The following is a 144,179-nucleotide window of genomic DNA, read 5'->3' on the forward strand; positions in this document are numbered from 1 at the left end:
AAAGTAGAAGCAAAAATAAAAGCAGGCAGAAGCAGAAGCAGAAGCAACCAAAACATCAACAACAACAATTGAATAGAAAAGAATAAACAGAAGCACATCAACAACAACAACAACAACAATGGAATCCTTTAAATATGAAAAATTAAAAAAAAGAATAAAAAATTGAAACAGAGGGGAAGGGTTGCGACAGTGGTGGGGGAGGAGGGGCAGCGGCGGTGAACGGCAATACAGTGTTGGCGGACTATAAATCACCACGAGGAGGGCGCTGTGGTGGTCGGCGGCATTGTGGAGGGCTTCGTTCCTCTCTTCTCTTTCCCTCTCCCTCTGCTCTCTCCTTTCTTGCCGTTAGTGTATGTGCTGAGGAAAAAAGGAGCAGCGGCGGCGTGGAGCAGCGACTTTTCCCCTTCCTCCTCTTCCCCATTCCCCTTTCTCCCTCTTTCCTAGAAACAACACCCCCCTCGTCCCTTTCTTTCTTTTTTTTCTTTTTATTTTATTTTATTTTATAATTTTTTTAGTTAGGGGTAATTTAGTAATAAAAATAAAAAATTTGGTAAAAAGGACGATTTTAAAACAAAAATCTTCGGGACCATTTTGTAACGAAAAAAAGGTCGGAGGCAAAATCAATTTTCTACCTCTACGTTAGCGACCAAAATCGTACTTAACCCTTAAAAATATAAGATAAAGTATGTTATTAGATTATTAGAATAAACAAATTAAACTAAAAAAATTAAGTTGATGATTAGATTAGATAATGGCCAAAACAATAAATTATGATGCCCCTAACATTTTTCTTTATAAAATACTTTATTATTAATACATATAGCAACTTTTATATTCGATAATAATTTACTACAATTAAAAATATGAATATTAATATATAATTTCATATTATTAAACATAAAAATATCATACTTTTAAAGTTAATAATAATAATAATAATAATAATATATAATTTTAAGATTATTACACATGATATAGATAACAATTAACAATGAAAAAAATTAACAACGCTAGTTACATACTTAAAAAAAATTTGAATTATGTATTTTATCTTCTAATATTATTTTTCACGGTAACATAATTTTGCTTCATAATTACCATATTGTTAACATATATATAATCATATTTTACTTTATCCGAATATATAATAGGTTATCAAAAGATTCTTAAAAAATATTATCGATAAAATAATTTTTGAATAATTTAAAAATACAATAAAAAATTAATAAATATTATACTTTTTGTAAGTAACCAACAAGCTTTTATATTTAGCAAATCATTTAACCATTAGATCTAAATTTTTGTGGTAACATTTGAATAAATATTTAAAAAGTACACAAAAAAATCAGAACAAAATATATTCTCTAATTTTTTTTTTATTTTTCAAATAAATGTGGTCATTCACAATAAAAAAAATTTGATAGTTTACTCTATATAATATTACTATAATAATATTAACATAACAATAGGAAAATAACTCTATTAATATGCAAAACTAATAATAAAATATAAATTTATATAACATACAAATAAATATTAAAATTTGTATAGGCACTCTCATCAGGTCACAAGATGTACTCTCGTCAGTGTCATAGGACATAGATACCCTGACCTTTGAATACACCCTCTTGTATACTTTTGGCTGCTGTATTAAAATTTAAAAATAACAACCATGTTAAATGTACATTAAAATTAATTATTATAGTAAAATACATATTAAAATATAAAATATATATTAAAAAAATTTAAATTATAATATATTTATATATAAATATATATAAAATAATTAATAGAAAATAATAAAAAAATAAATTTTATTTTTTATAACATAAAAAAGAGTGTACAAAAGATATGTACAAAAAAAAAGGTGAAAAACATTATTTCGATAAGGTATGAGGATAATTTAATAAACTGAAAATAAGCTAAAAGAATTTATTCGTAATAGAATTAATAATACCCAGGTTGGGAAATAAAGCGTTTGTATGTTTGAGGCATATGCATGGTTTATTTATTTATTGAGCAAACTACTAAAATGATATTAAAAAATTTATATCACTAACAAAAATAACTCAAAAAATACTATCAAATAAATAAATCTCCAAAAAATTTAAAAACACGGCGAAAAGAATTAGATATTAAATATATATATTTTAAAAAAGATTTTAGAAATCAGATTTCGATGCAAAGATTTCAATTTTTGCAATTATTATTAAAACAATAAGACTTTTCATCTTTAAAATTTAATAATTTTATGTCAAATAAATTTTTTTTAAAAATTAAAAAAATATAGAGATTAAATTTTATTCCGATTTTTTTATACACTTTCTAAATATTTAAATATTAGCACAAAAATTTAAATCAAAGTCATTTACTAAATACAAAAATTTTTTTATCTTATAAAAAATATAATTATTTATTATTTTTGTAACATTTTCAAATCATTCAGAAATTATTTTATCATAACATCTTTCAAAGACTTTTTGTATGCGACTAAATCTTTTGGTGGTATCCATCACTCGAACAAGCATTCCGCAGTCCAAGAAGATGGGACTTGAGCCTTGAGTCTCGAGTCTACAGATCTAGACGGAAAAAATTGTGTTCTCACTAGTCACTACGACTATTAGCTTCAACAGATAAGCCTCTAATTGGTAATGTACCTTTAATATTACATAGTTTTGGGGACTTCAGGAATCAGAAAGTTCTATAAGTTGCTTGACCACATTTGGATCTGCAAGGGTGCTTGTATCCCCAAGTTCATCCAGTTGCCTGGAGGCGATTTTTCGAAGAATTCTTCTCATTATCTTTCCGCTCCTGGTCTTCGGGAGGCCAGGCGCCCAATGGATTTTGTCGGGTGCGGCGAACGCTCCTATCTGAAATGTTTGAACAAAAAGAGAATGAAAATTAAGTTTTAAATAAAGATTATATTCATAAATCTGTAATGCATCAACGCATGATGATCAATCAGGTCCTTCCATGTTATGTTTTCTGGGCTTTTTATTGCAGTGCAAATTGCAACACGGAAGTGTTCAATTCAGACACAGACCTAAAACATTCATTATACCCAATGTATCATTGCATCTAGATGTTGGAAATAACAAACAGCAATAACAGTTAAGATTTCAGCAGGCTTTTGGGTTATATTCTCTGATTAAACAATGAAATTCTGATGAATATTTTGAAGGAGTCCAGTGATGATGCAGATTAATGACCTCTTTTGTAGGAGAAGAAAGTGTAAAGGAAACAAAATATAGCTCAAAAAGTAGTTGTGTTAGAATTTAAGGCACAATAGCTCCAAAGAACAATTGCCATGAAGATACTTCATTTTCTTTTCTTTCATTACTGTGATTGTGTAATGAATCCAGACATAGATGATAAAGTTTACATAAAACACTGATCCATCCAGTGTATCATTACCTATTATGACAATTATACCATTTCTCAAATATGCTTTTAGAAAATGTGTTATTACATGAGAAAATAAAAAGGTACAGACCTGCTTTCGAACTGTGAGTATAAGGTCCTTTCGTAAGTCTTCACTGTAAGGAACACTGTCCACAAGCGTTACAAATGCATAGATACCCTGACCTTTGACCTGCAGTGGTAAGAGAGACCGCAATCCCTTGGTAATGCTACAACGAAACTATATGTATTTTGACATTTTCTTTCGTACAAACACATACTTGATAGCTGATAAGCCACACACTGAAGAAAATATTATAATACCTCATGCTCGACACCGACAACAGCAGCCTCTGCACATTGAGGATGTGACACTAAAGCTGATTCCACTTCAGCTGTGCCAATACGGTGTCCGCTGCATATTAACAATACTAAGTCAGACTTATAAACATCACGTACAGCTGCAGTGTTGCAACAACTCCACTCATCTGACAGGCTTGTATGTGAATCAAAATTGAAATTGGAACTCTCCAGAATCATCAGTAAAAGCTTTGGAATTCTAACAATACCTGACATTGATGACATCATCCACTCTTCCCGTGAGCCAATGGTATCCATCTTTATCCCTGAAAAGAAGTTAAAAAAGTATGTTGAACATAATTATCCAATGCAATTCTTCATGTTCTGTGTTTTCTGGAATTGGATTCAGAATTCAGAATCATAATTCAGACGGGATAGACTCAAATCGAAGAGAGTATGCCAGTACTGTGAAATCGGAAAATATTATGATTAACGAACAATCTACGTGTCAGTCAATCACTAACCTTCTGCAGCCATCACCACTGAAATAGTAACCAGCAAATGGCTTGAAATATGTTGTTTCATATCTTTCATGATCACCATATAGAGTTCTGAATGCCCCAGGCCAAGACTTCTTAATGCACAAGTAACCACTGCACTCACCATCTATTTCAACTCCTTTCTCATCCACTATCACAGGCTACAGTTATACATTATTTGTCAGTGGTGAAGGTCAAATACTATCTGGGAGATTACAACAAATTCATAAATTATAAAGTGAATATCTGAAGGTTGGGTAAAAGACCTGAATTCCAAAGAAAGGGAAAGTTGCAGAACCAGGCTTTTGGGCCCAAGCACCTGGTAGTGGAGTTATCTGGATGTAACAGTGAAAAATTAAGTCCCAAAAACTGAATGCACAAATATGATATGTTTATATATGCACAAATCTAGCCAGCCTGCATAGTGGAAAACGGCATGGTGGTGGTTTTTTCACAAGAGATTGAAACCTAGCTCTCTATATTCATGTTCAATGTCTACAATATCGACAAAATTAGAACCCAGTCATCGGAAGTTAAAATACCATGAAGCCACCAGTTTCTGTTTGCCACCAAGTATCCGAGATAGGGCACCTTGAATCTCCGACTACATTGTAAAACCACCTGAAAGAGTGGGATCAAGAATCCTTCAGAATGCCATTTGATATAGAAAATTAAGTTATTTGATATAGATAATAACCTCCATGCACTTGGATTTATGGGCTCGCCCACACTGCCCAAAACCCGTAAAGATTTCCTTGAGTATCGGGTAACGTACTGCAACAATTGCAATATTTCAAAATGAAAATAAATACATGAAAGAAATCAACATAACCTTATCCAACTCCTTCATCAAACTAGGGGTGCCCTTTAATCCATTGCACAGTTCACAGTCCGAAATTTTAGAGAAGGGAATACATATCTGATTTGTATAATGCATAGGAATGAATAGAAGATGATATTATTCTTAAAAAGATCATATTTATGGTGGAAGAGCCTCCCAATGCTAAACACAATTATATTGGTTTCTGTTTTCATTTTCTGTCTATATTTTGTGTTTATTAGTTTTAAAACTTTGTGAAGAATATAGTAGAAAATAGTGAAAAATATAATAAAATCCTATTCTATGTTTTTTTTCCCTATTTGTACAATACTGCTCAAAAAATTCAGAAAAAAAAAAAAAGAAATGGAGAAAGTAAACCAAACAAGTTCCTTGGTCTTCTTCAACCATCATAGGAAGGCCACAAGACACAAGATGTGTGATGGGAGTGTGCTGGTGTGTGCTCACACGTATCCAAAATCCAAAGGCATTTATTCGCAAATCAATTTCACACAGGTACACTGTAAACATGAGAGCATAGAGGTATCTTACTGCTTCACCATCACGCATGAGAGACCGCACCAATGTGGGGGCAGTGTAGAATATTGACACTTTATATTTGTCAACAATGTCCCAGCAGCGCCCAGCATCAGGATAATTAGGAGCCTGCATTCAGGTAATCTTTTAGATTTACGGTGAAGTATTTATTTGCAATTCCTTGATCCTCATAATTTACTGTCTATGGACGTACTATGACAATTTAACAGTTGAGTTTTCATGAAAATGTTAGAACTGGAATCAGCATGAATAGAATAGTAGAATAGGATATTGTATTGTAATAGCAATGTGCTGAGGAACCCTATAAATTGGGGAAGAACACTAAGACACACTGTTTGATACAGTGAGGAAGTGTTGGGGGTTCCGTACTCTCTTACAACCACGATTATCAACAACCCCCACTTATTTGCCTCTAACCGACTGACTTTCCCGCCTAAACTCACTAGTTAGTTACAATCCGCTGGGCCTAACTAGATCCCAAGTTTTCCCTTTATGTTTATGATGTCAGCACAGTTTTTTGAAATATACTAGAGCTCAGCATGGAAATCAAACCATAACCTTGATAACAGAAAGACCAGGCTAAAGCTTTTGCCTCCTGCTTATGATGGCTTTGAACTTCTCAGCATCAACTAAAGAGCCTATTGAAAGGGATATTAATTCAATTTCACTGGTAAGTAAGAAGCCATATAAAATCCATTTTTCCATGTTGTTTTAGAATGGACTCGATGTGTTCCTCTCAAAACATTAATGCCAATTTCGCACAGCCCTATATTAGTGGTAAAATACATACTTTTTCTCATAAAATTCTTAAACTGTAGAAATAAAAACTTATTGTTGAATTCCCCTTTTTTTTCTGTGTATATGTGTGTGTTTGAACTAATAACAAGTCTGTTGGATTCATTTTCTCAAGTTCCATCATGCATATAAATAAATTACAGTATATTTCAGTTTTAAAATATATTACCCCTTCATACACTAAAACGGTTGCACCATTTAGCAAGGGTCCATAAGTGACATAGCTGTGCCCAGTAATCCAACCACAATCAGCCGTACACCTTTAGCCAGGAAATAAAGGTGTTAAATAAGTGTACGGATCTGACATTCATGAAAAACATCTCAAAGATAAAAAATGATGTAGAGTATAAGCTTTCAATTGTACCAGTAGATGTCGGATGGTTTGTAGTCAAATGCATACTTGAATGTTGTGGCAGTGTATACCATGTAACCACCGGCGGTATGGAGGACACCCTTTATAATATAGATTAGAAATTAGAAAGCAGCAACTGTAAGTAAAGGAAAGAAGAAAAAGGCAACAAAACTAATGAAGTACAGCAGTAACAGCTCACAAATACCTTAGGTTTTCCAGTGCTTCCACTTGTATAGAGTAGAAAAAGTGGATCCTCAGCATCAACCCACTCCACCGGGCAAGTACTTGGATATTTAGGAATAACATCCTGCAACGCACATAAAGTATTAGCCGAAAATAAACATGTGAACCTCTATCATCAATATTCACATAAAACCTGATCATCAGAAACAAAAATTCTGATTAAAACATTTATATGACTCGGTAATTCCGAGGCATAGCATGTATTCCGCATTGATATGGTAAACTGAAATTGTGTTACCAACAGTTAGCACTTAGCAGGCCATATGAGAGTATATTATCACCAACCAAAAGTTTTATACTAACCTGCCACCATATATCCCGACCTTGCGTCCATTTTGTATCTTCTCTCTTCAGTGCCACTGGGTTATCATAAACTAAGCATACATCTGCTTAGACAAGAAGCAACATTGCAAAAATAAACAAGTTAAAGAAACTAACAAAAGTAACAAAATGTATCTGGGAGGTGATTGGTTATATGTAATATGTATGAATGTATGTATGTATGCATGCACAGACAAGTGAATGGCCGTTACATGATGAAAAAATAAATATTCAATATAGAATACAAATAACATCCCAGCCTGCATTTTATTTGTCAATATCAACTTAGTTGCACAAACTTTGGAAAGGTGAGTGTCACTTGCTACAATTTTTTTCTTTACCTTCTTCAAAGTGCTACTATCTAATCATCATATGGGGAATGGGATTCTATCAAGCTATCGTCGTACTAATAAGCTCACTCACTGTGAGCTACAAAGAGGTGCAAAATGTTGCTATACTGATATGATATCTCTATCTGTGCTTGTGTGCAGGGACACATGTTTAAATGGTAATATGCGGAAAAAGGAAAAAAAAAGGGGGGGGGGGGGGGGGGGGGGGGGAAGACGAGTATAACTACATTATATTTATTTAAAAGATTGTAGCACTGAAACTATAAACAGATATGATATTCCCCGACCTACGGAGACCCCATCCTTGGCTGAATCATTGATGGCAGCATCAACTATGTCTTTCAGAAGAATAGGTTTGGTGCCCCTTCTAACAGCATTGCAAGTAATTACAGCTTTCGGTTTACAGTCAGTGATTCTCTGTGCAAGAGATTCTGCAGAAAAACCGGCAAATACAACCTAAACAAATCAAAAAAACCTAAAATGTATTAAAAGGCAAGTGAAACATATCGAGGAATCTAATAATCATGAGAATATGAGTGAACAAATAAAGAAAAGCTGGACAGTTCTAAGAAAAAGCTTTTGTACAATACCGAATGAACAGCACCAATGCGAGCACAGGCAAGCATTGTGATGGGGAGCTCATTGATCATTGGCAAATAAACAATTACAGCATCGCCTTTCTTCACACCAATATCTTTCAGGTAGTTTGCAACCTGGAAAATGACGACAACAAAGAAGAAGGTCAATCTTTTTCCGCCAATCTTCAATAGTGTATTCCAACCTAACATCATTCTAGCACCTGAAATTGAGAAATTCCGTCCGATAGAGACTGAAGGGAAAGTCATAACTCATAACTAACCTGGCAAACTTGATTGAGAAGCTGAGAGTAAGTTAAACTGCCATCTAAACCGGGCTCATTGCCTTCCCAGTAAAGAGCAACTTTATCACCAAGTCCAGCTTCAATATTTCTATCCAGGCAATTATAACACACGTTGGTAATGCCACCCTTGAACCACTGAATTAGAACAACAGAGAAAAGGTCAAAACTACTCACCAGATCAATAGAAAGTAAAATAAAACAAAATCAATGCAACAAAGATCCAAATCAGAGTGAAAAGAATGGCACCTCAATCTTGATCTTGCCGTCCCTGACATCAAAATTTTCATCGCAGACTTTCTCACCCCATTTCTGTTTCCAGTAGAACTGTGATGCAATCTCAGACCAGAATCCATCAGGGTCCTCAATTGACCTCTTATACATCTCCATATACTAACAGAGCACAATTCAAAAAACAGTAAATTCATATTTATTTGAAACAAAATGAAAGAAACCCTAGAACACACGACGATAATTCATCTGAGATCTAACCTGTTCAGGTGAGTGAACATTTGCTTGATCAGAGAATTCCTTGCTGGGAAGAACAAGATCATCTTCTTCAGATGCAAGAGCTTCACCAAGAATCACAGCTTTCAAGTGTGGAATGTGGCCAGCGCCATTTGGCATTAACTTCCTTGAATCGACGTGGCGCAGGTAACTCTCTGTCCTCATATTATTATTTGAATCCATGAAATTATTATTATTATTCCTCCTATTATTAGTGTTGATTCTTCTTCTGTTACAATTGAACTGAAGAAGATACACAGAAGCAGAAGAAGAAGGGTTTCTGAAGAGAGGTTCACGTGCACCACCACCAGCAGCGGCACACACAATTGAATTATACGGCACAGGAATCATTCTGCCACATTTGTCAACTGCTCTATAAATATTATTATACGTTAATAAAATATGATTATTATATATCATATCATAATCATTTATTTAGTTTACTTGTTTCTTAGCTGAGAATTTAAGGCGAGCGTAATAATAAAATAATAATACTTAAAATTAAAATATTAATAACAAAATTTGGTTTCTGTTTCAAAACGTAATCAATTAAAAAAAATGAAGGTGAGATGATGAGGTCATGACTCATGAGGGAGAGTGGGAGCAAGATTATGGTGATCCAATTCTGAGTTTACTGATATTTTTAAAGATGATGATGATGTGTTCGATTTTCATAGACTATTGTGACTCAGTCAAAATTATTGAAATTTAAACTAACGAAAATTATGGGAATTATTAGGGACAGTGCCAATTTGTTTTGTGTGTCCTTAGAGTCAAGGGATGCTATTAGCTTGCGTAGATTATGAAATCATGAAACTGAAATGATTATGTGGACAAATAAATCGGAAAACATAGGTTGTTAGTTGTTACAACTGTAAATTGTTATATATATATGTTATGTTTATATTGGCACAAGCATGGTCTCACATCAAAATAGTTATCAAGAGATTGTGATGTTATGCAGACTATAGGATAAATAAAAAAAAGATAAATTAAAAAAGAAAACGCATTGGCGTAGTAGTGGCTGTGCTTACAAGGCTGACTTTAAATTTTTTTAAAGATAATTAAGAGAAAAAATAAAAAAAGGAAATTATAGACTAAGAAGATAATTCAATATTTTTTCCATGAGAATTATTATCAATTTATCATCCTCGTGTAAAGGTCTGAAACCTTTGCTTTTAACACTTGAAAGATATGAGAGTAGAGACTTACACGGAATTTGACTTTGATGATCAAGGACTCAATTCCCACAGAGAAATTGAAGAAGAGTTTCAATTTTCAAAGTGAGTGAGTTCTTTAGAACTTGGAAGAGTTTCTTTTTGGTTATGACACTCAAATTCTTGATAAGGGAACAAACAAAATCTTGCATATGCATAGCACGTGACATTACAGAACATTGACGGCTGGTTTTATTTGCCTGATTTTGCCGTCGGAAACTAAAATGCCGTTTCCAACAAAGGATAAGGGGGGCAACCATGGTTTCTTCCTTTGCTTGGATTATTTTGTTTGTTTATCTTTTGAGAAAATAATATAGTAGTAGTACAGTTTGTCTTTGCCTGAATAATGCATATTCTGAAGTTGCTTTTATTGGGTGCATCGGTAAAATTAACTAAATTGTTTGGAAAGTTATAATGCGGTTAAATAAGAGTTAATAGTTAAATTATTTTTTAAGATGGTTTATTTTTTAAATTTATTTTAAAAGATTTTATCAACTAAAGTAATATTTTAGATTGTATTTGATTCTAAAAACAATATAAGACAGTATATTAGGTTGTATTTGTTACACAGAGACATAAAATTGTGTTTAACAGAGGAGATATGAATAGAGATAATATGTTCATATACACTGAATTAGTGTATTTTATGTCTATCTTAATAGGAAGGATACTGAGACACTAACAAGAGACACAACTTATTTTTCATTTTTTCTTTTATTATTCTTTTTAATTTTTCATAATTATATTTTTTATTATTATATTTTTCATCTCAAATTTTTTGAATAAAAAAAATGAGAATAAATTGAATGTTCATAATTTGTTCTAGTTTATCACTAAACATAATACAAGAACACAAAATTTTGTGTTTCTATCCATCAGTGTCTTGTGCTATCCTGTTCTCAGTGTCTTGTCCTATCATATTCTCAATATATTGTCTTATCCTATTCTCATAAACAAACATATCCTTAAGAACAAAACATAAAAGATACAAACACAAAATTTAATGTTTTTGTATTTTATTTAATAATAAATTAGAACAAATTATAAAAATTTAATTTATTCTCAATTATTTTCTAATAAAAATTTAAAAAAAATATAATTATGAAATTTTGATAAAAATAATAAAAGAAAAAATAAAAAATAAGTTGTGTCTTTTTTAGTGTTTCTATGTGTGTTTTGTCATGAAAGACACAAAATATACTAATTCAGTATTTTTGGGCACATTGTCTTTGTCTATATCTTATTTGTCAAACATGATTTTTGATTTTTTTTTCTCTGTGTCTGTTTTAGTATCTTGTGTCTATAAACAAACGCAGTCTTAAATATTACAAATTAATCATTTTGGTCTTTTAGTCACTCACTTCACCATCTTCGTCAACGATTTATGATGTGAAACGTTAACTAATAGCATATACATGACACCTAGTATATTCAATTAGACGCAAAAGATTTTTTGAAATAAATTAAAAAATTATTTATTTCCCAAAACAAATAATTTTATCTTTATTTTTTGAAATACGTTTTTTTTACTTGAAGCAAATTCGCCCATTACAACGACGAATTTGTCTATTTTTATGAGGTTCGCCCATTGCATCAACGAGTGTAAGTGCGATGGATACTTTCAAGCCTTTCACCTTCCATCTCGCAATGTTCTGGCGGCATGCTCATATGCTAGACTTGACTGAGAGTTCACATGCATCCCATGTATCGGATAAAAACCGTATTTAAGGTGTACAGAATAGAATACAGACCAATTGATCACCACGATGACTGGCCATCATATGATGGTCTCCGTATTCGACCCAATCCCAGCCGATGAAGTTCGCCAATGTAGTGGGTGAACTTCATAAAATTAGGCAAGTTCGCCATTGCAACGAACGAACTTGCTTCAAGCTCCGAAAAAAATATATTTCAAAAAATAAAGATAAAATTATTTGTTTTTAGAAATAAATAATTTTTTAAATTTATTTCAAAATTTTTTCACTAGACGTTAAATAAATATATTTATGAAAATCTATCAAATTTAGTATCATTAGTTTATATTAGGAATAAGATTTATTTAATTGATAAAATTTACTAAATTGATAGATTTGCATAAAGATATTTATTCAGCATCCAAATAGATATACTAAGTATCATGTATGGTATCAGTTAACGTTTTATAGCATTAGTTGTTGATTAAAACTATTAATTGAGTGAGGGAAAGACAAAAAAAATAATTTATAATTTTGTAAGGGCTAATTTAATTGATAAAAATTTTTTGAAACGAATGTGAAGAATGACCCATCTTTTGGAAACTAATTGGACCATAAATCCGTCGAGTAAAGAGTACAATGATGTTATGTATATACAAAAAATTAGTCACTAAATTAATTAATTATGTGTATAGACTACATATTAAAATAAAAAATATATATTAAAAATTATGAATATTTATACATAAATACATGATATTTTTATTGTAAAATAAAAAATTTTATTTTCCAAAAAATATTATTCAAATTTTAATTCTCCAAATCTAATTTTTTTTTGTGGGGACAATAAAATTCATAAAGTTCACCATGTATCTGGCTAATTTCAAATTTTTATTTTTTTCAACCGCTTATGTGCTTCTAATTTAAAATATATATATATACTTTTTGATTCGTCTGAGTACTGAGGTGGTCGAGTTTGAGCACTTCCGAGCAAGCTGACAGCAGAGAGGAAGAGCTGTACGTTGGCCAAGACCAAACACCGCGGCGGGAATACCTGCAAAAGATACTCCGATGCTCAAGTTAGTGATAGTGAATGAGAGTAGTTAAATGAATATGAAAACTGAGAAATAGAACCCGATCCTTAGCCGAGAATATTAGTTCGGCTTTATAGGAGTTGTTTTACCCGTTTACTGTGGATAAGTCCTAGTTTGTAGGTCAGTTATCATATTCTGTTTTGGTGATTAAGTTTGTTGAGCGCGTTTTCTATTTTTCAAATGGCTTCAGCCGAGCTTATCTGCTCACGTGCCGAGCTTTTCGGGCGGCCGAGGATAAGGGTGACGTATCATAGCCCCCAAACTTGCCTTGGTTTGTACAGGACTAAGACGAGCTTTCGAATCGAGAATACCGCAATCCTCGGTCGCTAAGTTGTTATCATATATGCTCCTTACAGCCTCCAAGCTCGGTTTGGTTCTGTGCAGGATTCAAAACGTTTTTGTAGTAGAGGCTTCGTTCTGCACGCCATCATGACATGATTGATGTGAAACTGTCCCGCTTTTCTAGGCACCCCTGTCCGTTGGTTTTAGTATTGGTTTTAATACTTCCCTCTTTTTTAACAATCTGGAGTAAATGCAAAGGTTTGGTAACCGTTTGCTTTATAGGAGTTATATGTTGCTTAGACTTCTTTTTCTTTGAAAATGCTAAGTCTTGGGAAAAAAGGTTTATTTTCCCTTCCTGTCCGGAAATGAGTAAGCAAGGTCAGTTCTGATTCTTCCTGTTTTTCTTCTTTGTTTTCTTGCTTTTTCTTTCCTTGCTCTTGATGGAAAACTGTAATGTGGGTGACCCATATGATTGGATTGACGCTAGGGTAAGAGAGCGCGCGTCTCAGTTTGATGATGAGGAGTCGGTGAGGCTGTTGGGGTTGAATATTTGGGTCAAAAATGGTAGTGATGTTAGGATTGAGTTGTTAACTTGTGGGAGGGATGACCGGGTCTGTGACCGATTAGATGATTGGTCCTTCTTTTATATGTATAGCTGTCTGTTCACTGAACTGGGTGTGAGACTTCCTTTTACCGAGTTTGAGTGTGGGGATTTGTATTGGTTGAACTGCGCCCCAACTCAGCTTCATCCTAACTCCTGGAGTTTCGTTCGGAAGTTCGGGGTATTGATGGAGCTGTTAGACCATCCGCCGTCTCTTAGGTTATTTTTCTCATTATTTCAGGCGAAAGGGGTGAATAGGGGCTTGTGGATAAACCTTAACAGCTATCCCCGTCGGGCTATATTTGGTCTATATAAGTCTTTGTTTAAGGATTTCAAATCTATATTTGTAAAGGTAGGAGTGTACCCGAGAATTTTCCCTTCTATTTAAACGAGCACTTAGTGGAAAGGTTTCTTTTATTTTGGTGTGCCGAGCCGTATCAAGCACTGGATGTAGATGATAGGCTTCTTGATGATGATATTGTAATGAATTTTTTGTTTAAGTCTTTGGGTCCGAAAAGTTTGTTGTCAGTTGCTGAGATGTTGAAATGGGATACTGATAGGCAGGCTGTGTATGATCACATAGGTAATTTGTTTTACTATGTTTGTTTCCTTTTCTGTTTTGGTCTGTTGACGCTGATTTGGTTGTTTGTGACTTGTAACCGAGAAAGCGCCTGCCATCACCACTGCAGGTTTAAAATCTTTCTTCAGTTAACGCAAGAAAGGTGAGAAAGAGGTCTCTTCTAATGTTGGAAAAGGTCCTGTTGCCTTAGTTCAGTATGGTCCTGGGCTGAAGCATAAGAGAAAGAGAGGACAAGTTCAAGGTAACCTTGCCGAGGTCTTAGAAGGTAAAGGGAAGTCGTTCATGATACTGCAGATGGTTGAGTCTGCATATGAATCACAAAAAAGGCTACATGGGTATGATGAGAATGAACATGCTAGGTCTTTGTGGGCAAAGCTGTACCCTTTTGGTACCATGGCTGATGAACTTTGCTACTTCCTGAATGACATGAAGATGATTGACGAAGTTGGTCGTACTGGTGTTAGCCGATTTCTCCAGGTGTGTTTTTGCTGTATTGTTGTATATTTTCCTGTTAATGTTGCTTATTGATTTGTTTTTCTTTTGCAGGTGTTTGGTGCTCGTATTGTGGCCATTGGTAGGGCACATGAGCTTGCTTTGGGCCGGGAGGAGAATGAGGCTTCCCGTGTAGAGGAGCTGTCTGGCATCATCCAGGAGAACGACAAAAAGATTGCCGAGCTCTCGTCTTCCGTGGAGAAGAAAGAGCTAGAATTGGCTGATGAGAGGAAACTGCACAAGACATTTTCTGAAAAGCTGAAGAATATGGGGTCTGAGAATGATCGGCTCTCTGCTCGGATTAAAGAATTGGAAAACGGGATCTACGAAGCTTTTGCTCAAGGTTTTGAGCGTACCGTTTCTCAGGTCAAGGTGCTTTACCCGGAAGCTGATTCTTCGAGGCTTGATGTTATGAAGGTGGTTGTGAATGGTCAGCTCGTGGATGACGAACTTGCTGCTGGAAGCAATAGTGAGGAGTCCAGCATTGGCGATAAGGCAGATTAGGTCTTTATTTTGTAAGCTCTGTGTATGGCACTTAGGCCTTTAGAACTTTGTATTTAACTTGTTTGTTTTTGGATAATTCCGAGTATCATTCTCGGTTGTGATATTTTGGTTTCCGAGCATAGAGCTTGGTTTGATAATGATTGTTTGTAGCATTTTTGGTTGTTTGTATTTTTCCGAGCATTATTCTTGGCGTACTGATGAGCGGATAATTTATACGCTTTTTGGCATTGTTGTTAGGTAGTTTTTAGTAGGATATAGTTACTTTTAGGGATGTTTTAATTAGTTTTATGCTAAATTCACATTTCTGGATTTTACTATGAGTTTGTATGTTTTTTTATGATTTTAGATATTTTCTGGCTGAAATTGAGGGACCTGAGCAAAACTCTAATAAAAGGCTGACAAAGGACCGCTGATGCTGTTGGATTCTGACCTCCCTGCACTCGAAATGGATTTTCTGGAGCTACAGAACTCCAAATGGCGCGCTTTCAATGACGTTCGAAAGTAGACATCCAAAAATTTCCAGCAAAATATAATAGTTCATACTTTATTCGAGATTAGATGATGTAAACTGGTGTTTAAAGCCAGTTCCATGTTGCATTCTGGAGTCAAACGCCAGAAACACGTCACGAACCAGAGTTGAACGCCAAAAACACGTTACAACTTGGCGTTCAACTCCAAAAGAAGCCTATGCACGTGTAAAGCTTAAGATCAGCCCAAGCACACACCAAGTGGGTCCCGGAAGTAGATTTCTGCATCAATTACTTACTTCTGTAAACCCTAGTAGCTAGTCTAGTATAAATAAGACATTTTACTATTATATTAGACATCTTTGGTCTCAGTTTTAATCTATTATTCATCTTACGAGACTATTGATCACGTTTATGGGGGCTGGCCATTCGGCCATGCCTGAACCTTGATCACTTATGTATTTTCAACGGTGGAGTTTCTACACACCATAGATTAAGGGTGTGGAGCTCTGCTATACCTCGAATTTTAATGCAATTACTACTATTTTCTATTCAATTCAGTTTATTCCTGTTCTAAGATATTCGTTGCACTTCACCATGACGAACGTGATGATCCGTGACACTCATCATCATTCTCACCTATGAACGCGTGACTGACAACCACCTCCATTCTACCTTAGACCGGGCGCATATCTCTTGGATTCCTTGATCAGAATCTTTGTGGTATAAGCTAGAATTGATGGCGGCATTCATGAGAATCCAGAAAGTCTAAACCTTGTCTGTGGTATTCCGAGTAGGATTCAGGGATTGAATGACTGTGACGAGCTTCAAACTCGCGATTGTTGGGTGTGATGACCAACGCAAAAGAATCAATGGATTCTATTCCGACATGATCGAGAACCGACAGATGATTAGCCGTGCTGTGATAGAGCATTTGGACCATTTTCACTTAGAGGATGGGATGTAGCCATTAACAACAGTGATGCCCTACATACAGCTTGTCATGGAAAGGAGTAAGAAGGACAGTGATGCCCTACATACAGCTTGCCATGGAAAGGAGTAAGAAGGATTGGATGAAGGCAGTAAGAAAGCAGAGATCCAACAGGGACAAAGCATCTCCATACACTTATCTGAAATTCTCACTAATGATTTATATAAGTATTTCTATCTTTATTTTCTGTTTATTTATTATTATCATTCGAAAACTCCATAACTATTTATTATCCGCCTAACTGAGATTTACAAGATGACCATAGCTTGCTTCATACCAACAATCTCTGTGGGATCGACCCTTACTCACGTAAGGTTTATTACTTGGACGACCCAGTGCACTTGCTGGTTAGTTGTGCGGAGTTGTGAAGAAAGTGCTGAGTTAGTAGATGCGCATACCTAGTTGAATGCCATTATTAGAGATCACAATTTTGCCTACCAAGTTTTTGGTGCCGTTGCCGGGGATTGTTCGAGTTTGGACAACTGATGGTTCATCTTGTTACTCAGATTAGGTAATTTTCTTTTTGTTTTATTTTCAAGAATTTTTCAAAAATCTTTTAAAAATTTCTCATCTGTTTTCGAAAATTATTCTAAATTTTTAAGAATGAATTCTAGTATTTCATGAAGCATGTTGAAGCCTGGCTGGATGTAAAGCCATGTTTAACTCTTTTGTACTGAGGCTTCCAATCATCAGCATAGAGGCAAGTTAATTGAAATTTCAACTATTGCATGCCTGATTTATATCCTAAAGCTGACTGGCTATTAAGCCATGTCCAACCCTTTGATTGGAGCTTTAGGCTAATATTGAAAGATTCCTGAAATTCTTATTAAAAAATTTTGAATTTCTTATTTTTTTTCCTATAAAATTTCGAAAAATATATACAAAAATTATAAAATCATAAAATAAAAAAACTTTTATTTTTGTGTTTCTTGTTTTAGTCTTTAGTCAAATTTTAAGTTTGGTGTCAATTGCATATTCATCTTGTTCTTGCATTTTTCGAAAATTCATGCATTCATAGTGTTCTTCATGATCTTCAAGTTGCTCTTAGTAAGTCTTCTTGTTTGATCTTTAAATTTTCTTGTTTTGTATTATATGATATTTTTCATATGCATTTTTACATTCATAGTGTCTAAGCATTAAAGATTTCTAAGTTTGGTGTCTTGCATGTGTTCTTTGCATCAAAAATTTTTCAAAAATATGTTCTTGATGTTCATAATGATCTTCAAAGTGTTCTTGGTGTTCATCTTGACATTCATAGTGTTCTTGCATGCATCATTGGTTTTGATCCAAAAATTTTCATGTTTTGGGTCATTTTTATGTTTTTCCCTCTCATCATTAAAAATTCAAAAATAAAAAAATATATTTTCCTTATTTCTCTCAAAATTTCGAAAATTTGAGTTAACTTAGTCAAAAATTTTTAAAAATTAGCTATTTCTTATAAGTCAAGTCAAATTTTCAAATTTAAAAATCTTATCTTTTCAAAATCTTTTTCAAAAATCAAATCTTTTTCATTTTTTTATTATTTTCGAAATTTTTAAAAAATTTATTTTCAAAATCTTTTTCTTATCTTTATTTATGATTTTCGAAAACTTTACTAACAATTAATGTGATTGATTCAAAAATTTGAAGTTTGTTACTTTCTTGTTAAGAAAGGTTCAATCTTTAAATTCTAGAATCATATCATTTAGTTTCTTGTTAGTCAAGCAATCAAATTTTAATTTTAAAAATCAAATCTTTTTCAAAATATCTTTTTTAACTTCTTATCTTTTCAAAATTGATTTTCAAATCTTTTTCAACTAACTAATTGACTTTTTGTTTGTTTCTTATCTTTTTCAAAATCACCTAACTACTTTTCCCTCTCTAATTTTCGAAAATCATCTATTTCTTTTTCAAAATTTTTTTAATTAATTAATTGTTTCAAATTTTAATTTTAATTTTATTTCTTCTCTTAATTTTTGAAAATCACTAACCCTTTTTCAAAATTAATTTTCGAATTCTCTCCCCCTCATCTTCTTCTATTTATTTATTTATTTACTAACACTTCTCTTCATCTCAAGAATCTGAACCTATCTTCACCCTTGTGTTTGGATTCTTACTTCTTCTTTCTTCTATTCCTTTCTTCTTCTACTAACATAAAGGAATCTCTCTACTGTGGTAAAGAGGATCCTTATTATTATTTTCTGTTCCCTTCTTTTTCATATGAGCAGGAGCAAGGACAAGAATATTCTTGTTGAAGCAGATCCTGAACCTGAAAGGACTCTGAAGAGAAAACTAAGAGAAGCTAAATTACAACAATCCAGAGACAACTTTATAGAAATTTTCGAAACAGAAGAGGAGATGGCAGCCAAAAATAATAATGCAAGGAGGATGCTTGGTGATTACACTATACCTACTTCCAAGTTTGATGGAAGAAGAATCTCAATCCCTGCCATTGGAGCAAACAATTTTGAGCTGAAACCTCAACTAGTTGCTCTACTATAATAGAACTGCAAGTTCCATGGACTTCCATCAGAAGATCCCTACCAATTTAGATATGTGAGACTATTAAGACTAATGGAGTAGATCCTGAAGTCTACAGGCTCATGCTTTTCCCTTTTGCTGTGAGAGACAGGGCTAGAACATGGTTGGATTCACAACCTAAAGATAGCCTGGACTCATGGGATAAGCTGGTCATGGCCTTCTTGGCTAAGTTCTTTCTTCCTCAAAAGCTGAGCAAGCTTAGAGTGGATGTTTAGACTTTCAAACAAAAAGATGGTGAATCCCTCTATGAAGCTTGGGAAATATACAAGCAGATGACCAAAATGTGTCTTTCTGACATGCTTTCAGAGTGGACCATTTTGGATATATTCTATTATGGTCTATCTGAGTTCTCTAAGATGTCACTGGACCATTCTACAGGTGGATCCATTCACCTAAAGAAAACGTCTGCAGAAGCTCAAGAACTTATTGACATGGTTGCAAATAACCAGTTCATGTACACTTCTGAGAGGAATTCCGTGAATAATGGGACGCCTCAAAGGAAGGGAGTTCTTGAAATTGATGCTCTGAAGCCATATTGGCTCAGAACAAAATGTTGACTTAGCAAGTCAACATGATTTTTCAAAGTCTGAACGGATGGCAAAATGCATCCAACAGTACTAAAGAGGCATCTTCTAAAGAAGAAGCTTATGATCCTGAGAACCCTGCAATAGCAGAGGTAAATTATATGGGTGAACATTATGAAAACACCTATAATTCATCATGGAGAAATCATCCAAATTTCTCATGGAAGGATCAACAAAAGCCTCAACAAGGCTTTAATAATGGTGGAAGAAATAAGCTCAGCAATAGCAAGCCTTATCCATCATCTTCTCAGCAATAGACAGAGAATTCTGAGCAGAGCACCTCTAATTTAGCAAAATTAGTCTCTGATCTGTCTAAAGCCACTTTAAGTTTCATGAGTAAAATAAGGTCCTCCATCAGAAATTTGGAGGCACAAGTGGGTCAGCTGAGTAAGAAAATCACTGAAACTCCTCATAGTACTCTCCCAAGCAACACTGAAGGGAATCCAAAAAGAGAGTGCGAGGCCATTGACATAATCAACATGGCCGAACCTAGGGAGGAAGGAGAGGACATGAATCTCAATGAGGAAGACCTCATGGGACATCTCTCAAGCAAGAAAGAGCTTCCTATTGAGGACCAAAGGGATCTGAAGGTCATATAGAGACCATAGAGATCCTATTAAATCTCCTTCTACCATTCATGAGCTCTGAAGATTATTCTTCCTCTGAAGAGGATGAAAATGTAATTAGAGAGCAAGTTGCTCAATATCTAGGAGCCATCATGAAGTTGAATGCCAAATTGTTTGGTAATGAGACTTGGGAAGGTGAACCTCCCTTGCTCATTAGTGAACTAGATACATGGATTCAGCAAACTTTACCTCAAAAGAGACAAGATTATGGTAAATTCTTAATACCCTGTACCATAGGCACCATGACCTTTGAGAAGGCTCTGTGTGACCTAGGGTCAGGGATAAATCTTATGCCACTCTATGTAATGGAGAAGCTGGGGATCATTGAGATACAACCTACCATATTCTCATTACAAATGGCAGACAAGTCAGTAAGACAAGCTTATGGATTAGTAGAGGACGTGTTAGTAAAGGTTGAAGGCCTTTACATCCCTGCTGATTTCATAATCTTAGACACTAGGAAGGAGGAGGATGAATGCATCATCATTGGAAGACCTTTCCTAGCCACAGCAGGAGCTGTGATAGATGTTAACAGAGGAGAATTAGTCCTTCAATTGAATGGGGACTACCTTGTGTTTAAGACCAAAGGGTGTTCTTCTTTAACAATGGAGAGGAAGCATGAAAAACTTCTCTCAGTACAGAGTCAAACAGAGTCCCCACAATCAAACTCTAAGTTTGGTGTTGAATCTCCACATCCAAACTCTAAGTTTGGTGTTGGGAGTCTACAACATTGACCTGATCACCTGTGAGGCTCCATGAGAGCCCACTGTCAAGCTATTGACATTAAAGAAGCGCTTATTGGGAGGCAACCCAATTTTTATTTATCTAATTTTATTTTTCTTTTATTGTTCTTTTATGTTTTATTAGGTTCATGATCATGTGGAGTCACAAAATAAATACTAAAATTAAAAACAGAATCAAAAACAGCAGAAGAAAAAGCACACCTTGGAGGAAGGACTTACTGGCGTTTAAAAGCCAGTAAGGAACATCTGGCTGGCGTTCAACGCTAGAACAGAGCATGGATCTGGCGTTGAACGCTAGAAACAAGCATCATCCTGGCGTTCAAATGCCAGGAATACACCCTGAGGAAAGTTGGCACTGAACGCCAGAAACAAGCATGGAACTGGCGTTCAACGCCAGAAACATGCTGCAAATGGGCGTTGAACGCCCAAAACAAGCATGAAGCTGGCGTTCAACGCCAGAAACAAGCATCAATCTGGCGTTGAATGCCAGGATTGCATGCAAAGGGCATTTTACACACCTCAATGGTGCAGGGATGTAAATCCTTGACACCTCAGGATTTGTGGATCCCACAGGATCATCTCAGGATTTGTGGACCACACAGGATCCTACCTACCTCAACTCACCCTCTCTCTCTTTTTCAATAAACACTCTTCCCCAAAACCCTTCACCAATCACCTCAATCTCTCTTCCCCATCACCTCTTCACCACTCACATCCATCCACTCTTCCCCATAAACCCCACCTACCTTCAAATTCAAAATCCCTTTCCCACCCAAACCCACCCAATATAGCTGAACCTTAACCCCTCTCCCTCCACTATATAAACCTCTTCATTCTTCTTCATTTTCCCACAACACAACCCTCTCTTCTCCTCCTTGGCTGAAACATAACCTTCTCTCCCTTTCCCATATCTTCTTCTTCTTTATCTATTCTTTCTTCTCTTGCTCGAGGGCGAGCAATTTTCTAAGTTTGGTGTGGTAAAAGCATAGCTTTTTTTTCCATAACCACCTATGGCACCTAAGGCCGGAGAAACCTCTAGAAAAGGGAAAGAGAAGATAAAAGCTTCCACCTCCGAGTCATGGGAGATGGAGAGATTCATCTCCAAAGCCCATCAAGACCACTTCTATGAAGTTGTGGCCAAGAAGAAGGTGATCCCCGAAGTCCCTTTCAAACTTAAGAAAAATGAGTATTCGGAGATCCACGTGAGATCCAAAGAAGAGGTTGGGAAGTTTTGACCAATCCTATTCAACAAGTCAGAATCTTAATGGTTCAAGAGTTCTATGCCAATGCATGGATCACTAGAAACCATGATCAAAGTGTGAACCCGAATCCAAAGAATTATCTTACAATGGTTCGGGGAAAATACTTAGATTTCAGTCCGAAAAATGTGAGGTTGCCATTCAACTTGCCCATGATGCAAGGAGATGCATGCCCCTATACTAGAAGGGTCAACTTTGATCAAAGGTTGGACCAAGTCCTTATGGACATATGTGTGGAAGGAGCTCAATGGAAAAGAGACTCCAAAGGCAAGCCGGTTCAATTAAGAAGACTGGACCTCAAGCCTGTGGCTAGAGGATGGTTGGAGTTCATCCAACGCTCCATCATCCCCACTAGCAACCGATCTGAAGTTACTGTGGATCAGGACATCATGATTCATAGCATCATGAATGGAGAGGAAGTAGAAGTTCATGAAGTCATCTCCCTTGAATTCTACAAAATAGCCAAAAAGTCCTCCACCATGGCAAGGCTAACTTTTCCTCATCTTATTTGCCATCTATGTTACTCAGCTAGAGTTATCATAGAAGGAGACATCCCCATTAAGGAGGATAAGCCCATCACTAAGAAGAGGATGGAGCAAACAAGAGAGCCCACTCAAGGATCCCAATAGACGCATGAGGAAGCTCATCACCAAGAAATCCCGTAAATGCCTCAAGGGATGCACTTTCCTCCCAACAATTATTGGGAATAACTCAACACTTCTCTAGAAGACTTGAGTTACAATATGGATCAATTAAGGGTGGAACATCAAGAGCACTCTATCATTCTCCATAAAATTAGAGAAGATCAAAAAGCAATGAGGGAGGAGCAACAAAGGCAAGGAAGAGACATAGAAGAGCTCAAGGACATCATTAGTTCTTCAAGAAGAAAGCGCCACCATCACTGAGGTGGATTCATTCCTTGTTCTTATTTCTCTGTTTTTCGGTATTTATGCTTAATTTTTATTTATGTTTTTGTCTTTCCTACATGATCATTAGTATTTAGTAACTATGTCTTAAGGCTATGAATAAATCCATAAATCCTTCATCTCTCTTAAATAAAAAATGTTTTAATACAAAAAGAACAAGAAGTACATGAGTTTCAAATTTATCCTTGAATTTAGTTTAATTATATTGATGTGGTGACAATACTTTTTGTTTTCTGAATGAATGCTTGAATAGTGAATATTTTTTATCTTGTTGTTTATGAATGTTAAAATTGTTGGCTCTTGAAAGAATGATGAACAAAGAGAAATGCTATTGATAATCTGAAAAATCATGAAATTGATTCTTGAAGCAAGAAAAAGCAATGAAAAAGCAAAAGCTTGCGAAAAAAAATATTTTGGCGAAAAAAAATAGAAAGAAAAAAAAAGCAAGCAGAAAAAGCTAATAGCCCTTAAAACCAAAAGGCAAGGGTAAAAAGGATCCAAGGCTTTGAGCATCAATGGATAGGAGGGAACAAGGAAATAAAATCCAGGCCTAAGCGGCTAAATCAAGTTGTCCCTAACCATGTGCTTGTGGCATGCAGGTCCAAGTGAAAAGCTTGAGACTGAGTGGTTAAAGTCGTGATCCAAAGCAAAAAGAGTGTGCTTAAGAGCTTTGGACACCTCTAACTGGGGACTTTAGCAAAGCTGAGTCACAATCTGAAAAGGTTCACCCAGTCATGTGTCTGTGGCATTTATGTATCCAGTGGTAATACTGGAAAATAAAGTGCTTAGGGCCACAGCCAAGACTCATAAAAGTAGCTGTGTTCAAGAATTAACATACTTAACTAAGAGAATCAATAACACTATCTAAAATTCTAAGTTCCTATAGATGCCAATCATTCTAAACTTCAAAGGATAAACTGAGATGCTGGTGCACGAAATTGTGATCATCAACAATAGCGCCAAAAAGTTGGTAGTGCTCTCAAACGTGAATCACACTTAGTCACAACTCCGCACAACTAACCAGCAAGTGCACTGGGTCGTCCAAGTAATACCTTACGTGAGTAAGGGTCGATCCCACGGAGATTGTTGGTATGAAGCAAACTATGGTCATCTTGTAAATCTCAGTCAGGCGGATAATAATTGATTATTGGGTTTTCGAATATTAATAATAAATAAACAGAAAATAAAGAAAATGCTCTGTCACAGCACGGCTAATCATCTGTCGGTTCTCGATCATGTCGGAATAGAATCCCTTGATTCTTTTGCATTTGTCATCAAGCCCAACAATCGCGAGTTTGAAGCTCGTCACAGTCATTCAATCCTGGAATCCTACTCGGAATACCACAGACAAGGTTTAGACTTTTCGGATTCTCATGAATGCCGCCATCTATCTAACTTATACCACGAAGATTCTGATTAAGGAATCCAAGAGATATGCGCCCGGTCTAAGGTAGAACGGAAGTGGTTGTCAGTCACGCGTTCATAGGTGAGAATGATGATGAGTGTCACGGATCATCACATTCATCATGTTGAAGTGTAACGAATATCTTAGAATAAGAATAAGCGGAATTGAATAGAAAGTAGTAGTAATTGCATTGAAACTTGAGGTACAGCAGAGCTCCACACCCTTAATCTATGGTGTGTAGAAACTCCACCGTTAAAAATACATAAGTGATGAAGGTCCAAGCATGGCCGAATGGCCAGCCCCCAAACGCGATCAATAGTCTCCTAAGATGAATAATAAAACCAAGACCAAAGATCTTCTAAACAATAGTAAAAAGTTCTATTTATACTAAACTAACTACTAGGGTTTACAGAAGTAAGTAATTGATGCATAAATCCACTTTTGGGGCCCACTTAGTGTATGTTTGGGCTGAGCTTGATCTTTACACGAGCTGAGGCTTATCTTGGAGTTGAACGCCAAGTTGTAACGTGTTTTTGGCGTTCAACTCTGGTTCGTGACGTGTTTCTGGCGTTTGACTCCAGAATGCAGCATAGAACTGGCGTTGATCGCCAGTTTACGTCATCTAATCACGAATAAAATATGGACTATTATATATTGCTGGAAAGCTTTGGATGTCTACTTTCAAAAGCCGTTGAGAGCGCGCCATTTGGAGTTCTGTAGCTCCAGAAAATCCATTTCGAGTGCAGGGAGGTCAGAATCCAACAGCATCAGCAGTCCTTTGTCAGCATTTTATCAGAGTTTTGCTCAGGTCCCTCAATTTCAGCCAGAAATTACTTGAAATCACAGAAAATCACACAAACTCATAGTAAAGTCCAGAAATGTGAATTTAGCATAAAAACTAATGAAAACATCCCTAAAAGTAGCTAGATTATACTAAAAATTACCTATAAATAATGCCAAAAAGCGTATAAATTATCCGCTCATCAGATACCAAAACTATTCAGAAGCAAAAAGCTACAAGTCCCGCTCATCTAATTAGAACTAATATTCATTGCTATTCTGAAATTTATAGTATGTTCTCTTATTTTTTTTATCCTATTTGATTTTCAGTTGCTTGGGGACAAACAACAATTTAAGTTTGGTGTTGTGATGAGCGGATAATTTATACGCTTTTTGGCATTATTTTTAGGTAGTTTTTAGTAGGATATAGTTACTTTTAGGGATGTTTTCATTAGTTTTTATGCTAAACTCACATTTCTGGACTTTACTATGAGTTTGTGTGTTTTTCTGTGATTTCAGATATTTTTTGCTGAAATTGAGGGACCTGAGCAAAACTCTGATAAAAGGCTGACAAATGACTGCTGATGCTGTTGGATTCTGACCTCCCTGCACTCGAAATAGATTTTCTGGAGCTACCGAACTCCAAATGGCGCGCTCTCAATGGCGTTGGAAAGTAGACATCTAGAGCTTTCCAGCAATATATAATACTCCATACTTTATTCGAGATTAGACGATGTAAACTGGCGTTTAACGCCAGTTCCATGTTGCATTCTGGAGTCAAACGCCAGAAACACGTCACGAACCAGAGTTGAACGCCAAAAACACATTACAACTTGGCGTTCAACTCCAAAAGAAGCCTTTGCACGTGTAAAGCTCAAGCTCAGTCCAAGCACACACCAAGTGGGCCCCGAAGGTGGATTTCTGCATCAATTACTTACTTCTGTAAACCCTAGTAGCTAGTCTAGTATAAATAAGATATTTTACTATTGTATTAGACATCTTTAGTCTCAGTTTTAATCTATTATTCATCTTAGGAGACTATTGATCACGTTTATGGGGGCTGGCCATTCGGCCATGCCTGAACCTTGATCACTTATGTATTTTCAACGGTGGAGTTTCTACACACCATAGATTAAGGGTGTGAAGCTCTGCTGTACCTCGAGTTTTAATGCAATTACTACTATTTTCTATTCAATTCAGTTTATTCCTGTTCTAAGATATTCGTTGCACTTCACCATGACGAACGTGATGATCCGTGACACTCATCATCATTCTCACCTATGAACGTGTGACTGACAACCACTTCCGTTCTACCTTAGACCGGGCGCATATCTCTTGAATTCCTTGATCAGAATCTTCGTGGTATAAGCTAGAATTGATGGCGGCATTCATGAGAATCCGAAAAGTCTAAACCTTATCTGTGGTATTCCGAGTAGGATTCAGGGATTGAATGACTGTGACGAGCTTCAAACTCGCGATTGTTGGGCGTGATGACAAACGCAAAAGAATCAATGGATTCTATTCCGACATGATCGAGAACCGACAGACGATTAGCCGTGCTGTGACAGAGCATTTGGACCATTTTCACTTAGAGGATGGGATGTAGCCATTGACAACGGTGATGCCCTACATACAGCATGCCATGGAAAGGAATAAGAAGGATTGGATGAAGGCAGTAGAAAAGCAGAGATCCAACAGGGACAAAGCATCTCCATACACTTATCTGAAATTCTCACTAATGATTTACATAAGTATTTCTATCTTTATTTTCTGTTTATTTATTATTATTATTCGAAAACTCCATAACCATTTATTATCCGCCTAACTGAGATTTACAAGATGACCATAGCTTGCTTCATACCAACAATCTCCGTGGGATCGACCCTTACTTACGTAAGGTTTATTACTTGGACGACCTAGTGCACTTGCTGGTTAGTTGTGCGGAGTTGTGAAGAAAGTGCTAAGTTAGTAGATGCACATACCAAGTTGAATTCCATTGTTAGAGATGACAATTTTGCCTACCAAGTACGTATGTTAGTTTCCGAGTATGAAGCTCGGATGATGTTTTTGACTGAAATGCATTCTAAATCTCATGGTAAAAATATTTTGCTTGCGACATAAGTTACTTTTGTATAGTGGTTTGTGGCGTCCGGCCTCGTTAAAACCCTCTCCGAGTAAAACCCATGTGTTTTGGGAAAAAACCTTCGGAGGGAAAAAGGAGTACCATCATTTGCGAAGTTACAGCCTGTATCATGTTTGATATTCCCTTAGGGAGGAGACATTCCATGTTCCTGGAAGTTGATCTCCTTTAAGAGTTTCTAGTTTGTAAGCCCCCTTTTCCGAGATTCTGGAGGATTCGGAAAGGTCCCTCCCAATTTGCTGCTAATTTGCCATGTGTTGGAGGTTTCCGAGCTTCTTCTGTTCATCTAAGTATGAGGTCTCCTTTATTGAAGGACCTGTGAACTACTCTTTTGTTGTGTCTTCGTTCTATGAACTGCTTCCTGGCTCGTTGTTTAATAGCTGAGATTTCTCTTTCTTCTTCCACAAGATCCAACTCGACTATTTGAGCTTGCGAGTTGTTTGATTGATTGTAAAGCTCGGCTCTTAACGTCGGGATGCTGACCTTAATTGGGATCAGTGCTTCTGCGCCATATACCAGTTTGAAAGGAGTCTCTCCTGTAGCAGATTGAATGCTGGTGTTGTAGTCCCATAGTATTTCTGGGATAAGGTCGGCCCACTCTCCTTTAGCCTCGCCGAGCTTTTTCTTTAATCCCTGCAAGATGATTCTGTTAGCTGATTCAACTTGCCCGTTGGTTTGTGGGTGCTCGACTGAACTGAAATGATGTTTTATGTTGAAATTTGTTAGAAAAGCAGTGAGTTTATGGTCTGTAAATTATCTTCCATTATCTGAGATTATCTCTCTTGGAATACCGTATCTACATATAATGTTTTTCCATAAGAAAGATCGCACTTTTTCTGCAGTTATATGTGCTAGTGGTTGTGCTTCTATCCACTTAGAGAAATAGTCCATTGATACTAAGAGGAACTTTACCTGGCCTGGCGCTTTCGGAAAAGGTCTGAGGATATCCAATCCCCACCTATCGAAAGGCCAGCTTACCTCTATGGAGTGGAGCTCCTCGGCTGGGGTCTTTGAGAGGGTGGCGTGTTTTTGACAGTTATCACATGCTTTGACTTTTGAAATACAGTCCCTTTTTTATCGTCGGCCAATAGTATCTTGTTCGCAGTATCTTTGCGGCTAATGCTCGGCCACCGATGTGGTTTCCATAAACCCCTTCGTGCGTTTCTGCCATGACATCCTTGGCTTCTTCCTTGCTGATGCATTTGAGGAGTTGTTGGGAGTGTCCTCGTCTGTATAGGGTGTTTCCGAGCAATGTATAGAAACTTGCTCTTCTTCGGAAAAGCGGCAAGTTCGGCTCCTCGTTTGGCACGGCACATGTGTTGATGTAATTGAGAAAAGGTGTTCTCCAATCTGGTACCTGTATGATGCTTGATATTGTGTCCTGCTCAAAGCTTGGTTTGTTGAGTGTTAGTTGTGATAGGGCCGGTGTGTTTTCTGCCTGCCTTGTTGTGGCTAACTTGGATAACACATCGGCTCTGGTGTTTTATTCTCGGTTTACATGAATAATATCAAATTTACTGAACTTTGAGATGAGATCCTTTGTTATGAGCCAATATTTCTCTAGCAAAGGATCTTTTACCTGGTACTCGCCCTTGATTTGATGTACTACAAGTGATGAGTCGCAGTAGGTTGTTATCTGAGGTATTCTGAGTTGCTGGGTGAGCTTCAATCCTGCTAGCAGAGCTTCATATTCCGCTTGGTTGTTGCTTGCATTGAAGCGAAATTGTAGTGATTATTCGGCTATCACTTTCTCTCCCTCTTTTAGCAGTACCCCAGCTCCGCTTCCTTCTCTGTTTGATGCTCCATCCACATGTATACTCCAATTGGCTGTTGGCTGTTGCATTTCATTAGTCATTTCTGATATGAAGTCAGCAAGTATTTGTGACTTTAGAGTCTTTCTTGACTCGTACTGAATGTCGAACTCGGAGAGTTCGACCGACCATTTTGTTAACCGTCCGGTGAGCTCAGGTCTGGTTAATATCTGCCTCAGTGGTTGGTCTGTTCGTACTATAATTGTGTGGCTCTGGAAGTAATGTCGCAGTCTTCTTACCGTGGTGATTAATGCTAGTGCTAGCTATTCTATATTCGGATACCTTGTTTTTGTTAGTTGTAGTACTCTACTGATGAAGTATACTGGGTTTTGCTTTCTCCCTGTTTCAATTACTAGTACCGAGCTTATAGCATGGTTAGATATTGATAAATATAAATACAACGGCTCACTGGCCTTAGGTATCTGGAGTATTGGTAGTGATGCTAAGAGCTGTTTGAGTTCCGTAAAGGAGTTTTCACATTCGTCTGTCCATGTGAATTTCTTGTGTTTAGAGAACGTCTGGAAAAAGTGATAAGATCGGTTTCCCACTACAGGTAGCAAATGTGATAGGGCGGCTATTCTCCCTGCTAATTTCTGGACTTCTTTTACTGTCTTTGGGCTTGTCATGCTCAGCACTGCATTGCATTTCTCTGGGTTGGCTTCTATACCTCATGAGGTTAGCATGAAGCCAAGGAATTTTCCTCCTTGGACTCCAAAAGCACATTTGTCCGGATTGAGCCTCATGTTATATGCTCGAAGTTGGTTGAAAACTTCTACTAAGTCATCACAATGTGACCCTTGTGCAGCCGTTTTTGCTACCATATCATCCACATAGACGTCCATATTCCGCCCTATCTGTTGTTGGAATACTTTGTCTATTAATCTTTGATACGTCGCACATGCATTCTTTAGGCCAAAAGGCATTATCTTGTAACAAAAATTTCCATGTTCTGTTATAAAAGCTGTTTTGCTTTAGTCTTCTGGGTGCATCAAAATCTGGTTATACCCAGAGTATGCATCCATAAAACTCAAGGATTTGAAACCAGAAGCGTTATCAACTAACTTATCAATGCAAGGTAATGGATATGCATCTTTAGGGCAAGCTTTGTTTAAATTTGTAAAGTCAACGCACATGCGCCATTTACCTGAACTTTTCCTTACCATTACCACGTTTGATAGCCATGTGGTGAAGCGGATTTCTCTGATGAAATATGCGTTGAGGAGTTTCTTGGTCTCTTCAAGTGCTGCTTGTTTCTTCTCTTCTCTGAGGTTTCTTTTCTTCTGTGCCACTGGTCGGATTGTTTTGTCAATTGCTAATTTGTGGCAGATGACTTCTGGACTTATTCCCGGCATGTCGTCTGGTGTCCATGCAAATAGATTGGCGTTCTGGCGCAATATTTGTATAAGTCTTGCTCGTTCCTTCCCTTCTAGGGCTTTTTCGATGTATGTGTATTGCTTTTCATCTGCTGTTAATGTTATTTGGTGAAGGTTGTCAATTGGTTGGGGTCTTTCGCTGAGGTCTTCTCTCGGGTCGAGATCAGCTAACATCGTGGCTTCGGCCGAGCTATGTATAGCTTGGACCTGGGGCCGAGCTATTTCCTTCTTATGGACTTGCTTTAGACAGGCATTGTAGCACTGCCGAGCTTCTTGGTGATCGGTGTACACTGTGGCTATCTTGTTTTCCTGCACTAGAAACTTGACACACATGTGTAATGTGGACACTACCGCTTTGAATATATTCAAGGCGGGTCTCCCAATTATAATATTATAAGGGCTATAACAGTCTACTATTAGGTACTGAATATCAATGGACTTCGACATAGGGATCTCTCCCATTGTGGTCCTTAGCCATATATGTCCCATGATGGGGACCCTTTCTCCGGAGAACCCAATTAGCTCTCTTGAGGAGGGTTGTATTAGTTTTTCTGATAACTTCATCTTTTTAAAGGTAGAATAAAATAAAATATCAGCGCTACTACCTGGGTTCAGTAGTGTTTTTCTTACCAATAGCTCTCTGACCTGAATGGAGACCACTACTGGGTCGTCGAGATTAGGGCTTGCCGATGTGAAGTCTGCTTGGTTGAAGGATATCGTGACATCTGGGTCCTTCTCCTTCTTTGGCTGCAGTGTTCCCTCGATTGCCAGCATCGCCCTGTAGCTTCGCTTTCTGGCCGAGTTTGTTTCACCTCTGCCTGCGTACCCTCCTGATATGTGGCTAATGATTCCTCTTGGTGGATTAGGAGTTGTTTGCTCTTTTTTGTTCTTATCTGTCACTGTTTGTTTGCTCTCCTCTCTGTCCGAGTTTGCTCTTCTGACTTTCCGGCTCTCGACGTATTTATCCAAAAGCCCTTGGCGTGCCAGCCTTTCTAGGAGGTCTTTCGCGACGATACAGTCATCCGTGGTATGCCCGAACTTCTGGTGGAAGGCGCAATGTTTGTTTCTATCCACGAACCTTTGGTCTTGGTAGTTCCCTGCTCGAGCTGGTGGCTTCATGATTTTGGCATTCAAGATTTCTTTGATGATGTTCTCTCTTTTGGTGTTAAATCTAGTGTACGTATTATATTTTGGCGCGAGCTTGAAAAGTTTCTTTGTGTTCCTGTTGCTTGGTGATCTGCGAGCCTTTTCCTCATCTCTTTGATGTGGCTGTTTATTCGACTTTTGGGCCTCACAGAGCTCTTCAATCTCCATTTGACCTGTGGCCCTTTTTCGAAACTCTTCCAGTGTTTTTGGCTTTGTTATCGCAATAGTCTCCCGGAATTTGCCAAGTCTGAGGCCAGCTTTGAGAGCATGCAAGTGGACAACCAGATCCAGGTCTTGGATCTCCATAGTGGCCTCAACGAACCTAGTCATGTAGTCCTTCAAGCTCTCGTGCTGATCTTGTTTGATGGTTCCGAGATAATCTGATCCATGTACGTATATCTTTGACACAGCAAAGTAATCAATAAATAACCTGGCTAGATCCTCAAAGGAGGAAATTGAACCTGCAGACAGTTTAGAAAACCAGAGTAATGCAGCACCATCGAGGTAAGTAGGAAATGCTTGGCAGAGGACGGGCTCATTGTTAGAACCGTTGAAGAACATCATGGATTGGAACTTTTTCACGTGGGCTTGGGGATCTCCGAACCCCTTGTATGGTTCAACCGCGGAGGGTAGTGCAAAGTTCTTTGGCATCTAGTAATTTGTGATCTCCTCGGAGAAAGGGTTGTCGAGGGTAAGCTTCTCCTTTGGCGGGGTGATGTTTAAGGGATCTGTGGTGCCTTGGACCGAGCTTTTGGAGCTTTCTCCATTATTCTGCGTAGAAAGCTCGGCTATCCTCCGTACTTCCGCCTGAAGTTCGACGATTCAAGCCAGAGCTCAGCTTGTGTGAGTTATGGACTTTTCTTGTCAGCCATGTTCGAGGATTGGGAATCCTGCAAAATAGAGTAGAAGACTAAACGAAGGAAAAAGTGGAGTTAGATGTATTCGGCCCCACGGTGGGCACCAAGTGATTCGTCCGAGTACTGAGGTGGCCGAGCTTGAGCACTTCCGAGTAAGCTGACAGCAGAGAGGAAGAGATGTACGTCGGCCAAGACCAAACACCGCGGCGGGAATACCTGCAAAAGATACTTCGATACTCAAGTTAGTGATAGTGAGTGAGAGTAGTTAAATGAATATGAAAACTGAGAAATAGAACCTGATCCTTAGCTGAGAATATTAGTTCGGCTTTATAGGAGTTGTTTTACCCGTTTACTGTGGATAAATCCTAGTTTGTAGGTCGGTTATCATATTCTGTTTTGGTGATTAGGTTTGTTGAGCACGTCTTCTATTTTTCAAATGGCTTCGGCCGAGCTTATCTGCTCACGTGCCGAACTTTTCGGGCGGCCGAGGATAAGGGTGACGTATCACTTTTAATTTGAAAAAAAATATATATCATAATCAAAATTTTTAATTTTGAAAAAAACTTAGTTTGATTTATTTTGGTTGAGAAAGAATGTTGGAGACTTGAATACTAGACGGACAGCAAGCATGGCTTCTTCAACATTGTCGGCGACAATGACAACCATTGTTAAACCAAACTAAATTTTTTCAAAATTAAGGAGTTGAGAGCACCATTTCTACTACACTATTGTTAAATATGACTTATTTCTGTGTTTTCCTGTGTACTTCTATATATTTTTGGAGATCATGATAATAGTTGTCATTGCCGCCAGAGATTGTCCAGTGTTCAACTTTTCAACTTTTCTTTTTACCGGTATTTATAGAGGAAAACGAAATGAAATTCGTTGAGGGGATGCAGCGAATTCTATAAAAATATAGAAGTTCGTCCGGAATGTGGCGAATATTATAAAAATTAGTGAGGTTCGCACAGGGTGTGGCTAACTCAACCTAAATGCCAAAAAAATGTATTTCCAAGAATTAAAGACCGATTAATTTTTTGAAAAATAATTATTTTTTTTAATTTAGAATAAATAAATCCTATGTGTCTATGTAATATTTTTATAAAGCGTAATAGAATATTTTGCTTCCTAATTATATTTTTTCAAGGATTAAATATCTTCTATTTTTTTTTTTTTTTGAAAGTGATAAATCAATTTTCATCTAATATCTCCTTTAGGCACATTAGTTCTTGTGCCAGAAAGCTAATAGAGTTTGTGCCCTTTTTGGAAAATTTGAGATGTGTGACGTTTTCATGGAATCAATTATCAACTTTTAAATATATTTTTAAAATTAGGCTAATAAAACTTATAAAAAATTATGATTGAGTATATTAGGGTTAAATATATATTTGGTCTTTGTATATATAAATTAATAACTAATGAATTGAATTTTTAAATATAAGAGTGTTTTTTGTAAACATATGATACTACATTATTAGCTATCAACTATTTGAAAATTGTTCATATCTGAGTTTATAGAATATAAATCCAACGTACACTCTTTTTAGCAGATAAACTACGTTTGAAATTGGGCCACGCAAAGTTAATCCAATGGTGACAAATTCAATCCAACTGTGTATGTAATAAGAATTAAAATTTTCATCGAATTATCTTTTGAATTAAGAAATACCGTAAAATATATGTATAAATTTAATAGCGATTAATTCCTGAATTTATTATTTTACCGAGTTTTTCACGTTAGATGAGCCAAATTATTTGGGCAAAGTGGCTTTACAAAAAGACCAACGGAGTATATAGTTCTTACATTCATTTAATTTTTTGTTGAAAATCAAGTTGTCCACTTGCCCTTCGTGAAATAAAAATAAGAGACCAAAAGAGTGTTTATTTTATTTATTCAATTTTAAATACACGGTGTAATACAAATACATTATTCACAAAGCTAAAAGTGATGATACAGAATTTCTATAATCTAGCATTTCATTTTCCTATCCTAAAAAATTGTTAAATTAGAATATATTTTCTCTGGTACTCCTATGCATATCCGAAGAGTAAAAATCCATAAACCATATGTACTTGTTAAGCTACTTGAAGCTTGGGAATTAAGGTGAAGAACTTGAGGAGAAATTATCTACAACTTGTTCTTCTAAGCAATTCAAGTACCTGTAATGCTTCTGCAGGAGTTCCTCTATGTCATCAACACCAATGATCTTGTTCTCTTGGAGAAACTCTGCAACATAGTTGTTTGTTTTCTCCACTGATATTGTCTTATCCAATGTGTAAATATCATCCAGCACATTAGCATTTCTATAGAGTTGAACCATGCATGCATAATGCTCCAACAAAGGTGTTATACCATAATGTTGTGTCATGAGATTGAAATACTTCTGACCTTGTTCAAGATCATTCAATTGAAGGCATGCATTCAGAACACCAACAAATGTGATAGCATCAGGAACTTCATTTGACTTATTATTCAACATTTCCTCAAAAAGTTCCAATGCTTCATTCCTCAATCCATGCACACCCAAGCTAGTGATCATTGTGTTCCACGTGGCTAAGTTCTTGGCCTCCATGGTATCGAAAACTTGCCTTGCATCATCTAAACTGCCACATTTGCTGTACATGTCTATAAGAGCAGTACCCAAGAAAGGATCAAGTTTGAAGTCATTGTTGAAAGCATAATCATGAATCCATTTACCCAATTTGAGGCTACCCATTTCAGCACAAGCCTTGATCAAGCTCACAAGGGTGAACTCGTTGGGATGCACACCATCAAGTCGCATTCTTTCAAACAAGTCAAAGGCCTCCATTGGCTGCTGGTGTCTCACATACCCATCAATCATCGCCGTCCACGAAACAACATTCTTAGAAGGCATTTCCTCAAACAATCTCCGAGCAGCCTCGAGTCGTCCGCAAGCAACTAGACCTCCAATCGCCGTGGTCCAAGAAACAACCTCCTGCACGCGCATTTTATCGAACACCTTGTGTCCATTATCAGCATCCTCACATTTGAAGTAAAGATTCATCATAGTGTTCTGCACATAGGTGTCATTCCAAAACCCCATTTTGATTGCTAAAGCTTGCACAACTTTTCCAAAATCAGTTGCTGAAGAAGCAATGCAAGCATTAATCACAAAAGGGTATGTGAACTTGTCAAGTTCAATGCCCTTTGACACCATAATAGTGAACAAAATAAGAGCTTTTTCAGGGGAACCAAACCTAGTGTATGCTCTAATCATCACATTCCAAGTGAAGGTATCTGGGGAATTGAGTTGCTCAAAAACCAATTTGGCATAGTTCAATTTGCCATAAGAGGAAGAAATTTGAATGAGGTTCCTAATGAGTAATTGATCATGTGTGAGGCCATAACGGATTATTCTTCCATGAACTTGCTTGAGATGCTTGAAATTGGAGCACCTTTGGAGATAGAAAAGTGCTTCTTTTGAACCAAATTTTGGTCTTTGGGTACCAAAATAAACATAATTAATATCTGGGGTGCAGAAACATGCTACCTTCATGTCATGCCCAGTTCCAAATTTTGCTTTCTGTTGTTGTTGCCAATGCCAAATTGGGAAGCTTCAGAACACACCAAAATTGTAAAAAAGAGAAAAAGAAAAAAAAAGAAGAAAAATGCATATACACACATGCATATATGGAAACAAACAACAAAAAGGATATGGTGAAAAAATTGCTACACGCATGACCTCGCAAAATGGTTGAATCATGGATGATGGACCCTCTGGATAAGGTTGCATTTATTTGTCAAAGTGCATGAAAAAGGAAAAAGAAAAAAGAAAATTCAAATGGATTAATGGTTCAGCACAATAAAAGATTGATTAGTGGGTTGTTATCTATGTAAGGCAAATTTCTAATATTTATTTTTGGGGATAAGTGACTTAATTATTTATTTAACTTAAATTATTTTTTAATAATAATATTTCATAATAAATAAATAAATAACTTAATTACACTAAGTTTGTTAAATTATATCATTAAATAATTTTTTATATGTAATAAATTTTATTAATTCAATAATTGAATTATATCATATTATCGTGATAATTAAGTTGATCAAATTTTCTAAATTTAGACATCAATAAATAGGATTTTTTTTCTCAAATAAAATAAAAAAATAATTAATTTCCCAAACCCCACTTTTCATTTTTAATTTTTAGGATATGATTTTTTTTATAATTAGGGCAAGTTCATTGTACCCGGCGAAGTTCATTGCAGACGACATTCTTAGTTCCAGATCAATAAATAATAGCTTAGTTAGAGTTAAATTTTTTGCTTACTTAGAATTAAGTTTTTTAGCTTAGTTAGCATAACTGTTGACATGTTAGTTAAAATAATTAGTTATAGATTGTTTGTTAGTTAGAGTTACAGATAACATGTTAGTTAGATTACTTTTAATTATATTTTTGTTAGTTAAAATTTGTTATGTAATTATTTTTAAGTATACCTGTTGTTTATTGTTTATAACATGTTAATTAGTATAACAAAGTAAATTGTTAGTTAGTTTAGTTAGAATAATTAGTTTAAGTTGTGACTTAGAAGGTAATTAGTGGAAGAATTAATCAAGTTTAATTGGATGAGAAAAATTTTGATTTGAAAAATTTAGAGTTCAGTTAGTTATTTATTAATTAATTAGGTAGTTGACCGCGTCAGTTAGTTGGAGCAGAATTAGAATTATTAAATTTATAAGCCGAGTTAAATAATTAAATATATTTTTTATTTAATAATTTGGTTTACGTAGAAGGAGGTGAGTTCAGTGTTTGTGATGTTATTTTACTAGATTGTACTTAGATGGAAGAGCAACTGTTAGGTTACGAAGGTGAGATGTATAGATTGGATCACGTTAAGCACATTGCTGGCAAGCATGATAGAGTGGTACGCTTTTTTAAGTGGTTTTTATTTTGTTATAATTAATTAGCAGAAAAACTCTTATTTTATGTGCTAACCGTCCCTCTTTTTTGTGTTTTTTGTTTCCGTTTGATGGCATGGCCGCCGGAGCAAATTAGGCCATATCTCAGATGAGCTGGGTTTGAGTATGTGGCCTATATGGTCAAGTTCAAGCACGATTAACAGCTTGCATCGCCTTTGATAGAGAAGTGGAGACTTGAGTCCCACACGTTTCATCTACCGTGCGGGGAGATGACTATCACCCTGCAGGACGTACCTACCAGCTGGGGCTTAGGATTGACGGTGATCCTGTGAATGGGTGCATTGATGGGTGGGAGCAGCACCATCAGAGACGCACGATTGAGGAGTTATGTGAGCAGATACTCGGGGTTGTTCCGGGCCCAGATATCTTATTTACGTTTACACACAACTTGCATAGTAAAAAGTATGTAGAAAGTTTTGAATGATATAAATAGAAACAAGTCTGTTGTAAACAACATTTTTAACGAAACGATAATAGTAGCTATGACTGATATAAATAAACATAAACGAAACCTATAACTAACGTCGACTAGAAGACGCCCCCTCCACCATCAAAAGCGGTACAAGTCCTCCGTGTGTGTCCGTTTTGGCGACATAATCAGCACCGCTTCTCGCCGTTATGCTCAACGTCATCCATGTTGTTTTGAATTCTAGAGTTGACGGGCCGATCTCTCTTCACTCTCCTCATCCTCGAGTTGGGCCGAATACGGGATCCGTCATAAGATGGCCAGTCATCCTCATGCCCTATCGGCTAAAACTCTGATTTATAAACATTGAAGACCGACTCCATGCGGTACACAGGATGAACAAAACTCTTCCAATCAAGTCTTGCATGAGAGCAAGTTGCAAGGACGTGACGACAAGGAAGGTGAAGAGCCTGAAAATACCCACAGTCACACGTGCCCTCATTAAACATCACCTGATAATTTTGTTGCCTGGACCTAGGAACTGCCGCTAGCTCTTCATCTATGAAGTTTGTTCTCGATTGATCAAACTGGTAAACATTCATGGTGTTCACGTGCTTGGAGTTGAATTCTATGGCCTTCAACAATGTCTGAGAGAATTCAGCACCGACTTGAAGTTGGGCCAGTACCTTGGAACCCTTCCTTGCAAAAAGTTCATCCAATCGAAAATAACTTGACTTGACGAGAGCGTTGATTGGCAAATTGCGGGACCCCTTCATCACAACATTAATGCACTTGGATATATTCATCGTCATGTGACCAAATCGATGACCCTCATTAGCATACTGTGCCCACTTTGACCATTGCATTTCCTCAAGCTAGTTAGTGATTGCCACGTTTTTGCCCTTCAGCTGACCAAAATAATGCGCAAACTTACACTGTGACTTTGAATACGCTGTGTTAATTAGAACCTTTTCTTCAAGTCTTTGTTCTTAAAGTGGCTCATGAAGTTGGCCGCAATGTGTCTTGTACAAAAAGCTTGGAAGGCGTGAGGTGATTTCCATAAATTCTCCTTGGCGTTCAATGCACCATCAATGGGTTTGTGTCTGTTTAAAATCACTAAGAGTCCGGGTTGTGGTGTGACATGCTCCCGCAGATACAACATAAAGAAAGACCACGCCTCCTTTGTCTCACCCTCGACAACGGCAAATGCAATAGGCAGAATGTTTGCATTCCCGTCTTGAGCTATCGCCATCAGCAAGGTCCTACCGCATTTACCATATAGGTGAGTGCCATCAATAGAAATAAGTGGCTTGCAATGCCTGAAAGTCTCAACACACGGTGGAAATGTCCAAAAGACCCAATGAAACATGACAGTATATGTGGAACCAGGCCAAGGCTGAGTCACCAATTGCACCCAAGTACCTAAAGAGCCAAACTTAGTTGCCTACTTGTACACATATGAATTTTTTAACTATGAATAACCAAGATTGAAATAAATCTTACCCAGCAAGTACATCTGCACCACGAATAACCAACGAGGAAGCTCATTGTATGATTTCTCCCAGTCGCCATATATTCTGGCGATCACTCTCTGTTTTGCAAGTCAAACCTTTCTATAGGACGCCTTGTAACGAAAGTGATTCTCGACACCTCCTTGGAGAACCCTGATGCTGATTGTTGGATCAGCTTTGACCATCGTGAAGATGTATTGCGCAATCACCTTCAAATCCAACCTACCATGGTCTTGTCCCATCGAAGTTTGCATGCAAGAATGAGCCCCCTTGTATCTCCTTAACATCCCACTTTTCGTGCTTCCGGCGATACGATATGAGTATGCTCCAATTACAACTGATGCCGAACTAGATACATTGTGCATTGTACCTCAACTGGCCACTCTCTACTATTTTGTAATCCACAATCCTCCTAATGCTGTACTGCTTAACTGCCAACATCACTTCTTCCTTGTCTTTAAATTGTTGTCAAATCTGAAACTCATTGCTTGGATTCTCTTCAGAGCCTCCCTAGGTAAATGACCAATTCGAAGTCATTGCATTGAGATTCAATCTCGTGAAATGATCCGGCCGGTCATATGGTCGAGAGATGGCGAGCTGCGTAAGAGCGATCTGAGTGTCACTGTAGTAGTTCATCTCTTCTTCTTCGTCACCATCATCGGAAATTTCAGCTGGTTCTTCATCGGCATCGTCTACTTCATCGGGGTTAACTTCATATTGATCCATCATTGGATCTCTAACTGCAGAACCATCATGACTTTCAACCCCATCGTCCATCAAGTCAACATTACAAGCTTCAACATTAGACCCCTCCTGACTCCTCTCGAGTGGCATATTTAGGTCCACCATAGTCCTTGATAGTTCGTCTAACAGCTCCACTCAACGGACTATTATCGAGAGTATCTGCAGATGATCCTCGGCCACCCACCTCAACCAGATACACGAATAATTCTAACAAATGAATATTTGTCCATCGGTTGTGCCACAACCGTATGACGCGTACGTCCTCATCTTCGTGCAAACGGTACCTAATTCAACACAACAAACGTATTTCTCACAACCGTTATCTCATAAATATAATAGTAACAGTGTAACACAGACAATACGAGTGTAACATGCCTTTTATAAAACAAACTGCCATCTACTTCGGTCGGATATCTATAGTAAATCTTTTTCACCCTTTTTTCTCTTGCTGCCCGACATAATGCAATATCAAATTCCTCAAAGCTGTTAAACTGTCAACCTCCAGCATCATATAGGGGAATATCGGTTGCCCCGCTCTAAAAACTATAGAACCTTCATCGTCATACACTATTTTTCCATCGTAACAAATGGATAACAATGGATTCCTTGACATCGTAGAGAAAATGTCAACCTTAAAAATGAAAACTAATATTGTGCTTTGATGATCTACTCTCCAACAGCTATGCTTTTATTTTCGAAATCCAACATATAGTTCGCCGGAGGTACGGCGAGCCGGGGGTACAGTGAATTTGCCCTAATTACCTAAAAAAATTGCATCTTGGAAATTAAAGCTGGAAAATGAGGTTTGAAAAATTAATTTTTTTTATTTTATTTGAAAAAAAACCCTCAATAAATATGTAATCTAGTAGTCATATTTTTTTTATTTTTAAAAGCAACATACAATGTGTTATATTATAAGAGCTATTTTGCTATATTTTCTAATTATAAAACATTTCGGTCAATTCATATGGGCAACAAGAGAAAGAAAACCACCTTATAATAACGCCTATCATCATGATATCCTAATTAATTATACTATCAATCATAATACCAAAAAAAAAAAAAGTTTACTATCAATCATGCAGTAATTTGGTACCTTTAAATAATGTGTCGGGTTGGGAGATATTAAGGCAAAAAAAAAAAAATTTTATTATCAATCAATTTAAGTTGGTTGAATGATCAACTTAAATAAATATTTAGAATTTGAATTCTATTTTATACATACAACAATGTATTAATTAATATAAATTATAAAATATATATTAAAATATATAATATATATTAAAAATAAATTAATTACATATATTTATGGTGATTTCTAACCAATTTTCTTATAAATAAAAAGTTAAGTATTTTTATAATTTATTCAATTGTTATTAAAAGAATTTATCCATGTCAAATAATTTTAATCTTAATTAATTAAATTAATAAACCATGATAAAATCTATTTTATAAATTATAATAGATTTTAAAAATGTTTTTTTTTTTTAATTTTTCAGTCTATCTAATTTTTTTTAATATGTTTCAAAATTTCAGTCATAAAAAATTAAAAAAAAAAAAGAAGTTGAAAACGGCAAAAGCTTCAAATGTAAGAGGAGTTTTTTTTTTATAACTAGCGTAACATGATTTTTTTTATAACTAACAGGTAGAATGTATATAGTTTGAATGACATTCTATATATTACATATATACAAGTGTATAAATATATTTTAATTTTTTTAGTTGTTTATAAGGTCTTAATTGTTGTAAAATAAATATAAAATAAAAAAGTATAAGTAAAAGATTTTAGTACTACAATTACTATCACAATATAATAAAAATAATTAATATATTTACTAATATTATATGTAAAGAGTAATAAAAAGAGTATTTAAAAATACTTATAAAATAAAGAAAGAGAGAAAATTTTAGTAGTAATATAAAAAGAGAGAGAAGAGTATTTGTTATTAATTGTAGTGTGGAATTGTCAGAGACTTAAGCCTCTATTTATATACGTACATGAAGTAGTTTTTCAAGTTCATATTAAATGTAGTCATCTAGTCATCTTTAAGAAATTATACTTCATGAAAAATGAACATCCAGATAGAGTGTGATAGTATCCTTATCACAACACTAATTAAATTTGTTATTGGAGAAATATAATTATTGTGCGCATGATTAATATCTCTAATAAGATGCCACTCTAATTCTCTTGTTATTCGAGTTTTTAATTTTTGTTTTGTTTTTGTGTTGAATTTTTTTTAATCTTTATTTTTATCTTTTGATTTTTCTTTTTTTTGGAACACGTTAAAAAAATTGGACAGGCCAAAAAAATTGAAAATTATAAAATAAAATATCTTTAAAAATTATTGTAATTTGCAAAAATATTTTTTTTATCATAATTTAATAATAATTAAAAAATAATAAAAAATACTTAATTCTAGTCACCAAAAAAATACTTAATTCTCTATTTATAAAAAGGTTAGCTAAAAATTACTTATATTTTATATATAAATACATAATAATTAATTTTAATGATTGAATTTAATATATGGTGGATTCTCTGATGTAAAAAGGAAGTTATATTCTACACGTATAGAAATATGGTGGCAGGATAATTCAGTGACACTTGTCCACTTTATGAGACCAATTCTGAGAAAGCTGGTGGCAGTGTGCAAAGAAGATTGTGAATCCGTAAATGTTGAGACAGGTGAGTTTAGAAGATTACGAGATGAAGTATATCCGTTACGATAGCTGATAATGGGCCTATTTGAAGTGAGTTTTTTTTGTTGTAAAGTATTTGTAAATGGAGTAGAAAAAATGGCTTTGGTGGTGGCTTCAGATTGCTTCACTGGAAATACAAAGAAGGTAACCCAGGAGATGAACTTAACGAAGGAAAAATAAAAACACTAGATAGAGAGAAGAACTTGCTTCTCCTCTAACGGCGCCGGAGCGAAGCTGAGTTTCTCTGGGTGGTGGCTCCATGTGTGTTGGCAGAGATTGGTCGGCTTCACTAGGGAGTGCGATGTGCTGCGGGTGGGACAGTGTTGATGCGCAAAAAACGGAACACCAAAGCTGGGTGAGACTGCCATCGATCGTGATTTGCCGGTGGAGGTATGCATTGTATATTTTCGTTGCACAAAATCCAGATGAAACTATTATGCCATAAATTTTTTTCGTCTCTAAAATGTGGGTATGCTCATGTTTGGGTAAAGATATGATGTGCTTCTTAAGAAAATGTTAGAGTTTTGATTCTACCTTTGTAGGACTGTGTTCATAATTTTTTATCCTAACAAATTTGTGCCTAAAGTTTGCAATTGTAATAATAGAGGTTAGTTTAAACATTCCATTTCAATTTTCAATGGTAACTTAATTTAAATAGTTCGCACAATTTTAGCAAGCAAAGGGTGTTATTAATTGCTAATTTGCAATGTTAATATGTCAAAGTAGTTTGATTACATGTATAGTCTCCCTGCTAAATACTTTGAAACAAATTTTGAGAATGAATTTATCTGTGTTTGTAAAATATTTTTATGAAAGTTGTTCATCCGTAACATAATCGTGCTGGACTTGTAGTTGATTAAGAAACCCCAAATCCGAAAGAGAAAGGACAAAATTTTAATTGCTCTAACCAATATGGTTCCCTTTTGCTTATTTTTTGTTATAGATTGAACACAATCTATATATCTGATCTTTGACTTTCTATTGCTTTATAGATGTGCAAGGAGATTGACGAGGTTGGTTAATTTTCTGTGTAGCCTATATCACTGTTTTGTTCTTCACACCACCTTCTTGGGTCATCTTTGACTGCTTCTAACACAGAATCTGCCATATCTGCACTCTTCAGAGTCATATATGTTGCAACTTTAATTTCTATAATTGCTTTCAGGTTAGCTTCTATTTTCTTGTCCACCTCTATTTTCGTTTCTTTGACTGCTTTCACCTGAGCGTGGGCAGCAGCTTGTGTATCCTAAAAGCATGTTGAACAAGTAGTTCTATAATCACATTCAAGGCAACTATAGTCAGTGTAACAAAGATGTTAATTCTTTTCACAACCAAATAGTAAAATAATTTCTTTTAAAGGAAAAAAGAAAAAAAAAGATGACATCTAACACTGCCAGAAAAAATAATAACATGTATTTGTCAAGCATTTTTTTGTATTTCCTTATTTTGATAAAATGTCTTACCCCAATTTTTTTGTATTTCCGTATCGCCCGCTTGGTCTTGGCGAAGACGTGATAGGAACGACGCAAAGCGGGAATATTAGGTCGGAACATCTACTGACCCTGCCGACGTAACTAGGGAGGTAATCACGACTTCCAAACTGTACTATCGTGTGTTTGGCGTGTTTTGTCAGTCATTAATTAGGGTGCGGTGCGAAAATTGGATTAATTTAGTTTTGTCTCTGTGCAGGTGATGGAAGTGTTCCGCAACCTCAGCTAGCATTTTGTCGAGTATGTTTTTGAAAATGTGTTGTCTGGGAATAGTATATAGTCACTTTGCATGAATACTGTATGTGTAAGGAAAAGTCAGATGTTTTAAGATCACTTTGCATGTATCTGTACCTGGATGATAGGGGAATTAACTGTTTACTGTTGTGAATTAGTGTTAAGTTGTACTGTTTTTTATTTCAATCAGGTTGAATAGTTGCTTCTTGATATGCAGTAGGAGTGTATTTTTTTTACATAGGGTGGTATGAGAATCAATGGCCTTGAGACCCATTAACTCTATGGATGAGATGCTGTTATTGGATTGAGGACCGAAAATGTCACTGTGGTTGATAAAACATAGTAACAAGGGGCATGAATTTCTTGTGCTAACAAATTATAGGTCGTATGACTTCCATTCCAACTGCATCATCATCCTATTAACACTAGAATGTTGTGAGCATGAGTAAATTAGTTAACCCAACGTGCATGCATATAGGCTGCAGAATATAAGAATGGTCTAATTATCATTCGTACGGCATGGTTAACTACGTTGGCAACCCTCCCATTTGTTATGTTTTTTTATTTAGATACTAAAAAGTGAAATGTCTCAATGAAATGATTGTAAATCAATGTCCTGGGTGTTGGGAAATGACCTGGAAATATACCTGTTAAATTTAAGTGTTGAGTAATTATTGTCTCTCATTACGTTCCTTCTGGCCACATCATACCATGACTTGGTTTGATTCAGAATTTTTTTTCGGCATGATGCTCTCGTTACATTTCTTCTAGCAACTTTCTCAATAATGGCATTAGATAACCAAACAACCTGTGTTGGGAGATAGGTAGATTGATAGGTAGAGTGATACGAGAGAAGCGAGAGAGACACGAGCAAAGATAGGAGAGAGGGGGAGTCAAGAAGACTGTGAGAGATATAACATAGAGAGCTAGCAGCAATAAGAGGGAGTTATATATATAGGGTGAATTCTCTGGTGTAGAAAGGGTTATTGTTTCTATACGTGTAGAAAGATGCTGGCAATGTGAGATGAGAACAAGTGTCCGTTAAAAGACAAATTCTGCACTGTGTTGCAGATTGGGCAGAAGGCATGTCTCATGAAGCTTCCGTTGCCGTGATAGTTAATGATAGTATGATTAATTAAGAATTTTTGTAAAGGTCCTCAATGTGGGTTTGAAAAAAAATTTATGTTTGTAGTGAATTTATTGTTTAATGTTGACATTATTTTGGGCCATAAACTATTCACTCTAAATGAATTTCAACGGTGTTACGGTAGGTAACCGGAGATTAGCCCAATGAATGGCGTTAGGCGGCCCAAGTGTGCAACGGAGGAGAATTCCAGGTAGGTCCGCAACTCGGGAGGCTCCGTCCGGCTTGTGCTTGCGTGTGAATGGGGGGTGGTACCTATAAGGACACTCCGATGCCTAAGTTAGCAAGGGTGTAAGCAGGTCTTAGAGAGTATTGGACTTAGAGATACCTGAGGGGTGTCAGTGTATTTATAGTGGTGAGCCAATAACCACCGTTGGAGTAGTGCCGTATCTTTAGGGTGATAACCGTCCCACTATCTTAGGGAGGTTAAGATATGGCTTTAGGAAGTGGTTAGAGAGATTTTAGGGGCGGTTACTCATTTGAATGAGTGTTTACCTGCCAGCTAATCTCACAACCGACTTCTTCGTACCAAGTCGGGGTGGACACCGACCTCTTGAGTGGAGGTGGGTGCTTTGCTAGGCTTAATCTATTGGATCAGGTCTTTCGATTGGACCTGGACCCTTAACATTGGGCCAGGGTATGAACAGTGCCCCTACTTGAGCCCAAGACCCTTTCAAGGCTTGGGTTCAAGTATTCAACTCGGGTTCGTGGCCGACCTTCACGGGTTTTGAAACCGACGTGATTTTCGCGACCTTTTGTTTCTGACAGTTACGTCAATTCAAGCGTCGTGTCCGTTGAGGAAGCGTTTAGGGATTGAGGGCTTTGGTAACGGTGCAGTCTCATTAATGACTGCCTCGTTTTTACCATTATGCCCCTTAGCCTATTTATAAATACTTTCCCTCTCTTTCCATTTTCCGTTTCTGCGATCTTTCAAACTTCTTCTTATCTTGTTCGTATTGCATCCTTGCGTTCGAAGACTTCTGTTCTTCTCCAACCTCCATTTTCGGATAAAGGTTAGTTTTGCTTTCCCCATGTCATGCTTTATGTTTGCATGTTTTGTTTTGCGAGTAGATAGGTTGACCTGTAGATTCTAGTTTCGAATCTCTCTTCTTTAGTGGCCGTGTTTTTTGATTTTCTTTTTCTTTTTCCCTTTTTGTAGGTTTTCTGCCACTTTTCTTCTTATATAAAAAATGGCTTCTGTAGACATTCTTTCTCAGTGGGTTGATGATACGGTCCTTGGGGAGGAACCGTTGGTTGACGCTGAGTTCATCACTCACCTTCGTACTCATCATAGGCTCTGTACTTCGGACGAGGACGAGCCCAAATATGAACTGGTAATCCCGGGTCCTGAAGACCGGGTCTGTTTTGGGAGAGTTAATGAGGCGGCCCCTCATTTTTTCTTCATGTATGAAAGTATGATCACCCGCTTGGGTGTTTTTCTTCCTTTCTCAGATTTCGAGATATCCATTTTGCACCACTGTAAAGTTGCCCCTACTCAACTCCACCCCAATTCCTGGGGTTTCTTGAAGATTTATCAGTTTATAAGCCACGCTCTGGACTTTCCGACTTCCTTGAGAATTTTCTTTTATCTTTTCCATATGACTAAGCCCTTTAGTGGGCTAAACAACAAACAACAATGGGTATCCTTCCGAGCCATTCAAGGTCGGAGGATTTTCACCCTTTTTGATGAATCTTTTCACGACTTCAAAAACTTCTTCTTCAAGGTTCAAGCTGTAGAGGGCCACCACCCCTTTTTTCTGGACGAGCATTCCTCCCCTCGCTTTCCCCTCTACTGGCTGCCGGCCACCCCTTGCGAAAAGATTGGTCTAGATGACCTAGACGAGGTGGAGGCGGCCATTGTAGGGTTTTTCCGAGAAGCATGGAGGAGGTCCCCATATTTGGATACCAGGAAAATTCTTCAGGGAACACCGATTTTCGTTCAATCTCAAATAGGTAGTGCATGCATTCTTTATTTCCGAGTAGTTTTCGCCGACTTATATTTTACCGACGAGTTGTTGACTTACATTTTACCGACTTGTAACTCGGTTGTTATTTGTTTTCTTTTGTAGATATGGCAAAAAAGAATGCTCAGGAGGCCTACCAAAGGGTCCGGGAGGCTAAGGCGAAGTCCCGGGCTAGGTCCGGGGTGGTCACCTCTCCTCCCCCTCCGCCTCCTCCTCCTAAGAACACTGGCACTCCTACTCAACCTATTGTACTCTCTTCCTCGAGCTTGCCCGACCACCCCCCTCTGCCCAAATTCTCTCCGAACCCGAGAAGAAGCGCAAGACTTCAGAGTCTGGCTCTTCTTCCTTCGATGGTGGGGTTAAGGCGGATGCTATGGCATTCATCCGAAAGAACATCTATCCTTTTATACATATGGATGATGTTTCTGTTCGAAACCACCTTACCACCATGGCCGAGGAGAGTTTTAGGACGGCGGGTGTTTGTGGCAAGCTTTTGGATATTTTTGAGAAGGCTCCCCTTAGCTCCTTGGGTGCAACCTCGAGGGTTGAGGAGTTGGAGGGGAGACTTCGTATTTTTGAAAAACATGAGAAGGAGCTGAAGGATGAGAGAGATAAGTTGAGGAAGGAGAGGGATCACCTGAAGGAGGAGGAGGGTAGGCTACGGGCCCAATGTACTTTGGAGGCTAATCTGAGGAAGACGGCGCAAGACAGCTACCACAGCTTATTTCAAGATATTGTGGCCGTGAGGAAGGACTTGCTGAATTCTCGAACGCATACGCCGAGTTGGAGGACTCTATTGCCGATGGTGCCGAGGAGTCTTGGAGGATTTTCTTGGAACAAGTCAGAGTTATCGCTCCCGACTTGGATCTTTCTCCACTACATCCTGACAAGGTGGTTATTGACGGCGCCATCGTTGATCCTCCCGTCCCCGAGGTCATTTCCGAGTCAGACCTGAAGACTCGGGGACAGAGAATTATCGAGTCTCCTCCTCGTCCTACGGATGCCTCAGGTTCTTCTTCCGTTCCTCCTCCCGGTCCTGGTGGTGTTCCTCCTGGTGGTGTTCCTCCTGGTGGTGGTGATTCCTCTACTCCGTCCAAAAAATGACTTCTTTATGTTTGTGGCTATATGGGGCCCGGCCTGTGGGTCCCTCTTTTTTAAACTTCTATTTATTGCTGGTGAACAATTTCCTTCTGGCCTTTTAAGGCCGTAAACAAAATATTCTGTTCGTTGCCCTTTTTGGATAAGGGTTTTAAACAAAATTAATGCCCTTTTTGGATAAGGGTTTTCTAATCGAAGTAGGCGCCCTTTTTTGGATAAGGGTTTAAGTTACTTTGCGTGCGTACATGCTTTTCTATTTTGAATATGTTTGATCCTTTCGAAAAGAAAACCTTTGTTAGCTTGTATTGTTTTCTTGAGCCTTTTTCGTGCAAAGGTTTGTCTGCAAACTTTAAACTTTTTCAGGTTTCCATATCTCTTTTGTTATCCTTTATACTCAACTTTGCTGTAGTGAGTTTTTATGACTTAAGTTATTTTTGTGATGCGTTTTTCGTTTACTCGGAATGTATCCGAGTTTTTCTACTCGGGTTCTTGTCTTTGACTTATAAGTCGGACTGTTCCCGAGTTTCATACGATCAACTTATATAACCTCTTTACACCGACTTGTACCTCGTCGTTTCATCCTGACGACCATGTTAGGTCGGTTCATGGGATTTTCACGTTTTGTCGAGCTTAAGTCGGCGCGTTTCGTAGAAGGACTTAAAAATACTAAAGGAGGATATTAAGAGAGATATTGTAGAAAAGATCTTTATTAATTGGGAAGGTACCTTTTTGCTACTAAGGGTCTTTGACAGCATGTTTTCCCTTAGCCTCTACTATGATGCCTCGTTAAAAACCCCTCTCCAGAAAAAACCCTTTTTTTGGGAAAAAATCATGAAGCTGGGAAAAGAGTACATCAGGGAGTAGAGTTCGCTTTTAACTGTAGTACCTTTTCATATTACAAGCATGCCACGACCTTGGTAACTCAGTGCCATCCAGGTTGGTTACTTTATAATAACCTTTCCCTAACACTTCCTTGATTTTGTATGGCCCTTTCCAATTTGCGGCGAGCTTTCCATCTCCTGATTTGTTGACCCCAATGTCGTTTCTGATTAAGACCAAGTCGTCAACGACAAATGTTCTTCGAATGACTTTTTTGTTGTATCTGGTAGTCATCCTTTGCTTTAATGCTGCCTCTCTTATCTGGGCGTTTTCTCGGACTTCGGGGAGCAAGTCGAGTTCCTCTTTGTGCCCCTGTACATTTCCGACCTCATCGTGGAGAATTACCCTTGGGCTTTGCTCATTGATTTCTATGGGAATCATGGCTTCTACCCCATAGACCAGTCGGAAGGGTGTTTCTCCTGTGGCGGATTGGGGGGTCATCCTATAAGCCCACAATACTTGAGGGAGCTCTTCAGCCCAAGCCCCCTTTGCTTCCTGTAGTCTCTTCTTCAAGCCTGCCAGTATGACTTTGTTAGCTGCCTCGGCTTGCCCATTGGCTTGTGGGTGTTCTACCGAGGTGAATTGATGTTTGATTTTCATACTAGCTACCAGGCTTCTAAAGGTGGCGTCGGTGAACTGGGTTCCATTGTCTGTGGTTATGGAATGAGGTATTCCAAACCTTGTGATAATGTTTTTGTAGAGGAACCTGCGACTTCTTTGAGCGGTGATAGTGGCTAGTGGTTCCGCTTCTATCCACTTTGTGAAGTAATCTATCCCCGCGATCAGGTATTTGACTTGCCCTGGTGCTTGGAGAAAAGGACCTAACAAATCCATTCCCCACTTCGCGAAAGGCCAGGGGGAAGTTATACTGATGAGCTCTTCGGTGGAGCCACGTGGAAATTTGCATGCATCTGGCATGGCTGGCATTTTTCACAAAGTCTGTGGCATCTTTCTGCAAGGTCGGCCAATAAATCCTGCTCGGATTATCTTCCTGGCCAGTGACCTTGCTCCGAGATGATTTCCGCAGATCCCACTATGTACTTCCTCGAACACCTCGGAGGTTCTTGAGGTCGGTACGCACTTCAGCAATGGTGTTGATATCCCTCTCTAAAGGACATTTCTCACCAATGTATAATGTTGTGCTTCCCTTCGGATCTTTTTAGCCTCTTTCTCCTCTTTGGAGAGTCGAATTTTAGGTATTCGACTAAGGGATTCATCCATCCGAGGTTTAGGCCGACTACCTCAAGTACCTTTTGTTCGTCTTCTGTTTTTGATACCGAGGGTTCTTGGAGGGTTTCTTGGATCAGGCTTCTGTTGTTCCCTCCGGTTTGGTACTTGCTAACTTGGACAGGGCGTCGCTCTGCTATTTAGATCCCGAGTTATATGTTTTATCTCGGTTTCCGCAAAGTGCCCAAGGTGTTCCAAGGTTTTTCCAAGTATTTCTTCATACTGGGGTCCTTTGCCTGATATTCTCCACTTATTTGGGAAGTCACCACTTGTGAGTCGCTGATCATCACCTTCGCAGCACCAACTTCTTCTGCTAATTTAATCCGGCCATCAAGGCCTCCCAACTTCTTCTGCTAATTTTAATCCGGCAATCAAGGCCTCATATTCTGCCTGATTGTTTGAAGCCGGAAATTCAAATTTCAAGGAGACCTCTATCTGGGTTCCTTTTCCATCTACCAATATTATGCCTGCGCCGCTTCCTGTTTTGTTGGAGGATCCGTCTACATAGAGTTCCCATGTAGTCGGTTTTTCCTCTTGTTCACCTGCGTATTCTGCAATGAAGTCGGCGAGGCATTGGGCTTTAATTGCAGTCCGAGTTTCGTATCTTAAATCAAACTCGGAGAGCTCTATCGCCCATTGAACCATTCTCCCTGCAACATCCGTCTTTTGAAGGATTTGCTTCATGGGCTGGTTCGTGCGGACTCTTATGTGTGAGCCTGGAAGTAAGGTCGTAGCCTTCGTGAGGCTATTACTAAGGAGTAGGCAAACTTCTCTAGTTTGTGGTACCTTAGCTCAGGGCCTTGTAGAACCTTACTGGTGAAATAGACCGGGTGTTGCCCGACCTCGTCTTCTCTGATCAGGGCTGATGAAACAGCCTTGTTTGCGACGGATAGGTATAGGACAAGGTCTTTTCCCGGTATTGGTCGAGTTAATATAGGAGGTTGGCTTAAGAATTTTTTGAACTCTTGGAACGCCTCCTCACATTCCGGAGTCCATTCAAACTGGCATCCCTTCCTTAATAGGGAGAATAATGGAAGGGATTTTAGTGCCGATCCTGCCATGAATCTGGAGAGGGCTGCGAGTCGGCCATTGAGCTGTTGAACCTCTCTTAAACAAGTCGGGCTCTTCATTTCTAGGATAGCTCTGCACTTGTCGGGATTGGCCTCAATCCCTCTTTGTGTTAGCATGAAGCCTAGAAATTTCCCTGCTTCTACTGCGAAGGCGCATTTTGCGGGATTTAGTCTCATCCCATGCAACCTTATAGTGTCGAAGACTTGTGAGAGGTCGGTTAAGAGGTTGACTTCTTGCTTGGTTTTTACTAACATGTCGTCGACGTATACCTCCATTAGGCTCCCTAAATGGGAGGAAAACACTTTGTTCATCAGCCTTTGGTACGTGGCTCCTGCATTCTTTAGTCCGAATGGCATGACCACGTAGCAATAGTTGGCTTTTGGTGTGATGAACGATGTTTTCTCCTGGTCGGGTTCATGCATCGGGATTTGGTTATATCCCGAGTAGGCGTCCATGAATGATAGGTATTGATACCCTGAGCTGGAGTCCACCAGGGTGTCAATACTCGGTAGAGGATAGGGGTCCTTAGGACACGCCTTATTCAAGTCGGTATAGTCGACGCACATTCTCCATTTACCATTTTGTTTTTTGACTAGCACTACATTGGCTAGCCATGTTGGGTATTTGACCTCTCTGATAAAGCCGGCTTCCAGGAGCGCCTGTACTTGCTCTTCTACTATTGAGGCCCTCTCTGGGCCGAGCTTGCGTCTTCTTTGTTGTACAGGTCGGGACCCTGGGTAAACCGAGAGCCTATGGGACATGAGCTCGGGATCAATCCCGGGCATGTCGGAAGCCTTCCAGGCGAAGAGGTCGGAATTAGCTCTTAGGAGTTCACCCAACCCTTGTTTCAGGGTTTCCCTAGGTTGGCTCCTATGTAAGTGTTTTTTCTTCATCCTCACCGACTTGTATCTCCTCGGTTTTTCCTCCCGGTTGGGGTCGCAGCTCTTCTCTGGTCCTGGCACCACCTAATTCTATGGTGTGGACTTCTTTGCCCTTCCCTCTCAGATTTAGGCTTTCGTTATAGCACTTCCTCGCCAATTTCTGATCTCCCCTCACCGTTGCTATTCCTCCTGGAGTCGGGAATTTCATGCAGAGGTGAGGAGTTGATACCACCGCTCCGAGTCGATTAAGGGTAGTTCTGCCAATTAAGGCATTGTAGGCTGACCCTTCATCGATGACTATAAAGTCTATGCTCAGAGTCCTTGATTTTTCCCCTTTTCCAAAGGTAGTGTGAAGGGGTAAAAATCCCAGTGGCTTTATTGGCGTGTCCCCTAACCCATATAGAGTGTCGGGGTAAGCTCTCAACTCTTTTTCATCTAACCCTAGTTTGTCGAAGGCGGGCTTGAAAAGGATGTCCGCCGAACTTCCTTGGTCTACTAGGATTCTGTGGAGGTGGGCGTTGGCTAGGATCATAGTTATCACCACGGGATCATCATGCCCGGGGATTATTCCTTGCCCATCCTCTTTTGTGAATGATATAGTGGGGAGGTCGGGTGTCATCCCCGACCTGATAGACTCTCTTCAGATGTCTTTTGCGAGAAGATTTGGTGACTCCACCTCCCGCAAATCCTCCTGAGATCATGTGGATGTGTCTCTCAGGGGTTTGTGGTGGAGGATCTCTCCTGTCCATATCATCTCGCTTTCTCTTTCCATGGGTGTCCGACCTCTCCATGAGATATCTGTCAAGCCGACCTTCTCTAGCCAGCTTTTCTATCACATTTTTGAGGTCGTAACAATCGTTGGTGGAGTGACTATATATTTTATGGTACTCGCAATACTCGCTGCGACTTCCCCCTTTTTTGTTTTTAATAGGTCTTGGGGGTGGCAGCCTTTCAGTGTTGCAGATCTCTCTGTATACATCCACTATAGAAGTCTTTAGAGGAGTATAAGAGTGATACTTTCTGGGCCTTTCGAGACCGGGTTCTTCCTTCTTCCTGACTTCCCTTTCCCTTTCCCTAGAGGAGGAAGTAGGTCCAGGTCGTGAACTCAGGTCTCTTAATTTGGCATTCTCTTCCATGTTGATGTACTTTTCGGCCCTTTCTTGTACATCACTTAGAGAAACGGGGTGCCTTTTAGATATGGACTGTGAGAAGGGGCCTTCTCTAAGTCCGTTGACTAACCCCATTATTACTGCCTCTGTGGGCAGGTCTTGGATCTCTAAACATGCCTTATTGAACCTTTCCATGTAGGCTCGTAGAGACTCTCCGACCTCCTGTTTTACTCCCAGGAGGCTCGGTGCATGTTTTACTTTATCCTTCTGAATTGAGAACCTCATCAAAATTTCCTGGAGAGGTCTTCAAAACTAGTAATGGATCTCGGGGGGAGGCTATCGAACCACTTCATCGCTGCTTTCGATAAAGTGGTCGGGAAAGCCTTGCATCTCGTAGCGTCGGAGGCATCAGCTAGATACATCCGGCTTTTGAAGTTGCTAAGATGATGCTTTGGATCCGTAGTCCCATCGTAGAGGTCCATATCAGGGCTTTTGAAGTTCCTTGGAACTTTTGCCCTCATTATGTCCTCGCTGAAAGGATCCTCTCCGCCCGGGAGTTGATCTTCTCCTTCATCGCGGGAGTTCTTGAGGGAGGATTCTAGCTGCAAGAGTTTTCTTTCTAACTCTTTTCGCCGTTCCATCTCTTCTTTAAGGTACCTTTCGGTTTCCTTCTGCCTCTCCCGCTCTTGTTCTAATTGCTCTAGGCGGCTATGGACTAATCCCATTAGTTCAGTTACGTGGGATGGTCCACCCTTTTCTGATTCGCGACCATCTGAGGAATTTACCTTCGGATTTTTCATTCCTGAGGTACCTTCTCTATGCTGGTCGTTATCTTCCTGGTGCTGGGCCAGGTCTTCATTGTTATTGCCCGCGTTCGGATTCTCTTCTTCGGAATCTGTTTCCGCACGGACTTCTTCATGGAATCTATCCGCCATCGAGGGATGATCTCTCGGGTCCCCGGCAACGGCGCCAATGTTACGGTAGGTAACCGGAGATTAGCCCAATGAATGGCGTTAGGCGGCCCAAGTGTGCAACGGAGGAGAATTCCAGGTAGGTCCGCAACTCGGGAGGCTCCGTCCGGCTTGTGCTCGCGTGTGAATGGGGGGTGGTACCTGCAAGGACACTCCGATGCCTAAGTTAGCAAGGGTGTAAGCAGGTCTTAGAGAGTATTGGACTTAGAGATACCTGAGGGGTGTCAGTGTATTTATAGTGGTGAGCCAATAACCACCGTTGGAGTAGTGCCGTATCTTTAGGGTGATAACCGTCCCACTATCTTATGGAGGTTAAGATATGGCTTTAGGAAGTGGTTAGAGAGATTTTAGGGGCGGTTACTCATTTGAATGAGTGTTTACCTGCCAGCTAATCTCACAACCGACTTCTTCGTACCAAGTCGGGGTGGACACCGACCTCTTGAGTGGAGGTGGGTGCTTTGCTAGGCTTAATCTATTGGATCAGGCCTTTCGATTGGACCTGGGCCCTTAACATTGGGCCAGGATATGAACAAACGAAAATGCCTAATATGGGCTTGTCTTATGTCCAAAAAAATATTATGTATATTGTTATGATAATTATATTTGTAGTTAATTAATAATTTATATTAATTATTTAAATTATAGTTAATTATATTAAATCGGTATTGAATATTATGTATATTGTTATGCTAAATTATAATTAGTTAAATTTGTTTAGGTAAAAAAATAAATTTAATTTTTACACATTTAAAAATAACTTTTGGTTTGGTTATTTATTTTTATCTATAAAATTTAAAAATACTAACCATATTATAAAATTAGTCGTTACAAATTTAAAAATGCTAACTATATTATAACTTTTTTAATACTAATATTTTGAATAGTAAATTATTTTTAAATTCATAAATTTGAATAATATTGTTGTTAAAGAAATAGTAACTAAAATAATCTTAATTATTTTAAGTACTTAATCTAGTTGGATCATAGCAGGAACTAAAGTTAGTTTCTTCTAATGGAGAAGAGAGATGCTTTGAGTTCCTATTTACTGTTCATGATACAAAAATTGATGTAGAGTTACTTTTTTATGACAGGTGGATTATAAATAGAGACTGAGATGAGTTTCGTACTGGAGATAGTCTCTCTCTCTCTCTCTCTCTCTCTCTCTCTCTCTATATATATATATATATATATATATATATATATATATATACTCCCTCTTGTTGCTGCTGGCTCTCTATATTATATCTCTTGCAGTCTTCCTGACCCCCTTCTCTGCTCGTGTCTCTCTCGCTTCCCCTGTATCGCTCTACCTATCTCCCAACATAGGATGTTTGGTTATCTAACGCCATTATTGAGAAAGTTTCTAGAAGGAACGTAACGAGAGCATCATGCCGAGAAAAAAATTCTGAATCAAACAAGTCACGGTATGATGTGGCTAGAAGGAACATAATGAGAGACAATAATTACTCAACACTTAAATTTAACGGATATATTTCCTAGTCATTTTTCAATACCCAGGATGTTGATTTACAATCATCTCATTGAGACATTCCACTTTTTAGTATCTAAATAAAAAAACGTAAATAGGAGGGTTGCCAACGTAGTTAACCATGCCGTACGAATGATAATTAGACCATTCTTATATTCTACAATCTATATGCATGCACGTTGGGTTAACTAATTTACTCATGCTCACAATATTCTAGTGTTAATAGGATGATGATGCGGTTGGGATGAAAGTCATATGAGTTATAATTTGTTAGCACAAGAAATTCATGCCCCTTGTCGCTATGTTTCATCAACTATAGGACATTTTCAGTCCTCAATCCAATAACAACATCTCACTCATAGAGTTAATGGACCTCAAGGCCATTGATTCTCAGTCCATCCTACGTAAAAACCACACTCCTACTGCATATCAAGAAGGAATTATTCAACTTGATTGAAATAAAAAAATGTACAGCATAACACTAATTCACAACAGTAAACAGTTAATCCCCCTATCATCCAGGTACAGATACATGCAAAGTGTCATCTTAAAACATCTAACTTCCCCTTACACATACGGTATTTATGCAAAGGGACTATATACTATTCCCAGACAACACATTTTCAAAAACATACTCGATAAAACGCTAGCTGAGGTTGCAGAGCAGTTCCATGACCTTCACAGAGACAAAACTAAATTAATCCAATTTTTGCACCGCATCCTAATTAATGACTGACAAAACATGCCAAACACACGATAGTACAGTTTGGAAGTCGTGATTACCTCCTTAGTTACGTCGGTAGGGTCCAGTAAATGTTCCGACCTCACATTTCTGCTTTGCGTCGTTCCTATCACGTCTTCGCCAAGACCAAGCGGGCGATACAGAAATACAAAAAATTGGGATAAGACATTTTAACAAAATAAGAAAATACAAAAAAAAAACGCTTGACAAATACAGATTATTAATTTTACTGGCAATGTCAGATGTCATCTTTTTTTTTTCTTTTTCCTTTAAAAGAAATCATTTTACCATTTGGTTGTGAAAAGAACTAACATCTTTCTTACACTGACTACAGTTGCCATGAATGTGATTGTAGAACTACTTGTTCAACATGCTTTTAGGATACACAAGCTGCTACCCACGCTCAGGTGGAAGCAGTCAAAGAAACGAAAATAGAGGTGGACAAGAAAACAGAAGCTAACCTGAAAGCAATTACAGAAATTAAGGTTGCAACATATATGACTCTGAGGAATGCAGATATGGCAGATTCTGTGATAGAAGTAGTCAATGATGACCCAAAAAGGTTGCGTAAAGAACAAATCAGCGATCTGGGCTACACAGAAAATTAACCAACCTCATCAATCTTCTTGCATATCTACAAGGCAATAGAAAGTAAAAAATCAGATATATAGATAGTGTTCAATCTATAAAAAAAAAAACAAAAGGGAACCATATTGGTTGTAGCAATTAAAATTTTGCCCTTTCTCTTTCGGATATGGATTTTTAATCAACTACATGTCCAGCACGATCATTATTAATTAACTACAAATATAATTATTTATTATGAAGGGAAGAAAGATATAAATAATAAAAATTATTATTTAACTACAAATATAAATTATTAATTAACTACAAATATAATTATTAATAATATAAATTATTAATTAATTATAAATATAAATTATTAATTAATTACAAATATAATTATCATAACAATATACATAATATTTTTTTGGACATAAGACAAGCCCATGTTAGGCATTTCCGAACTGTATTTGTTGTTCCATAATGAGCGACTTATGAATCGATTTTTTATTTAAATAAATATATAAAAATTATTATTTATCAAAATGCACAGAAAAGAAAAGAAAAATTAAAATACACATGGCCATCTCAAATGCACCGTCTACGAATTGAAATTATCCTTTAACTCAGGCTTAGCACATGCGAAATAGAAGTTTTGTGTCAGAATCACCTCACCTGCAATAGCCATGAATTAAAATTCGGTTTCACCTTTATCGCATGCGAATTGGGTGTATTGCATAGGGATAGCAAAATAGGTCAAACCTGTCAGGCCAATCCGCCGAAGGCTTTTATTTTATTTTTTTATTAAATAAAAGAGTAATTATTACTACAAAATTTATAATTATATAATTTTCAAATACTTTTTTCATTTTTTGTTTTTGTTATTCTTTTAGTTATTAACTTTATTTATTTTGTTTTACAATTTTGTATATATGTACAAGTTATGTGACTTATTTTTTAAAATAAAGATGATTTTATTGACGAATATTATTTTGAACAGTTTTATTGAAAAATCATATTATAATTTGACTATTTTTTATTTGTATTTTTAAATTATTTTTTTATTACTTTTAATGAATTTTATTTAAAAAAAGGAGTCAAGCAGACTAACCCGCCGACTCGCCAATCCGCCATAAAATGGAGGCGGACTAGCATTTTAAATCCATTTTAGTTGGTGGGGCGAACTCTCATTCGTGGCGTGGGCCTAGGCGGAGCAGGACGGGTTGGGACGAGACGACCTGCTTTGCCACCCCTAGTATTGCAGATCTGCCACCACTTTGCAGCTGACACCTACAAAATGGGCAAATGGCTACATCAAGTGGGACACCCGCGAAATAGCCACCCTACTTATATAATTGTATGCATGATTCAACTATTGTATTCGACTCCTCCTGTACTACACATAGAATTAAATGAAACATCTATGATTATATATTGGTTTAGTTCTTTTGGCTTTTTAGGAGTAAATTGAGAGAAATCTTTTGGATCAAGTACTGCAAAGCTACAAGAGAAGAGTGATAAAATGATAGCTTATTTGGATCTCCAATACTATTTATGTTGTTTTGTTATAGATTATGTTAGTTTTCTGATAACTATTCCTTGATGAGAAGGTTGCTAATTGCATAAGATTCTCACTATTGTTGGGTTTTGGACATTAATAGATGTATTAATAACTTAGAAGTTAGATGAAAATAATTACAATCTCACAAAATGTATAAAATAATAAGTCAATCTTATGTATTCTATACTCAATTGAAGTTTTCATCGTTTATTTTTATATACTCTTGTGTTCTTATGTGATCTAATTAATAGGTGAGTTCGATTTTATGTAACTTTAGTAGCAATTTTAATATATAAAAATATGAGACTGATTCTTCAAGATTGAAATATTAATAATAAAAAGGTCAATTGAACTTGAACTAGAACTTCTTGCTTCTTTTTCTATTCAATTTATATTTCAATAAATGGAATCTAGTTAAAATTGATCATCATGTTTCAATTATATATCAAATTATAAACATACTTTAAAACAACATTGTTTCTTGAAATATAGTTTAATCATCTACTGTTTGGTCTAACTGTGCAACAATTTTATATTGATAACTATTTTTTGATTCATGAATAAGTTATGATGAATAAATAACACTCATGTTTTCATATAATGATAATGACAGCAAAAAAACTCGAGTGTTGTTGACAAGTGCTGCATATATTCATTTGAAGCATCTTGATTTTTCCAAGCACGCCAAAAACCTTTCTCCAGCGAGCAAAACTGTTTTAACACAAAATCTCTATTTCACATGCACCAAATCTGAGTTGAAGGGTAATTCTGATTTGCAGGCTGTGCACTTGAGATGATTATGGGCATTTTGATCTTTTTTTTTTCTTTTTTGTGTATTTTGATAAATAATAATTTTTATATATTTATTTAAATAAAAAAATCCTTATGAATCATTTCACCGGGCCAACACAATTTTTTGATGAATTTTTTAGTTATATAATTATATTTATGTTTTTTAATTATCAAAACACAATCTAAAATAATATAGAGCTAAACTGACATATTCTTTCTCTTCATTTTCTTTCTTTCTCATTTTCTTTCCTCTGGTGAAAAGAAAAAAATGTGCATTAAAATTCCATTTCAAAGGCTAAATAAAATAGTAACTATGTCACTCAACTCAAAAGAAAAAAAATAAATATAATAATCCGTTAATGGAAATAAAGTTTAAGTAGACCCCACCGAAAGTCTTCCCCATTTGGCTAAATAGGATGAGAGGCTCCTAACACCCACAATCCCCTGAGCCATCCGCCGCCTCCTCAAATCAACATTTTCATTAATTAAGAGTACCACACTCACTCAGAGGGTCCGACCCGCATAAGCGATGGGCGCGAGCAGTGACCCGACCCAAGACGGTTCCGACGAGCAGCAAAAGCGTTCGGAGATCTACACCTACGAAGCTCCATGGCACATCTACGCCATGAACTGGAGCGTCCGCCGCGACAAGAAGTACCGCCTCGCCATCGCTTCTTTACTGGAACAGTACCCTAACAAGGTCGAGATCGTCCAGCTCGACGACTCCACCGGCGAGATCCGTTCCGATCCCGCCCTCTCCTTCGAGCACCCCTACCCTCCCACCAAAGCCATCTTCATCCCCGACAAGGACTGCTCCCGCCCCGACCTCCTCGCCACCTCCTCCGACTTCCTCCGCGTCTGGCGCCTCCCTGACTCCACCAACTCCGACGACGCCGCCACCACCACCGCCAACAACAACGGCAATGGCTCCCGCGGCGTTGGCGGCGGGGTTGAGCTTAAGAGTCTCCTGAACGGGAACAAGAACAGCGAGTTCTGCGGGCCGCTGACGTCATTCGATTGGAACGAGGCGGAGCCACGGCGGATCGGGACGTCGAGCATTGACACGACGTGCACGATTTGGGATATTGAGAAGGAGGCTGTGGATACGCAGCTTATTGCGCATGATAAGGAGGTTTATGATATTGCCTGGGGTGGTGTTGGGGTTTTCGCTTCCGTTTCTGCTGATGGTTCTGTTAGGGTTTTTGATCTTCGCGATAAGGAGCATTCCACCATTATTTACGAGAGCTCTGAACCTGATACTCCCTTGGTTCGCCTCGGCTGGAACAAGCAGGATCCTAGGTTCGTCTCTTTCTTCAACATTTTAACCTAATTCTTGATATCAGTACTCTCAATTTCAACATTCAATATGATAAAGATTGATATGGATTGCATATCCCTAATTGTTCATTCACTTGAGCTACGCATTTTTATTGGAATTTATACTATGCACATATTTTGTGGCTTTTAGTTTTGTTTTGAATGGTGGATATAATATTGTGTGTGCTGTTCACCAAATTGTTGTTTAAGCTGAGAGAAATGTTGGGGGCCAGCACTTTTTATTATGTGCTGTTCAGCAATTGTTGTTTAAGCATATGCCCTAATTGATTCAGTTGAGATACACATTTTGTTTTGTTGTGGGAAGAAGAGGAAAAGGGGGTGGGGGGATTAACTTCGTCATTGGAATTTATGATATGCACATGGAGACTCAGCTGCAGTGTGAAATTGAAAATTGAGAACCGTCAGATGATTTTTGACATGTTTACCTAAATTACTATCTGATAATATTTAACTATCAATTTCACACGAAAACAATTGACTGGGAGTTTCCACCTATTTTCTGGCTTTTAGTTTTGTTTTGAATGGTGGATATAATATCTTTTGTGTTGTTCAACAAATTGTTGTTCAAGTGATAGCATAACTGAAAATAGAACTGTGTTTTTATGTTTACGGTTTATAATTTAGAGTTCAGGGTTAATGTTTATGATTTATGATCTAGAATTAAAGATAAACAAAATCATTTTAAAGAAGTCGGTTAATGCTTGCGGAAAAAAAAGTTGACTTCCTAACATTACTCTAACTAAAAATAGGACCGTGTTCTTATGCCCCTTAAAACTCATTGAACTCAAACATCTGCTAGGTACATGGCTACCATCATAATGGATAGTGCCAAGGTTGTGGTGCTTGATATTCGTTTTCCGACACTTCCAGTTGTCGAGTTGCAGAGGCACCAGGCAAGTGTGAATGCCATTGCTTGGGCGCCACATAGTTCTTGCCATATCTGTACAGCTGGGGATGATTCACAGGCTTTGATTTGGGACCTTTCTTCGATGGGTCAGCCTGTGGAGGGTGGTTTGGACCCGATTCTTGCGTACACGGCTGGTGCAGAGATTGAGCAGCTTCAGTGGTCATCTTCTCAGCCAGATTGGGTTGCCATTGCTTTCTCCACAAAGCTTCAGATTCTGAGGGTCTGATTGTTTTGTTTTCTCACTCACAGTTCACCGAAGGTGGAGATTTCAGAATGTTGTTAGATGGGTACATATTCTTGTCAAACTGAGGGTATTTTTGTCTCTAGTTATTTGGTACTTCTGTGAACCCTGTCCAGTATTCGTTTCAAAGAGACTTTTATTTTGTTTTTGTTCAGTAGATGTGAAAACAAAATTGGGATATTTTAGAGTTAAAAACGTGCTCCTAGAGTCCACAAGGTGGTCTATTGTTTTTAAAACATTAACCCAAATGAGTAGCTCCAAAGGTGCAGGCTTTAGAGCTAAGATAGTTGAAATTTAGTGCAAAGTATTAGTCTGTTTTCGGTATTTTAGTTTTAATTGTCAAATTCTTATCCTTGGAGACATGGACTGTTTTTCTGGTTCTGGAAAACCAAAAACCCCATTGTTATGTAAATGATTCATCTTTAATTCTATGTAACTCAATGGTAAGGTTTGTCTTTGATGATCGGTGTTGGAATTTGATGATTTTGTTTATGCTTAAGCTGCTTGGTTTTGGTTTCTCCTGCTGGATGTGTGCTTCAGTTTAAGTATAAGATGAAGCAAGTGGTTTAATGGTCTCACTATAAACATAATACATGATAGGATTTAATTGCATCGTTTGATCTACGTAGCTGACTCCACCTAATGAGATAAGGCTGTAATTGTTGTTGTATGATGCAAAATGGCGTAATGAAGTTGAGACTGGGGGCTTTCTGGTGTCGGGGAGAAACACATATACACTTTCCCTTTTCTCCTAGAATGATATATGTGTGTGTTTATGTTGTGGGGTTCATGGAGAAAAGGAGAGGAAAGGGAAGGGATTGAAAAGTAATAGACTCAACTCAGAATGTTTTATGCATGATTTTTGTTTGTTGAACATCTTCTATTCTTGGTATTGATAATTAATTTTTTTTTTTTGGTGATGCCATAGTTTTTGGTGACGGTATTGATAGTTAATTAGTTATTCATAAGAGATGAAAGATAAAATATTAGTCTTTTAATTAAAAATGTATACGAAGTGTGTATAAAAATTGGTACAAATATTATTCTCTATCATATTTTATTCATTAAATCATTTCCTCAAGGCTTGAGCCAACCAGGTGTTCTATACTTGGATCGTTAGCAAGAAAATATAACTAAAAGCACTAAACCCTACACTTCACTACTGTGATATCAACTTGTTCAGTCCTAGTCCTAGAGCTATGAAGCAATTGGAAAGATGTAATCTGGAATCCTTTGATGGTATGCATCAAACGGTTTTATTGAGACTGATATAAACTGGTATGATCAAGGAGTTCGGACCAATATACCATTCAACAAAACCCTAATCAGAAACAGGTAAAATACATGATCATTTTGGTTTTAAAAAATCTAATTTAAAAAGAAAATAACCCTTTTGATCTTCTAAAGATGGCCTTATTATTCCAAAAAAGATTCTAGAAATATTCTCGCTTTATTCTATTATTCTCTGAGAGATACAGCAGGATCAGGAAATTGATAATAATTGATGACTAGGAACTCCAGAAAATTCCAATATTCTTTGACCATTGTAATTATTGGAGATCATCTCTTAATGTTCTCCACAAACTAAGACTGGTTAGCAATTTTTAAATGCCGAATGCCTTATCCAAAGGACACATTGGTGGATCTTTTCTTGTCCACGCAGTATAGATGAGTGATAGCTACCAATTGCACAAGTTGCATAGGAATTAAGTATTTTATCTCCTGAAAATGGCACTTATTTGACCGGCAAACCAATTCAACTTGATAACACTTGCTTTCCACCCTGCGAGGCTTCATTCATTTTATCTATACTGCAAGTAGCTGATCTCTACTTCATTCTAACCAATTTTCAGCAGGGAGATATTTTTTATCTTGCTAACAACTTCTGCTACCCGAAGGAATAGAAAGTTTCATCTGACTTATATACTCTTGTCTTCATTGTTTCCTTTATCCAATGCACCACCCTATCAAGAATTTGTGAACTTTTGGAATGATATTATATAAACACCCAATCATACTAAAGTCGGTGATCTTTCATTTCCACTATGGAATCAAAGTGATCCATATTTTATTAATTTCCTTGGTAGTCTTCATCATATTCTGTTGTTAAAGATTAATAATTTAATCAAATTATTACTTTATTGTTATTTAAAAAATTATCCAAATTCTTAAGAATTGTTAACATTTTTAAATCAATTACTTTTGTAGAGTAGCGTTATTAGACAAAAGAATCTAATGGAATGACTAATTTGTCTAGCGAAAGTAGAATACTAGAGATTGTTTGGGAATTAAAATTTATTAAAAACTTAAGTATGTGACTGGTCTGGTGCATTTAAATATGTACCACTTGAGACTACCACTTTTTGTTCTATTAAACCACCACTTTTTTTTTCCCGCACTGTTTCACATTACATGGCAACCCATGGTATTGTCATCGCTAAAGTAATCCTCTGCTCTCACCCTTGGTCTCTCCAATGGTGGCTGAAATCTTGGCTCTTGAAAGCGGCAAGATTCTTCTTCATCATCATCAGGGTATGAAGCAGCTACATAATAATATGGCTGCGCTATGTAACAAAATTTCCGAGGATGAGTTTTCACATGCCTATATAAATTCATGTTTGGATAAACCTTAACATGATGCAAATCTTGATTATTAGAAGCGGTTATGGTAGACATGTTTGCATCCTTGTCACCTTTTCCATCCTCAACTACTTCTATGATATCTTTGTTTGTTTTCTCAATTCTAATGTCACAATCATTGTTAGCGTTTTCTTTTTCTTTCTCTGTTGTTGTGTCCTTCTTTTCTTCTTTAAGTTCCTCATAGCTACTGAGTGCTGCATGTTTTCCAGCTTTTTGAAGCTTTTTGATCAAATCTTTTGGATTCAAGTTTCCTAAAACTGTTACTTTGGGATGAAATGGGTCTATATCTGTTTTCACAACACCTGCCATACCATAGTGATCTATATACCCTTTAGTAGCAGAAAAAGATCTTGGATTATAGATTTAATTTTGATGCAATTTTTTTTAGGGTATTTCCCAACCCAACAAGCAATGATTAATCTGCCGTGAATATGAGCACATAAGGCAGGATTCGAACAACCACATTTGTTTAAGTGGACGAGTAAATTGACTACCTAATTAATCCAAGTTAATTTTTTATACTTATACTATTGTCTCCCTAACCTTACAGTTATTTATATATGATTAAACTTTATTGTTGTTATTTTTTCCTTAATGACAGTATATAGATTAAATTCTTGTATTATTATCATTACCTTCCATGCTTCCTAAAACCTTATTAATCTTCTTCTTACATCCTTCGCAGCAGTTGGTAGACACCTTCAATTCGATCTTCTGGAACGAATTCAATGCAAATTGATTTCAGTTTAATCGTTCTGACCCAACAACAACAATAGTTAAGTCTTGTCTCACTAAATATGATTGACTGTATTGTTGAATATCGATGGTTAATCAACGGTTTAAGCTAATTAAGGTATGCAAAGGATAATTAAAAGCAAGAAAGGAAAATGATGAAGTAAAAAGCTTTCAAGTTAAAGAGAGCAGAATGAAGGACCTTTAAGACCACATCCTTTGACATGCCCTTCGTGAGTTAAGTACTTGGAAGCTAGTAGTGTGAAGTGTGAACTTATAAAATATTAAAAAATGGAACAGATATTCTGACAGATAACGTTGGACTCATGGGGCTATTTATAAGCAACAAAATCTAACAAATTCCACCAACATTGTATGCTTTCAATCTCTTTTAACAAGTAAGAGTTTTTTTTTGGGGTTTATTTAATTTTTGGATAGATTTTTTTTTATTTGTTTTTAGTTTTGAAAATTACTAAGGATTAAATTTTTTATTTTTTGGATATAAAATTCTAATATCATGTCATAAAATTACTCATCTCAAAAATTTAAACTAATAGGAGAAAACAACATAAATAGTTATATTTCTAATATTTTCAATATGTTTTTATCAAATACAAACTAAGCATCAATGTGATGAACCATACATGAAAAATTTTATTTATTTATTTTTCTTCCTGATTGTTTAATTGATGATAAATATCTCTAAAGTGCATCCCCACTTTGGAGAAGTTATATTTCATTTCATGTACTTATATTCTCATTCTCATTAATTATGCTTTGTTATCACAAACTTACAGTATAACAGTAAAGATAACCACTACCAAATAATAAATAATTATGATTTATATATGAGGATATATGTGTAACTTCGTTTTCGTTATTTAAATGCAAGAGCATCTGGGACAGCTTTCTCTTTAAGCAGAGGTTCTAAAACCCTTTGGATAATTCTGTATTCACAAGTTGCATTGTAACTAAAGTTTTTGCAGCAGTAGCTTTGGTTCAATTCGCGGCGTATTGTAACTTTTTGAACTTTGTTATATTGGTATATATAGTCTTCTAAAGTTTTTTGAAATTGTGTTTATAATTGTGTTTGTGTATGTATTTTTAAGACTACAAGTAATAAAGCTTAAAGGTAAAAGCATGCAGAGGTGATGAATAAACTTTGATGTGTATTTTTTGGGGTAATTTACGTAGATATTACACAATTATTCTGGTTGAAAATTGTATACATGTATGTATGCCCAAAATATTTTTATGTCTCTTTTAAATACTAATTGCAACAATGTCAGGATTACGATCATAACATATAAGCTTATATAGCTAAATCGTTTCTTCATGCAACAAATTACGTAGGTAAAAAAAAAAAGGCAATCCTCTCTCCAACTAAATTGTTTTATGCTACAATAATGAACACCATTTTTGGGGTTCTCTCTTTATTAGGGATGTTTACGGTGCCATTTGGTTCGATTTTAAGAGAAAAAATTATCCAATTCGAATATTTAATTTATATGCGATATAATTTGAATTGGATTTTTTTTTTGAAAATCCGATCCGATCCGATCCAATTATAAGCAGTTTAAATTTGTGGTTTTTCAAATAAAAAATAATAATTTAATTTATAAAATTAATAATTTGTCCAACAATCCAACATAATAATAAAATGTAAATTTCATAAAATATTATAAAATAATATGTTCAAGTGTCAAACAATCCAACATATTCAACAAGTCTTGATAAAATAATAATTTTTCAGTATAAAACAATTGAACAAGTTTCAACAACACAAAATTAAATAACATAACAAAGTCTTAAATGATGAGCTGAGAGGAAAACTCCTTGCCTATGAAGCTACACACACAAACTCGGACTCAAAAAAAAAAAGGGAATAGCCCTAAAATCAAAAATAGAATCAAAAGAGAGTGAGTCTAGTGATGACATTTCAGATGATGAACTTATGTTTTTTGTTAGGAGACTTAGAAAGATAATGAAGAATAGAGACAAAGACAAGGGTTCAAGCTCAAAAGATTACAAGAAGGACTTGAGCAATGTGACTTGTCATTATCATTGCAAGGAGGTTGGACATTTTAAGTTCAACTGTCTAAAGTTCAAGAAAGAGGACAAAAGGAAGAAAGAAAAGAAGAGAGTGCTCATGGCATCTTGGGAGGAGCTTGAGAATGACTCTAATGAGGAAGAAGATTCTAAAGGTGAAGACAAAATCTGTTTCATGGCTGGTAATGATCATTTTGATGAGGTAAATTATTATGACTTGTCTATAAATGATTTACATGCTATAATTGATGATCTTACACTAAATTCCTCAAAACTGCTGGATAAATACACTAAGTGTAAATCTGAAAAAGAAACATTGAAAGCTGAAAATGATTTTTTATGAGAAAAAGTGAAGGAAACTGAATGTGCTTTAGATATTATTGAAAAAAAGAGATTTCTAAAATCTGAACTTGAAAAACTAAAAGGAAAGCATATTGTGGATCCTTCTCAAGAGTTTATTGTTGAAAATGAAAGATTAAATGAAATGGTTAAAAGGCTGAATAGTGATTTAGCAAGATTTGCTCAAAGTTCTAGTAACTTGTACAAATTACTTATAAGTCAAAGACCATTATTTGAAAAATCTGGTTTAGGTTATGTAACCAAAGAGAGTATAATTTTTAATGACTCCTCCATGATATTTGTGGCTTCTTCATAAAAAACTAAATCCACTCCCAACAAACCAGGTCTTGGATATGTTCCCACACATGAGAAAAAATTTGATGAAGTTTACACAAATGAAACTGAGTCACCATCAAGGACCGAACCTACATTAAATAGGCCATGTCTGGGATATATTTTGAAGAATGAGGTTGCTTTCAAAAATCCACCATTTTACAACAAAACCTCATATTCAAAGAGTCCTAAAGTTTTCAAAAATTCTGGTGAAAATGCTTTTTCAAAGAGGAATAATTATAACAAAAATCAGTTTGTCAAAAGAAATGCACATCTTCCAAAACCAAAAAGTTTCAGTCCTTTAATCATTTTCAGCATAATAAATCACTTCAATTTCAGCAATATGCATTAGAAAATAATTATTTTAATTACAAGAAAATTGGTCAGTCATATTCACAATGTTTCATTGAAAAAAAAATTGTAGGTAACCAAATTTACAATGTTGTGTGTGATTTCAATGCACTTGGGCAACCAAGATAGATTAACTTCAAAGGATCCAAATTAATTTAGATACCTAAGGTTACTTGAAATTTTTCATGCAGATTTGCCTAGCATCCAAGAACAAAAGGGATATGTGGTACTTGGATGGTGGATGCTCAAGGCACATGATTGAAAGGTCAACTTTCTTCATCAAACTAAACAAGTATGATGGAGGTTTTGTGACCTTTGGAGATGACGAAAAAGGTAAAATAGTTGCTGTAGGAAAAGTGGGTAATAAACACTCTACTTTTATTGATGATGTCTTTTTGGTAAATGGCTTGAGGCACAATCTTTTGAGTATAAGTCAACTTTGTGATCTAGGATATTTAGTGATTTTCAAAAAATTTGAATGCTGTTTGGTGAATGAAAAGACCAATGAAGTACTTTTTGTTGCTAAGAGTTGTAATAATGTGTATGGACTTACCCTTGATGAACTAAAGGATCAAAATGTAGCTTGTTTTCATTCTAAAGAATCTGAAAAGTGGCTATGACACAAGAGATTGGGTCATGCAAATATGTTTCAAATAAACAAACTTGTCAAGAAAGGTTTAGTAAGAGGTATTCCTCTGATAAAGTTTGACAAAGACATCACTTGTGATGCTTGCCAAATAGAAAAACAAACAAAAAGTTCATTTAAATCAAAGGAAGACATCTCTACTAAAAGGTCACTTAAATTGCTACATATTGATTTATTTGGTACAGCAAGAACTCAAATCCTAGGTGGTAAACATTATAGTTTAGTGATTGTGGATGACTATTCTAGGTTTGGTTGGGTTTTATTTCTTACACACAAAAATGAAGCCTTTTCGGCCTTTGAAATCTTTTGCAAGAAAATTCAAAATGAAAAGAAATTAAGGATCTCTTCTATAAGAAGTGATCATGAAACCGAATTTGAAAACCATTTATTTGAATCCTTTTGTGAAGAATTTGGAATATCTCACAACTTCTCTTGTCCAAGGACACCACAACAAAATGGTGTTGTGAAAAGAAGAAATAGAAGCATTCAAGAAATGACAAGAGCTATGTTTTGTGAGAGCAATGTTCCAAAATTCTTTTGGGTTGAAGCGGTTAACATAGCTTGCCACATTTTGAATAGAATCATCATAAGGAAATTTTTGAAGAAAACCCCTTATGAACTTTGGAAAGGTTACCCACCAAACTTGGATTACTTGCACATCTTTGGATGCAAATGTTTTGTTCTTAATAACAGATAATTTAGGAAAATTTGATCCAAAGACGTATCAGTGTTTATTTAATTTGTAGGATATTTCACAACTAGCAAAGCATATAGAGTTTATCATCAAGATGCTAGGATAATTGAGGAGTCCATACATGTTACATTTTGTGATACTAACTTAGTGCAAAGTGTTTTGGAAGATTATGATGCAGGGAATCAAGCTCAAAAGGATGATGAGACTGGACAAAATCATGAAAATAAAAATTCTGGACAAGCTGAACTAGAAACTGCAGCTGCTGAAAATCAATCAAGAGACAATTTCATTTTATCTCATGAATCTGAAGGAAATCCTGAAACCAGTAGCTCCCTAAATCCCTTGGTGACTGAATCTGCCTCCAAGTACACCAGACCTCGTGAATAGAGATTCTTGAAGAATTATCCTAAGGAATTTGTCATTGGGGACGTCTCTCATGGTGTTAAAACTCGGTGTTCAACTAGAAAGGCAAGTGAAGAGTCGAATGTTGTTCTTCTTTCTCAAATGGAACCTCAGAATGTTAAGGAAGCCCTTGATGACCCTTCTTGGGTAAAGACAATGGAGGATGAGCTTCTTGAGTTTGAGAAGAACCAAGTTTGGATATTGGTTCCAAGGCCGAATGGAAAGAAAGTGATCGGCACCAAGTGGATATTTCGGAACAAGCTAGGAGAGGATGGTAGCATTGCAAGAAACAAAGCAAGGCTGGTGGCACAAGGATATGACCAAGAAGAAGGAATAGACTTTGATGAATCCTTTGCCTCTGTTGCCCGAATGGAAGCCATGAGACTTCTCTTAGCTTATGCTATCTTTTGTGGTTTTAAATTATATCAAATAGATGTGAGATATGCATTCTTAAATGGTGTGATAGATAGAGAAGTGTATGTGGAGCAGCCACCAGGTTTTGAAAATAAAGAAATTTTCAACCATGTTTTCAAATTATCAAAAGCTCTCTATGGTTTGAGACAAGCTCCTAGAGCTTGGTATGAAAAACTTAGCACTTTCCTTTTGAAAAATGGTTTTCAAAGAGACACCACAGACACAACTCTATTTATCAAGAATTCTAATGATTCTTTCATTCTAGTCCAAATATATGTTGATGATATTATTTTTGGATCAGCCAATGAATCCCTTTGTATTGAATTTGGAAAACTCATGACAAGTGAGTTTGACATGAGTATGATGGGTGAACTTAATTTTTTTCTTGGGCTACAAATTAAACAAACTGAAAATGGTATTTTCATTCATCAAGAGAAGTATGCCAAGGAACAAGTTAAGAAATTCGGTATGAAAAATGCCAAACCTATGGGAATTCCCATGCACCCTAACTCAAAATTAGACAAGGGAGAAACTGAGAAAGATGTAGATGAGACTATGTATAGAGGAATGAATGGCTCTCTTATGTACTTAACTTCCTCAAGACTTGATATTGTGCAAAGTGTTGGAATGTGTTCAAGATTCCAATCTAAACCAAAAGAGTCTCATCTTTCTGCAGTTAAGAGAATCATTAGATATGTTCATGGCACATCTAATTTTGATCTTTGGTATCCTAAGATTTATGATTTTTCTGCAGTTGGTTATTGTGATGCAGATTTTGTCGGTGATAGAGTTGATAGAAGGAGCACATCAGGCTCATGTTGCTTCTTTGGAAAGTCCTTGAATGTTTGGTCAAGTAAGAAGTAGCCAACAGTGGCTTTATCCACTGCAGAGGCTGAGTATATAGCTACGTCTTCATGTTGTTCTCAGCTCATGTGGTTAAAAACATAGCTTGCTGATTATGAATTAAATGCTGAAAATATTCCCTTGTTGTGTGATAATATGAGTGCCATTAATATTTCTAAAAATTCAGTTTTGCACTCTATGACTAAACATATTGAAGTGAAATTTCACTCAATAAAAGAACATGTTCAAAAAGGGGATATTAGCATTCAATTTGTTAAATCAGAGGAGCAATTAGCTGATATTTTCACTAAACCACTAGCTGAGGACAGATTTTGCATGCTTAGGACTAGTCTAGGGATTTTAAGCCATGATTCATTGTTTGAAAATTGCTGATGTGTTTTTTGAAGTTTTTATCTTATAAACAGATATGAGAAAATTCTGGGCAAATGAAGAACCCTCTCTCTAAACAGTGATCTCAGGCCTTGTTGCAAGTGCAGAGTCATCTGGGCCAACCTCAAAAATAAGATCATTAGTAGTCCAACATGTTTCTTTAAACCCAACCATCTCTGGGCCCAATATGAATGCTATATGATTTTTTGTTGGCTTGTTTGTTTTTGTTTATTTCTTTTTGTCTTTAAGCCCAAAGGTTTCAAATTTTAAAATTTAATTTCCTTTTTTATTTTAAATAAAATTAAATCTTTCTCTTTATAATGTCAAGTCCCTTCAAGTCAAATCAAAGGTGATGCAGTTGCATGGTTTAAGAAAATTTCTTTTGGGTACGGTTACCAATACTTCTTCTTCTCCATCCATAACTCCTCCAACCCTTTGGTTTCTCTCCACTACCTTACTGTTTATCTTCCTTCAAAAATCTGAAACCAACCAAATGAGGAAGAAAACCATATCTCAAAAGCCTCCTCGTGAAAAAATCTTCAAGCTTCCTACAAAGCAAAAACCTTCCACTCGCTCTCAAGACCGAACCTTCACTCCTTCTCCCTCTCCTCCTACCTCACCTCCTCGGTCTGATCCCATGGCTCGCACTAAAAACCCATCAAGGTTTCCTCCTTCAGCCAAGCAGACGCCACCACCGAAGGAACCTCAATCCAAACCTGGTTCGTCAAAGCCGAGTTCATTGAAAGGGAAATGCCCAGCTGCGATCGAACCTTCCTCTGAGCCCACTCAACCTAAGACAAGGTCTGTTCCCTTGCGTTCTCAGAGAGGTAAACCTCGACTCCCTCTGATGAGCGGATAATTTATACGCTTTTTGGCATTGTTTTTAGTATGTTTTTAGTATGTTTTAGTTAGTTTTTATTATATTTTTATTAGTTTTTAGTTAAAATTCACTTTTCTGGACTTTCTATGAGTTTGTGTGTTTTTCTGTGATTTCAGGTATTTTCTGGCTGAAATTGAGGGACCTGAGCAAAAATCTGATTCAGAGGCTGAAAAGGACTGCAGATGCTGTTGGATTCTGACCTCCCTGCACTCTAAGGGATTTTCTGGAGCTACAGAAGCCCAATTGGGGCGCTCTTAATTGCGTTGGAAAGTAGACATCCTGGGTTTTCCAGAAATGTATAATAGTCCATACTTTACCCGAGATTTGATGGCCCAAACAGGCGTTCCAAGTCAGCTCAAGAATTCTGGCGTTTAACGCCGGAACTGGCACAAAAATGGGAGTTAAATGCCCAAATTGGCACAAAAGCTGGAGTTTAACTCCAAGAAAATTCTCTACACATGAAAGCTTCAATGCTCAGCCCAAGCACACACCAAGTGGGCCCGAAAGTGGATTTTTATGTCATTTACTCATCTTTGTAAACTCTAAGCTACTAGTTCTCTACAAATAGGACCTTTTGCTATTGTATTTTTATCTTTGATCAGTCCTATGCTATCTTAGATCACATTTTGGGGGCTGGCCTCTCGGCCATGCCTAGACCTTGTTCTTATGTATTTTCAACGGTGGAGTTTCTACACACCATAGATTAAGGTGTGGAGCTCTGCTGTACCTCGAGTATTAATGCAATTACTATTGTTCTTCTATTCAATTCAGCTTATTCTTGTTCTAAGATATCACTTGTTCCTTAACTTGATGAATGTGATGATCTGTGACACTCATCATCATTCTCACCTATGAACGTGTGCCTAACAACCACCTCCGTTCTACCTTAGATTGAGTGGATATCTCTTGGATCCCTTAATCAGAATCTTCGTGGTATAAGCTAGAATTGATGGCGGCATTCAAGAGAATCCGGAAGGTCTAAACCTTGTCTGTGGTATTTTGAGTAGGATTTAAGGATTGAATGACTGTGACGAGCTTCAAACTCGCGATTGTGGGGCGTTAGTGACAGACGCAAAAGAATCACTGGATTCTATTCCGACATGATTGAGAACCGACAGCTGATTAGCCGTGCTGTGACAGAGCGCGTTGAACATTTTCACTGAGAGGACGGGACTGTAGCCATTGACAATGGTGATGCCCAACATACAGCTTTCCATGGAAAGGAGTAAGAAGGATTGGATGAAGACAGTAGGAAAGCAGAGAGACGGAAGGGACAAAGCATCTCCATACGCTTATCTGAAATTCTCACCAATGAATTACATAAGTATCTCTATCTTTATTTTATGTTTTAATCATTAATCCTCCATAACCATTTGAATCTGCCTGACTGAGATTTACAAGATGACCATAGCTTGCTTCATACTAACAATCTCCGTGGGATCGACCCTTACTTGCGTAAGGTTTATTACTTGGACGACCCAGTGCACTTGCTGGTTAGTTGTGCGAAGTTGTGATAAAGAGTTGAGATTGCAATTGAGCGTACCATGTTGATGGCGCCATTGATGATCACAATTTCGTGCACCACCCTCTTAATTAGTTAGAGAACCAGATATTGATCCCTTTGCACATAAATCCCATTTCATGACATCTCACTCCAACTATAACCCTTATAGATTTAAGTCTGCCATGAATAATGACTTTTATGAAGGAGTTATTAAGTACCGTATCTTGTGTCCCTCTTTTCTTGCTGATTTACCAAATTTAAAAAAGAAAGGTTTTTCTTTTGTTAAAAATTTGGAATTTCTAGACTAGAATAATCTCTTTTACATCAAAAATCCTGTTTACCCACTTTTGGTCAAAGAGTTTTATGCTAACATGACATATCATGAGGGCAGTATGCATTCTTATGTCAATGGCCGAGACATTGTTTTAAATAATGAAACAATCAGTAATTCATTGAAATATAATGATGTTGGAGCTTGTGCTTATACTTCTATTAAGTGGGATGAAGAAGTTGGTATCTCTTTCAATGATGCTTTGCCTTATATCTGTGAACATGTTTCTTTAATTGATGGCATCACTCCTACTCATAAAGCCCTGGGTTATGAACGTACTCAGTTTCACCGTATTGTTAATCACATGATACTTCCTAAAAGTGGTTCATATCAAAGGGTATCTTATACTATCACTCTTGTTTTGTATGCCCTACTCACTAAAATAGAAATTTCTTTTTCTTATTTGATGGTTAGATACATGTTTGACTCTGTTAGAAGTGAGAAAGATAAAGCCCTTCCTTATAGCATGTTTCTAACTTGTATTTTTGAGCATTTTGGTGTTGACTTGTCTAATGAGGATTATGAAAATAGACATTCATATCTAAAAGGGGGTGGTTCAGTGAAATAGCATAAAGGACCTACTCACTTTGAGAGGGTGGTTCTAGATAATGAAGATGATGAGTTCATTCCTGAGGATTCTCCTCCTCCTTCCATTGAAGGCACTTCCATCTCCACAGGACAAAAATATGCTCTATTTAATGTTGTTCGAGATGTAGTCCAAGAGTTTGTCTCGCAATCCAATCATATGATTGCCATGAGTAAGGAACAAAGGAAGCTAGCAAGTAAGCATGAGAATTTTCTCCGAAAATCAAGAGATAGAGTGGCTATCTTCATGAAGTTCATTGACAATCTTCAACAAGATGAAGATCATGCCACTGATGCTGAGAAGGAAGCTGATTCAGAGGGAACTAGTTCAGATGCCTAGATTTGTCTTATGATGCTGCTGTTGTTTGCTCACTTTTGTCTCATGAAAACTGTTTCTTTTATCACTTTTGAACTTCTTTCCGTTATTTCGGGTTACTGTAATACTTTAACTACTGCTGCATTTACTTTAAACTAATTTGGTGTTTTTAGACCGTGCATTAACACTTTCTTGCAGGTTTTAAGGTGCGGATTTTATTTGATCTTGCCTACTTTCCACCATTGATGACAAAAGGGGAGTAGTAGCATGTTGTGAATTTTTAGTAGCTGTGCTGTGCATATTTGCTGTGATTTTTTTACTGCTACTATTATTCTTTTTGCATGAGAATTTGATTTGCAAATCTTGCTACTGCTGTGAGTTTTTGGCATAAGATTTGGAACTTGCTTTTATGTTATGTTGATGTTAGTCTTAATGCTCTGTTTTGGTTAAAGCATGATCAATTTCTAAAATGGTATTTTTTGTTAAAAGTGATGACATGACATGTTGAATACAGGACTGGATTTGTGTTGCTAGTTGTTTAAACTCTCTTAGTCAAGTTGAATTATGTGTAGCTCTTTATTGTGCTCTCTATAAGTATAATGTAAACAGGAACAAAAAGGAGAGCATAAATCTAGGGGGAGCTACTCTTGAAAAGGAAAGGGGGAGCAACACAAAAGCAAGTAACATCATTCATAGGGAAGTTTCTTAACTTTACTAAAATTCAATTCCTTTTGATTAATGTTTAATTATGTTTGTCATCAAGGGGGAGATTGTTGATATAAGAAATTAACTAATATAATTGATGATGACAAATATTAGATTATTAGGCTAACTACCCAATTAGTTTTGATTCTTTTGGTTGAGTGATGCAGACCAAAATTAGTATATAACAGCAGCCCAATACAAATCAAGCTGAATCTATTCTAGTGTGCCACAAAAATAATAAAAGCCCAAAAGTGATGAATAGAAAGCAAATGGGCTGAACTTGAAAAGAACCCAACCCAAGCCCGATTTAATATCACTCAAAGCTGATCCCTCTAATTTGCTTTCACCAAAAGCAACGTTCACCTTTTTTCTCTTGGTCTGAAATAAGAGAAGTGAGAGAGAACTTAGTTCCTAAGCTATTCACATAAGAAGAAAGAAAGAGAAGGAAGGTTAAGCAAGAAAGGTTGAGGTCTAATAAACCAAATCAAACCAAATTAAGCTAAGGCAGAGGTTAAATGTAATAGATTTTCTCTTGCATGCATATTGCTTTCTTCTCTTCTTCCCTAACTCTCTGCCAATACGAATTGGGACACATGGAGAAGATGATCTCTGTTCTACACTGCTGTGCATCTACGATCATAAGTGTGTCTTGGTGACCAAGTAGTGTTTCAATGGCTAAGATCTGGGTTTACCATTAAAAATATTTATTTCTGCTGTCCTGTGGCTTTCGGTCAACAAAGGAGGTCAGAACCAAAGTTTCTAGTTTGAGGAAAAATGGAAGACAGTGAAAAAGGTGAGTTGGTGAAGCACACAGCTCAAGGATTGACCTAGGATGGAGCAACTCAGCAACATGCAAGGAGATACAAAAGAAGATTTCTCATCATTCATAAACCAAGGAGAGATAACCAGTGTTTTGAACTTTATGTTCTGAGAAGAGTTCTTTGAAAAAGTTCATGAATCTGGATAGTACTTCCTAGTCAAAGGAGCATTCCGCCAGAATGAGAAACTAAATTAGAGGCAAGCAAATCTGGTTTATCATATAGCAAAGAGGCTGTTGAAGTATCAATCTCCTTCATGTTTTACAGATATTAATTTACTTTTCAATGTTTATCTTTCTGTAATTTATTGAGGTAAAAGGCTGAATGAGTGAGTCATTGAAAGAGCCTAAGAGTGGAAAGAGACAGAGAGATACACATGAGTGAAAAGTCTAGAGTTATTTCAGATTTCTTTAGGTTGAGTCGGTATCTTGTATCTTGTACCTGTGAGGTATCCCTTTCTTAGTTGGGTTAGCACTAAGAGTGAAGAGTTAGGTATTAGTATAACTAAGTCAAGTTAGGTTAGAACTTGAGTGTGAAAGGATTGTGTCAATCCTGTGAAATTAGTGTATGTAATACTTTAACTATAGTAAAAATTTCACCACTGTTGTGGTGGAGACTGGACGTAGGATTCGTTGCACATGGCAACGGAACCAGGATACATGATGGTGTCAGTTTCTCTCTTCCCTACTCTGTTCTATTTTCTGATATTCATGAGACAAAATAAAATTGTCTCATAAATTTTTTGCTGCTGAGTTCAAACAGATTCAGATTGCAAGTTTGTTTTAAAAGGGTTATTTTATTAAAGCAAAAGAAGGTCATAGATTCAACCCCCCTTCTCTAAGCCTTCTACAACCTTCAAAGGATGTGAATTCCAATCCTTCATTCTACCTTTTAAGTAACAAATGATAACATCATTTGAACTAGCATTATCAATTATGATGCTAAAGACTTTATTTATTTTCCAAATTAAAAGATATTTTTTTATCTTCCTACCAATTGTTTCATCTTTATGATTCTTGATAAGACAAAAGTTAAGAATTCTCTTTTGCATCTTTCAATCTTGATCAATAAAATGTAGAGTGAGGCAAAGATAATTTAGATTGTGTACAGAAGTTCAACAATCAGTGGTCAAACACACACTTTGATTTGAATTTTTAAAGACACTATTTAACTTATGTTTTTCATTCATGAACAAGTTCCAACAATCCCTAACAACTGATATCTTGCCCAGAATATGGAGTTTTGACTGCAAAACACTCATAAAATAACAATATGGTGAGATTGAGTGAGAGTGAAGAGTGAAGAGATCGAAGGGTTCTTTAGATTAGGGTTTGTGTATGTTTGGGGGAAGGGGAATGAAGTGTGTGCAGCGCTGTGGGAAAAAGTAAGGGAGTAGAGTAACTGAGTAAGGGATTATTATTATTATTATTATTATTATTATTATTATTATTATATGCGGTTCGATTTGGTTCGATTGTGCAGAGTAGAATCGCAAATTGAACCGAACCACAATAAAATCGATCCAAAACTCAAAAAAGATCCAAAATTGAGTGGTTTGTTTCGATTTTTGGTTTGAATCGGTCCAATTTTATGATTTTTTTGGACCGGTTTAGATCTGAATACCCTTACTCTTCACTGTTAACTTTTGACTCGGTTTCTTATTAAATTGTTATACAAGTGAAAATTTTGAGTTTGGTTTATGGTACAACAAATTATATAAATTTAAAATAAAAAATGTTATTAATACACCAAAATCAGTCACTAATGCATTTATGTATAAATATATATATGGTTTAATTTATTTTTAATGTGTATTTATATTTTAATATGTATTTTATACTAGTAGCTAACTTTAAAGACTAATTTTAATGTACATATAACATAGTCTAAATATTTTAATTAAGTTAACTTAATTAATAAATATATTGTCATTTTATAAATTATTTTCTTATATAAACGGTATATATATATTTTTTTGGTGACTAAACGGTATATGTATATACCTATTTAGTTGTCAATACCACATGAAATAATTTTTAGAACTATTATAAGCTTTTATAAAGTTTGAAAATTGCTATTGAACACATTACATCTGCAACGATTATTTTAGAACTATTTTGTTGTAAGTATTTTTATAAATGGTGATTTTTTTCGATACCCAACTAATTTGAGGGTATTACATACCCTTCTTATATATTCCAATTAATTGGTGACAAGTGTATTCATTAATTTCAATCAGTAAATAAATTTTTAATTTCTAAAAATTAAAAATAATAAATTTAATACATGTATTAAATACTTTATATATACATATCTTAATACACTGTACATACGTTTAACTTTGGTTAAATCAAATCACCATACGTGGTAAACCTTAAATAAATTATTTAAAAGAAAAAAAAGAAAAAGAATTATAATTGGACCGTTGTATATGCTGTTAGAGAAAGAGGGAAGAACATAGAACCCTAATCTTTTTCATCTAATTTCGTCTTCTTCTCTTTTTTATATTCACAGAAAAAATTTGTTTTCGTCTTCTTTCCTCTCCTTCACTCTCAGGATATACCTTCTTTTTCCTCCTAATCTTCAAAAGTTATCGATCTGGTTGATGTAACCGAGAACAATACATCGTTTTTCGTTTCAAAGTCGTCAATTTTGTTGTTGGAACCCAGAACAATCGATCTTCTTTTTACCGTTCTTCTATTCAAAGTCGCCCAAATACTGTCACGCTCTCAATATTTGTAAATTTTTACAAGTATGTCACTCTTTGTTTTCTTTTTTTTTTTTCTCATGATTCATTCTTTACATTGATTAAAATTGGTACAAGTGTGTTTATTCTTTGTTACTGTTTATCATTTACATCATCTATTTTGAAGTCTATTATCTTTGATTTTTTTCCTATTTTTTTTTCCTTCAGTAGCAATACTATTTCATTAATTTAGAATTACCAAAACAAAGAGTACTAGAAAAAAAATTAATAGTAACAATTCTTAATAATTGTACAACATAGATACAGGTTATAGCTCATATAAAAGTTTGGGTATTGATGATTATAATCTCCTATTTATAATTTATTAGTTTATACTTGATTATATAGATGTGATGTTCATTTTGAGCAGTTAAACAAATCAATAAAAATTGATACACAAATTTACTAGAAACAGAGCAGTTAATTTGAAGCATTTTGTAATATTTACTTGTATAAAATTTGCTTTGAACATACGGGTTCAAATTAGTTATGTAATAGTGGTCATTGTTGAGTTAAAATTATTGTAAATGTGATCTTTTGTAATTACTTGTTAATAATCCTACAACATACATACAGATTATAGGTCATATATAATTTCAATAATTGATGATTATAAGCGCCTATTTATGAATTCTTAGTTTATACTTGATTTTATAGGTACAAAGTAGAATTAGTTCATTTTTAATATTATACAAATTAATTAAAAATAGAAGAACTAGTTAACATATTTCATGATATATAGCTCTTTAGATTATAATTACCCTAAAAACATATACTATCAAATCTAAATATACTAGTTCAGATTAGTTATTGTGAGATGCTGTATGAAATAAGAGGTCTTATTATTTTTTTAGATACTAACTAGAAGTTATGTATAAATAAGAACTGGTTCGTGTACTAAACTAATATTGAGCAATATAGTTTTTAATGGAAAGTTTTGAAAAATCTAAGCTGCTGTTTTATAACTTTGAAAACTAAATATTGCTTAAAACTATCGTTATGAACTTATACCACAACTTAAAATTAATTAATACATAAGTGTGTTATTCAAATTTTTCTTATGTATATCTACATTTGTTTACTATTAGTTAATAATTTTTATATTACATTGACTGATTGTGTATTATTATTTATTGTGATAATATTTTTTTTACTACCAAATTTCCTTACATGCAATTGAATAGTATTGTGCTCATACATTTTTTTATATATTTTATGTTAATAATAGACTTACAGCACAAGTATGGGTAGCGTTCACAAAAATTCAACAAAGAATTCTATTGAATTTGATGATTTGAGTTTTGAGTATAGTGGTTCAAGTGAAGAAAATGATATAAATATATCTCAAAAGAAGAGTACAATAGATGAAGCTATGAAAATGGTTGATCGTGGAGATATATATGGTGAAGTTGAGAAGAAGTTAATTGAGTTAACCAAGGATGACATTTGGGGTATTGAGCATGATAGTGTAGAGCAGTGCGTTCAATTCTACAAAAATTATGTCAAAGTACATAGTTTTGTTGCAAGGTATGATGAAAAGGGTTATGATTTCAACGGCAACCTTAACATGAGACAAATGGTTTGTAATAGAGAGGGTACACTGAGAAAGAAGTATCTGGAGATAGAGAATAGAAAAAGATACCATAGGCCGATAACACGTGTAATATATCAAGCCAGAATTAGATTTCACTAAGATATGAAATTGAGGAAGTGAAAAGTCACTGCATTTGAAGAGACTCACAATCATGACCTTATCCTAGCTAAATATATACAATTTGTCCCCACATATCGTGTAATGACAGAGGCTGACAAAGCACAAGCCAACAATCTGCGTGATTATGGTGTGTGAATTTGCCATATAATGAGGTTCATGTTAAAGCAAAAGGGAGGACCTGAAAAAATTGGTTTTACAAAGAAGGATTTGTATAATCATTTCGACAAATCAAAGCGTGCTAAAGTGAAAGATGGTGATGCATATGCATCATTGAATTACTTGATTTCTAAGGCCGATGAGGATCCATTGTTGCAAGAAAAATTTATTCTGAAAGATAATAAACTTGAAAATTTAGTATGGGCTGACGGGGCTAGCATAATTGATTTTCAATGTTTTAGTGATGTACTAGCATTTGACATAACATACCAGAAGAATAAATATAACAAGTCATTGGTGTCTTCTCAGGAACTAACCATCACGGTCAGACATGCATATTTGGTTGTGGCTTGCTAGCATATGAGAAGCATGAGACATATGTATTAGTTTTGAAGATTTTTCTTAAAATAACGAGTAATAAACATCCAACAGCAGTGGTGACAGATGGTGATCTTGCAATGAGAGGAGCAATTAGAGAGGTGATGTCAAATGCAACGCACCGACTTTATGTGTGGCATTTACATCGCAATGCATGTGAAGCTATCAAAAATTCTGAGTTTCTTCATGGATTGAAACACCTTATGTACGGAAATTTTTTTCCGGATGAGTTTGAAGATAAATGGCATCGCTTAGTATCAAAATTCAAGCTTTCTTAATAGTGGCTACCAGTATTATTTGCACCGCCAACTACCATGGAATTAGATGACACTGAAATCATGGTTGCAACTTACATATTTGGAACAAATAAAGATAATGAGTTTGGAAGGTAACTTATTTTGAAAAAAATATTATCTTTATACTTTGTCATCTTACGATCGTATTAGAAGAACAATGATAGATTATTATTTTTATATTTAATCAATTGTAGGCAAGAGATATTAGCAAAAGGATGCAAATTTGATGCAACCAGAGATTCTTTTTTTAACTTAATTCCAAAGGGTTGGATTGATCAAAATGTAAGTTATTTTAGTTGATTTAATTTTGGATACCAATCCAATCTCATGATTATTATCATTATCTAACCATGTCTAATATGCATTTAGATACTGGACGTATTTGCTCATATGCTAAATGATGAGGAAAAGACTACTTTCGAAGTTTTAAGACATTGATATATGCCCACAGTCTTTTCAGTAAGCCACGTGTAACTTATAATAAATTTCTTTAATAAACATTTCAATAATTATCAATATTTATCACACTTGCTTGTATAAGATAATATAAGTGCTCCAAATGCTTATATTATATAAATAAATTGAAATCTTTTGCACCAAAAGAAATATATAATTTTCATCCTCATTGTGTGCAATATTTATATGTAACATTAGTTTGGCAATTTAACATTGACAAAATTATATTCTTCACATTGTATAGCAAATGACATTGTCGGAAATTATGTTAACTATAAATGATATAAATAAGTCATTTTTGGTGCTAGTACTTTGTAATGCGACTTTTTTTGTGGTAGCTATCTATTGTTATAGAATCTTTCTATATATAAATTAAAATCTATAACAACAGTATATATTTATATTTTGAAATATTGAATTTTCTTTCTTTGTAAGAATGGATTTTGTTATGACAGATTTTTTTATAGAATGTGTCAACAGTTTTTATCATTCAAAGAAATTTTTATTGATTAAAGACTATATAAAAATCAACAACAAATAAGGGTATGTTTATAAATTTTTAGTGTATATATCACTTTAAATACATATAGAAAAGTAATCCCTAATTACATTATTTACAAAGAGAATTTCAACAGCAGTTGGCTTTTCAAACATTGCAAACCAATGCATTCTTTTCTTATACAACTAATTGAAGGAGTGACTAATTTTTAACAAATCAAATTTATAACTTCTTCATTACCTGCATGTCATGAAACTATCATTAAATAAAAATCAAGAAACCTCAAAGATATAATTTTGTATTACAAGTAATTACAAAAGATCACATTTACAATAATTTTAACTCAACAATGATCACTATTACATAACTAATTTAAATCCGTATGTTCAAAGCAAATTTTATACAAGTAAATATTACAAAATGCTTCAAATTAACTGCTTTGTTTCTGGTAAATTTGTGTACCAATCTTTATTGATTTGTTCAGCCGCTCAAAATGAACATCACATCTATGTAATCAAGTATAAACTAATAAATCATAAACAGGAGATTATAATCATCAATACCCAAAATTTTATATGAGTTATAACATTTATCTATGTTGTACGATTATTAAGAATTGTTACTATTAATTTTTTTCTAGTACTCTTTGAAGTACTCTTTGTTTTGGTAATTTTAAATTAATAAAATAGTATTACTACTGAAGGAGAAAAAGATGGGAAAAAAATCAAAGATAATAGGCTTCAAAATAGATGATGTAAAAGATAAACAGTAACAAAGAATAAACACACTTGTACCAATTTTAATCAATGTAAAGAATGAATCAAGAGAAAAAAAAGAGAACAAAGAGTGACTTACTTGTAACAATTTGCAAATACTGAGAGCGTGACAGTATCTGGGTGACTTTGAATGAAAGAACGGTAAAAAGAAGATCGATTGTTCTGGTTCCAAAAACAAAATCGACGACTTTGAATTGAAGAATGATGGATTGTTCTAAGTTACATCAACCATATCGATGACTTTCGAAGATTAGAAGGAGGAAAAAGAAGGTATATCCTGAGAGTGAAGGATAGGGAAGAAGACAAAAATGAATTTTTTCTGTGAATATACAAAAGAGAAGAAGACAAAATTAGATGAAAAGGATTAGGATTCTATGTTCTTCCCTCTTTCTCCAGCAGCATATACAACGGCCCAATTCTAATTTTTTTTTAAATAATTTATTTAAGGTTTACCACGTATGGTGATTTGATTTAACCAGAGTTAAACGTATGTACAATGTATTAAGATATGTATATATAAAGTATTTAATACATGTATTAAATTTATTATTTTTAATTTTTAAAAATTAAAAATTCATTTGCTGATTGAAATTAATGAATACACTTGTCATCAATTAATTGAAACATGTAAAAAAGATATGTAATACCCTCAAATTAGTTGGATATCGAAAAAATTACCTTTACTTGTTATATATATATTTTTTGTGACTATTGCGCTCGTTATTTACTTATTTTAGTTCTGTTGGTTTCAAAATGTAACGATTTATATGCCCTTTATAAATGTAACGATTTATATGTCCTTCATAAATGTAACTTATTTCTTGCTAAATTATTGGACCATCAACCAAATTTTAGTGTTCAAGCTAAATTGTGGTTATAGGTGTTTCACGGACCTAACTTAGCTTCAATTTGAAAAAAAAAATGAGAATTGAATCAATTAAATTTTAACAGATTTAGAATTATTTGAATATAAGAATTTTTTTTAATCAATTCAAATTAATCAAATATGAATTGGATCGGTTCGAACAATCGAATATCCGATTGAAAATAAAATTTAAAAAATGAAAAGATTTTATGTAAATAATATATAATAGTAAAAAAATCAAACGTAATACATTATCAAATTATATTTAAATAAAATATTATAATTTGGATTAGAAGCAGATAAGTTGTCTATATACTATTATATATATTTTTTCAAATTAATATAAACTTAAGTGGGTAATGGAGTTGGTATAAGTTCTCCGACCCCAAAATTAATATCCGAACCAATTAAAGTTAAGTTTAATCGAGTTTGATCTGATTGCTAACGATTTCTTATCGGATACAAAACTAATATAATTGGATCAGATCAATTTTGAACGGATAATAAATTACCGGTATCCGTGAACACTTCTAATCATGACTATCTCCAATAAATTATAAAGTATCATGATATGATTTATGTCTTTATTATTGTTTCTTGTAAATCGTTCGGAACATAATTTATGAATGGAACCAAAAATGGTGTTATGCAAGGTTATTGTAACATGGCGTGTTATCCCGAAATGTGGATCTGCCAAAAACAGACTCTGAAAAACGCAACTTGCGTTTTATTCATGAACAAAAATGAAACCAATGCATGGATGGGACGTGTATCTGCTGCACACTGAAAAACGCAAGTTGCGTTTTATTCATGAACAGAAATGAAACCAATGCATGGATGGTACGTGTCTTGGTCAACCTGCAAGCTGCACTCCACAATCGCAACTTGCGATTGTCAGTGACCCTTCCTGCATGTTCGACGCGTGTTCGTTGAATGGGTTTGGAGAGGGCTTTAAAAATGCAAAGTTCCAAACGCAGATGGAGAGGAGAGAGAGTGTAACGAAGAGAGTTGAAGCTGCGGTGGAGGAGCATAGCAGTGTCGCCTGTGGGAGGAAGAAGAAGAAATAATAGGCTGGGTTTAAGTTTATGAATAAAAAAAATGGTTTGTGATTTTATGTTACCTGAAGAACACATTATTGAATATTTGGATCATCCTCAATAGGTAATATTTTTTTCTTTTAATTTTATGATAAATAAATATATTTATTTTTAATTTATTTTTTTATTTGAACAGTGTTATTGTTATTATTACTGTTAGTTAGTAACAACATTATTATTATTATTATTATTATTATTATTATTATTATTATTATTATTGGTATTATTATTATTATTACTGTTAGTTGCATTATTATTATTATTATTATTATTATTAGTATTAGTAGTAGTAGTAGTAATAACCGTAGTGTAGAAGTAGAAGTAGAAGTATTTTTATTATTATTATTATTATTATTATTATTATTATTATTATTATTAGTAGTAGCAGCAGCAGTAGCAGCAGCAGTAGCAGCAGCAGCAACAGTAGTAGTAATAATTATAATAATAGTAGTTATTATTATTATGATGATTATTATTATCGTTATCAATATAGTAGTAGTAGTAGTAATAACCGGATTATTATTATTATTATTATTATTATGATTATTATTGTTGTTGTTATCAATATAGTAGTAGTAGTAGTAGTAGTAATAACCGTATTATTATTATTATTATTATTATTATTATTATTATTATTATTATTATTATTATTATCAATATAGTAGTAGTGGTAGTAGTAATAACCGGATTATTATTATTATTGTTGTTGTTGTTGTTGTTGTTGTTGTTGTTGTTGTTGTATGAGGATTAATATTATTGTGTTAGTTGTTGTTAATTTCAATGAATATTATCTTTTTTTTTTGCAGACGATCAGAAATTTGTTGCCTAGAAAACTTGATCCGCCGGATACCTTTAATGAGAGAACTGCAGAGGCACTAGCATTAACTGTGTTTCAACACGTTTCACGAATTGGTGAAATGAGAGGTCATTCTGCACTCTTAAGTGCCTTGGTGGAACGATGGAGGCCAGAAACCCACACGTTCCACCTTCCAGTGGGTGAAGTGATGGTGACGCTGGAAGACGTGATACATATACTTGGCCTCCAGGTTAACGGAGAACCCGTCACGGGTAGATCGGATAGCAGTTACCAGTTTTTGGTGGATAACTGCGTCGCTTGTTTTGGTCGGCAACCGGGTCCGGACAATCACGTGTTGGGCAAGGTAAATCTCCATGGAGTGTATTGAGCGATACGTCAGGGATCACATTTTCTGCATGCGTGGTACAATGGTGTTTCCAGATAAGTCCACCACGTCTTTAAACTCGAAGTTTTTGCCTCTACTTTGGGATTTTCATCAGATCTCACGATACAGTTGGGGGGCAGCTAGTCTGGCACATTTATACAGATCATTGTGTCGTGCATCGCAGTACAACTGTAAAGAGATGGATGGGCCACTGATTTTACTTTTTTGTTTGGGCGTGGGAGCGTATGCCGTTCATGGCCCCTATACCGCACAATCAGCTTCTCGATATTGGTGTTCCACTTGCGCGATGGTATTGTACTTTACTGTTATTATTATTATTATTATTGTTGTTGTTGTTGTTGTTGTTGTTGTTGTTGAGGTCATCCTACTTGTGCTTAGGTGGAGTCATTGGCACCGGCATACAAGATATACACGGAGGTCTACGGCGCAGTTTAGGTGAGGACTCGATGACATGGGAGTCAACGATGTAAGTTTTAACCATTTAGGTTAGCGTCTTTGTTAAGAAAAATAATGTTACTAATAGGTCTCATGGTTACTGTGTGCAGTTTACATGGCGGCCGTATATCGAAGTGGATGTTTCGGTCGACCTCGGCCTAAATTTGTTTATGTGCTCCACGAAGTTGCCGTTAGTGTCGTTCGAATGTATAGAATGGTACCCGACAGATCGAGTTCGTCGACAATTTGGGTTGTAGCAGCTTCCGCCACACCCGGCATTTCAGATCGGTAGTGCTCATTGTAGGCGTTTGAGCGGTGCCCAGCATCATGACTGGAGAGATCGGACCAAGGAATGGCTTGACATGTGGCGTTCTGGCCGCTATGATACACTGCAGGTAGGGGAGGAGATTGTCGACTTCCATCCCCTCCCATTGTACTATGACTGGTACACACAGCAATACGGGGGTTACCTATGACTGTCAGATAGAGTTGCAGGTGAAGAGGCCGACGCGAACACACAGCAAGAAGGTCCACCCAACCAGCTGGACCTCAGCATCAGGAATCGGGATCAAGGATTTCAGGTATCGTTAAGGTTTATTGGTGTTAATATTACCGTTGTTAATTATAAGCTTTAATGTTACCGTTATTGATTAGCGTCATTCATTTACAATTAGGTGCCGTCACATGAGCACCAGTTCCAAGCACCTGCATATGAGCCCCAGTTCCAGGCGCCGGCATATGACCCCTAGTTCATGATGCCAGAGTATGAGCAACATTATCAGGTGCCAGCATATGAGCAGCACGTTCAGGAACCACAATAATATTAGGCAGCTGAGCCCTACATACCACAGTTGCTCATTCCAGCAGATGGTCAGTTAAGTCCATTTGTTGGGCTTGATTCGATAAGCTTCTCTCGACTCATGAGAGATACATCTCATCTATTTCCTGCGCGAGAGCAGCAAGGGCCTGTTGGTAGTGAGCCGTCTGTTGGTCGTCGGGCCACGTCAGGTCATGCTAGTGACTTCAGTATGGATCGATCGCCGGGTCATGTAGGTCATACTCGTCTGTCCACACCACCACGCACTGCGTTGTTCAACTTGAATGAATGTCCACAGCCAGAATAGGGATTTCTGGGAGATGCCCTCCAGCACGAGTCTTATTCTGGTGGATATAGTGCTCGGGGCATGAGTAGATCCAGTGCTTACGACACTGGCGGTACCAGCATGCCAGATGTCGGTGTTGGTGACTCTAGTAGTACTTAGGGTCGTCCGTATAATTTACGGACACAGATTGTGCCTTCGGACAAATACACCCCATCTCAGTACGCAAAGAAGGCTGCTGGCTTATAACACCAAACGGCTGCTGGCTTATAACAGCATGCGCTTCATTTGGCGCCGCCGGATTGTCTGCCAGATCTTCGTCATCGTTTTCGTCATCGACTTCATAGTTGGCTTCGAACTCCTCTTCACTGTCGTCGTTATCTTCTTCCCAGCCTATATCCCCGAACTCGTTAACATTGACCTCCTCGTCAAACTCGTCCACCCCCGTATGCTGTTCAAACTCAACGTACAGCTCTATTAGCGGCACCTGAAATCGGGTTTATTAATAAATACAGAACATCTGCTGCATGCTTGCATCGTCAGTAATGGCCATTATTTGAAACTGTATCAGCCCACCAAATACTTGTACAGGACTCCTGTACAAAATATTGCTCACCCTTTTCGAAATGTGACTTGGTATGTTGACACAAAGACCATTTTGCAACTCTACCAAACTCGTGGTGTATGAAATAGTAAATGAAAACGGACATTCACAAACAAAAGTCACACTTTCGTGTGTGTTCGGTATAACCTCACCGTTATAATACACTCGTATATTTTCAATACCTTCCATAATCTCACTTTTTTTACCCTTCTAATACCCAAAAAATCTCACAATTATGGGATGCATGAATGAATGAAAGGTGAAAGGGAGCACAAGTGAAGGATTTAGGAGTGAGGTACGAGTTAGAGATAGCTGAGTTAGCAATTTATATGCAAGGCTCTTCATTAAAATATTATTTTAATTTTTACATATAAAACGCAAGCTGCGTTTTACGGACTTCAAAAAAAATTTTTCGGCCCAAATAAAACGCAACATGCGATTTACTTTGCCCAAAAAGAATCTGAGCCCATCAGTCTAACAAATGCATCATGCGTTTTAAGTTAAAAAGATTTTTTGATGCCCATCTGACAAACGCAACATGCGTTTGTTGTGCCTCCATGCAAAAAACGCAACTTGCGTTTTTCCTTAGCTTCAAAAAAAAAAAAACTAGTTGTAGAAAATAAAAAATGCAACATGCGTTTGTTGTCTGGCCATAACAGTGCAAAATTTGGTGAAACACCCATTTCAATGCACATCACTAAATCCTTTTTCATATCAAAATTAATCAGCCTAAATCGTTGCTGTCTAGCATGATTTATTTCTAAAGACTTTTTTTTAGTAAATCTTTGCTATTTAATAGATTTACATAAATTAAAAAAGAACAAAAATATAATTAAATCTCATTTAAAAAAATTGAGTAATGTTTGAGATATATTATTTATTTATATAATTTATTCTATTTTGTGTATGTTTCCAAAAGATAATATTTACAAATATATATATATATATATATAGATGTATTCTCGTATAGATCACAAAATCTATAAAATTTATATAAAATCTATGAGAAAATTCTTCATGCTGGCACGACGGTGAGTGTGAATAATGAAGTACCATAATTAACTAATTCTAGAAGAGAAAGGAATAAATGTGTCAAAAAGAAAGAAAATGTAATATAGCTGCTAATTTCCTTTTTGTGTTTTTTCCAATTCGTGTGGGCTGTATGAAAAGTTTTTTGTTGCTATGATGGACTGATAGTGTAAGCTAATTTAATATGTTTCCACAAATTAAAAGATGAAAAATGTCAAAAATATTATATTTAAAAAGAATAAGATGAAAAGGATGAGGAGATAATAGATTTATTTGGGTGAGTTTTAAAAAAAATTAAGTTATTTTTTTAAAAGATTTTATAAAAAAATAAAAATAATTTTATATTTGAATAACTCATGCAAAAAATTTTTTTATTTATCAATTATGTTTGATATAACTATATAAAAATATTTTTTTGTTTATTCATTACGTAAAAAACATATTTTTTGTAAATTGTAACTTCTCAATAAAGATATTTTTTATTTTTTTAGTGTTTTTACTTTTACTACTAGAAATTTACCAAACACATTAAAAAATAAAAAAAATATTTTTTCATTGAAAAAAATCTTTCCTATCAACTTAATGGCTCCTAAACAAACACAATGACTTGGTGAATTTTTGTCATTTCATCTTAAACTTTTTGAGGCACTACACAACAATCGACCTTTGGTGTGCTCATGAAAAACATGATTTGTCATAATGTGTAAGGCACTTTGATTATCAAATATAAAATTGCAAGGCGAATTAGATGAAATTTGAAGAAAAATCAACATGTTCAACATCCATTGAAATTCACATGTCGTGTTAGCAAGAATACGATATTCTATTTTAGTAGATGATCGGATAATAGTTGTTTGTTTCTTAGTTTTTCAGGAAACTAGAGTCTTTTTCAAGAGGAAACAATAACTAGTAAGTGAGTAGCACATATATGGACAATTCGCCTAATCGGAGTCATTGAAATTACATATCTAAATAGTCGAGTCTCTTGGAAAGAAAAGGTCTTTCCCTAGACTGTTCTTTAATTATCTTAAGAGTTGAATAGTAACATGAAAATGGGTTTCGGTAAACGAAGTCATGATCTGATTAAGTTGTTGTGTGGCATATGTAATATCGAGCCAAGTAGTGGTGACATAGATGAGGTAGCCAACTACGCAACGATAAATAGAAGAGTCGGGGAGAAGAGGACCATTATCTTGACGTAAGCAAGTAGCACTATACATGTAAACTGTTGCAGGTTTTGCACCCAAGAGACCAAAGTTCTATAGAAGATCAAGGCAGTACTTTCTCTAAGATAAAAAAATGTCCTGTGTATAATGAACAACTTCAATACTCAAGAAGTACTTCAAAATGTCTAAATCCTTTATTCGAAGGTGCTGATGTTAAATGCATTTTGTAGCAGCTATCTCAGAAACATATTACCAATAAGAACGATATCATCAATATATACTAATATGATAGAAATTTTAGCACCAATAATTTTAATAAAAGTTGTAATCAGAAGAGTCTACTTAAGGAGCTTATCATACCAGACAAGGTTGGATTGGCGTAAACATTGATTTAAGTGAGTACAAACAATGCCAAGAAGCATAGTTATATAAACATCCTCAGATAAATTTCTGTGCAAAAATTCACTATTGAAATCTAGCTGATGTATAGGCTACCTTTCATTGATATTGTTATGGGTGTGAATATAATCCAAACAACTTATCTGATATAGCCCAAAATATCATAATTCAAGCGAAATAGAAAGATAACACTGAGGTAGCGTAACGATATTATAAATTTCAAATACCCCACCCCCATCTTATGTGTAGACGTCCAACCACCCAAGTAAGAGAACTACATAAGGGGGAGCAATTCGCTCCCCATGTATAATACACACGAAACCCTAGCTTACAATCAATACCTTTATGATCTCCACTGACTTGACCATATAATTGCTATTGTAGGTACCCCCAACCTTCTCAAAGAAGCTGGATCCACGCGAAGTCGTCAAAAAATCTAAGGCCAGTGCAACTGCAATTCTCCACCTCATATATACTCGTAAGACTTACTATGCATGTGTCATTATCAAAATTAAAAAAATTCACCATGAAGGAAGAAGATGCTCGGGAAGAGAGACCATGCCCACCCGGTCATGGATGAAAGTACCATTCTCTCTTTCAAGAAATAGGATATGAACCACCCAGGTGTAGGTGTGCTCGAAGTCGAAGACTCCCTTACAAGATGTGGAGACCGGATTGCTACCAGAGAGAGGAATGACTATAGGACTTTTGCTCCGAAAGCGGATCAGTACAAACCCACGTGATCCTTATTCGCTTACGTACCAGGCTTCTTTTTGGTGATTGACCAAACAAAGAGGCCTAGATCTATGCCCCTTAATAATTGAATGGTCCTTCGACCCCTTCATTCGATTCCGATGGTTGACATAGATCTCATGAGACCTGCCCACTATGACTGCTTTGCGTAAATCCTTTTGCCACGAGACGAGCCTTATAGCACTTTATTAAATTATTGGGGCGACCCTTAATTAGTTCAATATACTCACTTACAACCAATGGATTTCACATTAGGAGGGCGATCAACAAGAATCCAAACTTTGTTCAACTCTTGAATAGCAAGTTCATCCTTCATGGCATTGTGTCAATGAGAGTGATTATTGGTGTTCTGAAATAATTTTTTGACTCAACTTTAAAATTTATAGATAAAATGAAGTTTCTATGAGAAGAGGATAAAAAAGATAAATAAGATTGAGGAGAGATGATACCGATGTAGAGAAGAAGATGGGATTGGAGAAATGAGAGAGGAGCCAAAAATGTAATCAGAGAATTAGACGAAAAGACATTTAAGTTCGTAGCTACGATGAATAATGGAAGACACGGAGAACAGTGTATAAAGTGAAAATTGTCCAGATTGCTATAATAATAAAATGTTAATTTTTTTTAAATATTTAACTATTTAAGTGTCCTTATTATTTGTGAATGTTAGATGTTAAATGTTTTTTCAGAAAGTTCAAAAAATATATTTCTTAATTGGTTTATTGGAGTTCAAACATATTAAAGCCTATAATTATTAAGTGTTCCTATAAGCAGTGGCGGATCCAAAAATTTTATAAGAGGGGGCCAAATCAAATATAAAATAAATTAAAATATAATATAATAAAAAATCAACAAAATATAATTTATAATATATAGGTCATCAAAATTAAAAATTATATTATATAAAAATTAACATTCAACTACATACTTTACGATTTTGATATTTTTAAATTTTTTCTGTAATATTTTATATAACTAAAATGATCAACTTACCATCTAGAATAAATTTTGAAACATTTTTTTTAACATATACAATTATATAATCTGTTAAAAATTCGTTTTTCATATTGTTTTAATAATTTTTATTGTTTAAAAAATCTATTCAATTGTTACTGTTGTCATAGAAAAAATCTAAATAATTTTTTTTATAATTATTGATTTTTTACATTAATTCAAACTTATATATTTCAATAACTTTTCAATTATTTATATATTTATAAGCTTTTATTGTTTTTTAAACTTATTTTTTAATTATTATTAATATATTATAATACACATTATAATTTATACATATTAAATTATTAACATATATTTTTTTTAGTGTGTAATATATTAAAAGTATATTTAATCTATAATTAATAGATATATATTAATTATATAATAATAATAAACTAATAATACTACTTTTTTTTTTAAATGGGGACCATGGCCACCTCAGGCCTCCCTTAAATCCGCCTCTGCCTATAAAATTACAAATTTGTAATCACCATCACTAAAACATAACATTTTTCAATTGTCAATTATATCATTTGTTTTAACGATAAATCAAACATATAATTATATAACTAACTGCTGTTTTGTTGTAACTACAAGTTAGTTTCATCATATGTATAAGTATAACTGTGTTTGTGAGAGAATTTAAAAAAAAAAACAAACAAACAAGAGATATAAATAATTTTACATAAATAACTAATTGTGTTTTATTATATTAGTAAAAATAATTATTTAAGAAATTATTTAAACACAAAATTTAATTAAAGAGAAAAGAACAAATAGATCATTGACCTTTTGATCGTAGATATTTAAATATTTGAGAATTTGAAAATGTATTTAAAATCTGAACCCTTTCAAAAAACATATCGATCCTTCATGTTCATTCGGGTCTGTCAGACTCAACGAAAAATCAAACGTGACTACCATTATATTAACCTGGTTGATATGGATGCACACGTGAGAAAATTTTTAAAATTAGATAAATTAGATTCAGGGATCGATATGCCCAGATTTTGAAGAGGTCAGGAATAGGGGTGGCAAGCGGGGAAACCCACCCCTTCCCGCCTAGTAAGGCGGTCCTAGAATCCCATCCCACCCCGCCTAACTATGGACTGGTGAGCTAAGCTCGCCAAAGCTTCTTTTTTTTTAACCATTAACTACTAAATAATATATATAATTTCACAACTATATTAATAAATTTATAATTTCTAAAGGCATAAGAAAATTATATTTTTATATTCACAAACATTAAAGTCTTTGTAATTATAAATATCTAATAAACATAATTATAAACCAAGTTTTTATCCAAAACATAATTATAAATATTCTCTCCAAAGCAAAATAAACATAATCCAAAACATTCAATTTTTATCTTTATATTCTTGTAAATTGGGTTGGGAAAAGTTGATTTTTGTCCAAAAAATTACAAAAATACCCCTTGACAGAAAAAACTAAGCCTGACGGAAAGTCCGGCCTGCCCCACCAAAATCTACGGTTTAAACGGTGCGAGTTAGGCGGAATTTCACTCTTTGGCAGTTCTAGTTTTTCAACCCGATCTACTGTTTTGGCGGATTACACGGGCCAACCCGACGGATTTAGGCCCGTCTGCCATCTTTAGCCAAAAACTTAAATGCATTTTTAAATGTATTTTTAGATTCTCAAATATTTAAATGTCTATAGACCAAAAATTTAGAAATCAATTTATCCTTTTCTTTTAGTTAAATAACCGTATAAATTCTTTACAAGTCAATGCTTTCAAATTACTCTCTTCATATAATCATATTGTTCCTTATGACTAGAAATTGAATATGACAATTAGACGCCTCAAATTGCCAAGCTGAATAAAATAATTGCATTGAATTTAAGCGAGATATATAGAAGTCGATTATTCAATAAACCCAAACATAGAGTACAGTGGAATAGATTATCAATAAGACAATAACAACCACCGGAAAAAAGGGGGGATTATTCCTTATGGTTTAGTATAAGTTTTAAACACCTCTTGTTGAAAGCTACTTTGTCTTTGAACCAACATCAATTCTGATTAACCATCAAGCTTTTCGCTTTTAAGTTCTTTTTCTTTTGGTTGGTCTTTAATTAAATCCTCAATGCTTTAAATTTTTCAAAAGATGCATTATGCATACACTAACGCCCGTTAAATCAAACAATAAAAAGATGCACTAGTGGCCATATACGAAGAAACCACACCAAATAATCAAATTTGGATTTATTATGACCAACATATTGAATCCGAAGCACACGAACCCAATAGAAAAGAATGACCATAAGGTAGTGTTTGATAAAAAGACAGAGATCGAAAAATTAATATTGAGAGACAGAGACTTAGAGATAGAGATTGAAATAAATTTCAGTATTCTGTTTGGTGTAAAGTGGAAGATAGAAATTGAAACAAAAATAAATTTAATTTGTACAAAGATTAAAAATAGAATTAATTAATTAAAATGATGGTATTTTAGGTATAAAATGTTATTAAAGTTTTAGTCTTTGTCTCTAAAGATTTCAGTCTTCTGTGTTTCTACTTTTTGGAAGTACTGAAATACTAAAATTTTGAGGACAGAGATAAATTTTAGTACTAATCTCTGAACTAACAAACATGATACTGAGTTTTAATCTTTTAATCTCTGTCCCAATACATCAAAACAAACGCTACCTAAACTTCACCATTTGTCCATTAGTATAATAGTATCCCTTGTCAGATGTTTAAATTTGAATTTTTCGTTTCTCATGTTGCCCACAAAATCAACCTTTGATATTTTTCCTTATTTGAAGGTTTTTTTTTTTTTCTCTTCTATTTAGTGCTTTGAAAGATAATGTAATTTTGCCGACCGAAATGTTATAATATAATACAAGAGACGAGGAGATAACTTCTTATCCACGATAAATTTTATCAATTCAACCGTTGAATCCAAGTTACCCAACACTTCATTATATAATAATCTAATAATCTAATAAAATTTTATAAAATTTGGAATTGATTTGATATGTCGTCATGATGTATTAAAATTTGAATCTTCTGAAATTTGTTATGTTTGACTATTAAAATAATATGAAATAATTTAACAGTTAAAATTATAAAATTTATTGTATAAAGGAAAATATTTTCCAGTGTAAATCAATGTACCTTATAACCGATGTACAGTGTCATCCAAATTCATTTTAGTATAATTTTTTATTAGACAAATATTAAAAGTTTAATGATGTATGTGTTACATCTTAAAAAGGTAAAATCCTCTCCCACTAATAAGCCCCTTTTTTTTTCATACATACACTACTCAAAGTCTCACTCACCTAATATTGGTATAGAATTTCGATCAATTATAAAGTTCGACTAATATAAAAATTGACGGTATTATATCAGTTGAGTTAAAAGAGTATCATATGAACAAACAGTGCGTGATTCAAATCTGGTAGTAAGATACAGAATGTGGAAATTTATTAGTGACAAAAAATGAATTCTTTAATTAGGATGAGTTTCGACTACAGATAATGTCGATCTAAAAACTTAGTTAAAACTAATAACAGGTAGTGCAAGAGCATCCAAGTCAAAGATTTTCAATAATAAAAAATAGGTCAAAAAGTAATTACTAGTTGTCCCTGAAAAATTAAGACTTTTACTTAACCTTCAAGATCGATGAGTTGAGAACATGGGTGCGAATTTTGGATAGCGAGTTGAAGAGAGAATGTGGGATTTGAAGAAGACATGGGATGACTTGGGAATCAAGATTGTCTATGGTTAAGACACGGTCGTAGCCTAGAAAAAAGGAAGAAGTAAGATCATAAGAAGAGAAAAGTATGAAAAGTATTCTGCAGTCTACTTCTACAATCTTAAAATAAGAGAAGCTTGGAAGAACTCAGGAACTTCAACTGAGAATACTTCAACTGAGAATACTTCACGGTCACACAAAATCTTACAAATTTCTAATTACAATGACACACAAAAGTTAATAGAATACAAGTAAAAGTGAGTGTTCGAAGTCAATTTTTTTTATTCACTTTATTATTTTCTTTTCTTTTCTAACATTTATTGTTTTCTTTTCTTTTTATTCAGTTGCTTAATTTCTTTTTATTTCAATTTAATTATGTTTGTTTCTTTTGCTTTGATTCATTTATTTATTTTTTGTTTGTCTTTACTTTGTTTTTACTTATTTATTTAAATTTCAGAGTTCAATTTATTTATTTTTATTTTGTTATTTTCTCTTGTACTTTTAATATTTTTTATTTTTTTTATTTTTTTATTTTGATTCGATTTTATTCTTTACATTTTATTACATAATTTATTTTCGATATTCATATTAAATAATTTTTGGATGGAGTCCACTCTTTTTTTAAAGAAATCGTATCTGATCTTCGACTGAGATTTTGATACAAATTTAATTTGACACCCAGTCAAAATTATAAAAAATAAAATAAAATACCTACTAATACACATTAAGGTTTTGTTTGCTTAGCTTGAGGTGAAGTAAGAAAAAAGATTAGTGGGAGAGAAGCGAGTTAAGAGATCCGAGGTAACTTTGATTCGAGGAGAAATAGAAGATAAATGAAAAAATTGGGTGGCCTATTCAAAAATATTTCTTCTTGAGGGAGGAAAGAAATGAAATCGGTTGAATATATATATATATATATATATATATATATATATATATATTATGTATTTTGGTATAATAAAATGTTAAGATGTATTTTAAATATTGTATTTTGGTAATAAGAAACTGTTTATTTTATGGTATTTTATAATTCAACAAGTTAAATATTAATTTATGTTAAATTAGAGTTTTATTTAAAATTTTATTATTGGCCAATAAATTAATATATTCATAAAATGAAATACATACTCTTAAGTCTTAACACTTATTTAAACAAATTAATAAACAACTACTAGATCAATTTAAATTAATTTCACTCATAAAACTCTTTATCCTATAACCTCGTGTCTAAGGGGTTCGTGGGTCAAACCCTCTGCATCCAAAAGAGTTACGCTCTCATGAAGAGGATGAAGGTCTGAACCCCAACATGCACCTCAATAGGATTAGTAATTAGTAAGGTATAATAGGATTTGAATTTTACTCTAATTCTATTTGTGAATTGAAAATTTTTTTAAAATTCGATCATATTTTATTTGTAGGTTGAAAATCTTTCAATCCTAACTCTTTTTTTAAAACTCAATCATATTTTATTCTTAGGTTGAAAATCTTTTAATCCTAACTCTACTCGCACTCTAAAGTTCTCAACCCTACTCTACTCAACTCTATCTGCAGGAAAATTAAAATATATTAAACAAATATAAAATTCAATCATTTCATATTTCATACAAATTAATAAAATAAAAAATAAAAAATTAAGTTTAAAGTAAATTTTAAAACAATAAAATCTTAAAGAAATTGAATATGAAATTACAAATAGCATGATCATCAAGTTTTTAATAAAATTAAAATAACACAAATAAGAATAAATATTTTGTCACTCTTCTTCTAACTCCAAATTCTTGCAATATTATTCGTTAAATAATAAACATATTAAATTAATAATTTAAATGATTAGTTTAGTGGTTACTTTGAATTTTTATAAAAAGAAAGTTGTGGGATTAATACCTATTTCTTTCACTACACATATAATTTTTAAATGAGTAAAGTATTGTTTTTGTCCCTAACGTTTGGGGTAAGTTCCAAAGTTATTCCTAACATTTCAATCATCCTATTTAAATCCCTAACGTTTCAAAATTGACTCAATGTTGTCCTGCCGTTAGAGATCCGTTAATGAAATTGACGGCGGGACAAAATTGAGATGATTTTGAAACGTTAAGGACTTAAATAGGACGAAAACGTTGGAGACAAAAACGATACATAGAAATAAATTTTAATTTTATTCTTCAATAATATCAATTTTTTACTGTACATAGTATTCAATTATTTTTAATCACATTTATACTTAATTACATTACTTTCATTCTAAATAATTTTTTTTAATTTTACACATAAAGTAATATAATTTTTTTATAAATAAATAAATTTTATACTTTCATTCTAAATAAATAATATAATGTGATTAGAATGAAAGTGTAAAATTATAAAAAAAATATAAGTAATGTGATTAAGTAATGAAAGTAAAATTACATTATTTATTTAGAATGAAAGTATAAAATTTATTTATTTATAAAAAAATATATTATTTTAAGCGTAAAATTATAAAAAATTAATTTATTTACAATAAAAGTGTAAAATTATAAAAAATATAAGTAATGTGATTACGTAATGAAAGTAAAATTATATTATTTAGAATGATAGTGTAAAAGTATAAAAAAATTAATTTATTTTGAATGAAAGTGTAAAATTATTAAAAAAATTATAATGTGATTAAGTAATGAAAGTAAAATTACATTATTTAGAATGAAAGTATAAAATTTATTTATTTAACATGAAAGTGTAAAATTATAAAAAATATATAAGTAATATGATTAAGTAATGAAAATAAAATTACATTATTTAGAATAAAAGTGTAAAAGTTATTTATTTCTAAAAAAAATTACATTACTTTAAATGTAAAATTATAAAAAAAATTAATTTATTTAGAATGAAAGTGTAAAATTATTAAAAAAATTATAAGTAATATGATTAAGTAATGAAAGTAAAATTACATTATTTAAAATGAAAGTATAAATTTTATTTATTTATAAAAAATTACATTACTTTAAGAATAAAATTATAAAAAATTACTTTACTCTTTTTAAATATATATTATATAATATATTAGGGGTGTGAGTAGGGTAGAATATGATATACCCTAAATTCGCACCTGACCCTACCCGCAAGTAAACCCTACCTGTATCCTGCTCTATCTGCAACGTATCAGGTAAACAACCCTATCTGATCGGGTTAGGTCAGGCTGAATATTCGCGAATAAGATACATATTGTCAATCTTATACCTCAAACTAATGTACTCTTAAGAATTCAACAAAAAAAAAAAAGAGTAAGACAAAAATATACTAAAAAATTTTAAAATATGATAAAAATAATAAAATATAATTTATTTATTAGTAAAAAATAATTTTTATATTTGAAAAACTGCTTATATAATTAATCTAAAATATTTTAAAAATATTTCAACGACTATTTAAAAAGTGTATGAAAAAACGAAACCAAATTTGATCCATAGGTTTCTTTTCATTTTTTTAAAATATTTGTAGTCATTTAAAAAAATAACAAAAATATATACTTAGCATAAAATTATTAAATTTTAAATATAAAAATATTTTATTTTTATAATTATTGTTCGATTAGTCGGGTACTAGACGGTTTGGAGGAATCTTCGGATTGATGAGTAGGGGTATGGCCTGGTTCTGGGTTGTGGGGGCCAAATAGGGAGTAGTCAACGTCCCGAGTTCTTCATGTGGAGAGGGGGGTGTCACCTGCAAAGACACTCCGACGCTCTAGTCAGTCGTGATGCAGGCAGGAAAATAGGGGTAAAGTGATATGTGTGACATACCTTGGGGGAGGGGTAGGGCCTTCCCCGTATATATCATGTCAGGAAAGTGGGCCCCCAGGGGGAGGCCTCCTTCCAGGAAGTTTCTTTCCTCCCAGCTATTGTGCAGCTGACAAGGAGAGTGCGTGGCCGGGTTGCCAGACAGGAGGGCGCGACGACCCGCCCAAACGGGTCGGTAGGTACCGGGCGGGTCGGTCCCACGCCTAATCTGGGCTGGGCCGTAACAGTGCCCCCAACGCGCCAGCAACGGTCGTGAGCGCCGTTGATGGCGCGTTATGTTTCCTCCTGGTGGACGAAATTGTGATCAATGTTCTAACTATTTTGAGAGAAATCATTATTATGGCACTGGTTGAATTCACAACTCCGTTCAACTAACCAGCAAGTGTACTGGGTCGTCCAAGTAATAAACCTTACGTGAGTAAGGGTCGATCCCACAGAGATTGTTGGTATGAAGCAAGCTATGGTCACCTTGTAAATCTCAGTTAGGCAGATTAAAATTGTTTATGGGTTTGAAAATAGAAATAAGAAAATAGATGATATAGTAAAAGGGATAGAATACTTATGCAGATTCATTGGTGGGAATTTCAGATAAGCAGATGGAGATACTGTATGGCTCAAGGACGCCTGCTCTCCTATTGCTTCAAATCAATCCTTCTTACTCCTTTCCATGGCAAGTTGTATGTAGGGCATCACCGTTGTCAGTGGCTACATCCCATCCTCTCAGTGAAAATGGTCCTCTGCGGCTGTCACTCGCATGGCTAATCATCTGTCGGTTCTCAATCAGGTTAGAATAGAATCCATTGATTCTTTTGCGCTTGTCATCACGCCCAGCCTTCAGGAGTTTGAAGCTCGTCACAGTCATTCAATCCCAGAATCCTACTCGGAATACCATAGACAAGGTTTAGACTTTCCGGATCCTCATGAATGCCGCCATCTATCTAACTTATACCACGAAGATTCTGTTGGGGAATCTAAGAGATACGCATTCAAGCTCTGTTGCATGTAGAACGGAAGTGGTTGTCAATCACGTGCGTTCATAAGTGAGAATGATGATGAGGGTTATCTAATCATCACATTCATCATGTTCTTGGGTGCGAATGAATATCTTGGAATAAGAATAAAAGAGAATTGAATAAAAGAAAATAGAACTGCATTAATACTTGAGGTACAGCAGAGCTCCACACCCTTAATCTATGGTGTGCAGAAACTCCACCGTTGAAAATACATAAGTGAAAGGTTCAGGCATGGCCGAATGGCCAGCCCCCTAAGGTCTAAGGACTAGGCGTCCAGAGATCTGATCCTAAGATCTAAAGTGATCAAAAGATGTCAAATACATTAGTTAAATGTTCTATTTATAATAAACTAGCTCCTAGGGTTTACATGAGTAAGTAATTGATGCATAAATTCACTTCCGGGGCCCACTTGGTGTATGTTTGGGCTGAGCTTGATCAATCCACGAGCTGAGGCTTTTATTGGAGTTGAACTCCGAGTTATAACGTGTTTTGGGCGTTCAACTCCGGATCATGACGTTTTTCTGGCGTTTAACTCTAGACAGCAGCATGAACTTGGCGTTCAACGCCAAGTTACGTCGTCAATTTCCGAATAAAGTATGGACTATTATATATTGCTGGAAAGCCCTGGATGTCTACTTTCTAACGCCGTTGAGAGCGCGCCATTTGGAGTTTTGTAGCTCCAGAAAATCCATTTTGAGTGCAGGGAGGTCAGATTCCAACAGCATCAGCAGTCCTTTTGTCAGCCTTTTTAAGAGTTTTGCTCAAGTCCCTCAATTTCAGCCAGAAATTACCTGACATCACAGAAAAACACACAAACTCCTAGTAAAGTCCAGAAATGTGAATTTAACATAAAAGCTAATGAAAACATCCCTAAAAGTAACTAGATCATACTAAAAACTACCTAAAAACAATGCCAAAAAGCGTATAAATTATCCGCTCATCACAACACCAAACTTAAATTGTTGCTTGTCCCCAAGCAACTGAAAATCAAATAGGATAAAAAGAAGAGAATATACTATAAATTCTAGAATATCAATGAATATTAATTATAATTAGATGAGCGGGACTTGTAGCTTTTAGCCTCTGAATAGTTTTGGCATCTCACTTTTTCCTTTGAAGTTTTGAATGATTGGCTTCTCTAGGAACTTAGAATTTCGGATAGTGTTATTGACTTTCCTAGTTAAGCATGTTGATTCTTGAACACAGCTACTTATGAGTCTTGGCTGTGGCCCTAAGCACTTTGTTTTCCAGTATTACCACCGGATACATAAATGCCACAGACACATAACTGGGTGAACCTTTTCAGATTGTGACTTAGCTTTGCTAGAGTCCCCAGTTAGTGGTGTCCAGAGCTCTTAAGCACACTCTTTTGCCTTGGATCACGACTTTAACCACTTAGTCTCAAGCTTTTCACTTGGACCTTCATGACACAAGCACATGGTTAGGGACAGCTTGATTTAGCCGCTTAGGCCTGGATTTAATTTCCTTAGGCCCTCCTATCCATTGATGCTCAAAGCCTTGGATCCTTTTTACCCTTGCCTTTTGGTTTTAAGGGCTATTGGCTTTTCTAATGCTCCTTCTTTTTTTTTTTTTCGCTAATTTTTTTTTCACAAGCTTTCTTTTTCACTGCTTTTTCTTGCTTCAAGAATCAATTTCATGATTTTTCAGATCATCAATAACATTTCTCTTTGTTCATCATTCTTTCAAGAGCCAACAATTTTAACATTCATAAACAACAAGATCAAAAGACATATGCACTGTTCAAGCATTCATTCAGAAAACAAAAAGTATTGTCACCACATCAATATAATTAAATTAAATTCAAGGATAATTTCGAAATTTATGTACTTCTTGTTCTTTTGAATTAAAACAATTTTTTTTTATTTAAGAGAAGTGAAGGATTAATGGAATTTATTCATAGCTTTAAGGCATGGTTACATACTAATGATCATGAAATAAAGACACAAAACACAGCATTAAAAACCGAAAAGCAGAAAGAAATAAGAACAAGGAATGAATCCACCTGAGTGAGGGTGGCGCCTTTTTGAAGAACCAATGGTGCTCTTTGAGCTCCTCTATGTCTCTTCCTTGCTTCTTTTGAATGATTCCTAGTAATTTTGGTGTTCCCCCCCTTAGTTGCTTCCAATATTTGTGTGGAGGACAACTTATCCCCTGAGGTATCTCAGGGATCTCTTGATTTGCAGCCACATGTTCTACCACTGAGCTATGACGGCTTATATTAGTCTTTCCATCTCCCATGACTCAGAGGTGGAAGCTTTTTTGTCTTCCCTTTTTCTCTTTTTTTTTTCTTCTTTTTTTTTTTGAGGTTTCTCTGAATTGTTGATTTTTAGTTTCTATTGACTTCCTCTTCAGAGTCCTTTCAGGTTCAGGATCTGTTTCAATAAGAATGTTCTTGTCCTTGCTCCTGTTTATATAGGGAAGAAGAGAACAAGAAAAGAAAGAGGAATCCTCTATGTCACAGTAAAGAGGTTCCTTATTGTTAGTAGAAGAAGAAAGGAATAAAAGTGGAGAATCCAATCACAATGGTGAGGATAGAGGCAGTGATTGGAGATGAAGAGGGGTGAAGAGAAGTGTTAGTAAATAAAATAAATAGAAAGAGATGAGGGGGAGAGAAATTCGAAAATAATTTTGAAAAATGGGTTAGTGATTTTCGAAAATTAAAGATAAGATATAATTAAAATTAAAATTTAAAATAATTAATTAATTAAAAAGAATTTTTGAAAAAGAGGGAGGTATTTTCGAAAATTAGAGAGGGAAAAGTAGTTAGGTGGTTTTGAAAAAGATAAGAAACAAACAAAAAATTAATTAGTTAGTTGAAAAAGATATTAAAATCAAATTTGAAAAGATAAGAGGATAAGAAGTTAGAAAAGATATTTAAAATTTTTTGAAAAAGATAAAATTTTGAAAAAATATATGATATAAAAGATATGATTTAAAAAGATATGGTTTTGAAAAGATAAGATTGAAATTAGTTTTGAAAAAGATTTGAATTTTAAAATCACAATTAATGACTTGACTCACAAGAAATCACAAGATATGATTCTAGAACTTAAAATTTGAATCTTTCTTAACAAGAAAGTAACAAACTTGAAATTTTTGAATCAAAACATTAATTTTTGATGCAATTTTCGAAAATATGATGTAAAGATAAGAAAAAGATTTTGAAAATATTTTGAAAAAGATTTTTGAAATTTTCGAAAATGATAAAAAAATGGAAAAGATATGATTTTTGAAAAAGATTTTAAAAAGATAAGATTTAAAAAGATAAGATATTTTTTTTATTTTTGAATTTTTTTTTGATGAGAGAGAAAAACACTAAAAATGACCCAAAACATGAAGATTTTGGATCAAAACACAAGATGCATGCAAGAACACTATAAATGTCAAGATGAACACCAAGAACACTTTGAAGATTATGATGAACATCAAGAACATATTTTTGAAAAATTTTCAAGAAAAGAAAACATGCAAGACACCAAACTTAGAAATTTTTCATGTTTAGACTCTATGAATGCAAGAATGCATATGAAAAACACCATACAACACAAAACAAGAAAATATGAAGATCAAACAAGAAAGTTCATCAAGAACAACTTGAAGATCATGATGAACACTATAAATGCATGAATTTTTCGAAAATTTTATGCAAGAAAAAGATGAACATGCAATTGACACCAAACTTATGACTTGACAAAAGACTCAAACAAAAAACACAAAATACTTTTTTATTTTTATGATTTTTCTAATTTTTTTTTGTATTTTATTTGATTTTTTCGAAAAACATATAAGAAAAGGAAAATAAGAAATTCAAAATTTTTAATATGAATTCCAGGAATCATGCAATGTTAGTCTAAAGCTCCGGTCCAGGAATTAGACATGGCTTAATAGCCAGCCAAGCTTTCAATGAAAGCTCCAGTCCAAAATACTAGACATGGCTAATGGCCAGCCAAGCTTTAGAATACATAGTTCAAGCATGTGAAGTGGAAGCCTCAGTCCAAAAGAATTTAGACATGGCTTTACAGCTAGCCAGGCTTCAACATGCTTCATGAAACTCCAGAATGCATAGTAAAAAAATTTTTTTTGAATAATTTTCGAAAATAGGGAGAAGATTTTGAAAAGATTTTCGAAATTTTTTTTAATAAAATAAAAATTACCTAATCTGAGCAACAAGATGAACCGTCAGTTGTCCATACTCGAACAATCCCCAGCAACGGCGCCAAAAATTTGGTGGACGAAATTGTGATCAATGTTCTAACTATTTTGAGAGAAATCATTATTATGGCACTGGTTGAATTCACAACTCCGTTCAACTAACCAGCAAGTGTACTGGGTCGTCCAAGTAATAAACCTTACGTGAGTAAGGGTCGATCCCACAGAGATTGTTGGTATGAAGCAAGCTATGGTCACCTTGTAAATCTCAGTTAGGCAGATTAAAATTGTTTATGGGTTTGAAAATAGAAATAAGAAAATAGATGATATAGTAAAAGGGATAGAATACTTATGCAGATTCATTGGTGGGAATTTCAGATAAGCAGATGGAGATACTGTATGGCTCAAGGACGCCTGCTCTCCTATTGCTTCAACTCAATCCTTCTTACTCCTTTCCATGGCAAGTTGTATGTAGGGCATCACCGTGTCAGTGGCTACATCCCATCCTCTCAGTGAAAATGGTCCTCTGCGGCTGTCACTCGCATGGCTAATCATCTGTCGGTTCTCAATCAGGTGGAATAGAATCCATTGATTCTTTTGCGCTTGTCATCACGCCCAGCCTTCAGGAGTTTGAAGCTCGTCACAGTCTTCAATCCCAGAATCCTACTCGGAATACCATAGACAAGGTTTAGACTTTCCGGATCCTCATGAATGCCGCCATCTATCTAACTTATACCACGAAGATTCTGTTGGGGAATCTAAGAGATACGCATTCAAGCTCTGTTGCATGTAGAACGGAAGTGGTTGTCAATCACGTGCGTTCATAAGTGAGAATGATGATGAGGGTTCTAATCATCACATTCATGTTCTGGGTGCGAATGAATATCTTGGAATAAGAATAAAAGAGAATTGAATAAAAGAAAATAGAACTGCATTAATACTTGAGGTACAACAGAGCTCCACACCCTTAATCTATGGTGTGCAGAAACTCCACCGTTGAAAATACATAAGTGAAAGGTTCAGGCATGGCCGAATGGCCAGCCCCCTAAGGTCTAAGGACTAGGCGTCCAGAGATCTGATCCTAAGATCTAAAGTGATCAAAGATGTCAAATACATTAGTTAAATGTTCTATTTATAATAAACTAGCTCCTAGGGTTTACATGGTAAGTAATTGATGCATAAATTCACTTCCGGGGCCCACTTGGTGTATGTTTGGGCTGAGCTTGATCAATCCACGAGCTGAGGCTTTTATTGGAGTTGAACTCCGAGTTATAACGTGTTTTGGGCGTTCAACTCCGGATCATGACGTTTTTCTGGCGTTTAACTCCAGACAGCAGCATGAACTTGGCGTTCAACGCCAAGTTACGTCGTCATTTCCGAATAAAGTATGGACTATTATAATGAAAACATCCCTAAAAGTAACTAGATCATACTAAAAACTACCTAAAAACAATGCCAAAAAGCGTATAAATTATCCGCTCATCACCTCCCATGCGTTGTCGCCAGGTCGGCAGCTCGTGGAGTGGACGTGCCTCCTGGGCGCGTGTCTGTTGGTTGCTGGGGGTAACCTTTCGTCGCCTCATTCTTTGCGTCAAGCATTTAACGCTCATAATGAGTTATTTCAAAACCCTGCGTGCAAAGACCGTTTTTCCCTTTGCCTTTCGTGCTTCTTGAGTCAGTTTCTTAATTCCCCAATCAGTTTTTCATTTTGCTTTCACTTCATTCCCTTGTTCTTGCCGTTTCTGCCTTCTTCTCTCCGAATTTCCTACTGCCATTCCTGTGGCCTTACGCGTTTGCCCCTCTTTGCTTCTTTCCGAATCTCTGCAACTATCTTGGTGAGCACTCATCTTCCTCTTTTTGCCCCATATTTGTTTTACCTTCACTGTCTGTATTCTGTGTGCATGCTATTTTTCTGATTGGACTCGTATGTTAGGTGACGTTAGTGTTAGATAGATGCATTAGGAGGGTTACCATTCCAGGGCTTTAGTTTTAGTTTTTACTCAGGATTTGCTTCGGCCAAGCTTGGTTTCAGTTGTTGAATAGGCTAAAAGTAGTTTTTGGGCTGTTTTCGAACTCCCGACCTCATAGAGTAACCGAGTGGTGCCCCACTGTCGGTGGTGGACGAAATTGTGATCAATGTTCTAACTATTTTGAGTTAAATCATTATTATGGCACCAGTTGAATTCACAACTCCGTTCAACTAACCAGCAAGTGTACTGGGTCGTCCAAGTAATAAACCTTACGTGAGTAAGGGTCGATCCCACAGAGATTGTTGGTATGAAGCAAGCTATGGTCACCTTGTAAATCTCAGTTAGGCAGATTAAATTGTTTATGGTTCGGAATTAATAATAAGAAAATAGATGAAATAATAAAAGGGATAGAACACTTATGCAGATTCATTGGTAGGAATTTCAAATAAGCATATGGAGATACTGTAAGGCTCAAGGACGCCTGCCCTCCTACTGCTTCAACTCAATCCTTCTTACTCCTTCCCATGGCAAGCTGTATGTAGGGCATCACCGTTGTCAGTGGCTACATCCCATCCTCTCAGTGAAAATGGTCCTCTGCGGCTGTCACTCGCATGGCTAATCATCTGTCGGTTCTCATCAGGTTGGAATAGAATCCATTGATTCTTTTGCGCTTGTCATCACGCCCAGCCTTCAGGAGTTTGAAACTCGTCACAGTCATTCAATCCCAGAATCCTCGGAATACCATAGACAAGGTTTAGACTTTCCGGATCCTCATGAATGCCGCCATCTATCTGCTTATACCCGAAGATTCTGTTGGGGAATCTAAGAGATACACATTCAAGCTCTGTTGCATGTAGAACGGAAGTGGTTGTCAATCACGTGCGTTCATAAGTGGGAATGATAATGAGGGTTATCTAATCATCACATCATCATGTTCTTGGGTGCGAATGAATATCTTGGATGAGGGTTATCTAATCATCACATTCATCATGTTCTTGGGTGCGAATGAATATCTTGGAATAAGAATAAGAGAATTGAATAGAAGAAAATAGAACTGCATTAATACTTGAGGTACAACAGAGCTCCACACCCTTAATCTATGGTGTGCAGAAACTCCACCGTTGAAATACATAAGTAAAAGGTTCAGGCATGGCCGAATGGCCAGCCCCCTAAAACGTGATCAATAGCCTCTTAGGATGAAGTATAAAACAAAACTGAGACCAAAGATGTCTAATACATTAGTAAATCATCCTATTTATAATAAATTAGCTCCTAGGGTTTACATGAGTAAGTAATTGATGCATAAATCCACTTCCGGGGCCCACTTGGTGTATGTTTGGGCTGAGCTTGATCAATCCACGAGCTGAGGCTTCTCTTGGAGTTGAACTCCGAGTTATGACGTGTTTTGGGCGTTCAACTCCGGATCATGACGTTTTTTTGGCGTTTAACTCCAGACAGCAGCATGAACTTGGCGTTCAACGCCAAGTTACGTCGTCAATTTCCGAATAAAGTATGGACTATTATATATTGCTGGAAAGCCCTGGATGTCTACTTTCCAACGCCGTTGAGAGCGTGCCAACTGGAGTTCTATAGCTCCAGAAAATCCATTTCGAGTGCAGGGGGGTCAGATTCCAACAGCATCAGCAGTCCTTTTGTCAGCCTTTTTCAGAGTTTTGCTCAAATCCCTAAATTTCAGCCAGAAATTACCTGAAATCACAGAAAAACACACAAACTCATAGTAAAGTCCAGAAATGTGAATTTAACATAAAAACTAATGAAAACATCCCTAAAAGTAGCTTGAACTTACTAAAAACTACCTAAAACAATGCCAAAAAGCGTATAAATTATCCGCTCATCACAACACCAAACTTAAATTGTTGCTTGTCCCCAAGCAACTGAAAATCAATTAGGATAAAAAGAAGAGATATACTATAAATTCCAGAATATCAATGATATTAATTATAATTAGATGAGCGGGACTTGTAGCTTTTGCTTCCTTTGAAGTTCAGAATGATTGGCTTCTCTAGGAACTTAGAATTTCGGATAGTGTTATTGACTTTCCTAGTTAAGCATGTGATTCTTGAACACAGCTACTTATGAGTCTTGGCCGTGGCCCTAAGCACTTTGTTTTCCAGTATTACCACCGGATACATAAATGCCACAGACACATAGCTGGGTGAACCTTTTCAGATTGTGACTCAGCTTTGCTAGAGTCCCCAGTTAGTGGTGTCCAGAGCTCTTAAGCACACTCTTTTACTTTGGATCACGACTTTAACCACTCAGTCTCAAGCTTTTCACTTGGACCTTCATGACACAAGCACATGGTTAGGGACAGCTTGATTTAGCCGCTTAGGCCTGGATTTTATTTCCTTGGGCCCTCCTATCCATTGATGCTCAAAGCCTTGGATCTTTTTTACCCTTGCCTTTTGGTTTTAAGGGTTATTGGCTTTTTCTACTGCTCCTTCTTTTTTTTTTCCGCAAGCTTTCTTTTTCACTGCTTTTTCTTGCTTTAAGAATCAATTTCATGATTTTTCAGATCATCAATAACATTTCTCTTTGTTCATCATTCTTTCAAGAGCCAACAATTTTAACATTCATAAACAACAAGATCAAAAATATGCACTGTTCAAGCATTCATTCAGAAACAAAAAGTATTGTCACCACATCAATATAATTAAATTAAATTCAAGGATAAATTCGAAATTCATGTACTTCTTGTTCTTTTGAATTAAAACATTTTTCTTTTAAGAGAGGTGAAGGATTAATGGAATTTATTCATAGCTTTTAAGGCATGGTTACATACTAATGATCATGAAATAAGGACACAAAACATAGATAAACACAATACTAAAAACCGAAAACAGAAAGAAATAAAGAACAAGGAATGAATCCACCTCTAGTGGCGTCTTCTTCTTGAAGGACCAATGATGTTCTTTAGCTCTTCTATGTCCCTTCCTTGCCTTTGTTGCTCCTCCCTCATTGCTCTTTGATCTTCTCTTATTTCTTGGAGAATGATGGAGTGTTCATGATGTTCCACCCTTAATTGTTCCACATTGTGGCTTAAATCTTCTAAGGAGGTGTTGAGTTGCTCCCAATAGTTGTTTGGAGGAAAGTGCATCCCTTGAGGCATCTCAGGGATTTCTTGATGATGAGCTTCCTCATGCACCTCTTGAGGGCCGTGAGGAGCTTCTCTTGCTTGCTCCATCCTTTTCTTGGTGATGGGCTTGTCTTCTTTAATGGAGACATCTCCTTCTATGATAACTCCAGCTGAGTAACATAGATGGCAAATAAGGTGAGGAAAAGCTAGCCGTGCCATTGGTGAGGGCTTGTTGGCTATTTTGTAGATTTCATTGGAGATGACCTCATGAACTTCTACTTCCTCTCCAATCATGATGCTATGAATCATGATGGCCCGATCCACAGTAACTTCAGATCGGTTGCTAGTAGGAATGATGGAGCGTTGAATGAACTCCAACCATCCTCTAGCTATAGGCTTGAGGTCCAGTCTTCTTAGTTGGACTGGCTTGCCTTTGGAGTCTCTCTTCCACTGAGCTCCTTCCACACAAATGTCCATAAGGACTTGGTCCAACCTTTGATCAAAGTTGACCCTTCTAGTGTAGGGGCGTTCATCACCTTGCATCATAGGCAAGTGGAATGCCAACCTTACATTTTCCGGACTGAAATCCAAGTATTTCCCCCTAACCATTGTGAGATAATTCTTTGGACTTGGGTTCATGCCTTGGTCATGGTTCCTAGTGATCCATGCATTGGCATAGAATTCTTGAACCATTAAGATTTCGACTTGTTGCATGGGGTTGGTTAAGACTTCCCAACCTCTTCTTTGGACTTCATGTCGGATCTCCGGATACTCATTCTTCTTGAGCTTGAAAGGGACCTCAGGGATCACCTTCTTCTTTGCCACAACATCATAGAAGTGGTCTTGATGGCTCTTGGAGATGAATCTTTCCATCTCCCATGACTCGGAGGTGGAAGCTTTTGTCTTCCCTTTTCCTTTTCTAGAGGATACTCCGGCCTTAGGTGCCATTGGTAATGGAAAAACACAAAAAAAAAGCTTATGCTTTTACCACACCAAACTTAAAATATTGCTCGCCCTCGAGCAATAAAAGAAAGAAGAGAAGAAGAAGAAGAAGAAAATATGGTAGAGAGGGAGAGAGGTAGTTTCGGCTTTAGGTGAAGAAGGAGGGGTTGTGTTGTGTGAAAATGAAGTAGAATGGAGGGATATTTATAGGAAAATGGGGGGAGGTATGTTCGGCCATTTGGGTGGGAATGGGAGGGAAATTGGTTTGAATTTTTGAAGGTAGGTGGGGTTTATGGGGAAGAGTGGATGGATGTGAGTGGTGAATGGGGTAATTGGGAAGAGGAATTGAGGTGATTGGTGAAAGGTGTTGGGAAGTGTGACATGGGGAAGAATGGATTTGGATTAAGAGAGTGTGATTAGGATTAAAAGGTAAGGTGGGAATATGTTAGGTGGGGATCCTGTGGGGTCCACAGATCCTGAGGTGATCCTGTGGGGTCCACAGGATCCTGAGGTGTATAGAAATACCATTCCTTCACCATATAGGCATGTAAAATGCCTTCATGCATCATTCTGGCGTTCAAACGCCCATTGGTGCATGTTCTGAGCGTTCAACGCCCATGTAATGCATGTTTCTGGCGTTGAACGCCAGTTTCATGCTTGTTACTGGCGTTCAGCGCCAGCTTTTCTCCTCTAGGCACATTCCTGGCGTTCAACGCCAGGATGTTGCTTGTTTCTGGCATTCAGCGCCAGAATGGTGCTCTGTTCTGGCGTTGAACGCCTGCCAGATGCATCTTACTGGCGTTGAACGCCTGCCAGATGCATCTTACTGGCGTTGAACGCCAGCCTGTGCGTCCTCCAGGGTGAAAAATTTTTTCTTCTGTTTTTGACTCCGTTTTTAATTTTTTTTTATTTTTTTCGTGACTCCTCATGATCATGTACCTAATAAAACACAAAATAACAATAAAACAAAACAAAATAAAAATTAGATAAATAAAATTGGGTTGCCTCCCAACAAGCGCTTTCTTTAATGTCAATAGCTTGACAGTGGCTCTCATGGAGCCACAAGGTGATCTGGTCAATGTTGTATAGTTGTCCATACCAAACTTAGAGTTTGGATATGGGATCTTAACACCAAACTTAGAGTTTGGTTGTGGCCTCACAACACCAAACTTAAAGTTTGACTGTGTGGGCTTTTCTTGACTCTGAACTGAGAGAAGCTCTTCATGCTTACTCTCTTTTGTCACAGAGGGGTGACCATGTGCCTTAAACACAAGGTAGTCCCCATTCAATTGAAGGACTAATTCACCTCTGTTGACATCTATCACAGCTCCTGCTGTGGCTAGGAAAGGTCTTCCAAGGATGATGCAGTCATCCTCTTCCTTCCTAGTGTCTAAGATTATGAAATCAGCAGGGATGTAAAGGCCTTCAACCTTTACTAGCACGTCCTCTACTAATCCATAAGCTTGTCTTAATGACTTGTCTGCCAGTTGTAATGAGAACAAGGCAGGTTGTACCTCAATGATCCCCAGCTTCTCCATTACAGAGAGTGGCATAAGATTTATCCCTGACCCCAGATCACACAGAGCTTTTTCAAAGGTCATGGTGCCTATGGTACAGGGTATTAAGAATCTTGCCAGGATCTTGTTTCTTTTGAGGTAGAATTTTCTGAATCCAAGTTTTCAGTTCATTAATGAGCAGGGGATGTTCACTTTCCCAAGTCTCATTACCAAACAACTTGGCATTCAGCTTCATGATAGCTCCTAAATATTGAGCAACTTGCTCTCCAGTTACATCTTCATCCTCTTCAGAGGATGAATAGTTTTCAGAGCTCATGAATGGCAGAAGGAGATTCAATGGAATCTCTATGGTCTCTGTATGAGCCTCAGATTCCTTTGGATCCTTAATAGGAAACTTCTTCTTGCTTGAGAGACGTCCCAGGAGGTCTTCCTCACTAGGATTTTCGTCCTCCTCCTCCTTTGTGCATTCGGCCATATTGACTATGTCAATGGCTTTGCACTCTCCTTTTGGATTCTCTTCTGTATTGCTTGGGAGAATACTGGGAGGAGTTTCAATTACTTTCTTACTCAGCTGGCCCACTTGTGCCTCCAGATTTCTAATGGAGGATCTTGTTTCACTCATGAAACTGAAGGTGGCCTTTGACAGATCAGAGACTACATTGGCTAAATTAGAAGTGTTTTGTTCAGAGTTCTCTATATGTTGCTGAGAAGATGATGGATATGGCTTGCTATTGCCCAGCCTGTTGCGTCCACCATTGTTAAAACCTTGTTGAGGTTTTTGTTGATCCTTCCATGAGAAATTTGGATGATTTCTCCATGATGAGTTATAGGTGTTTCCATAAGGTTCACCCATGTAATTAACCTCTGCCATGGCAGGGTTCTCAGGATCATAAGCTTCTTCAGAAGCTGCCTCTCTAGTACTGTTGGATGCATGTTGCAATCCATTCAGATTTTGAGAGATCATGTTGACCTGTTAAGTCAACACTTTGTTCTGAGCCAATATGGCATTCAGAGCATCAATTTCAAGAACTCCTTTCTTTTGAGGTATCCCATTGTTCACGGAATTCCTCTCAGAAGTGTACATGAACTGGTTATTTGCAACCATGTCAATAAGCTCTTGAGCCTCTTCAGGCGTTTTCTTCAGGTGAATAGATCCACCTGCAGAATGGTCCAATGACATTTTCGAAAATTCAGAGAGACCATAATAGAATATATCTAATATGGTCCATTCTGAAAACATGTCAGATGGACATCTTTTGGTCAGCTGCTTGTATCTTTCCCAAGCTTCATAGAGGGATTCACCATCTTTTTGTTTGAAGGTTTGAACATCCACTCTCAGCTTGCTCAGCTTTTGAGGAGAAAAGAATTTGTCCAAGAAGGCAGTGACCAGCTTATCCCAAGAGTCCAGGCTATCCTTAGGTTGTGAATCCAACCATATTCTAGCTCTGTCTCTTACAGCAAAAGGGAAAAGCATGAGTCTGTAGACTTCAGGATCAACTCCATTCGTCTTTACAGTCTCACAGATCTGCAAGAACTCAGTTAAAAACTGATAAGGATCTTCAGATGGAAGTCCATAAAACTTGCAGTTTTGTTGCATTAAAGCAACTAGCTGAGGTTTCAGCTCAAAGTTATTGGCTCCAATGGCAGGAATGGAGATGCTTCTTCCATCAAACTTGGACGTTGGCTTTGTGAAGTCACCAAGCATTCTCCTTGCATTATTATTATTTTCAGCTGCCATCTCCTTCTCTTGTTCGAAAATTTCTGAAAGATTGTTTCTGGATTGTTGTAATTTAGTTTCTCTTAATTTTCTCTTCAGAGTCCTTTCAGGTTCTGGATCAATTTCAACAAGAGTGCCTTTTTCCCTGTTCCTGCTCATATGAAAGAGAAGAAAATAAGAAAAGAAAGAGGAATCCTCTATGTCACAGTATAGAGATTCCTTTATGTTAGTAGAAAAAGAAGGGGGTAGAAGAATGAAGAAGGATTCGGATTTTTTTTTTTGGATGAAGAGAGGTGAAGAGAAGTGTTAGTAATTAAATAATTAAATAGAAGAAGAAAAGAGGAGGGAGAATTCGAAAATAATTTTTAAAAAAAAAGTTAGTGATTTTCGAAAATTTAGAGATAAAATGTAATTAAAATTAAAACATGAAACAATTAATTAATTAAAAAGAATTTTTGAAAAAGGGATGAGATATTTTCGAAAATTAGAGAGGGAAAAGTAGTTAGGTGGTTTTGAAAAAGATAAGAAACAAACAACAAGTTAGTTAGTTGATTGAAAAAGATTTGAAATCAAATTTGAAAAGATAAGAAGATAATAAGTTAGATAAGATATTTTGAAATCAAATTTTGAAAAAGATAAAATTTTTGAAAAAGATAAAATAAAAGATAAAAAGATTTTAATTCAAAAATTTTGAAATTATTTACTTCACTAACAAGAAACTACAAGATAAGATTCTAGAACTTAAAGATTGAACCTTTCTTAACAAGAAAGTAACAAAACTTCAAATTTTTGAACCAATTACATTAATTATTAGTGAATTTTCGAAAATATGATGTAAAGATAAGGAAAAGATTTTGAAAATAATTTGAAAAATGTTTTTTGAAATTTTCGAAAAATAGAGAAAAATGAAAAAGATATGGTTTTTGAAAAAGATTTTAAAAAGATAAGAATTTTAAAATTGAAATTTTGACTTTGACTTGTAAGGAACAACTAATTTTTTTAAAAATTTTTGACCAAGTCAACCCAAAATTTCGAAAATTTGGAGGGAAATAAGGAAAAGATATTTTTTTAATTTTTTGAATTTTTAATTATGAGAGAGAAAAACACAAACATGACCCAAAACTTAAAAATTTTGGATCAAACATATGATGCATGCAAGAACACTATGAATGTCAAGATGAAAACCAAGAACACTTTGAAGATCATGATGAACATCAAGAACATATTTTTGAAAAATTTTTGCTGCAAAGAAAACATGCAAGACACCAAACTTAGAAATCTTTAATGCATGGACTCTAACTTAGAAATCGTTATGTTTCCTCCCATGCGTTGTCGCCAGGTCGGCAGCTCGTGGAGTGGACGTGCCTCCTGGGCGCGTGTCTGTTGGTTGCTGGGGGTAACCTTTCGTCGCCTCATTCTTTACGTCAAGCATTTAACGCTCATAATGAGTTATTTCAAAACCCTGCGTGCAAAGACCGTTTTTCCCTTTGCCTTTCGCGCTTCTTGAGTCAGTTTCTTAATTCCCCAATCAGTTTTTCATTTTGCTTTCACTTCATTCCCTTGTTCTTGCCGTTTCTGCCTTCTTCTCTCCGAATTTCCTACTGCCATTCCTGTGTCCTTACGCGTTCGCCCCTCTTTGCTTCTTTCCGAATCTCTGCAACTATCTTGGTGAGCACTCATCTTCCTCTTTTTGCCCCATATTTGTTTTACCTTCACTGTCTGTATTCTGTGTGCATGCTATTTTTCTGATTGGACTCGTATGTTAGGTGACGTTAGTGTTAGATAGATGCATTAGGAGGGTTACCATTCCAGGGCTTTAGTTTTAGTTTTTACTCAGGATTTGCTTCGGCCAAGCTTGGTTTCAGTTGTTGAATAGGCTAAAAGTAGTTTTTGGGCTGTTTTCGAACTCCCGACCTCATAGAGTAACCGAGTGGTGCCCCACTGTAGGTGGTGGACGAAATTGTGATCAATGTTCTAACTATTTTGAGTGAAATCATTATTATGGCACCAGTTGAATTCACAACTCCGTTCAACTAACCAGCAAGTGTACTGGGTCGTCCAAGTAATAAACCTTACGTGAGTAAGGGTCGATCCCATAGAGATTGTTGGTATGAAGCAAGCTATGGTCACCTTGTAAATCTCAGTTAGGCAGATTAAAATTGTTTATGGTTTCGGAAATTAATAATAAGAAAATAGATGAAATAATAAAAGGGATAGAACACTTATGCAGATTCATTGGTAGGAATTTCAGATAAGCATATGGAGATACTGTAAGGCTCAAGGACGCCTGCCCTCCTACTGCTTCAACTCAATCCTTCTTACTCCTTCCCATGGCAAGCTGTATGTAGGGCATCACCGTTGTCAGTGGCTACATCCCATCCTCTCAGGGAAAATGGTCCTCTGCGGCTGTCACTCGCATGGCTAATCATCTGTCGGTTCTCAATCAGGTTGGAATAGAATCCATTGATTCTTTTGCGCTTGTCATCACGCCCAGCCTTCAGGAGTTTGAAGCTCGTCACAGTCATTCAATCCCAGAATCCTACTCGGAATACCATAGACAAGGGTTAGACTTTCCGGATCCTCATGAATGCCGCCATCTATCTAGCTTATACCACGAAGATTCTGTTGGGGAATCTAAGAGATACACATTCAAGCTCTGTTGCATGTAGAACGGAAGTGGTTGTCAATCACGTGCGTTCATAAGTGGGAATGATAATGAGGGTTATCTAATCATCACATTCATCATGTTCTTGGGTGCGAATGAATATCTTGGAATAAGAATAAGAGAGAATTGAATAGAAGAAAATAGAACTGCATTAATACTTGAGGTACAGCAGAGCTCCACACCCTTAATCTATGGTGTGCAGAAACTCCACCGTTGAAAATACATAAGTAAAAGGTTCAGGCATGGCCGAATGGCCAGCCCCCTAAAACGTGATCAATAGCCTCTTAGGATGAAGGATAAAACAAAACTGAGACCAAAGATGTCTAATACATTAGTAAATCATCCTATTTATAATAAACTAGCTCCTAGGGTTTACATGAGTAAGTAATTGATGCATAAATCCACTTCCGGGGCCCACTTGGTGTATGTTTGGGCTGAGCTTGATCAATCCACGAGCTGAGGCTTCTCTTGGAGTTGAACTCCGAGTTATGACGTGTTTTGGGCGTTCAACTCCGGATCATGACGTTTTTCTGGCGTTTAACTCTAGACAGCAGCATGAACTTGGCGTTCAACGCCAAGTTACGTCGTCAATTTCCGAATAAAGTATGGACTATTATATATTGCTGGAAAGCCCTGGATGTCTACTTTTCAACGCCGTTGAGAGCGCGCCAATTGGAGTTCTGTAGCTCCAGAAAATTCATTTTGAGTGCCGGGGGTTCAGATTCCAACAGCATCAGCAGTCCTTTTGTCAGCCTTTTTCAGAGTTTTGCTCAAATCCCTCAATTTCAGCCAGAAATTACCTGAAATCACAGAAAAACACACAAACTCATAGTAAAGTCCAGAAATGTGAATTTAACATAAAAACTAATAAAAACATCCCTAAAAGTAGCTTGAACTTACTAAAAACTACCTAAAAACAATGCCAAAAAGCGTATAAATTATTCGCTCATCAGTAGGTATGCCTCATATTGTCTCACGAGCTTCCACCTCAGGCGTGGGTTACGACCGGTACGCTTGGGTGACTTCTGACGTGAAGGATTCCCCAAACTAAATGGGTGAAGAGGAGCTGACCGAATTCCGTCAAGCCGAGTACTTGTGCGGTGGTACTGATGAGGAATCGAATTATGATGTCTTTGTCCCCACCCTTCACGAGCGGATATACGAACTCAACCCCCACTCCCCCCGAATTGCCGACTGGATATGGTTCTACAAGGCAATGTTACTTGACTGGGAGTTCGCATTCCTTTCTCTCCCTTTTAGATGGCATTTCTTAACCGGTGTTCTGTAGCACCGTCACAGTTGCATCCGAATAGCTGAGCTTCCATCCGCTACTTCGAGATGGTGTGCGAATACCTCGACCTACCAATTTCAGTAGATGTGTTCCTTTTTCTTTTTGCCCTTACGAATCCTTCCAAAGAGGGGAAAGCGAGAAAGGGATTTATGTCCTTCCAGTCTACCCAGGGTCGGAGGATCTTCGGCCTGTTCGATGACTCTTATCACGGGTTCAAGGACAAGTATTTCAAGGTGAGACCGGTCAAAGGTCGCCATCCCTTCTGGTTGTCATTGGAAGGGGAGCACCTCATCCCGACATATTAGAGCTTCGGGGCGGGGTCCAATACCTTTATTAAGGTAACGTACAAGGGGATGTCCTCTGTGGACAAAAAGACTGCCGATGTGTTGTTGGCAGTGTTTGGAAAAAATCACGTGAATCCCCACCTCCTTATGGGCGACCGGGAGGTCTCTAGAAATTATGTTTGTGAGTAGCTTTGCCTTGTGTTTCTTATGCTATTATTGCTTTTGATTTGTTATGCGGATTTCCTGACTAACCTATTTCATTATCTTGCTAAAGTAGGAATGTCTGCCGAGGTGACTGGTCTCGAGAATATATATAACACCTTTCTGGCCGACGACAACGATGAGGAGACGGCCAACGGTAAGACGGCCGGCGAGGGTCAGGGGGGTCAATCCGAAAATATCGAGAATCAGGTGGTGCCTCCTCCTCGTGATGTCGAGATGTCGGCCCAAAGCGCTGATGGGGTGCACGTTTCTCCCATACCTGATGAGGTCGTCGGGGGCTCGGCTTCCAATCTACACCTCGAGGAGGACGATGTGAAAGTTATCCACAACCCCAAGAGGAAGAAGTCGTCCTCCAATCCTGAGGGGGCTCTCACTGTGATGGAAAGGAATTTTGATGCCGAGAACTTTATAGACTCGCAGCTACTTCCCAGTACGGAGGATTATTTCCATGGCTCGGATCTTCCCGGGCAGGTAAGGTGGATGTACTGCTCTCTCCTTCGCGGTGCCGCCATAGCCAGGAAGGCCGAGTTTGAGCTGTTGGAAATGCAATCGGTACAGAGAAAGTTCGAGTCCTCTGTTAAAGCTAACAATCAATTTAAAGCGCAAGTTGAAACACTTCGGGAGCAGGTGTCCCAGGCGGAGGAAAAGCTCAAAACTGCCGAGGAGAAGGCCAAAACTACTGAGGAAAAGTTGAAGACTTCCGATGCAGCCGTTTCCCGGTGAGCGGGAGTTGGTCCTTGAGAGGCAACTTAATGCGGCGCAGGGTCGAGTGGTTGCATTGGAGAAGGAACGTAACGAGGCCGTCTCGTCGACTAAAGCTGCTCAAACCGAAGTTGAGGAACTTAAGAAAAAGCACAAAGAGATCGTGAAACAGGGGAAGAGTGCCATTCTAATGACTGAAGAGGCCCTTAAAGCCCAAGTAAATATCGTGGCTCCTGACTTTGTCACATCGAAAATCGGGGTTTTTAAAACGATCAAGGATGGCAAGATAGTCGATATGCCGAAGAAATGATCTCTTATACCTTTGTATTTTATTTGTAATTTTGTTGTAGAACTTGCCGCGCGGTTTGATGAACTTGTAGAACTGATTTTTGAACTATCTTGGTAGTCGCTTGGTCGGCTTATGATTACCGTCTTTTGCCGCTTATTTGGCAACGTATTTTTGCTCTATTTTATTACCATTTCGTTGGTATTGGCTTGTCGCTTGCGTTTGTTTACCGTTGTGTTGGTAATTTGACGAAGCCAAGTCGTGGTTTTAATATCGCTGTAGCCGTTTGTTATGGCATTAACTTGGTCGGTTTCCGGGGTGATCAGTCCCGGGGTAGCGTGTCATTGTTCCGTTTAACATGTATTATAAGAAGTTTATTGTCGTGGGATGTATAAACGGGGAAAAATAAATTTAACAAGTGAACATTAATCGATAGTTGAACAAGTCTATTGCAATAATAAGCATTTAACAAAAGTAAATTATTAGATGGTAAAGGGGGACCCGTGTCTTACCGAGCTCGTCAAATCGCCTGCTCGGCGTGTTTGGACTAGGAATAAAATCTTCTTAAGATACATGCATTCCAGGTTCTCAGGACTTCCTTGCCATCGAGCCTCTCCAACTTGTAGGTGATGCGTGAGCATCTTGTCTATCTTTTCCTAGTGAATTTGCATGGATTTTGTTGAGTTTAATCAAGAATTAATTATATTTGAGCCACTATGGATGCTATTTTGAGTTTTGTGCGATATTGTTTATTTTAAATAGCATTCGGCTAGATTTGATGGAGTTTCTGCAGCACAAGAATCAAAGGAGATGGCTGCGAAGAGCGACACGCACGCGTGCCTGACGCGTGCGCGTGAATTGGAGGTATCCATGGCGACGCGTGCGCGTGACTGATGCGCACGCGTGAATTGAAGATTTGCTCAGCGCCACTACAAGAAAAACACCCATTCAAGTACACTTGAAAAGTGTAGCCAAAAGTGAAAAAAAATGATGCCTTAGGCTACGGCTACGCTTTTTGGGCTACGGCTACGCTTTCTCAGGTGATTCCTATTCGGCCGTTGCCTATTCTCAAAGGCTACGCTTTTCTGCACCAAGGGCTACGCTTTTGGCATTTGGGAATAGGGTACGCTTTTAAAGTGATGCTGTCCAGGACCAAAGGCTACGCTTTTCAGCTTCCATTTTACCAGAATAAGCTACACTTTTCAATGCTACTGCATCACCTATAAAGCGTAGCCTTAGGTTCCTCATTGTTTTTTTTTTATATACTATAACTACTGTATATAAATGTAGCCTTAGGTCCTTTATTGTTTTTTTTATTTTCTATATATATATATATATATATATATATATATATATGTATAAACAGAAATTTCTAATATATATATATATATATATATATATATATATATATATATGTATATATGTATAAACAGAAATTTCTAATAATCTTTTCATCTAAAATCTAATGAGAATATAATTATATATATAATCCTGTATTTTTAATTAAATTAGTTAATTATTATAAAATAAAAATAAATACATAATAATACCATACAATAATCTTTAAATAATAAAATTTATCCTGAAACAAAATATATTTATATAATGAATCAAAAATATTAGAATGATCATAATTTTGAGCATTCATACATCTCACACTAGAATAAGCATATTCATATCAAAATATGCATGAGACCACTTAGAGTTTACTACTAATAAATTAGGAAAAACCAAAATATTGTATCCTACGTAACTATCTTCTAAAAAAAGTCATTAATCTTCTGATAACAGAAAAAAACTGTTGATGTCAAATAGAGCACCTAGCATGACCGAATTGAACATGTATTGAAGCAAATTCTTGGCTTCTCCCATTGAGCGCAACTGATTCTAGGCTTCCAGTGTCCCCTATTCATAAAAGCCCGTTCTCATTCCTTTGCCTCGGAAAGCTGAGATGCCGTTGTCACAAGTGATATTCAGAAACAAAACATATAATTTTTATTCATAATGATATCAAAATCTAATACTTAAATATTTAAACACTCAAACCATTGTTTATATGACAATTTTTATTTAAAAATTGTGCAAGTAGATAACTAGTTTAATTTATAGTCTAAGTTCAACTAAACCAATATTAACAATCATCACCAACATGTATATCCGAACATAACCCACTAAAATATACTACAAAAATACATATTTTCTAAGTCAATTTGGTTGCAATAAAGCAGCATCTCTGCCATTAATTTAATATAAATTATCTATTTAGATAAACAACTTAATAGGTGCTCATTCACGTCAACTTTTGAGTAAGTTCTAGCTGTCTAAAAGAAGCTAAACAGCACTAAGATAAACACTTCAAGAAGCAATAGACACCAATGTTTTTTAATAACAATTAGTGAGGGTTATTAGGTTAATTTTGTAAAATTTATTGTTGTTATTAGTACAGAAACTGTTAAATGCTAACAGCCTAACACATATGCCTAAAACAGCTTCAAAAGTTAATTGAATAATCAAGACTACATGTTTTTTTTATGTGCTCATTAAGTCATTAGAGTTAGAAAGTCCCAAATGATCTAGCAAGCACTTAGAAAGCATTTCATCATTTTCTGGATAAAGCTTATGATTTATGAATTAATAAGAGCTTTGACAACTGGACTCAGTGCAAGAGCCACAACATTTCTAGCCTTATCATAAGTCTATTCATAAATAAAAAACAAATATTTAAATGCAGTGAGTCCTACTTAGGAATATGAAGAATGTTTTTTTCTTTTTACTTTGGGTACAAAATACCATATTGAGAGGAGGTTTCTGAATAATACTATAGTCATGTAATCTTAACACCAAATAAAATAAAATAGAATAAAGTTCAAAATGGGATTACCTTAAGCTGATTTGTGGACAAAAAAGAGTTTATCCCATGCAATGGCGCTCCCATTGGGAAGCGAAAATCTAGTTCTGCATTGAAAAACTAAGTTATGAATAATGTGTCATGTAACTATTATCTTTTCGTAAGGTGTAGTGCAATTGGAGTAAGAGGGAAAGTAAGAAGAGAATAATCAACAAGAACAAAACTTAGTATTACAGCCCAAAATATACCTCCAATTTGACCCCCCTCTTCTTTGTTTACAAAATTGTGAGTGTGATCCTTTACAAGTAGATTGTTATTTGCACCCGCTTATTCCAGATAAAGAAAAAGAAAAAGCAAGTGGAATGAATGGATACACAACGAAAATGAACACATCAAGTAAAGTCAATAATAGAGGTTCTTGTCCTTGATAGAAGTGACACTTGTAATATGTTCATAACCGGGAAAAGAGTTGAGAAAGAATACAGGTATACAGCTGCTAAAGATGATGAAGAACTTGCATTATGGCTACAAGCAAAAAACAACCTTTTCATCAATCGGAAGAGAATAAAAAACACAATTGAAAATAAGCATGAGACCAATATATATTTATAATGATCTAAAATTACTAGGCAAAAATTAATTTAACAAGGCAAAAAATTCTGATTGGTGTATAATTACTAGCAAAGTAGCAAGGAGGGGAGATAGATAACACTTTTATTGTTATTTATTTGTTTATGATTCTGACCCATTGAAAATAGGAGAGAGGGTAATTTACTAATCTAAAAGAAATGGCAAAGCTATATTTTTGGAAGAGGAGGGTAATTGACCCATCAAGGGAGAAATTGATAAGCATTCGAAAATAGTGTCCACTGTCTCATGAAAAGTTCAGAATCAGATTAGATAGAATTGGGCTTATCTCAATTGCAGTTGTTCCCATTTAAAGATAATCGAAATCAGCACAATATTTTCATAACAATAATGCACATGATTGACAATTGATAAATTTAAGTTCATATGTTCCTAGAGACATATAACCTCTAGAATTATAAACATAACAATATCAATAATATTAATTTATTCTTCTTCCTATTTAATTTACAACAGAACAGAGCATGCACAACACTTTATTCAACTGAACTATACATGTGACATTGCAGCAGCAACAATTGATGCAACTCATGGTAAAACAAATATATTAATTCTCGGATCAAAATGTCCAAAGAGACCACCATAATGATGCAAAACCTTGCTATAAGCATATTCTACCAATGGTTACTAAAAACAGACCTTAATTGAGTAGAAGATCCCATCAGCATCGGCAAGAAGCACACCAACATCAGAAGCCTGATCCTGTATGAAAAAGGGGTGACTAAAGGCAGGAGAAAACATAAGGAAACCAATATCACATTGCCAATGAGACATGCATCCAATATCTAGAAATAACAGAAGAAACTTTGGGCATATTTGGATAACATTTGAAGGTTCAGAAGAAATAAAGGCCTAATTCACAAGTACAGAGAAGAAAAAATTTCCAGCAATACACCATTATCCCAAGAGAAATGTAATAGAAACTCATGTAACATAGCTCACCAAGCATAGTTACGTTGAGTCCAGATAGTTACTGTTCATACCCTGGGTCAAGCTGTCCGACCCGGGATGTTTAGCAACAAGCCGACCGACCTCTTCAGGTCAGACTATCCGACCTCTTCTCAAAGAGCTCGGCCAATGCCCGACCTCTTCTCAAAGAGCTCGGCCAAATCGCCAAAGGAGCCCAAAGCAGGCCCAAAACGAAGGAACACAGCCCAATCTAAAGGCAGCTAAAGCCCAGAAAGATAAAGGCGGTTCCGCTAAAGATAAGATGACTTCACTCAAAGATAAGATAAGATAACTATCTTATCTCCAGAGAGGTCACTCCTCACCATTATAAATACACTGGAGCACCCAGGTATAACTCATACTCTAATTCTACTCAATACCTGTTTAATACCCATGCTAACTTAAGCATCGGAGTCTCTTGCAGATACCCCCCACCCTCTGGTGATGAAGGATCAGCAGTGCAGCCAGTCCAACAAGTCGGACACGACAGCTCCGGCCGTCTCCCACCAGCCGGACACGTTAGCACCAACCTGTACAGAAGATCTCGTCCGAGATCAACCTCCAGTTTCAAGTAACCCTCGGAATATTGGCACCGTTGCCGGGGAACCTGGAAGTCATCCCACCACCATGGCGGACAACCATGACAACGACCACGATTCAGATCTAGAGGATAGAACGTTGCATAAAAATGCGGACGCCACCCCCAAAAGCACACCCCAAAACGGGGGAGATAAGTAACCTGCAAACACAGAAATCATGGAAGCACTACAAGCTCAACAAAACCGCCTCCAACAACTCGAAAAAGAAGACGAGCATCAACAGGAAGCCAAGAAGGACCTCCGAAGGGAAACTAGGCAACGCCGAGAGTTAAAAGATAAGCTCTTAAAACTCGAAGCTGATCTCAAAACCGATACGGCTCGACCCAGTCACGAAGATAGCCCCCACAAAGATCAAGACCCATTCACCAAAGAGATCATGAAAGCTAAAGGTCCCAAAGGACTTCAAAGCTCCCAACATGACTCCGTACAACGGCACATCAAGATCCAAGCTATCATCTTAGAAATTTCAGAAGCAGGATGTATCTCACGGAGGCCTCAGATGCAATCCGTTATTCTCCATCCAGAAGGACAAAGCCAAACACGCATCAAGCCTATTAGGGATCAAGCAAGGAGATCGAGAGAGCCTTCGCAATTACATGGAAAGATTTGACAAAACATGTCTGGACATACAAAGTCTGCCAACAGAAGCAGCTATCAGGGGTCTCATCAATGGTCTACGAGAAGGACCTTTTAGCCATTCAATATCCAAGAAGCACCCAAACATCTCGGAACGAGGTATAGGAACGGGCAGAGAAGTACATCAACATGGAGGAAAACTCTCGACTAGGAGAGATCTCAAAAATCGAACATTCCTACTCCTCTCGGGATAAGGATAAAGAGTCCAAGAAAAAAGAAGATCAACATGGAGAGAAGCCTAGAAAATACCACAATTACACCCCCCTTCGGGTGTCTGTTGTGGATATCTACCGAGAAATATGCAACACTGAGAAGATCCCATCAACTCGCCCAATCAAAAACCAAAGAGGTCGGACATGTTGAAGGTCCACCTCACACCAAAGAGGTCGGACAAGTCGAAGGTCTACCTCACACCAAAGAGGTCGGACAAGTCGAAGGTCAACCTCACACCAAAGAGGTCGGACAGGTCGAACGTCTCACACCAAAGAGGTCGAACGAGTTGAACGTCCACCTCACACCCCTGAGAGACATGTTCATGGAGGATTCAGAGGAGGAAGGATCTCTAAATCATCCCGCAAAGGACACCTCAAAGAGGTATATTAAGGAAGGGAGAGAGGTTTGAATAGGACTACGGGGTGCAAACAAGCCTTCCGGGATTTTGAAAATTCTTGGGGCAACCACCCATTCTTACCCAACCAAGGGAAAGTGAAAAGCTCATATTATACCTCGTAGTGGGAAGTCTGGCAATAGCCTCATCACTAGTTAAAGAAGACAAAAGTGGGCAACAATCCGTCTACTTCATCATCAAGGCCCTACAAGGGGCCGAACTAAACTATCAAGAGATAGACCAGTTCGCCTACGCCCCCATACTCACCTCTCGATGACTCCACCCATACTTTCAAGCTCACACTATCAGAGTTCGGACCAACCAGCCCATCAAAGGCATCCTACAAGAAAACAGACTTAGCAGGAAGAATTCTACAATGGGCAGTCAAAATCGATCTTCGACATAAAGCTCAGACAGCCATCAAATCATAGTATTTGGCCGACTTCATTACAGAATACACTGACACCCCGGGAACTCCTACAAAATGGAAACTCTACATGGATGACTCTTCAAACAAAACCGGGAGTGGTGCAGGTGTAATTATAGAAAAGCGATCAGGGAAGCCAAATCAAGCCAAATGACCAAGCTGAATACGAGGCACTACTGGCTGGTCTAAGGCTAGCTAAGAAGGTAGGAGCTTACCGTGTCCAATGACTCACAAGTAGTCACCTCACAAATAGAAGGGAGCAACCAAGCTGGGGATCCCACCACAAAAAAACCTTGGGTAATTCGGGGGACCCTGGACAAAACCAGAGAACAGCTCAGACAATTCAGGGGACCCTGGACAAAAGCAGAAAATAGCTCGAACAATTCGGGGAATATGAAGTCCGACACATACCTCAGGAGCAGAATGCCCGAGCTGATGCACTTTCAAAATCAGCCAGTACCAAACCAGGGGGCAATAATAGAAGCCTCATCCAGGCTACATTACAAAACCACAACAAGGAAGGAAAACAAACCTCCTCAGATTCTGGCAACACCAGCTCATAATTCTCCTCCTCATCCCTATCCCTACAAATTCTACGGAACCTCCTAAATCGCACACAGCACTTAGGGTCAGCCACAGTAACACGGATTACAACTATGGAATCCAGTCAATCAGACATGCCGACCAGGATCTTAGTAGACATCTCAGCAATATTTTTTCAAGAAGACATAGGTCAACCATGAGGTTATTACCAAACAACTCGGACAAATAATGGAAACAACTCGGACAATAACAGCAAAACATCAAGTGTCAGATACAGCAGTAAAAGGGAAACCCCAGGACTCACACGAAAGTCCAGGGGCACCCTTTGGAGGCAACAACAGGGCAAGAACACAGAGAAGAGAAGTCGACAATCTATACCCAAACAGTCCGAACACCTCTCAAACAAAAGGTCAAAATAAAAGCTAGAACTTTTTGTACAAAGGGAGTCAGGCAACAATGAAAAGAAACAGGAACAGCAACCAAATCCTAAGCAAAGCACACATTCTCCTCAAAGGAGAATACACAAACTTTTTGTAGAAAGAACCAAAGTTCTTCAGATCAAAAGGGAGCTTGGGCTGAAGAGCTCCCATAAGTCCTATGGGCATATCGGACAACTCCACACTTCACCACGGGGGAATCACTCTTCCGATTGACTCGAGGAGTGGAGGCAATGATCCCAGTAGAAATCGAAGAAAGATCCCCCAGAATGATCCTCTACAATAAAGAGGTCAACTCCCAAATCCAAAGGAAAGAGCTCGACCTACTCCCAGAAGTCCGAGAAAGAGCTCAGATCAGGGAAGAAGCGTTAAAACGTCGCATGGCCTTAAGGTACAAATGAAAGGTAGTACAGAGAAGCTTCACCAATAATGACCTCATCCCAATCCGAAATAATATTAGAACAAGTCGACCGGAAGAAGGAAAGCTAGCAGCTAAATAGAAAGGACCCTGCCAAGTCACGAAAATACTGGGGAAAGGCCACCACAAAGTGTCCGACCTCGAGGGGTGAGAGCTACCAAGGTCATGGCATGCCTGCAAAAGGCGCCAGGCCGAGATCTAAAAGATTGCCCGACCTAGAAGGGTAAGCACTAACATGCACACACTCTTATTCATATCTTCATTTTATTGTTTAAAAGTTTGCAGATTCCCTAAAAAGTTTCCTACCAAGACGTTCGATTACGACAGGTCGGCAAGGTGAAAAACAAATTCACCGCCCGATCACGAAAAAGTCGGCAAGATGAAAACCAAATTCATCATCCGATTACAAAGCGACTGGTCGGCAAGGTGAAAACCAACTTCACTGCCCGACCACGATGAAAACCGAATTCATCGTTTGATCACGACAAAGATCGGCAAGGTGAAAACCAAATTCACCGCCCGATCATGAAAAAGTCGGCAAGATGAAAACCAAATTCATCGTCCGATTACAAAGCGACAGGTCGGCAAGGTGAAAACCAACTTCACCGCCCGACCACGATGAAAACCAAATTCATCGTTTGATTTTGACAAAGGTCGACAAAGTGAAAATCAAAATTCACTGCTCAATCAAGATGCATTAATCTGAAGCATTCATCGTCCGATTATAAAGCAACAGATCGGCAGAAAGTGAAAAACAATTTCACTGCACGGTCACGATAAAGATAACCGTCTGATAAAGGTGAAAACGCAATTCACCCCAAAGACGATCTAAAGATGCCAACCACTTTCTACAAATCGGCAAAGATGAACACAGAATAATGTAAGAAGTTATCGAAAGTGATCTAAAAAAGAACCTGACGAGGTCTTACGGATCGCTAAAATAATAACTTAAGGACTGGTCGAACGTTAAGAAGTCGAACCAAGTCAACCCAAGTTATAAGTAAACCCTGGAAAGAGGTCTGGCCAACCCTATTAAAGAGGATTACTTTAACTTAGAAGGGCCTGACATAACAAAGTCAGCCCAAAACAAAAAGTTATACAAGTAGTCCCTGAAAGAGATCTGACAAAGATCCAAGAAAGAGGACTACAAAAAATAACTTAAAGGAGACCGACATAACCAAGTCGGACTCCTACCACTAAAAAGTTATCAAAGTAATCTCTGAAAGAGACCTGAACAAGGTCCAAGAAAGAGGATTACAGAAATAACTAAGGAGAGCCCGACATGACAAAGTCGGCCCAAACGACAAAAGAGTTATAAAAGTAATCCCTGAAAGAGACCTGAACAAAGTCCAAGAAAGAGGATTACAGAAATAACTCAGGAGAGCCCCGACACGACGAAAGTCGGCCCACAACACAAAAGTTATAAAAGTAATCCCTGAAAGAGACCTGAACAAGGTCCAAGAAAGAGGATTACAGAAAAAAAAAAACTTGGAAAGCTACAGCTTGGACCGACAAGAGAAAGTCGGACCAGCAAAAGCTAAAAGCTTGGACCGACAAGAAGAAGTCAGACCAACAAAAGCTACAGCTTGGACCGACAAGAGAAAGTCGGACCAGCAAAAGCTAAAAGCTTGGACCGACAAGAGAAAGTCGGACCAACAAAAGCTAAAAGAAGGGTCGACAGAAGAAGTCAGACCAATGAAAGCTACAGCTTGGACCGACAAGAAGAAGTCGGACCAATGAAAGCTACAGCTTCGACCGACAAGAAGAAGTCGGACCAATGAAAAACGTGCGCTAAAACGGACATAGCTCCGCCCAAAAAGCCACGGCTCCACGACAAGGCTATCAAAATTGTTCAGTCTGAATAAAAAGTGTTCTATGAGAAACACTAAAAAGTCATCGGACAAGTTATCCCCAAGGACCCCCTCGACCAAGCAGAAAGTGGACAAAACCAGAAGTGATCAAAAGAGGCTGGACAACAAAGTACCGACACTCTATAAAGATCCACAAAAAATGGACAAAGACATCTCGCAAACGGCCAGAGGAAAGCCAGGAATGTTTTGCTAAAAGGTACGAAGTCTTGAAAAAAGACACTACTTAAAAAGCGAAAAGCACAGCCTCAAAGACAGAGCTAAAAAGTCATCCAAACAAACTATAAAAAGGTTCCCCATCGAAACACTACCTAAAAAGTTGTTGGATTTTGACTAAAAAGCCCGAACAGCGAAGACAAACAAGTCTGAAGAAGGCTGAAAAGTCCCCTCAACAAAGTAAAAGAGGCAATACCAGACTCGCACAAGGAGAAACTACTCAAAGATCGACCAAAGTCAGGATGCTTGAGCACGACTTCCCCGAAGAGATCGAAACTCTGAAAGCACGATCTCACGGAGAAGTCTGAACTCAAGCAGGGGCAAAGTCATACAGGTCGACGTCAGCTAAAGAAGAGGCGCAAGTACGACTTCAAAAAGGAACGAGCCAAAAGGTTGGGAAACAAGTTAAGGCTCAAATGTGCTTAGCCAAAAGGGATACAACTCCGCTCAAAGAAGGCACAATCTCAAACAGGGCTATGAACGTCATCCGAGACTAAAAAAGGTTCTATATAAAGAACACTAAAAAGTCATTGGACAAGTCACAAAAAGGCCGGATATCAAGCCGCAAGGATAGCTTCGCCAAAGCAGAGGGTTGTCAACACAAACTTAAAAGCAAGGCGTGATCCAGAAGGCAAGGGTAGAAAACCAACACTACCACTCAAAAGAGGTTGGACTGTGAAGTACCAAACCTCTAGAAAATCTACAAAGATTGCAAAGCAATGAAGAAACAAGCTAGACAGATGCTTGAGCACGACTTCCAAAAGAGATCAAAGCTCTGAAAAGCACGATCTCACGGAAAGATCGAACTCAAGCAGAGGCACTGTTCATACCCTGGGTCAAGCTGTCCGACCCGGGATGTTTAGCGACAAGCCGACCGACCTCTTCAGGTCAGACTATCCGACCTCTTCTCAAAGAGCTCGGCCAATGCCCGACCTCGTCTCAAAGAGCTCGGCCAAATCGCCAAAGGAGCCCAAAGCAGGCCCAAAACGAAGGAACACAGCCCAATCTAAAGGCAGCTAAAGCCCAGAAAGATAAAGGCGGTTCCGCTAAAGATAAGATGACTTCACTCAAAGATAAGATAAGATAAGATAAGATAACTATCTTATCTCCAGAGAGGTCACTCCTCACCATTATAAATACACTGGAGCACCCAGGTATAACTCATACTCTGATTCTACTCAATACCTGTTTAATATCCATGCTAACTTAAGCATCGGAGTCTCTTGCAGGTACTCCCCACCCTCCGATGACGAAGGATCAGCAGTGCAGCCAGTCCAACAAGTCGGACACGACAGCTCCGGCCGTCTCCCACCAGCCGGACACGTTAGCACCAACCTGTACAGAAGATCTCATCTGAGATCGACCTCCAGTTTCAGGTAACCCTCGAAACAGTTACCTTTATAAGTTGAGTCCATATAGTTACCTTTATAGTTAGCTTTATGATCTTACAACAAAGCATATTAACAAAAATGTACAAAACAGGTTGCAATTTGGCTTAGGTGCAGGAATTACATTTAAAGCACGGACGCACATAGAGCAACATTCATTTTTCCTTTTTGGTTCAGTCACTATGCATTCAGTAATAGGAATGAAAAAGATGAAGATGAATGAACGAATGGATGTATTTAGCAGAAGCTACACTTATTAATAGTTTCTCCTCTTTTCCGATTAAATGACACCGAGAGAAAATGAAAGCCTATTGCTTGCCATTGATCCTGCAGGAAAATGTGATTCAGGTGGATCGTTCTGAAGCTAAAATCCCCAATTCCTAGTGGCATATCCAGTAGCTAAAATCCCCAAATAAAAACCCTAAATCAGAACCCCAAACCTCTCCAATTTTATAGAACCAACTGAAAATTGATACATACCACCATTCTGAAGCTAAAACCCCCCAATTCCTAGTGGCCCAAATAAAAACCCCTAAACTGAAACCCTAAACTTCTCAAATTTCACAGAACCAATTGAAAATTGATACATACCACTAGCCATTGTTGTTCATCATCATCAGCACAGCCACACACACCTTCTACATTGAAAGAATAGGGCCGAAGGAAACTCACCTGGGATCGACGGTGAAGAAAGCTGACCAACTGAATTAATGGCCGAAACAAGAAGACGAAGACGACCGCCACCTGAGGGACAAGATGCTGGTTCCGTCTTCTTCTGCCACCGGCGAAGTGAGCGCAGGGAAGGTGGCGACTGAGTGCGACATGGCGACGACACAAACCGCAACGACGAGCTTCAGCTTGAGACAATGAGTGCGCGTGCAAGACCGAGAGAGAAATGAGCTAGAGACCAGAGATGAGAGGTGAGAGCGACGAGAGAACAGAGAAGAGAGTGACGAGAGAGAACAGAGAAGAGAGACGAATGGGGATATGACACCGTTTCTGATTTGGTGAAAAGGTGAAAAAAATTTCCCTTTACAGTCAACGGCGACGGTGAGAAGGGGAAGGTGATGAGTGTTGAAAGGTGAGAATGGCGAAGGTGAGGGTTGTTGTGCGCGAAAGGTTAGCGAAGGTGAGGGTCTCACTTTTCGAATTGAAGGTGTGACTTGTGAGGTTTAGTTGTTGCGGGAGAAAGGGTTCGTGTGTGCTTTTGAAGGGAATTGAAATTGGAATAAAAAATTTACTAAGTGTTGTTAGGATTTGGCCATGCATACATTAGGCATCATTTTTGAAGTGCACCCAAAACTTAACAAATAGGTTACCCTCTAAAAGCGTTCCCTTAGATACGAAAAATGAAACCATAGATATCAACATACGGCTACGCTTTATAAGTGATTTCTATAATACCTACGGCTACACTTTTTAAATGATGCCACAATTGTGTATCTTTTTCTCTTGTGAAAAGGCAACACGGAGTAAAGCGTAGCCTATGAATAGGCTATGCTTTTCAAATATAGCTTAAAAAAAGTGTGGCTGAATGGGTATTTTTCTTGTAGTGGCGACGCGTCCGCGAGACTGGCGCGTCCGCGTGACTTGCGAAGAAGACCAGCGACGCGTACGCGTGACTGACGCGTACGCGTGACGTGCATGATCTGTAGAATTTGCAGAAATCGCTGGCGTGAATTTTGACCCAAATTCTGGCCCAGAAAACACATATTTGAAGCTGCAGAATGGACAAACAAGTGGTCCCTACCCATCAGCTGAAGACTTGTTAATTAATTCGAATTTAAATTCAAATCTTATTTTGAGGAAAAGATATTATTTTTAATTTTAGATAATTAGATTTTAAAATTATTAGGATTAGTTATAAATAGGAATTTAGATGCCATCAGATTGAAACTCTGTACATTTAGACACAGTACATTTCTACCAGAACCCTTATTTTTCTTCTCTGAACCATGAGCAACTAATCCTTCATTGTTAAGGTTAGGAGCTTTGTCTATTTGTATGGATTTATTCATTTGATCTTTCTAATTTAATCCATGTTTTGATTTATTTTTCAATAATTGTTTTCGCTCTTTATTTTATGAATTTGGGTGGAACGGAAGTATGACCCATGTTCTAATTGAGTTCTTGTAAAATTTGGAAAAGCTCTTTACTTGAACAACAGCTTGAAAACATATTATACTGAATTTCTAATTGTTTGTATTTAACGGGATACGTGACATATAATCTCCTTATTTTTGGATAATTCGGATTCTTTTGGCATATAAACTAGAAATTGATCATCACTTTCTAATTGGAATTAATTGACCAAGGAATTGGCAATTAATGAATTTTAGAGGAGACTAGGAAGGTCTAAGGAATTAGGGTCTAGTCACATATAGTTTGCCATGAAATTAAATCTTGCATGATTAAATTAATTAGTAATAAAAGTTAATCCGGAAAATAGATAACTTTGAAACCTTAACTGTTTTCCCAATAATTTATTCCCAACTTATTTATATGTCTGTCTTTAATATTCCAAATTTACTGTTTAATGCTTTTGAACTTCCAAACACTCTTTTCTACTTGTCTAACTAATCCTATCAAACGCTATTGTTGCTTGATCCATCAATCCTCATGAGATCGACCCTTACTCACGTAAGGTATTACTTGGTACAACCCGGTGCACTTGCCGGTTAGTTTGTGGGTTGTAAAATACCACACCAAGTTTTTGGCGCCGTTGCCGGAGATTGATAGTGATTAACAACTATTAGTTGTTTGATTGCTTAAATTAGGCATTTTAGTTTTAATTTTTATTTAAATATTGTTTTATTATTTTTCAAAAAAAAATTTCCTTGCTTTCTTTTTTTTCGTGACTCCCCCCTTTATACCGTACCTTTTTTTATTTTACTAATTAAATAAATAAATAGGACCAATATTTTTCTTAATATCTGAAATTAAGTTTGGTGTTACCTATTTATTATTTTTTTTCTATTTATTTATTTATTTTATTCAATATTTTTATCTCTTTACACAGATTACCTCACTGGAAATTCTCTGTACTCTGACGTAGAGATTCCCGTTCTTTCTTGCTTTCTAATTGTTTATGCGCAGGAATAGAGACAAAGAACATCTCTTAGACTTTGATCTTGAACCTGAAAGGACTTTCAGGCGGCGTTTACAACAAGCAAGACTTTACAAGGCTGCAGAATCCACTATGGATCCGAATGATACTGATAATGCCAATGCAACAAACCCGAATGGGAATGAACAAAGGAGAGTACTTGGCTCTTTCTCTGCTCCTACTGCAGATCTGTATGGAAAGAGCATTGTGGTGCCTCCTATTGCTGCGAACAACTTTGAGTTGAAGCCTCAACTGGTCACTCTGGTGCAACAACACTGCCAGTATCACGGTCTTCCCCATGAAGACCCAAATCAATTTATCTCTAGTTTTCTGCAAATTTGTGATACTGTGAAGACAAATAGAGTAAACCCAGATGTGTACAAACTCATGCTCTTCCCGTTTGCTCTGAGGGATGGAGCAAAGCTATGGCTAGATTCTCAACCCAAGGAGAGTTTGGATACTTGGAACAAGGTGGTTACTGAGTTTCTCACTAAATTTTTCCCACCAAAGAAGCTGACTAAGCTTAGGGTGGAGGTTCAGACCTTCAGACAAAAGGATGGTAAAACTCTGTATGAAGCTTGGGAGAGATACAAGCTACTAACTAGGCAATGTCCTTCGGACATGTTCTCCAAATGGACTCAACTAGATATCTTTTATAAAGGCTTGGGTGAAATGTCCAAGATGTGCTTAGACAATTCTGCAAGAGGTTTATTGCACAAGAAGAAGACACCGGAGGAGACCATTGAGCTGATTGAATTGGTTGCAAGCAACCAATATTTATACTCCTCTAACAAGAATCCTGTGAATTCTGAAATCACTCAGAAGAGAGGCGTATTGGAAGTAGATGTTGTTAATGCTCTTCTTGCTCAGAACAAGCTGATGTCTCAACAAATAAATCTACTTACTCAACAGATGGGTGGCATGCAAGTCTCATCTATCAACACCCAAAATCCACCACAGGAAGTCTCTTATGACATGGCAAATAATTTTGTACAAAATGATAATTATGATTATGCTCAACCTTCTTTTGAACAGGTGAATTACATGGGGAGTGGTCCTAGGAATCCCAATAATGACCCATATCTAAGACATACAACCAGGGATGGAGAAATCACCCAAATTTTGGATGGAGGGATCAACTTCAGAGACCTCAGAACTTCAACAATAATTCTCAGGGTAGTTTCCAATAGAACAATGATCTAGAAGTAATATTGACAGATTTTAGATAGAAACCAGAGCATTCATCAAGAACCTGGAGATTCAAATGGGTCAAATGGCCACCAGAGTTAATGAAATTGATCAGAGGACCACTAATAGCCTTCCTGGTAACACAATTCCAAATCCAAGATAGGAATGCAAGGCTATCACCGTGATAAGTGGACAAGTGGCAAGTACGGAAGCACAAGTTATGCCAGAAACCAGAGCCTCTATTAGAAATTTAGAGGTGCTAGTGGGCCAACTGAGCAAGCAAATACTGGAGAGGTCTACAAGTACATTTAAAGGTGATACAGTGGTGAACCCGGGAGAAGATTGCAAGGTTATTCAATTGAAAAGTGGTAAAGTAGCTAGCTCTGAGACCAAGGTCAATGAAGAGTTAGTTGAAAAAGAAGCTCCAGAAGAGAAGAAGGAAGAAGTAGAGCATGCCCCTCTAAAGCGTGCGGACAATCCATTTCCAGACTCTCTTGACACTCATCCTACATTGCCAAAGGCTCCTGAGTACAAGCCTAAGATGCCATATCCTCAGCGACTTCAAAAAGAGACCAAGGACAAGCAGTTCTCAAAGTTCTTGAAAATCTTTAGAAAATTACAAATCAATATTCCTTTTGCTGAGGTTTTGGAGCAAATGCCTATCTATGCCAAATTCATGAAGGAGCTGTTGTCAAAGAAAAAGCGTTTAAAGGGAGATGAGACAGTAGTCCTGACTAAGGAATGTAGTGCTGTATATCAGAATAACTTGCCAAAGAAGATGCCAGATCTAGGGAGCTTTCAAATTCCATACACCATTGGGAGCACAACCTTTGAGAAAGCCCTACGCGATTTGGGGGCAAGCATAAATCTAATGCCCTTATCCGTGATGAAGAAGCTGCAAATCCAAGAGGCACAACTGGTGCACGAATTTGCAATCCGTACAACTAACCAGCAAGTGCACTGGGTCGTCCAAGTAATACCTTACGTGAGTAAGGGTCGATCCCACGGAGATTATTGGTTTGAAGCAAGCTATGTTTATTTTATTAATCTTAGTCAGGATACCAATAAGGTTATTTGGTTTTAATTGTAAGAAGTCAAAGTATTTGGAATAAGGAATTGTTACTTTATTAATGGAGAATATGTTGGGATTTTGGAGATGCCTTGTCCTCTGAACTTCAACTCTTCCTAAAAATCCTTTTCCCACACGCAAGGTTCCTTCCATGGCAAGCTCTATGTAGGGTGTCACCGTTGTCAATGGCTACTTCTCATCCTCTCAGTGAAAATGGTCCAAATGTTCTGTCACAGCACGGCTAATCATCTGTCGGTTCTCAATCAGGTTGGAATAGAATCCATTGATTCTTTTGCGTCTGTCACTAACGCCCAGCCTTCAGGAGTTTGAAGCTCGTCACAGTCATTCAATCCCAGAATCCTACTCGGAATACCACAGACAAGGTTTAGACTTTCCGGATTCTCATGAATGCCGCCATCAATCCGGCTTATACCACGAAGATTCTGATTAAGGAATCTAAGAGATACTCATTTAATCTGATGTAGAACGAAGGTGGTTGTCAGGCACACGTTCATGGAGTGAGGAAGGTGATGAGTGTCACGGATCATCACCTTCTCCATAATTAAGTGCGAATGAACATCTTAGATAAGAACAAGCGTGTTTGAATGGAAAACAAAAGTAATTGCATTAATTCATCGAGACGCTGCAGAGCTCCTCACCCCCAACAATGGAGTTTAGAGACTCATGCCATCAAAAAGTATGTAATTCAGATCTGAAAATGTCATGAGGTACAAAATAATTCTCTAAAAGTTGTTTAAATAGTAAACTAGTAACCTAGGTTTACAGAATATGAGTAAACTAAGATAATTTGGTGTGTGCTGGGGTTGAGACTAAAGCTATCCACGAGCTGAGGCTTTTCTTGGAGTTGAACTCCAAGTTATAACGTGTTTTGGGCGTTCAACTCCGGATCATGACGTGTTTCTGGCGTTTAACTCCAGACAGCAGCATGTACTTGGCGTTCAACGTCAAGTTAGACGTCTATCTTCGCGCAAAGTATGGACTATTATATATTGCTGGAAAGCCCTGGATGTCTACTTTCCAACGCCGTTAAGAGCGCGCCAATTGGACTCCTGTAGCTCTAGAAAATCCATTTCGAGTGCAGGGAGGTCAGGATCCAACAGCATCAGCAGTCCTTTTTCAGCCTAACTCAGATTTTTGCTCAGCTCCCTCAATTTCAGCCAGAAAATACCTGAAATCACAGAAAAACACACAAACTCATAGTAAAGTCCAAAAATATGATTTTTGCCTAAAAACTAATAATATTTAACTAAAAACTAATTAAAACATGCTAAAATCTACATGAAATTACCCCCAAAAAGCGTATAAAATATCCGCTCATCACAACACCAAACTTAAACTGTTGCTTGTCCCCAAGCAACTAGATGAATAAAATAGGATAAAAAGAATTTAAGGAGTAATAAAATCTCCGAGTTTTAAGTGAAGCTCAGATTCTAATTTAGATGAGCGGGGCTAGTAGCTTTTTGTTTCTGAACAGTTTTGGCATCTCCCTTTATCCTTTGAAATTCAGAATGATTGGCATCCATAGGAACTCAGAATTCAGATAGTATTATTGATTCTCCTAGTGTAGTCTGTTGATTCTTGAACACAGTTACTTTATGAGTCTTGGCCGTGGCCCTAAGCACTTTGTTTTCCAGTATTACCACTGGATACATAAATGCCACAGACACATGACTGGGTGAACCTTTTCAGATTGTGACTCAGCTTTGCTAAAGTCCCCAGTTAGAGGTGTCCAGAGCTCTTAAGCACACTCTTTTTGCTTTGGATCACGACTTTAACCACTCAGTCTCAAGCTTTTTACTTGGACCTGCATGCCACAAGCACATGGTTAGGGACAGCTTGATTTAGCCGCTTAGGCCTGGATTTACTTCCTTGGGCCCTCCTATCCATTAATGCTCAAAGCCTTGGATCCTTTTTACCCTTGCCTTTTGGTTTTAAGGGCTATTGGCTTTTTCTGCTTACTTTTTCTTTCTCTCTTTTTTTCTCTTTTTTTTTACTGCTTTTTCTTGCTTCAAGAATCAATTTCATGATTTTTCAGATCATCAATAACATTTCTCTTGTTCATCATTCTTTCAAGAGCCAACAATTTTAACATTCATAAAATTCAATATCAAAAATATGCACTGTTCAAGCATTCATTCAGAAGACAAAAAGTATTGCCACCATATATAAATAATTAGAATTTTTCTTATTAAGAACTCGAAAAATAAAATATTGCCTCTTTATTCTAAAAATCTACTATTTTATTCATGTTTGATGATGATGAGAAAAATAAATTATAACTTAATTGGAATTAAAATCAAAGTAGAGATACTAATTACTACTACTAATATATAACTTCTAAGGTAAATTTCTAATAAGAACAGTTATCACAGAGTTAAGGCAAAGATTAGAACTCAACGACCTTTATTTTGGGAAGTGGATGTTCCTCTAGTCTGTGGGGTGCTTGGTCCTTCAAGATATAATTTCTGACGCTTCAGTTCCTTCAAGTTACATCCTTGCTCTTCCTGTTTCCTTAGGTGCCATGATCTTGATGAGTTTTAGCTCAATGATCATGGCAATTCACACCAAACTTAGAGGTTTGCTTGTCCTCAAGCAAAAGAAAGGATAAGAGAGGAATAGAGGGAGAGGCAATTTCGAAATTCAAAAGATATGATGAGTTGGAAAAGAAAAAAAAGATATAAGATAAAAGATATGATTTATAAAAGATAAATATGATAAGAAAAAGATATAATTTAAAAAGATATGAATGATATTTAAAAATAAATCTGAATTTTTAATTTGAAAAAGATTTTAGAAGATAATTAAGTGTTGAAGAACTTAAAAAAAAGAGTTGGATTGAATTGGAAAACAATTTGTTTTTATGGATTAAGATGCATGTAATATTTTTGAAAAAGGGATTTTAGAAATTAGGGTTCTTAGAAATTAGAATTAAAATTTTTGAAATTGAAGGATGATATTTGGAAACATGTTTATGCAAGAAATCATGAATTGAAACATAAAAATTAGAAAATTTGTGAAGAAAAACGAATTTTACCTCTTCCCCACCATCCTGGCGTTAAACGCCCAAATGCTGCTTGTTTTGGGCGTTTAACGCCCAATTGCTGCTTCTCATGGGCGTTCAACGCCCAGCTGTTGATTCTTTCTGGCGTTGAACGCCAGGAAGTCCTTTGTCACTAGGCGTTTTTCTGAACGCCCAGGACGCTGTCAATCTGGCGTTAAACGCCCAGAAGGTGCTTCATTCTGGCGTTCAACGCCCAGAAGATGCTCCTTTCTGGCGTTTAACGCCCAGATGGCTACCCTTACTGGCGTTGAACGCCCAGTTGGTGCTTCTTTTGGGCGTTCAACGCCCAAAATGTTTCTTACTGGCTTTTTCATGCCAGTGAGCTTCCAAATTCCCTTGTAACTCTGTGAATCCAATCAATTGCTATTTTACCTTTTGAAGATACTTTGACATATACCTGTAAAAATTAATTAACAAAACAAATAAAATTAAATTTTGTGAATGGCTGGGTTGCCTCCCAGCAAGCGCTTCTTTATTGTCCTTAGCTAGACAGTGAGCTCTCATGGAGTCTCACAGATAATCAGAGCAAGGTTGGGACCTCCCAACATCAAACTTAGAGTTTGAATGTGGGGGTTCAACACCAAACTTAGAGTTTGGTTGTGGCCTCCCAACACCAAACTTAGAGTTGGACTGTGGGGGCTTTGGTTGACTCTGCAGTGAGAGAAACTTTTCATGCTTCCTCTCCATGGTTACAAAAGGAGAACCTTGTGTCTTATAGTTTGCAATGTCTGCAAACCACATAGCTTCCTGAACAGCAAACAATTGCTCATCCGGAAAGGTTTCAGAGATCTCAGTAGGAGGGAGGGATGCTTCTGCTACTGGTTCTATCCGGGATAGGTGATCAGCTACTTGATTTTCTGTTCCTTTTCTGTCTCTTATTTCTATATCAAACTCTTGCAGAAGCAACACCCATCTTATGAGCCTGGGCTTTGAATCCTGCTTTGTGAGTAGATATTTAAGAGCAGCATGGTCAGTGTACACAATCACTTTTGATCCTACTAAGTAGGATCTAAACTTGTCAATGGCATAAACCACTGCAAGTAATTCTTTTTCTGTGGTTGTGTAACTTTTTTGGGCATCATTTAAAACACTGCTAGCATAATAAATGACATGCAGAAGCTTGTTATGCCTCTGTCCCAATACTGCACCGATGGTATGGTCACTAGCATCACACATTAGTTCAAAGGGTAATGTCCAGTCTGGTGCAGAAATAACTGGTGCTGTGACCAGCTTAGCTTTCAGGGTCTCAAACGCCTGCAGACACTTTGTGTCAAACACAAATGGCATGTCAGCAGCTAGCAGATTGCTCAGAGGTTTGGCGATTTTTGAAAAATCCTTTATAAACCTCCTATAGAATCCTGCATGCCCCAGAAAGCTTCTGATTGCCTTAACATTGGCAGGTGGTGGTAATTTTTCAATTACCTCTACCTTAGCTTGATCCACCTCTATTCCCTTGTTTGAAATTTTGTGCCCAAGGACAATCCCTTCAGTCACCATAAAGTGACATTTTTCCCAGTTTAAAACTAGGTTGGTCTCTTGGCATCTTTTCAGAACAAGTGCTAAATGGTTAAGGCAGGAGCTGAATGAGTCTCCAAATACTGAAAAGTCATCCATGAAGACTTCCAGAAACTTCTCCACCATATCAGAGAAGATAGAGAGCATGCACCTTTGAAAGGTTGCAAGTGCATTGCACAAGCCAAATGGCATCCTTCTGTATGCAAATACTCCAGATGGGCATGTGAATGCCGTTTTCTCTTGATCCTGGGGATCTACTGCAATTTGATTATAACCTGAATATCCATTCAGGAAGCAGTAGTATTCATGACCTGCTAGTCTTTCTAGCATCTGGTCTATGAATGGTAAAGGAAAATGATCCTTTCTAGTGGCTGTATTGAGCCTTCTATAATCAATACACATACGCCACCCTGTAACTGTTCTTGTAGGAACCAGTTCATTTTTTTCATTATGAACCACTGTCAT

The 144,179-nt window shown here is 36.6% G+C and overlaps 5 protein-coding genes, 1 long non-coding RNA gene and 1 other non-coding gene across 12 annotated transcripts; 2 read left to right on the forward strand and 5 right to left on the reverse strand.

Moving 5' to 3' along the window:
- Window positions 1–2,430: 2,430 nt before the first annotated feature.
- Window positions 2,431–10,524, reverse strand: LOC130935049 (acetyl-coenzyme A synthetase, chloroplastic/glyoxysomal). Of its 3 annotated transcripts, none has more exons than XM_057864596.1 (19): window positions 10,271–10,524; window positions 9,044–9,426; window positions 8,801–8,944; window positions 8,534–8,689; window positions 8,265–8,387; window positions 7,962–8,130; window positions 7,307–7,389; window positions 6,966–7,067; window positions 6,773–6,861; window positions 6,578–6,668; window positions 5,608–5,721; window positions 4,936–5,012; window positions 4,781–4,859; window positions 4,505–4,573; window positions 4,224–4,399; window positions 3,969–4,025; window positions 3,724–3,814; window positions 3,494–3,592; window positions 2,431–2,870 (listed from the first exon to the last, which is right to left on the reverse strand). In XM_057864596.1, the coding sequence occupies exons 2-19, from the start codon at window positions 9,407–9,409 to the stop codon at window positions 2,685–2,687; spliced, it is 2,271 nt and encodes a 756-aa protein (XP_057720579.1). In that variant the 5' UTR covers window positions 9,410–9,426; window positions 10,271–10,524; the 3' UTR covers window positions 2,431–2,684. The 3 variants fall into 3 exon arrangements, with proteins under 3 accessions (XP_057720579.1, XP_057720580.1, XP_057720578.1); XM_057864597.1 differs by having other exon boundaries at window positions 9,044–9,431; window positions 10,273–10,276; XM_057864595.1 differs by lacking the exon at window positions 10,271–10,524 and having other exon boundaries at window positions 9,044–9,623.
- Window positions 10,525–19,694: 9,170 nt separating this feature from the next.
- On the reverse strand, window positions 19,695–19,802 carry LOC130938601 (small nucleolar RNA R71). The gene has a single exon (XR_009069760.1). It is a non-coding gene; the product is annotated as a small nucleolar RNA R71 (small nucleolar RNA).
- A 15,233-nt stretch (window positions 19,803–35,035) lies between these two features.
- LOC130936074 (pentatricopeptide repeat-containing protein At3g26630, chloroplastic-like) lies at window positions 35,036–36,859 on the reverse strand. The gene has a single exon (XM_057866054.1). The coding sequence runs from the start codon at window positions 36,666–36,668 to the stop codon at window positions 35,250–35,252; it is 1,419 nt and encodes a 472-aa protein (XP_057722037.1). The 5' UTR covers window positions 36,669–36,859; the 3' UTR covers window positions 35,036–35,249.
- A 2,603-nt stretch (window positions 36,860–39,462) lies between these two features.
- LOC130934506 (uncharacterized) lies at window positions 39,463–40,377 on the reverse strand. Its single transcript, XM_057864069.1, has 3 exons — window positions 40,111–40,377; window positions 40,005–40,017; window positions 39,463–39,923 (listed from the first exon to the last, which is right to left on the reverse strand). The coding sequence occupies exons 1-3, from the start codon at window positions 40,375–40,377 to the stop codon at window positions 39,463–39,465; spliced, it is 741 nt and encodes a 246-aa protein (XP_057720052.1).
- Window positions 40,378–61,098: 20,721 nt separating this feature from the next.
- Window positions 61,099–63,621, forward strand: LOC130936150 (WD repeat-containing protein LWD1). The gene is made up of 2 exons (XM_057866161.1): window positions 61,099–61,974; window positions 62,813–63,621. Exons 1-2 carry the CDS (start codon window positions 61,205–61,207, stop codon window positions 63,144–63,146), a joined length of 1,104 nt encoding a protein of 367 aa, XP_057722144.1. The 5' UTR covers window positions 61,099–61,204; the 3' UTR covers window positions 63,147–63,621.
- Window positions 63,622–65,564: 1,943 nt separating this feature from the next.
- On the reverse strand, window positions 65,565–66,824 carry LOC130936331 (heavy metal-associated isoprenylated plant protein 35-like). 2 transcript variants are annotated; one of them, XM_057866387.1, is made up of 3 exons: window positions 66,736–66,824; window positions 66,437–66,515; window positions 65,565–66,103 (listed from the first exon to the last, which is right to left on the reverse strand). In XM_057866387.1, exons 1-3 carry the CDS (start codon window positions 66,757–66,759, stop codon window positions 65,565–65,567), a joined length of 642 nt encoding a protein of 213 aa, XP_057722370.1. In that variant the 5' UTR covers window positions 66,760–66,824. The 2 variants fall into 2 exon arrangements, with proteins under 2 accessions (XP_057722370.1, XP_057722369.1); XM_057866386.1 differs by having other exon boundaries at window positions 65,565–66,121; window positions 66,736–66,821.
- LOC130936332 (uncharacterized) lies at window positions 65,603–66,953 on the forward strand. 3 transcript variants are annotated; one of them, XR_009068091.1, is made up of 2 exons: window positions 65,603–65,693; window positions 66,487–66,953. It is a non-coding gene; the product is annotated as an uncharacterized LOC130936332 (long non-coding RNA). The 3 variants fall into 3 exon arrangements; XR_009068092.1 differs by having other exon boundaries at window positions 65,618–65,693; window positions 66,190–66,953; XR_009068093.1 differs by having other exon boundaries at window positions 65,623–65,693; window positions 66,490–66,953.
- Window positions 66,954–144,179: the final 77,226 nt, after the last annotated feature.

The sequence above is a fragment of the Arachis stenosperma genome, chromosome 6, assembly GCF_014773155.1.
Source record: "Arachis stenosperma cultivar V10309 chromosome 6, arast.V10309.gnm1.PFL2, whole genome shotgun sequence".
In the NCBI taxonomy this organism is placed as follows: Eukaryota; Viridiplantae; Streptophyta; class Magnoliopsida; order Fabales; family Fabaceae; genus Arachis; species Arachis stenosperma.

Bases quoted from the DNA above. Each gene is read 5' to 3' on its own strand.
- LOC130935049 (XM_057864595.1), bottom strand. From the start codon at position 9,478: ATGATATATAATAATCATATTTTATTAACGTATAATAATATTTATAGA. The intron at 5,722-6,577 runs GTAATATATTTT...ACCTGAATGCAG, and splicing joins CCGTTTTAGTGTATGAAGGG to GCTCCTAATTATCCTGATGC. The intron at 3,815-3,968 runs GTATTGTTAGAA...GTTAATATGCAG, and splicing joins GATGATGTCATCAATGTCAG to CGGACACCGTATTGGCACAG.
- LOC130936074 (XM_057866054.1), bottom strand. From the start codon at position 36,668: ATGAAGGTAGCATGTTTCTGCACCCCAGATATTAATTATGTTTATTTT.
- LOC130934506 (XM_057864069.1), bottom strand. From the start codon at position 40,377: ATGCACAATGTATCTAGTTCGGCATCAGTTGTAATTGGAGCATACTCA.
- LOC130936150 (XM_057866161.1), top strand. From the start codon at position 61,205: ATGGGCGCGAGCAGTGACCCGACCCAAGACGGTTCCGACGAGCAGCAA. The intron at 61,975-62,812 runs GTTCGTCTCTTT...AACATCTGCTAG, and splicing joins TGGAACAAGCAGGATCCTAG to GTACATGGCTACCATCATAA.
- LOC130936331 (XM_057866386.1), bottom strand. From the start codon at position 66,759: ATGTCAAAGGATGTGGTCTTAAAG. The intron at 66,516-66,735 runs GTCCTTCATTCT...AATTCGTTCCAG, and splicing joins CAAAGGATGTGGTCTTAAAG to AAGATCGAATTGAAGGTGTC. The intron at 66,122-66,436 runs GTAATGATAATA...AAGGGTATATAG, and splicing joins GGTTTTAGGAAGCATGGAAG to ATCACTATGGTATGGCAGGT.